This window comes from Barbus barbus (assembly GCF_936440315.1).
Source record: "Barbus barbus genome assembly, chromosome: 31".
NCBI classification, from domain to species: domain Eukaryota; kingdom Metazoa; phylum Chordata; class Actinopteri; order Cypriniformes; family Cyprinidae; genus Barbus; species Barbus barbus.
In genome coordinates, this window is record NC_136759.1 from 11199554 (window position 1) to 11333518 (window position 133965).

Below are 133965 nucleotides of genomic sequence, written 5' to 3' on the forward strand. Positions count from 1 at the left end.
TCCTTCAGGATTTTTTGGTAGACAGCTGAATTCATGGTTCCATTTATCACAGCAAGTCTTCCAGGTCCTGAAGCAGCAAAACAGCCCCAGACCATCACACGACCAACCCCATATTTTACTGTTGGTATGATGTTCTTTTTCTGAAATGCTGTGTTACTTTTACACCAGATGTAATGGGACACACACCTTCCAAAAAGTTAAACTTTTGTCTTGTCAGTCCACAGAGTATTTTCCCAAAAGACTTGGGGATCATCAAGATGTTTTTTGGCAAAACTGAGATGAGCCTTTCTGTTCATTTTGCTCAGCAGTGGTTTTCGTCTTGGAACTCTGCCATGCAGGCCATTTTTGCCCAGTCTCTTGTTGTTGTGGGGTCTTTTGTGACCTGTTGGATGAGTCGTCGCTGCGCTCTTGGGGTAATTTTGGTCGGTCGGCCACTCCTTCCCAGGAGTGGCCGATCTGAAACATTAAAGTGTGACAAACATGCAAAAAAAATAAAAAAAATCAGGAAGGGGGTCAACACTTTTTCACACCACTGTATATATATATATATATATATATATATAGACAAAACATAAAAAATATTTTAACGGTCTAGTCATTATCTTAATCCCCAGGGCACTCGCCTAATCCCGTCTATGCATAATCCGGCCCTGTCAGAACCCAATCTAAAGTGGAGAGAGCAAAGGTGTTGTGCATTAACAAAAGATTTGAATCATTGTATAACATCTGTTAAAATCATTTGTAAATTTTCAAGATGTGCATGATCATATGAATTAGAAGTTTAATGACATTTGTAAGTATTTTAATTTACATGGAATGTTCATTATTACGTAATGTTTAATACATTTATAGGTAAATACTTACAAGCACATTATTTCACGGTTCTAGGTATGTGAGTATAAATGAAGTAATTATCCGTTATGCATTACATTACAATGTTTGTTAATGATTTATTAATGAAAGTTATTATAAAGTGTTACCTCTCTCGGGATTACGTCGTTGTGTTGAGTTTAATACTGTCATGATACGTGCAGAGAATGAGGCGAGAACTCAAGTGCAGGGGAATGGTGAAGTTTTAATAATAAAAAGAAACAAAACAGGAACAAAAACTACCCCGAGGGGAAAAACAGGCAGACAGAGCAATACAAAAACAAGAACCTGAAAACACACACGATACACCGCACATGACATTCAACATTGAATAACGTGGCCGAACAGGACTGCAAACACCAGGATCATTTTAAGGGAGACAAACGAGGAGGAAACAGGTGTACTCACTGAGACAATCAGGGGATAACAAGAAGGGCAGGGTCAGACAATCGACAGGGGAACACATGGCACAATCACAACACTAACCCATGTGCTCAGACAAGACAGTGACATCTGGTGGCCAACCAGGGCACACCCACAGGATACGTGACACTACCCCCCAACAAAGGAGCAGCTCCCAGATGCTCCACCTGCTAACTCAGAGAAAACACAAAAACACAAGAAAGGAAAAATGCAAATGTCCAGGAGGGAGGTAGATCAGAGGCAAATCAGGGGGAGGGATGGCGGGCCAGGCCCGTGCAGAGGCAGGGGGCCCGCAGACCAAGGCCGAGCAGGAGACCAGGACGGATCCGGAGGGACGGACCAGGGGGTTTCCGGCCCAACAGGAACCCCAGCGCACGGCCAGGGTGGGGCCGGAGGGACAAGCCAGGCAGTGACTTTAAGAACGGCCTCTGTGGCCGTGACAGGGCAGACAGTCAGTTCAGAAACGGCCTCTGTGGCCGTGACAGGGCAGGCAGTGAGCTCAGGAACGGCCTCTGTGGCCGTGACAGGGCAGACAGTCAGTTCAGAAACGGCCTCTGTGGCCGTGACAGGGCAGGCAGTGAGCTCAGGAACGGTCTCTGTGGCCGTGACAGGGCAGACAGTGAGTTCAGGAACGGTCTCTGGCAGGGTAAGGAGCTCGAGTGGAGCCTGCAGGGCGAGAAGTTCGGGTAGAGCCGGCAAGGCGAGGAGCTCGGGTGGCGCCGGCAGGGCAAGGCGCTTGGGTGGCGCCGGCAGGCCAAGAAGTCTGGGTGGCGCCGGCAGGGCAAGGCGCTTGGGTGGCGCCGGCAGGGCGAGGCGCTTGGGTGGCGCCGGCAGGGCGAGGCGCTTGGGTGGCTCTGGCACGACCTCCTGGCCAGCAGTGAGCTCCTGGGTAGCCTCCTGGCCTTGTGGGACGGAGAAGGCCTTCCTCCGCCTCTTCCTCCGTCTCCGGGAGCGGGGCGCCGCTGCGGCATCCTCGGCCACCACTAGGGGATTGAGAGCGGGCACCGCCGCCTCGGGAGCGCTGTGAGCGGGCACCGCCGCCTCGGGAGCGCTGTGAGCGGGCACCGCCCGCGGCACACAAGCCACTCCCGTAGAGGAACACGCCAGAAACTCCACAAACTCATCAAACGACAGGTGGTCCAGCTCCCCCATCCTCCACACGTCGAGGGGTTCCTCAAGGGCTCTATTAAAAAAGTCCTTGAGAGCCACATCATTATAGCCCAAACCCTCTGCTGCCTCACAGAACGTCCAGGCAAACATCCTCACCTCAGTGCCCCTCTGGCGGATGGCGTTCAGCTTCCTGACCTGGAGGATGCGTTGGCAGAGGGGGTTCCTCCCGTTAGGGGCTGGAGGATGGTATGAATCCATTCCCCGCTGAGTTCTCTGTAGTCGGCCACGTTCTGTCATGATACGTGCAGAGAATGAGGCGAGAACTCAAGTGCAGGGGAATGGTGAAGTTTTAATAATAAAAAGAAACAAAACAGGAACAAAAACTACCCCGAGGGGAAAAACAGGCAGACAGAGCAATACAAAAACAAGAACCTGAAAACACACACGATACACCGCACATGACATTCAACATTGAATAACGTGGCCGAACAGGACTGCAAACACCAGGATCATTTTAAGGGAGACAAACGAGGAGGAAACAGGTGTACTCACTGAGACAATCAGGGGATAACAAGAAGGGCAGGGTCAGACAATCGACAGGGGAACACATGGCACAATCACAACACTAACCCATGTGCTCAGACAAGACAGTGACATCTGGTGGCCAACCAGGGCACACCCACAGGATACGTGACAAATACGCTTTAACCATACTCATAATTGTTTAATATGTTCTTGGAAAAATGTGCATCTGGACATAAATGTTGTCATTTTTATGTAATTTATCATGATGTGGTAATTCGAAAGAAATGACATAAGGAAATGAGATCATACGCTTAAATGAACTGGAGATCAAAGACTATATAAAAAGGGACTTTGCCAGAGATGGAGAATACATTCAGCGCTATGTTGAGCATATTATCTCGACATTTGGCCTGGGAAGGCTCAAAGGATGCAAATACTGAATTGGAAGATTGGAAATACTGAAGACAGAACGCAGAATGTCATACAATATTCATCCTCTAGATAGGGAGGGAATAATGATCATGTGATACGAGTTAAATATATGTTTCATGAATCCTGTTCATGCACTTCCATTCGCTCACCACCAGAGATCACCTGCTCACTACTATGGACTCTTGCACCACACTAACGTTTGCGCTTCACCCCGGACTACAGTTCCCATCATCCATCGCACTGATTACACATACACAGCTGAATGCACTGATTACACACACACAGCTGAATTAAATCAGACATGCTACATAAGACATGGACTTCCTTTTTCTAACTGCCGAGTATTGTTAGGATTACCGCTGTCCTTCGCGCAGCTACACGACGGAGCCTTTGGTTAGTCGTTGTTTAGTTTCCAAGTTTTAGCCTTAGTCTAGTTTTGCCTTGCCTGTCTTTCGGTCCTTTGATTCTCGCCTGTGTATTTTGAATTCCCCATTTACCTGAACCTGTCTTGGATACTGTTTGCCCCAATCTGGATTACTGCTCGTGTTTTCAGATTGCCCCTTTTGTCAAGCCCTCTGGATTTTGCTCGCTGATCGATGACCCACGCCTGCCCTAGGAATACTCTTTGTCTTGCCTCATTCATGTCTGTTTGCTGTTTATTGAATCATGCCTGTTTGCGACCACACCTTCGAATAAAGCTCTGCACATGGAACCGCACGCTTCCTCTGTTCCATCCGTAACAGAATACTCGGCCACATAAGGATCCAGCAGCTTCTCATGTGAACATTGGCCAGGTGTGGACACTGCAATACTGTTATTAGCCCTCGAGCATGACACACACTCGCTCAAAGATTACATTCAAGAGTATCTGGACATTGCGTATAAGTCTGATTTACCGGACTATGTTTTGACAGACTTTTTTCTGTAATGGCATAATCAACCACTAAAGTCTAAGCTGATACTTGAGGGTCTGTGTTCATCACTAAGTCAGTTTGTGGGTTATGCTTTATTGACTGTTGTTTCTTTGTTTACTGTGGGTGTCGCAGAGGAAGAACACAACACCGCGTCTGTGCCTGCAATGGGAGCTATGGAGTTTAGTCAACCACAAGCTTCGGGACATTAAAGTTTACTGACCGCTACTCCGGTGATGCAACCCGCTCGTGAAATGGCAGCCGCACTGGAGCGCGCTCGCTTGATGGTGGCGACAGCGGAGCCCATTCGCAAAATGGCAACGCTCCGTCATGTCACTGCTGCCATTCCTGAGTGAAGTCAAGTCACAGTTGATCTTCATGAGTCCAGTAAAGTCACAGTTGATCGTCATGAGTCAAGTTACGTCTCTTCCAGACAGATCTTCCAGAGTCTCGTCATTCAAGGTCAGTCTTTCTGTATCTCAATCTGGTATCCAGTGTGAGGGATGCACCGCTGGTGTCTGCATGCGCAGCTGGTATCCCCAAACCCACTCACTCTAGTCCTCCTGTTCCTGAACCGATTCCCCTGTCTGAAGTGCTTCACCTGATGAGGATTGGTTTTTGGTGTGTTTGGGCTACATACACCACCACAGAGGTGGCGGTGTCCACAATGATGTCTCCAGAAGTGGCGGCTGACACTGCAGAACCTCCTGAGGTAGTGGCGCTTGCTGCTATGTTCCCCGAATGCGATTGCGCCTGCTGCAGTTTCTCCAGAGGTGATGGCGCATGCTGCAGAACCTCCCGAAGTGGAGGTGCTTGCTTCAGCACCTTGTGTGGTGGTGGTGCAATACACTTTCAGCCTGTTATGTCATGGTCGAAGGAATCGTTGCTGAACTCTCCCTGTATCCTGATGGTACTACTGTAGAACCTCCAGAGGTGGCGGCATCCACTGCAGGACCTCTAGAAACTTTCATCCTGTCCTGTCACGACTATGGAGCCCGTCTATGATCACTCTTCTTATCCTGTTACGACTAAGGAAACCATCTGTGAACCTTTAGTCTGCCCTGTAATGGCTATGGAGGCCACCTGCGAACTCCTGTCTTGCTCTGAACCAGCCATGGAGGCCAATTATGAACTATTATCCTGTCCTCATCCAACCATAGAGGCTATCTCTGAACTCTCAGCCTTGTCTGTCACATCCAAAGACACTGTTTGTGAACTTCCTCAATAAAATCAGCGTAGCTATGAAATATGACCTATTACTGCATAGGTCCACGAACACCTATCACCTACCTAGTCATGCAGGAAGTGCCCACGTGCAACATATTTGACAGGGCCTCCACAGGCTTTCCACAGACAGTGCATTTTTATGCAAACTAAGCCATTTTACGAGCTCCAATGTACATGAAACTGATGGACTGCGTTTCCTGAGCACTGTACTGTAGGTATTACTCAATAAAATAATTGTATTTATGACATATGACCTATTAATGCATTGTCCACGGAAAGCCTGTGGAGGTCCTGTCAAATAAGTTACGGGTTGTACGGGTTGTACATGGTGCCAAGCACGCATAAAACGAGTGTGCCATGAAATATGTAATGTAATGTGTGTTGTAAAGATCACGAGTAAAAACAAGAAAAAGAAAAGCTTAAAGCGGCATGAGACGTGACTGTCATGTTAGCCTGATGGGACCAAACTTTCTCTGTAAGTGATTTTAAAACACAAGACAGTACCCCGATTTGAAGACTACAATAAGATTTCACTTTTACTGTTAATAAAATTTTGGTAGTCTACTATGAAATGGATAGCCTAAATGTTATATAATTCAGATGGGCTACCTGTTATATTTATGGTATAACAGAAAGTGTATATTTTTAACTGTAATTTTTGGTACATTTTACCAGTATTTACCATACCTTCACAACAAAAATTAAAATAGGAAAACATGCAATATGAAAATAATTTAAGAAAAATATGTTTTACAGAGAGAAAAAAATAAGATTTGGTTTTCAAAAAGCCTTTTTCCAAAAGGTACATCTGGAAAAAGGGGGATCGTATTATAATAAAGGTCATCTTATATTCGGGTCAATATGGTATAGGAACAAGTCAGACAGTGTTTTTTGAGTGTAGTGCTGTAATTTTTTTCATAAAAAAATTACTATGAACTTAAATTATGACTTATTAATGCACTGTCCACAGAAAGCCTGTGTAGGTCTCATCAAATAAGTTACAGGTGGTTAAGTGACAGCTGTAACTTATTTGACGGGGCCTCCACAGGCTTTCTGTGGACAGTGCATTTTTATGCAAATTAAGTCATTTTACAAGCTCCGATGTACATGAAACTGCTGGACTTTGTTTCCTGTGCAATGCACTATGCAATAAAATCATTGCATTTATGAACAATGACATATTAATGCATTGTACATGGATAGCCTGTGGAGGCCCCGTCAGATAAGTGTGATTTTCTGCTAACATTTTCTAATCCTTAGCAGTTTTTAACACATGCAAATTCCATTATCAGCAAGTGACACCTGTCACTTATTTGACAATGCATTTTTATGCAAATTAAGCAACTTTATGAGCTCTAATGTAAATTAAACTGCTGGGTGTTATTCCCTGAACACTGTACTGTAGGTTTTACTCAATTAAATAATTGTAGTTATGAAATATGACCTACTACTATATCGTCCATGGACAGCCTGTGTAGGCCCCATCAAATAATTTGCAAGTGACAGGACCTACAGTATGTGGCCAACCATAGTGTGCTTTTTACCACCGTAGGCACCGCCGTGTCTGCAAAGTGCATTTGCAGCTTTTGACCGCTTAGTGGCACTTTAACCACAAGTTATCAAGAGAACGCATCAAAACACATTTTTGCAAATAACCGTCAGCTTTGCCTAGCCAATGTGTAACATTTGACGGCTGCAGTCGGCGGAAAAACACTGTAGTTAAAATATTTAATATTCACAGATGCAAATATAGTACTGATGAAGTTTTGTGCGTTTCTTAGAACAAATTCAAGCAGGATAAATGTCAAGCCTATGACCCTGTGCTTATATTTACTCTAAGCTATACAGTACACCATATTTTAGATTTGAAACTTTTAACATGTGTACAGTATTATTTACATAATATGAATCATGTGTTATATTATCCTAAAGAAATGGTGGTTTACTCTGCATCGTAGCATTAAAAGTGGTAGCCTATTTCAGTAGGCTAGGCTATAAACATGGATTTTATTTGCAAAATGTCAATATTCTCACATTACTTAATATTTGACACAAGTATATTTTTAGTTTATATTTTAAAATTCCTTTAATAAAACATCATGCCTTTTTGTCACACACATACTTTGTTAGGCTATTCGTTACCTGTCCTTTATTTTGACAGAGAACACTGTTGTGTTTTATTAATTCTTTCCTTTATTTTTGATAAATTTGAGGCACTGTATAATTTCGCTCCCATTATTTAGGCCTAACTAAAACAAACAAATAAATTAAACCTGGCCACGATTTAGCTAAATCATTGAAACTGAAAAGAAGGGACAGGTTAATATAACGTCCTCACATTTAAACTCAAGTTTTCTCATTATAATCAACAAAATGCACACAATGTAAAAAAGAGCTTCATTAACTGACAACTTCAGTGATTTTAAAGGGAGCATACTTTACTCACTTTCATACAATTTGAGTAAAACTCAAAAAAAAAAAAAAAATTGCAGCCACATTTAAATGCAGCAGTGTATCCTATTGATTAAAATTTCAGAGTGCAAGATTTGCACGGCGCGCATGATGCTGAGTGTGACGCGCAAGAGATGGTTTTATTTTGTATCATTGCATGTAAAAAATAATTCACTTTGTAATGCATATGCAAAATGTGAAACTGCAATCTTATTCACAGTCTATAGCATTTTATAATTATTTGTACAATGATATTTAACTTAACCTGCTTTGTATCTTTATTATTTAATGCAAAAGCGATTTATTAAAACAGGTTTATTAGAATCATACATCCGTTTAATCTTGATCAAAAACAACTAATGATCAACGAATTGGAGTGGCATCGGCCGTTGGATCATTTTAAAACATCAAATAGCCTTCAATTTACAGGTAATACCTGCATCTGTCCCAGATGTAGAATTCTGAAGATTTATTTTAATAACCTGAAATAAATGTGCTCTATTAGCGTACTATTCAAGTGTTTGTACATAAAATTATTAATGTGCATGCATGAAAGGGAGGCGCCCGAGCTATCACTTGATTTTTTTTCCTGATAATGATATCACTGATAATTGGAGTGCCTCACATACATGAGAAATGTATCTACAGAAAGCTTGAAATGTCTACTTTTAAATGAACCAATTCAAAATGAAAGCAAATGCTCACTGATTATGTAATCTGTGAAGGTTACATTTATCTCTAAAGGTGCATCCAGTCTACTGTGGAGATGAGAGCCAGCACTGTGAATTTCAGTTTGCAGCCGACAAGAAAACATTAGTTTATTAATAAATAATTAAAATGTCTCCTTTTTCATAATCATTAGGCTATACGTCTGCCTCTGCTTGGTGGCAAACCTAATGTGTGTGCTTGAGCGCGGAATATATTAAGGCTCATTATGGATTAGTAGACTTAATTTAATATAAACATGCGATTAGTTGAAAAAATGACTTAGTCTGTCATTTATAGCTGCATCCGAATACTTAGGCAGCTTTCTGCCTCGCTGCCTTATGAGGCAATGACTTTGCAGGCATCGTTTACAAAGGCACCTCACGAAACAGGCAGCGTAATGGTTTAATGATCTACCACAAAATAGAACGTGTTTTGGTGATAACTAAACAAATATTTAATTACTATAATTACTATAATTACCTAGAAATAACATCAAAAGTGCAAAAAGTTTATCAGAAATATACATTTAATTACACACAAACTAACCACCAAATGCAACTTTCAGACGCCATCTTTATTTTTTTTAGCTCAACCGTCACGGAATGGAATGCACAGGATTGTGGGATATCAAAGGCAGCAAAGGATACATCTATGCTGCTAATATGTTTTTTTTGAAGAACTTTTTTTAATTGTGACAGTCTGTATATTAAGTGTATCATTCAACTTTTTCCCATGGTCTAGAGTTAAAAACAAAAAACAAAATGCGCAACACATAGCAGTATCGAATCGCAATACTTGTACAATCTAAATTTAAAAAAAAAAATCACAATGCATATTGTATCAGCACCCAAGTATCGTGATAGTATCGAATCGAGAGATAGGTGTGTCGTCCCATTCCTATAAGTAACGTTACCTTCTTTGCGAGTATGACTCTCACTCAAATTGTGAATAAGCAGAATTTGAACAGAGGACTTTCTAAAATGCTTAAAGTGGCTTAATGTACCAAGACAGTGATAAAGACAAAATTGTAAAGCATATACTATGTGCAGACACGCATATAAGCTCAAAATGTGAACGCAATGCGTTTATTTACGTTAAGAATTTTCCACTCATAAGAACATGCTTAATGCACCGAGACAGTGATATTAAAATAATATTAAAATATTAAAATAACAGACCACATTCTGTACACACCTTACTAATAAATCATAATATGTGCAGAAAAACAGATGAGCCCAAAATACGAACATTAAATATCACTGTCTTAATCCATAAGCGCTTTCTACATTACAATTTCCTCAAGGGAGGAAACGCTTAACATTTAAACATGTCGTGTTAATATCCATGGCTCACCTGCATGTCTTTTAGCATCACTGCCTTAGTACATTAAAGGTGCTGTATGTAGGATTGACACCTAGCGGTTGAACTACGTATTACAGTCCAAATTCAAAATATTGGAGAGGGGTTTTTTTCACCCGGCCCCTCCTCCTCAGACTTGATGCACATGCAGGTTGCCAGATTAACGACAAACAAGAACGAGCGCACATGATGATGAATGACATGAAATATGCTGTGTTTTCTGCCAGCTGGCAACCCGTGGTGCCGAAATACAGTTGGGTAAACTGGGAGTGGGCAGGTTTCACAAAACAAACAGAGACCGACATTCTGGCCCAGAATGCACATTTTCAAAGGAGAATAACTGACTGTAGCATTGTTTTTCAGATAAATGAGTACGTTAACATAGCATGTTTCTTAAATATCTGCAAACAAATTATGGCATTTTTATGCTTTAGTAGAGTCAACAACTTACATACAGCACCTTTAAACCAGCATTTTAAAATGCTACAAAACTGTTCACAAGCTCCTAGGGATTTGATTTTGCTTGTCATTCGTTGAAATAAATATAAAACTTGCTGAATGTAACCCACAATCTCTGATTCTCCTCCGTGGTCATGGAAAAATTAATATTTATAATGGCAACAATTATACTTTGTCATTTAAAAGTTTCCAATAAAGAAATCGATCGACTTCTGTCAACTGAACACACTTTTATTTGGATAATTTACCATATGAAGGCTGAAGCAACAGCGAGCGTCCAGCAGGTGACACGTTTTCACGTTAATCTGATCAACATTGTAAATGAAATTCTACAAAACCTAAGAGAAAAAAATCTAAATATCAGGCAAAACAAAAGATAAGCAGTTATCCATATAGAGAATGAGAAGTAACCATGGGATTGGATAGTGTATCCTGCTAATATGGCAGCGCTTTCCCAAAATGCAATGCGGAGTGCAAAGATTGTGACGTAGCTCGTCATTCTCTATAGGCTACAGCAGTCAGCATAATTAAATGTCACAACAGGCAGCTCTCTTTTAACACAGATTTTTAAGAAGGGATGGATGTTTGCTTCAAGTGATAGGCCAGGTAAGTGAAATTATATATCTGTGTGTGGTTTTCTTTACCTTTTCTGACTATAAGCAACCAAAAAGCCATTTTAAAGTAGTTAAGTTTCCTATAGCTCAAATGGTAGAGCATGGCGCTAGCAACGCCAAGATCATGGGTTCAATTCCCAGGGAAAGCAAGAGCTGATAAAATGTAAAACTGTAACTTGAATGCAATGTAAGTCGCTTTGGATAAAGGCGTCTGCTAAATGCATAAATGAAAATGTGTTTATTTACTAATTTAATAAAATGAGTGTGCCTCCTCTATTTTAAAACCACAAGCCGCCACTGAAGGTTGACATACATGGTAGGGCATCAGTATAAATATATGACAATAATACAGGCGGAAATTCCTTTACGCTACTAATCAGAGCTGGATATAACGAAATGTGGGCTGTGAAAAAGGTCTATAAAAAACAAGACTATCTTTGAAAAAAGTGCATAATGTTTAAAATAATGTTTATAAACCATATATAATTAATTACGTATCTTAAACAATTAGAAACAACACGCATTGTGTAAGTATGTATAGTTTAAAAGTAGCCTACTTTTTTCATGTAAAAACATGAGATGCACTGGGATGCAGAAAAACCACCATAATGTCTCGAGACGTTTCTTTTTAGTTGAATTTACATTTATTTAAATGGCTTTCTAAACATGCCGCTCTCTTGTGTGAGACGCAAGTGCAGCGGTGATAGATGTCCCTATAGAAAATGTGTTAATATGCGTTCTGTGTGAACGGCTTGCTTCTGTAATGAATCCGGTCTATGAACTTCTGTTCACTCACCACCAGAGGTCACCCACTCTCCATATTGACTCTCAAACTACACAAACTGTTACACTTACACTTGACTTCAGCTCCCACAATCCATTTCACTCTGATTACGCATTTGGTTGCAGCCAATCATACTCTCTACATAAGCCATGGACTTCCTCATTCAGATCGCTGAGTATTGTTTAGCGCATATCACTCTCCTAGCGATAGCTACTTTACGGAGTCAGTCTAGTTTTTCCCCTCGTGGTTTCTAATATAGTCTAGTCTAGCCTTGTGTTTGCCTGTTACCTGATTCTCACCTGTGTATCTTGGATTAACCCTTTGTCTTGCTGTTTCAGATTCTGTTCGCCCCTGTCTGGACTATTATTTGAGTTTACGTATTACCCCTCTTGTCAAGCCCTCTGGATATAGTCTGCTGATCGAAGACCACCGCTTGTCCTAGGATTACTTTGTCTTGTCTTGAACTCTCGTCCTGTCCTGTCATGGCTATGGAGACAGTCTGCGAATCCTCGTCCTGTCATGTCACAGTTATGGAGGCCGTCTGCGAATCCTTGTCCTGTCCTGTCATGACCATGGAGGCCGTCTGTGAATCCTCGTCCTGTCCTGTCACGGCTATGGAGGCCATCTGCGAATCCTCGTTCCGTCCTGTCACGGCTATGGAGGCCATCTGTGAGCTCTTTGTTTGTTCTGTCACGGCTGCGGAAGCCGCTTATGAACTTTTATCTTGCTCTGAACCAGCCATGGAGGCTAATTATGGACTATTGTCTTGTCCTGACCCAGCCGAGGAGGCTACCTCTGAACTCTCAGCCTTGTCTGTCTCACCCAAGGATGCGGTCTATGCGCTATGCGCTGCGGGTACAAGGGCAGATCAGGAACTCTCATCCTTACATATCACTGCCATGGAAGCCTTAAATGGACCTTCTGTATGCCCTGTTAACCCTGTCATTGCCAAAGAGACTATTAGTGAACATTCTGTCTGTTCTATTTTAAGTGATATGACTGATTGCGAACTTCCTGTCAGCCTAGTTTCTGTCAATGAACTATCTGTCTGTCCAGTGTCAACCAAGGAGTCAGAGCATGAGCAATTTGATTATCCCAATTCTGTCATTGAGTTCAATTCTCAGGTGTCTGTCTGTCATTCAACCTAGGAGTCTGAGTTTGGCTGTTCAGTTGTTACTAATGCTCTTGATTTTGATCTGTCTGTCCTGTTTCAACAAATGAGTCTGACTGTGAATTGTCTGCCATTGTTTTCCTCACTGAAAAATCTACCAGCCCAGTTTCAGTCGATGCACCTGGTTGTGAACAATCTTTCTGTATGAATGTAGCTTTTGAATCTGACTTTGAACTGTCTGCTTCTGTTAATGCCCTTGGTTTTGAACTATCTACCAATTATAACAGGTTCCAGTTTTGAGGTAAATAACATCTTCTCCACATTGATGTTCTCTTTTTCCACAATATTTTTAATGAGCAGTGCCACATCCAGTGGGTTCAACTGGATAAGCTAAAAAATAAAAAAACATTAAAATGCAACGACACCTACATCGTCATCGCATCTTGTGTGCCAAATATAAGGCTGCCTGACGCACATCTAAAATTCGAATGCAACGTTTTTGCATTTGAATGTGCATTTTTATTTTAAATTTGACAAATATTCGAAATTCTAGTTTTTTTGAAAGCTCTATTCCACATTCAATACCTCATAATTAATATGAACAATACACAAAAAAAGAAACATATCAATGAAAGGGTTCAAAAGAGTATATCCTCTTGATTATTTTGATTTGTTTAATGCTTGATGATGATTAACTGATTTTATGTTCTGTGATAGTTGCATGTCACACCCCAACTTGTGCCTGTCCACAGGTTACCTGTAGTTGCTTGCAAATGCACTTATTTTAAAATGAAAAACCCTCTCGTTCTTTCTCATTTTTAATTATGCTCTATATGCTCATTTAACTGATAATCAAACTTGGAGATGTGAAATTCAGATATTGATACATAATATTATGACAAATTACTTGAATGTTCCTCATTTTGCAAGTTAGTTTGGGTAAAAGTTTCTGCTATGAATAAATGTAAATTTACATTTAATTGCATCATACAGTGCTTGGAATCCAGCTTTTCACAATTTAATGTAAAGGACTCAAGGACTTAGTGATGCTCAAGGCGGCAACACATTATATTAAGCTATAGTAAACTTTTCATCAGTATATGGTCTGTGTAATTTATATTGGATAAAAGGTTTTATTCTTTATTTTTATACATTCGTTACAGTTTACACAGATCGTAACTTGATCAAAATAATACATTCTCTGGGCTCTAGTGTGTTGAATTCTTGATTATCAATGGATATGTGTATTGTGTATTGTATTTGAAAAAGCAGGTTCTCAGCATCATTTAGGCAATGTAGGACACAACTAACGTGCAGAAAATGCTGGAAAACCAAAGAATGTGCAGTAGCTAAAGGATTTTTCTTAACAACAGTGAACACTTTTATGTCTCAGGACAAAGCAGGAGGTTATGAACAGCACACAAAAAATACAGTCAGTGATCAATGATCATCCAGGAAGCCAAACATTATAAAAACAACCAGGGGGATGTACATTTTTGTTCAGTTTTCTTTTATGTTATTGTGGAATAGATTTAAGTATCTCCTGTCAAGTAAAATAGCTACAGGTACATCTAAAATTAGAATATCGTGAAAAAGGTCAATATTTTTTGTCATTCATTTCAGAAAGTGAAACCCATATAGATTCATTACACAGAGTGAAATATTTCAAACCTTTATTTCTTGAAATTTTGATGATTATGGCTTACAGATAATGAAAACTCAAAATTCTGTATCTCAGAAAATTAGAATATTACATAATATCAATAAAAAAAGGATATTTTATACAAAAATGTCAGGCTTCTGAAAAGTATGTTCATGTCTATGCACTCAATACTTGGTTGGGCCTCCTTTTGCATGAATTACTGCATCAATGTGGCGTGGCATGGAGGCAATCAGCCTGTGGCACTGCTCAGGTGTAATGGAAGCCCAGGTTACTTTGATAGCGGCCTTCAGGTCATCTGCATTGTTGGGTCTGATGTCTCTCATCTTCCTCTTGACAATACCCCATAGATTCTCTATGGGGTTCAAGTCAGGCGAGTTTGCTGGCCAATCAAGCACAGTAACACCATGGTCATTGAACCAGCTTTTGGTACCTTTGGCAGTGTGGGCAGGTGCCAAGTCCTGCTGGAAAATGAAATCAGCATCTCCATAAAGCTTGTCAGCAGAAGGAAGCATGAAGTGCTCTAAAATTTCCTGGTAGATGGCTGCGTTGACTGTGGACTTCAGAAAACACAGTGGACCAACACCAACAATGACATGGCAGCCCAAATCATCACTGACTGTGGAAACTTCACACTGGACTTCAAGCAACATGGATTCTGTGCCTCTCCACTCTTCCTCCAGACTCTGGGACCTTGATTTCCAAATTAAATGCAAAATGTACTTTCATCTGAAAATAGGACTTTGGACCACTGAGCAACAGTCCAGTTCTTTTTCTCTTTACATTTATTCATTTACATTTATTCATTTAGCTGACGCTTTTATCCAAAGCGACTTACAACTGCTATATATGTCAGAGGTCGCACGCCTCTGGAGCAACTAGGGGTTAAGTGTCTTGCTCAGGGACACATTGATGTCTCACAGTGGATTCGAACCCGGGTCTCTCACACCAACGGCATGTGTCTTATCCACTGCGCCATCACCACCCTTTAGCCCAGGTAAGATGCTTCTGACGTTGTTTCTGTTTCAGAAGTGGCTTGGTAGTCCTTTTCCTGAAGACATCTGAACATGGTGACTCTTGATGCACTCACTCCAGCTTCAGTCCACTCCTTGTGAAGTTATCCCAAGTATTTGAATCAGCTTTGTTTGACAGTATTCTCAAGCTTGCGGTCATCCCTGTTGCTTGTGCACCGTTTCCTATCCAATTTCTTTCTTCCAGTAAACTTTGCATTTAATATGCTTTGATACAGCACTCTGGGAAGAGCCAGACCTTTCAGTAATGACCCTCTGTGACTTACCCTCTTTGTCAATGATTGTCTTCTTGACCACTGCCAAGTCAGCAGTCTTCCCCATTATTTTGGTTTCAAAGAACAAGAGATACCCAGAATTTATACTGTAGGAATGGTCATTTATTGAAACTCAAATGTAAATATTCTAATATTTTGAGATACTGGATTTTTGACTTTCTTGAGCTGTAAGCTCTAATCATCAAAATTAAAACAAAAAAAAAACTTGTGAAATGTTTTACTTTACATGTAATGAATCTAAAATATATGAAAGTTTAACTTCTTCACGATATTCAATTTTTTTTTAGCTATACCTGTATATTGGGCTATTTTACAGTTCTAAAACTATGCAATGTAAATGATCTCTTATTTTTGCAAACTTATACACTCCTAGGCCCTATACAGGTCCTTCTCAAAAAATTAGCATATTGTGATAAAGTTCATTATTTTCTGTAATGTACTGATAAACATTAGACTTTCATATATTTTAGATTCATTACAACACAACTGAAGTAGTTCAAGCCTTTTATTGTTTTAATATTGATGATTTTGGCATACAGCTCATGAAAACCCAAAATTCCTATCTCAAAAAATTAGCATATCATGAAAAGGTTCTCTAAACGAGCTATTAACCTAATCATCTGAATCAACTAATTAACTCTAAACACCTGCAAAAGATTCCTGATGCTTTTAAAAACTCCCAGCCTGGTTCATTACTCAAAACCGCAATCATGGGTAAGACTGCCGACCTGACTGCTGTCCAGAAGGCCATCATTGACACCCTCAAGCAAAAGGGTAAGACACAGAAAGAAATTTCTGAACGAATAGGCTGTTCCCAGAGTGCTGTATCAAGGCACCTCAGTGGGAAGTCTGTGGGAAGGAAAAAGTGTGGCAGAAAACGCAGCACAACGAGAAGAGGTGACCGGACCCTGAGGAAGATTGTGGAGAAGGACCGATTCCAGACCTTGGGGGACCTGCGGAAGCAGTGGACTGAGTCTGGAGTAGAAACATCCAGAGCCACCGTGTACAGACGTGTGCAGGAAATGGGCTACAGGTGCCACATTCCCCAGGTCAAGCCACTTTTGAACCAGAAACAGCGGCAGAAGCGCCTGACCTGGGCTACAGAGAAGCAGCACTGGACTGTTGCTCAGTGGTCCAAAGTACTTTTTTCGGATGAAAGCAAATTTTGCATGTCATTCGGAAATCAAGGTGCCAGAGTCTGGAGGAAGACTGGGGAGAGGGAAATGCCAAAATGCCTGAAGTCCAGTGTCAAGTACCCACAGTCAGTGATGCTGGTGTTGGTCCACTGTGTTTTATCAAGGGCAGGGTCAATGCAGCTAGCTATCAGGAGATTTTGGAGCACTTCATGCTTCCATCTGCTGAAAAGCTTTATGGAGATGAAGATCTCATTTTTCAGCACGACCTGGCACCTGCTCACAGTGCCAAAACCACTGGTAAATGGTTTACTGACCATGGTACTACTGTGCTCAATTGGCCTGCCAACTCTCCTGACCTGAACCCCATAGAGAATCTGTGGGATATTGTGAAGAGAAAGTTGAGAGACGCAAGACCCAACACTCTGGATGAGCTTAAGGCCGCTATCGAAGCATCCTGGGCCTCCATAACACCTCAGCAGTGCCACAGGCTGATTGCCTCCATGCCACGCCGCATTGAAGCAGTCATTTCTGCAAAAGGATTCCCGACCAAGTATTGAGTGCATAACTGAGCATAATTATTTGAAGGTTGACTTTTTTCTTTTATTGGTCGGATGAAATATGCTAATTTTTTGAGATAGGAATTTTGGGTTTTCATGAGCTGTATGCCAAAATCATCAATATTAAAACAATAAAAGGCTTGAACTACTTCAGTTGTGTTGTAATGAATCTAAAATATATGAAAGTCTAATGTTTATCAGTACATTACAGAAAATAATGAACTTTATCACAATATGCTAATTTTTTGAGAAGGACCTGTAAGATAAATTTTATTACTAGTGAACCAAGTAACTACTGAAGGCAGGGCCGGCGCCAAGGGGGGGCATTCGCGGGCCGTGCAAACGAGTTACTCCTACTTTCCATCCTCTCCCCTCCTTGCTGAACGTGGTCGATATCGAAACCCCCCCCCCCCGCCCCCCCCCCACACACACACATGATTTGTGCCCCCCCAGAAATTCAAATGCCCCCCTGATGGAGGTGCCCTGGTGCAGGCTCTGACTGAAGTTATGTACATAATTACTGATTATATACTGTATATGAGACTTGGCATGTGGAGAACTGTCATGTGGTAATATGAGGTGTTCAGGGCGGGTGTGGGGTTATTTTTCAAACCTGCAATAAAACTCGTTCAAGTCGTCTGCTAATTGTTGATTCTCCAAAGTGCTGGGGGATGGTGACTTGTAACTGGTGATATCTTTCATACCTTTCCACACTGAAGCAGAATCACTGGAAGAGAATTTGTTCCTTAGCTTGTCAGAATAATTCCTCTTTGCCACTCTGATCTTCTTTTCCAGTGTGTAGTTGGCCTGTTTATACAAGACTTTATCCCCCTTTCTGTGAGCATCTTCTTTGGCCTGATGGAGCTGAGTTTTGCAGTGAACCATGGTTTGTCATTGTTGTAGGTTAAATGAGTCCTGGAGGGAATGCACATATCCTCACAGAAACTGATATATGATGTTACAGTCTCTGTGAGCTCGTCCAGATCGGTGGCAGCAGCTTCAAAAACAGTCAAATCAGTGAGAGAGAAACAGGCTTGTAAATCCCGCTCTGTTTCATTAGTCCATCTTTTAACAGTTTTTAATACAGGTTTTGCAGACTTAAGTTTCTGCCTGTAGCTCGGAATAAGATGAACCAAACAGTGATCAGAGAGTCCTATAGCTGCTTGTGGAACAGAGTGATATGCGTCCTTTATTGTTGTGTAACAGTGATTTTTTAAATTAATTTATTTATTTAGTCATTTAGCAGACGCTTTTATCCAAAGCGACTTACAAATGAGGACATAAGAAGCAATCAAAACCAACAAAAGAGCGACAACGTGCAAGTGCTATTACAAGTCTCAGTTAGCCTAACGCAGTACAGATAAATATTATTATTATTAATTTGTATTTATTTATTAATTTTTTAATAAAAAGACATAGATAAAATAAAATTAGAATAGAGAGTGCTAGAGTTAGAGGGTCAAGTAAAGATGGAACAGATGAGTTTTTAGCCGTTTCTTGAAGATGGGTAAGGATTCGGCTACACAGATTGAATTGGGCAGGTCATTCCACCAGATGGGAACAGTTAATGAAAAAGTCTGTGAAAGTGTTTTTGTGTGTCTTTGGGATGGTACAATAATGCGTCGTTCACTTGAAGAACGCAAGATTCTAGAAGGCATATAAGTCTGAATTAATGAATTTAGGTAAAGGGGTGCAGAGCCAGTGGTGGTTCTGTAGGCAAACATTAATGCCTTGAATTTAATGCGAGCAGCTATTGGTAGCCAGTGCAAATTGATGAACAGAGGCGTGACGTGCGTTCTTTTCGGCTCATTAAAGATTAATCTTGCAGCGGCATTTTGGATTAATTGTAGAGGTTTAATAGAATTGGCTGGAAGACCTGCCAAGAGAGCATTGCAATAGTCAAGTCTGGACAGAACAAGAGCCTGAACAAGGAGTTGTGTTGCATGTTCCGAGAGAAACGGCCTGATCTTCTTAATATTGTATAATGCAAATCTCCAGGACCGGGCAGTTTTAGCAATGTGGTCTGAGAAATCAGCTTATCATCAATCACAACTCCAAGGTTTCTGGCTGTTTTTGAAGGAGTTATGGTAGATGAGCCTAACTGGAAGGTGAGATTGTGATGAAGCGATGGGTTAGCTGAAAACACAAGCAGTTCTGTCTTAGCTAGGTTGAGCTGAAGGTGATGGTCCATCATCCAGCAAGAAATGTCTGTTAGACACGCTGAGATGCGAGCAGCTATCGTCGGATCATCAGGATGGAATGAGAGGTAGAGTTGAGTGTCATCAGCATAGCAGTGATATGAAAAGCCATGTTTCTGAATGACAGAACCTAGTGATGCCATGTAGACAGAAAAGAGAATTGGTCCAAGAACTGAGGCCTGAGGCACCCCAGTAGTTAGATGTTGCGGCTTGGATACCTCACCTCTCCAAGATACTTTGAAGGACCCATCAGAGAGGTAAGACTCAAACCACTGGAGTGCGGTTCCTGAGATGCCCTTTCTCAATAGGGTTGACAAGAGGATCTGATGGTTGACCGTATCAAAAGCAGCAGACAGATCCAGCAAGATAAGTAATGAAGATTTGGAAGCCGCTTTTGCAAGTCTTAGGGCTTCAACAACAGAAAGCAAGGCAGTTTCGGTCGAATGTCCACTTCTGAAGCCAGATTGGTTACTGTCCAGGAGGTTGTTCTGTGTGAGAAAGACAGAGACTTGGTTGAACACAACTCGTTCAAGTGTTTTTGCAATGAAAGGAAGAAGGGAAACCGGTCTATAGTTCCCTAAAATAGTTGGGTTAAGAGTGGGTTTTTTAAGAAGTGGAGTTATACCAGCCTGTTTAAATGCTGAGGGAAAAATTCCAGTGTGAAGGGATGTATTAACAATGTGAGTGAGTGCAGGTACAACTGCAGGAGAAATTACTTGAAGGAGATGAGATGGAATAGGATCAAGCGGACAGGTAGTAGGATGACTGGAAAGGATGAGTTTAGAGACCTCTGCCTCAGAGAGTGGAGAGAAGGATGTGAACGAGTGTATGTTTGCTGGAAAGATATGTTTGATAGATTGTGGTGTGGAAAATTGTGCAGTGAGGTTTGTAATTTTATTAATGAAGAATGTGGCAAAGTCGTCAGCTGTTAGAGATGATGGAGGAGGAGGAGGAGGACAAAGGAGGGAGGAAAATGTTTTAAAGAGCATACTAGAGTTAGGCGAATTGTTAATTTTGTCATGATAGTATGTCCTTTTAGCAGTGGAAACATTAGCAGAGAAGTCAGAGAGGAGTGATCGATATAAATTAAGGTCAGAAGGATTTCGTGATTTGCGCCATACCCTTTCTGCGGCCCTGAGTTTAGAACGATGTTCGCGGAGAACATCAGATAGCCAAGGGGCAGAAGGGGTGGTACGGGTTGGCTTGGAAGATAAGGGGCAGAAAGTATTTAAACAAGACGTCAGAGTGGAACAGAAAGTATCAGTAGCACTGTTAGCATCAAGAGAGGATAACTGTTTAGGGGGAGCAAGTGCAGATGAAACCATAGCAGATAGCCGGGAGGGTGAGAGTGAACGCAAGTTACGTCGAAAAGTGACATGTGGAGGGGTATGTGATGTGTCAGGAATCATGTTGAGGTTAAGAGTGAGGAGGAAGTGTTCTGAGGTGTGTAGTGGAGTAACCAGCACATGATCAGTGGAGCAGTGTCGTGTGTAAATAAGGTCCAGTTGGTTGCCTGATTTGTGAGTAGCCGTAGTTAGCACTCTCTTGAGATCAAAAGACACAAGCAGAGTGTGGAAGTCTGCAGCCTGAGGTTTATCTAGGTGGATGTTGAAGTCTACAAGTAAGACAAAGGGAGTACCATCCTCAGGAAAGGTTGAGAGCAATAAATCTAATTCATCCACAAAGTTACCTAGTAATCCTGGAGGACGATAAACAACTACAAAATGGATTTTTAGAGGGTAGGTAATAGTAACCGAATGTGATTCAAAAGAGCCGTTGATACTCAGAGAAGGTAAAGGAGTAAATGTCCAATTATTAGAGATGAGCAGACCAGTACCTCCACCTCTTCCAGTCAAACGGGGGGTGTGGCAAAAGGAGAAATTATTGGAGAGTGCTGCAGGAGTAACATTGTCTTCTGGTTTGATCCAGGTCTCTGTCAGGGCCATGAGGTTTAAACTTGAATGACTAGTAATGGAAGTAATGAAATCAGCTTTGTTGACAGCAGACTGACAATTCCAGAGACCAATAGAAAAAGAAAGTAATGTATTAGCAGACATAGGCAAAGTGTGCAGGTTGATAGGATTGCGCTGTCTACAGTGTGTGATGCGTGGCTTGCGAGTGGTAGTGATAGTATTGATCTGGAAACATATAGTAAGAATAGGTTATATAAACTAAAACAGAAGTGAAACAAGTAGTAGGAATAATGTAGGGTAATTAAAAGTCGATACTTATGTCCTCTGCCGGTGTCCCTGTCCGGTGGAGTCGTACGGTAGAGTCGATGGTCTTTACACTCTTTGGTCTTCACACTAGGATGGCTTTACACGACGGCTGCCGCGGTATAATAACCTATTTTATACCCCTTCTAACAAATCACTATTACAATTCAGCTGAACCCACTTTCCTGTTTATCACTACAAATGGCCAAGTAAGTGCACAAGATACGCGATACAGTACGAGACCAAACGCGATTTCTGCAAGGCTAAACACAGTAAACAAAATAAGCGTTTCCTAGCAACGGCAAATGCGCTAAACACTAATGAGACAAGTAAATACACTTACGAGCTGATTTTAACTTCCGCTGATAGACTGCTTCTCTTAAAGACTATTTCTTTACACTGTCTTTTGCTGGTGCTTGAACCCACTTTCCTGTTTATCACTACAAATGGCCAAGCAAGTGCACACACTGACAAGATACGCGATACAGTACGAGACCAAACGCGATTTCAGCAAGGCTAAACACAGTAAACAAAATAATCGTTTCCTAGCAACGGAAAATGCGCTAAACACTAATGAGACAAATAAATACACTTACGAGCTGTTTTTAACTTCTGCTGATAGACTGCTTCTCTTAAAGACTATTTCTTTACACTGTCTTTTGCTGGTGCTTGAACCCACTTTCCTGTTTATCACTACAAATGGCCAAGCAAGTGCACACACTGACAAGATACGCGATACAGTACGAGACCAAACGCGATTTCAGCAAGGCTAAACACAGTAAACAAAATAAGCGTTTCCTAGCAACGGCAAATGCGCGAAACACTAATGAGACAAGTAAATATACTTATGAGCTGTTTTTAACTTCCGCTGATAGACTGCTTCTCTTAAAGACTATTTCTTTACACTGTCTTTTGCTGGTGCTTGAACCCACTTTCCTGTTTATCACTACAAATGGCCAAGCAAGTGCACACACTGACAAGATACGCGATACAGTACGAGACCAAACGCGATTTCAGCAAGGCTAAACACAGTAAACAAAATAAGTGTTTCCTAGCAACGGCAAATGCGCTAAACACTAATGAGACAAGTAAATACACTTACGAGCTGTTTTTAACTTCCGCTGATAGACTGCTTCTCTTAAAGACTATTTCTTTACACTGCCTTTTGCTGGTGCTTGAACCCACTTTCCTGTTTATCACTACAAATGGCCAAGCAAGTGCACACACTTGACAAGATACGCGATACAGTACGAGACCAAACGCGATTTCAGCAAAGGCAAATTCGGCCCAAATCTCTCCAGATTTCAGTGATCCAATATATTACTGTCTCTGGTGGGACATGTGATGTGCTGTCTGTATTTTGGCAGTTCGCGGGAGAGATTTGCTTTATTAAAGTCCCCGAGAATGATTAAAGCAGAGTCTGGGTGTTGTTGTTCTGTGTATATGATCAGATCAGCGAGTTTCTGTAAAGCTGTGCTCACGTGCGCTTGCGGTGGAATGTAGACACTCACGAGAATGAACGAGCAGAACTCCCGCGGCGAATAGAATGGCTTGCAGTTAATCAAGAGAGTTTCTAGATATGAACAGCACATCTTCTTTAACACAGTTACATCTGTAAACCACCTCTCATTGATGTAAAAGCACGGCCCGCCGCCGTACGATATCCCCGTTGATTCCGCGTCCCGATCTGCTCTGATCAGCTGGAAGTTAGGTTTAGAAAGCTTCATGCAAAGAGCCACATGCATCTCCCAAAGTTTGTCAGCCTGCCAGCCCGACGAAGCTGCCCACCAGCCTGCCGCATCCACCAGCAGTCCCCCAGTACCAGAACCAATGCAGTTGTATTCCACCAGACCCACTCGCGCTGAGCACGCTCGCCACCTTGAGGCTGGACTCTTTACTTTATTTACTGCGCTGCTCCAGACCTTTTCATTAATGCCTGCCCAGTCAGACCCACACACCCTGCGGTAAGTACCCTACAACTCGAACCAGAAATTGCAACTTTGTCCTTGTTACCAGTAGGCGGCTGCATATATGAAAAAAACACCTGACCCTTAAAAAATTCTAACAAAAGGTTTCTCAGTTGTTTTTTGTAGTATTAGGTGTCCTTAATAACATACTAAAACTTTACCAAAGTTTAACCACTAGAAAGGTGGCATTATACCTATCCCAACAAAACTAAATTCACAATTTTCAGCAATTCAGAAGATGGTGGAAGAGAATACTGACATTTGATATTGCTTGTCTCATTGAAATGTTGTTGGCAGCACAGTGTATACCATTTTGCTCAAACAAAATTCATCCTTGACTACTTAAACCACCCAACCCCCCACCAAGATTTCTAACACATGAAAAAGGCCAACAATGTGTGAGTGTGTTAAGAGAGGATGACATTGTTGAATTAGCTTGAGAAAAAAGTACACTCCAAATGCAATTTTGACCATGAGTCATGTTGTTGTAAACCAAGAAACCTGCCCCATTTGCTGTAAAAACTTAAGAGATGGCTCTGATGTGGTTGAGGTTCATCAGAAGGGAGCTGATGGAATCAACAATGCAAGTGTACAAAGAGACGACGACGTACACATTTCCGCTGGTGAAATAGTACACTCAAAATGTTGACAGAAGTACATAAATTAAAAAAGACATTAAAATCCAACAAGATAATAAATCTGAGCCACCAAAAAGAAGTACCAGAGAAGCAACTGGTCCTTTCAATAGCCAAACTGATTGTCTTTTCTGTGGGACTACGATAACACATGGAAGTAAAGACACAAGTAGTGTTAAGACTGATACACTCGCAGAGTCCATTCTTGAGTGTTGTGACAATCGTGCAGATCAATGGGCTTTCACTGGATTGGAAAGGAAGACATGAACACAGTGGATTGGGGATGGAAACTGGTGAACAACCGGTTCCTGCCAGTTATGACCAGTAAGACTGCTGCCCCAGAAAGCCTCCTGCAGATGATCCACTGTAATTGCACAACTGCCTGCCGAACACAACGGTGCAGTTGCAGGGCATATGGACTACGGTGCATGCCTGCTTTACCCCTTTTCCACCAAAGCAGTTCCAGTGCTGGTTCGGAGCCAGAGCCGGTTGTTTCAACCAGTAAAAGCGGTTCGTAAGTAGCACCAAAACATTGCTGGGCTAGAAGGAAGAACCTCTTGCATCAGGGGCTGGGGGCAGGGTTACCGTGACCAACAAGACGAACAGAAACTTGGACCGCCATATTTGAAATAGCAGCTAAACGCTAACACGTTTGATTCGCCATGTTTGGATGCCGATGTAGGTTCGCAAAGCCATGAACATCAATAGCAACGCAACGTCCGCCATTGATGATAGTTTGTTTAGGCTTGTCCGGGATTGATCGGCGCTGCGCGGACCGTTCGGTGCGAGGCATATCGGGGTGCTGCGGGAGCGACTGGAAAGCAGACGGCTCTTTAAGATGCACCTAGAACAAGCCTGTTGTGCCGCGCTAGTGAACCGAAACATGAAACGTATTCAGTGACGTAAGCCCTGGCTCTGTATTGGCTCTCTAGCCTGTGGAAAAGCAACCGGTTCTTAAAGGGTTCATCAGTCGAACCAACTAAGAACCGGCTATAGCACTGGCTCTGAACTAGCACCTGGAACTGCTTTGGTGGAAAAGGGGTACTTGTAGACCATGTCAAGTTGGGAATTGTGAGAATCACTATAATCAACCTCTATGGGAGGAAGAGTGTGACGACTAATGGTAAATCTAGTGAAGGTCACAGTGCAAAAAAGTATAAAATATAAACCAGAATAAGAGGAAACAACTGAAGAAAATAGAAAAGTATAAAAATATATATAAAAAACAAAAGGCAAAACAAAAAAAACATTAAAAAAAATATTAAAAAAAAATAAAACACTATTAAAACAATAATTTTACAGTACCACACAGTTTTAATGAATTTATTCTTTATTGGAATCAAAAGAATTATGAACCACAGAAACCACCAACACTAGGCAAAACAATATGAGAAAGGAGAAATATGCAATTACTTAAGGGGAATTGTACTTATTTTTCGCATAAATATGCTTGTAACCAATTGATTTAATATATAATTGTACTTGTAATCACTTATCTATAATGCAAATATGCTAATTAGAATATTACATGGCCAAAACATGTATCAGGCACCAGTATTCCTGGTCTAGGAGGAATACAAAGGAGTAATGGTCATTTTAAGGACCTGACAGCCGCCATTTTGAAAATGGGGCCTTTCTTGGAGTCAAACTTTGGTAAACTTTTAGTATGTTTTTAAGTACATCTGATACTACTGTAAACCACTGAGAAACCTTTTGTTAGAATTTTTTTGGGGTCAAGCCATATCTACTCTCCCCAGATTGTTCAGTTTCAGTCTCCACCCTTGTTGACTCGGGCTCCTCAGACAATTTCATATCCTAAGACCTCCTAAGCCGTCTCCGTCAGCTCCGGCCCTGGAGCTCCGAATCGAGACCATTCAGGCAAAACCGCTATGGCGTGGGCGGGCGGGTTAACTACCGAACCCTGCTGATGAAGTTAAGAATCAGATGTCTGCATGAGGAGACAATCACCTTTCTGGTACTGGAGGGATCCCCAGTGGATATCATCCAGGGACACCCCTGGCTTACGCTCCACTCTCCAGAAGTCAGATGGGAACCATGTGAGGTAATTCGCTGGAGAGAGTCAGGCCTACGGAACTGTCTCACCACGATCCCCAAACTTGCCTACAAGTTCAATCCGAGCACAAGTTACTTCCACCCTAGTCGAAAGTCCAGAGCCTCAAGAAACACCCACTGTCCCATCTGACCGTCCCACCATACCAACACAGACTATGCGGCATTCCAGGATGTCTGCAGTTGTAGACGATTTTTATTTATCAAGATGTGAATTATTCAAGTATAATCAATGTGAATATAGCCATTTATGTATCCAGTTATTATTATTACTATTATAATCATGTATCTGCCTGTGTGTAGAGGCCAGCATGAGAACAGGATGTGCAGACATACATTCTGTGCTGAAACTGCACATCCTGTTGTGACATTAGACAAAAAATATATGATGGTGCCTCTTACTTAAAGTAGATGGAGGCATCCTTTCTGCTTCCTAAAAGCAGACTGGAGGCACATCCAAAAAAGGTAAACAATAACTACATAGGAAATGTATTGAACACGCCTTGGGGGGGGGTTAACTGTATAAAAGAGGGTGCAAACAGATTTGAGAGATTCCCTGCAGGGTCTCTCGACCTTATTGTCTCTGATAATGAACTATATCTTCTGGCATCAAAACCCCAAGACTTTGAGAATGATTCCTCACAGCATCAGCAGAAGTCACTACACAGTAAGCAGGTAGCCACCTCATTGGCCATGGGAATGTGCCCTCGACCTGCTGCCTAGGGCAAAACTCCCCAAGGGTGGAGTATACCCTCTGTCCATCCCGGAGCGCAAGGCCATGGAGGATTACATCCAGGAGGCTCTCGAGCAAGGATTCATCCAACCATCCACCTCACTGGCGACCTCGAGCTTCTTCTTCGTGGGCAAGAAGGACGGGGACTTGAGGCCGCTGAACTCCCAGACGGTGAAGCTGCCTTACCCACTTCCCTTGGTCCCAGACACCCTCGAGGAACTGTGTGGAGCCAGCATCTTCTTCAAGTTGGACCTGCGGAGTGCTTACAACCTCGTTCGAATCCGGGAAGGCAACGAGCCATCATGCCATCATGCCACTCCCGCAGGCCACTATGAATATCAGGTCATGCCGTATGGCCTAGCTAGCTTACAGTCCATCTTCCAAGGCTTTATGAACGAGGTGTTCCAGGAGGTCCTCCACTGCTTCGTGATTGTATACATCAATTATATCCTCATATACTTCCGGAACCTGGCTGAACATCGCCAACACTTGAAGCAGGTCCTCCAGAGGCTCTGTCAACACCATCTTTACCTGAAACTGGAGAAGTGTGAATTCCATCGCTCCACTGTTAAGTTCCCTGGTTACGTCATCAGCCGGGATGTAATTCAGATGGACCAGGGCAAGGTAAAGGCCAGCAAGGAATGGCCGCTTCCACAGACTGTAAAGGACCTGCAAAGATTCCTTGGATTTGCAAACTTCTACCGATGGTTTATCAAGAACTTCAGCACACTCACGGCTCCTCTAACCTTCCTGCTCCGAGGTAAACCCAAGTCTCTGTCCTGGAGCTCCAATACCCACGAAGCATTCGAACAGCTCAAGGACGCCTCCACCACCGGAGTCGGGGCAGTGCTGTTGCAGCTATGTGGTGAGCCTCCCAGCTTCCATCCTTGTGCTTACTTCTCCAGAAAACTGACCCCAGCGGAGCAGAACTACGAAATCGGCAACCGGGAACTGCTCGCCATCAAATTAGCTCTGGAAGAGTGCCGTCACTGGCTAGAGTTAGTCAGGTATGTTCAGGTAAGTGAACGGTAGACCGGATGATGTGGGACTGGCTGAGGAGCGGTTATATGAGGTCTTCATTTTTGAATGCAGGTGCGGCTGTTCAATAATCAGGTGACAGGGATCTGGTGTGCGTCAGGCTGGTTATAGTGGTGTTGGAAGTGACTGTGACTGTTCTGAATCCCTGACATTACCCCCTCCTCCAGGGGCGGTTCCAGGGACGGATCATGACGCAGAGGTGCCCTGGGCACGGACTGATTAAAGGCCCCCCTCAGTTGAAATTGCGGTCATTTTTCTTAAATTCAAATAGCAATGGATTCTATGTACACTACGTGAAAATAGCAGTATTTTAGCGATATGTTATTTACACAAAGTGCAAATAGCTATAGCTTCTATTTACACTATGTTAAAATAGCAGGATTTTCTGCTATTTATACTACTTGTTGCAAAATAGTGCCAATTATCTACACTTCAGTATTGTATTACATTATAAAACAGTATGCAATAACGTATTGAGTGTAAATTATAATTTTAATTCAGATTATTAAATGGATGCCACCTTATTGATACAATAAAGCCCTCCTTACACCTACCTGTAACAGAAGGACCAGGCTGCTCCCAGAGCCAGTTTCCCCGATCCACTTCACCTGAGTTTTAATCACCTGCACCTGCACCTCATTATCACCAGCCACATATAAACTCAGTCACCAAAGTCACCGGTTGTCCGATCTCAGGATTACTCCATGGACCATCTCTGCTTCCCGATAAGCTGAGTATAACTACCTGCAGTTACTTACCTGTCCTTACTTACCTTCTGCCTTGTCCTCTTCCAGTCCTCCTCCTCGTCTGTTCCGGTGGCTTGGTCGGATCCTCGTATGTCTCTGCCGCTCTGCCGCTGCCAATCCCCAGGATCTGTCAAGACAGAGAGACTGATTGTGATTGACATTCCTATTACCTTAACCTCACGAAGTGACACTCACCAAGTCCGAAGAATCCGCACGATTGCTGTTTGCTGTTTCACCCTGTAAATAAACACCTTGTGATTTCACTTACCTTCTGTGTCCGACCCGTTCCATTACACTACCCTAACCCTACCTACCCACTACTTGATTTTCAACTTTTTTGTTATTTCTTTAACTTTTATTAAAAATAAATGCCTTTACAATGTGATATGAGATTTGAAAAGGGAGAAAAAAAGTTTGGCAAAAGGTGGGTTCGAACCCTGGTTCGAACCATCTGTGCCACTGCAGATGTTAATTTATAGCAGTTTTTTATAATCTTGACAGTCCCAATCACACGACGGTGGGTGGAATTGGTGTAAATAGCCTCTGCCAAAAGGTGGGCTATTTGCACTAAGTTTAAATAGACACTCCATTTACATTATCAAAGAACATTATCATTGACTTAGCCAGAATTAAAGCACTCGCAAAAACTCCCATTAATCCCTTAAATTGCTTACATTGTGAAATGAATATCTTGCTTACATCTCACGCACATCTGCACTTTGTTGTTTCTGATGAGAGAAATCGGCAGAGAGCAGAAATCATTCAGGGAGCTCTCACACTGAATAAAACACAGCTGTTTCAGCAACGACTCATCTGAATGCCTCTTATTGGTCATTGTACTCATAAGCTTAACAGAATCATGTGTGGTTGGTTATAATGCACAGTGCTGTAGAAAATCTCCATGCCAGCCAGCGAAGTTGAGCGAACGCAGATTTTAATTTAGCAGTTGATGATGCGCCGATCTAATCACACCGGTGTGATCGTTTATTAAATATAAAAAATATTATTCGGCTATTTTTTTTTCTTTTGGAAGCTGCATTCAAAATCCACTTGCCTCAAAAATCTGAGGGGGCACGGTTGAAATCGCGTTCCGGGAGTAGCGGTATTTCAGATGGGCCCCCCTCTGGTCCAGTGCCCTGGGCACGTGGCCAGTAGGCCCGTGCGTTAATCCGTCCCTGGGCGGTGTAGGATCGAGCACGTCGTCCCAGGATCTTTCCTCTGGTCCGTATCCATATCCGTATATGAGATACTCTAGCCGGCCACCCCATCACCACAAATCCAGAATGTCCCGAACCTGGTAGATGGATAGCTGGTCCAGGATTTGTGGAGGAGAAGGAGGTGTTTAAGAAAAGAAAATGGTTTAAGGAGGGAAACATGGAAGGTAGGGTGAATGCGGTACCTGGGTGGAAGTTGTAGCTGGTAGGTGATCTCGTTGATCTGGCTCTGTATGGAGAACAGACCAACGTAGAGGGGAGTCAGCTTTCTGCATGGTTGGCGGAGGCACAGATCCCGGGTGGACAGCCATACCTTGTCCCCTTGTTGGTATTTTGGGGAGTTGGAGCGACGGGCATCTGCGAAGGTCTTATGCCTCTGCACAGCGCACTGGATGTGGATGTGAGTCCCACACTCTCGCTCGCAACCAGCAGTCCACAGCTGGAATCTCAGGGGGCTCTTCAGTCCACGGGAAGAGCGGGGGTTGGAAACCAAGTACGCATTGGAACGGAGTCAGCCCGGTGGTGTCTTGGCGGAGGGAGTTTTGGGCGTACTCGGCTCAGGGGAGGAAGCGGCCGGCTCCAGTCTTGTCGTCATGGCCGTATGACCGAAGGTACCGTCCGAGCTCCTCGATATTACGCTCAGTCTGGCCATGTGTCTAAGCATGGTAGCCGGAGGACAAGCTCACCATGATTCCCATAACCCAGAAGAAGGTTTTCCACACGTGAGAGATGAATTGTGGGCCACGGTCCGAGACGATCTCCTCCGGGAGACCGAAGTTTCTGAAAACATGGTTAAATAGGCTTTCGGCAGTTTCTGAGGCTGTGGGGAGACCCTTGAGGGGGATTAACTTGCATGCTTTAGAGATGCGGTCTACAGCTACAAGGACATGTGTTGCTGTCGGAGTTGGGGAGGTCATTCACAAAATTGATCCCAATGTAGGACCAGGGCCTACGTGGGACGGGCAGAGGGTTGAGCTTGCCTACGGGAAGGTGACGGGGCATCTTTTACATGGCACAGACTGAGCAGCTGCGGTTGTACCGGATGACGTCCCGGGTCATACTCGGCCACCAGTACCTTGGCTTGATGGCCAACAGTTCTTGGTTACCGATGTCATAGTTTTGCTCCGCTGGGGACAATTTCCTGGAGTAATATGCACAAGGGTGGAGGCTAGGAGGCTCGGCAAACTGCTGGGACAACGCGGCCCCCGATTCCGGTAGTGGAAGCGACCACTTCGACCACTGCTTGCGGATATGGATGGTGCAGGATGGGGCTGTGCTGAACACTTCTTTCAACTTCTCAAAGGCTTTGGGGGCATTGGAGTTCCAGGACAGGGACTTGGGCTTTCCTCAAAGGAGGGAGGTGAGTGGAGCAGTGTGCATACTGAAGTTCTTGATGAATCGTTGGTAGAAGTTGGCAAATCCCAAGAATTGTTGCAGATCCTTAACCGACTGTGGGAGCGGCCATTGCCATGTGGCCTTTACCTTCCCCTGGTCCATCTGGATACCACCCCGGCCTATGATGTACCTGAGGAACTGTACTGTGGGGTGATGGAATTCACATTTCTCCAAATAGAGGTAGAGGTGATGAGAGATCTGGTTACCATCCCGGCCTATGATGTACCTGAGAAACTGTACCGTGGGGCGATGGAATTCACATTTCTCCAACCTGAGGTGGAGGTGATGTTGTCTGAGTCGTTGGAGGACCTGCTTCATGTTGGTGGCGATGTTCAGCCAGGTTCCAGGAGTATATGAGGATGTCATCGATGTAAACAATGACAAAACGATGGAGGAGCTCCTGGAACACCTGGTTCATGAAGCTCTGGAAGCTCCGGAGGGACCCCTCCGGTATCAGAAACGTGAATGTTTCCTTGTTCAGACATCCAATACATAGCTTCAAGAGGGGAGCTTTATATTTCACCTGCCCACGCCTCAGCGGCTTTCCCTGTATGGTCTCGATTCGGTGCTCCTGGGCTTGACATTGGAGGGACAGGTGGAGTCAGCTTAGGAGGTTTTGTGATATGAAATTGCCCGAGGAGCCAATGTCGACGAGGGTGGAGACTGCAACAGAACGATCTGGGGTGAGTAGTTGTACTGGTAATAGAGATAACGTTGAAATTTCTGGTTCCAGTTGAAGGGTACTCACCGCAGGGCATGGGGGTCTGACGGGACAGGTCTGGATGAAGTGATCAGTCGCAGCACAGTATAGAGCGAGTCTGGCTGCTAGGCGGCGAGCATGTGGAATCCAACTGCATGGGTTCTGGTACTGGGGAACTTACGGCGGATTGGCTAGCTGTTAAGCGCTGAGAGAAGCGGATGGCTCTTTGTATGAAAATTTCCAATCCAATCGTGTCATCGTAGATTGACATGGCTGCGCGAATGCGTGGACACAATCCTTGGCGATAGGTACTGTGGAGGGCAGCCTCATACCAACCACTAGTTGCTGCTAGCATGCGAAACTGCAGACTGTAGTCACTGGTAGTGGAGGTGCCCTGCCAAAGCAGCTGATCAGACACGATAACGCTCCGGTAGCTGAACTGAGCACCTCCTTGAAATGGTTCACGAGTTCACACTTACATATAATAAATAGAATAAAGTTTATGTATATTTGGTAAGCTCTGAATTTCTGGCCCGAACCCAGAGTACCCCCCCCCCCCCCCTACAGGTCAGGGCAGGAATAGATGTAAGTGTGGAGAAGGGGTGGCGGAGGGATGCTGAAAAACTGTCAATGAACAGAAGTAAGTCTGCTGTGTATATATACACACCTCTTGTTAACTGGGTTGATTACTGAATGTGCTCCTCTCGTGTTAATTAGGTTAATTATCTGAACGTGCTCCTCCTGAACTTTGTTAATAAAACATAATTTAGTGAAATCTGGAGCCGAGGAAAATTGGATCTTGCTGGAGCTGAGGAGAACGGGATCGCTGGAGTGCTGGAGTATCTGAGGGCAAGTGCATTCAGGTAAGTATCGAGAGTGAGTATGTTCAGGTAAGTGAACAGTAGACCGGACGATGTGGGACTGACTGAGGAGCGGTTATATAGAGGGCTTGATTGGTGAGTGCTGGTGATCAATAATCTGGTGACTGGGATCTGATGTGCGCCGGGGCCGGTGACTGTAGTAACGGAGGTGACTGTGACTGTACTGAATCCTTGACACTAGAAACCAAAAACTAATTTTCTAGGAACGTTAGAATAACATTATGGGAATGTTCTACAAACCAAAAACTAATGTTCTATTTCCGTGGGGTATGCAGAAAACTGAGTCGGGCCAGTACCAAAAACAAACTTGTAGCCATTCAGCAGTAAGAGGTGTGTCTACTCATAATGTGAGGAGAGAGTGCTCATCACATGACGGACATTAAGGACGTAAAAGGACCTCCTACTAAAGGAGGTAGAGCTTTTTCACATTTGGCTCCCAAACTCTGGCATAGACTTCCTGATAGCGTTTGGGGGTTCAGACACACTCTCTCTGTTTAAAACTAGATTAAAGACACATCTCTTTAGCCAAGCATTCACATAATCCATCTCGTAATCTTTTACTGGCGTTATATATCTGATCAAATGCCCATTATTATTCTTTAGCTTGGGTTGAACAAATCATTTTTGCTTGGATGGAACAGCAGTTATGCTAATTATTCTCTGATTAACATCCCGTGGTAACTAGGAATTACACAAGCTTCAGTCTGTATCCAACCCTTAAATGATCTGAGATGACCAAACACCTGAGAAGAGATGATGCCAACCCCTCAGAAGACGTCAGAGGTTGCCAACCCTCAGACAACATACAGAATTACCAAATTTTGCCATAAGTTAAATATATTAAGTTTCTACAATATATAAATATTAGGGCTGTCAAAGTTAATGCGTTAACGCAAATTCATTTTAACGACACTAATTTTATTAAGGCGCGATTAACGCAGCGCGCATTTTCTGTTTGACCCATGGCCTAGCCCGTAGTTGGAGAAATGGAGATGCACAGTGTTGCCAACTTAGTAACATTGCAGACCCCTTTAGCGACTTTTTTCCCCTTCAAAAAAAAGCGCCTAAACCTTATTTAGTTTCTGAGACTCGCCGGTACTTCTCTCTCTCTCTCTCTCTCTCTCTCTCTCTCTCTGTGCATCTGCCAGCGAGTGGCGGAGAGGAGCAGCGCTTTCAGTTAAACACAGATATTATGTTGCTTCTCTAATTTTACATGCAAGTATAGCCAAAATCACAGCACAGCTATTGTCTTTATCTTATGAGTATTTGATTTCATCATGCGACAACTCAATGAATATGAAATAGTTTCAATCACTATTTCATATTCATTCCGTTGTCTGACAACAGAAACAATAAAATATATAAATGAAAACGGTTTTATTGAGAATTTTATTGAGCTGCATCAAAATACAGTATGTGGGCACAGAGAGACAAGCAAATGTAATAATAAATAATATATGTACATTTTGCATGTTCAGAAGAAGAGCTGCCCTGTCTTGCAAAAATGTAAACAGGCTAAGTAAATTGCTCAGTACAAAGAAAGAGAAGCAATGGGAACCTGGTATTTCTATTTTCATGTGTTTAATAGACATGAACAAGTTTTTTGAAAAATATCTATGAACTTTGAAACATGTCTAATCTTCATGCTCTATGTTGACTATGGTTTCAATAATAATAAACATGCATTTGCTTAACGCATCCATATTTGTCCATGCCCATGTTGATTAGAGTATTAAAAACTTGAAAAGTATTCAAGATATATTTAGAAATAAAAATGTGTGATTAAGTTGCCATTAATTACGATTAAATAGTTTATTCGATTGACAGCCCTAATAAATATATTGTAGAAATGATTTTGTATCGTAAAAAGCACTATACAAATAAACTCGATGGTGGATAAAAAACAAAAGAGGAAAAGGTCTGCGGAACAAATGAAAGCTTACACCGTGTCTACACTGGTTGTGACAGTCCTGTCGCAGTCTGTCTACTCAAGGAGCAGGAACTCAAGGAGCAGGAAGGTCTGCGATCCTGCGCCAAATTTGCTTTGTTTCTTCTCGATAGGTGAGTTACATTGGTTTTGCTTTGTTTCACAGAACTAATTGTTGCCGTACGTATGTGTGGGGCGGAGATATCAAAATAGGGGCGAGACCCTTTTGGGTAGGGGCGTGTTTGTTTTGGTGATTTCATATGCCAACATTGAGTACCAGAAATCACTTACCCCACCTTTAAGAAAAAAATCCTGGCTAAACAAAAACAAACCATAAAAAATAACATTCTGGTAACCAAAGAATACCGTTCCCAGAACGTTCTGGGAACCAAGAATTGTTAGTAGGGTAATTAGGCCCTGATTAATGGAAAAGTAATAGTGTACTGATCTCCCTACCAATAGTACTTTTTTTAAAGTAATAATTTTTTAAAAGATTAATGAGTATTAAATTATATTTTTGACTAATGAGCCGGTTATTATATAGGGGTATGCATATTTGAATTGATCCCTCAGTGGATCTCAGCCATTTCCACCACTTGCTGTAAAGCCCAATGCGTGGACAAACTAGTAAGTTATACTGCAGTTGCTAGTATCACATTATAGACTTAACATTAACTATATCCTTGAGTTACTGTAACATAATGTTCATTAATAAGAACACAAAAGGCAATTCTGTGGCCTGTTTGCTGACTAGTGAAAAAAAATCTATCAAAACTAAAGCATTGGCCAGAATATTTACTTCAGCATAGTATTACACCATTGTGTTGCTTGAAATCTCTCGAGATGAATCAGAAGATATATTTGGATTCAATGACGCAAATGCCCAATTATCTTTGCAACATAAGAGAATAAGGATGAGAATTTACAGCTGAGTAATATTCAAAGCAGCTCACAAGGGTTCAGACTTTCAGTCATTGTGTGCTCTGGCTCCAAAACTTCATGTATACAGGTTTGTGATTGAAATATTATGCAGAAACTTTACATATGTATACTTTCAGCGTTTGAAAATAGTTGTTAGAAAAGTAAGATTAAAATTTTGTGAATTACCTAAATTTTGTTTGTCTTCTTGGTAATTTCTATTTTCAGCTTGTTCAAAACATCAAGCACAAAGCTGCCATGAGTTCTTTAAATGCAAATTTTGTTCAGAATATGTCCATTGTTCGTCCAGAATACTTTTTCATCACTGGACTTACAGATATACCATACAGCAGTTATTACTATATTTTTTTATGTGTCACATATTTTATTGCTGTAATTGGGAACTCTGCAGTCCTCCTCCTCATTGCTCTAGAACGAAGTCTGCACAGTCCAAAATACATTGGCTTGTTTAACTTGGCCTTGGTTGACCTTGGTGAAACTAATGCATGGATTCCTAACACGATGAACATTTTTTTTTCTGACTCACAGTACATGTCCTACAATGCTTGCTTGGCTAACATGTTTTTTGTGAACCTCTTTGTTACTCTGCAAAGTGCCACTCTTGTTGTTCTGGCACTTGATCGCTACATTGCAATTTGTTTACCATTAAGATATCATGCCATAGTGAATAATACTGTCATGTCTTTAGTGTTTATAGTAATATGGGCATTTAACACTTCTGTGGTGGCCCTGGCAGCGTCTTTGATAACACAACTTTCATTCTGTAAATCTAATGTGGTAGAGAGTTATTATTGTGATTATGGAGCAGTGTTGGGGATGGCGTGCAACGACAAAAGCATACATATTTTTATAAAAAACCTCATCGTAGCTTTGTTTCTTGTTGCACCATTGATCCTTATAGCCCTGTCATATATTGGCATTGTTTTTGCCTTAAGTAAAATCACAACTTGGGAAGCACGTTTAAAAGCACTGAAGACCTGTGTTTCTCACCTTTTGTTGGTTGTATCTTTCTTTCTTCCTGTCTTATCCATTATCATTGCTTCATTAATTGCTCCTCTCACTCTCAATGCCAGAATCATCAGTGCATCTCTTTCATTGTCTCTTCCACCAATGTTAAATCCCATTATTTATGTTTTAAACACAACTGAAATCAGAGTCTTAATTCAAAAACTGCTTAAAAACAGAATTGTGCCAATTAGAAAGAACATTTCAAAGCGATGGAAATGATTGTTTGTGTTCTTCCTTCATTAGGAATTAAATTAACTATATGAAAAATTAAATATATTTTTTCATAAATGTTTATAGATTCATTATGTGGAAAATAAAAATGTATGAGCAGAAAAGTTCACTCTGCTCCATTCCTAACATGTGGGCATTTGAGGCTTAATGTGTGTTGGTGAACAGCAGTGATGTGCAGTTTGTACGGTGTTCTTAATTACTGACCCAAAGACAAAATAATAGACTGAAACAAAATAAATAAAATAGACTGAAAATTGTAAAAGCTATTTGAATAAATGTTTGTGAGCAGTCTGTATTATGCTAATGTATTTCATGCTACCCTAAGGTTTCACCCACCCACCCAAACCAAGGATCGATCCATTTTCACATGTGTAGGTCTGAGATCTGCTGATAAGGTTGTTTTTATTGTCTTTCTGTTGCATAATATGAACTAAGATATCAATTTATTGATGCAAGCTAAAGATAATCCTGTTTATTGATAGAATATTGATAGAAGAAGGTATACACATAAAATCTTAATTTCTTAATTTTTATTATTGTTTCATTTATTTAGGGGCAACGTCTCTAAAAGTGGCACTGCAAAGTATCAGTTTTACTAGATAAATTAATACATGAATAAGAGAATAAGTTGCAAATAACACAGCGACACTGAGCTGGGTCATTTTCGGGGAGAGACTATAGGAATAACAACAGGAACACTCCAAATGTCATGATTCATCATTAACAATACTGTATCATGCAATGGTATTTAGCTAGGCCCCTATAGCCTATATAGGCATTTGTCATGTTTTAACTGGACACAGAAATTCAAAAATAGCATTCAAGATCTTGTTGCAGGTCCGTTTAAGCCTCTGGACCCCATGCACTTTCGCCCCTGTTGTGACAGCCCTGGTCTCATCCCCTACAGATTAGAAACCATCCAATAATCCAAACAATGCATGCACGTGGCATTACTACTGCAGAAAGTCAGCTTAGAAGCTGGAAAAGTAAAAGGAAATTGTAGCTTTACTCTATTCAGGCATTAAATAGCTTGCCCACACATATAGCTGCATAGACAAAGAGTAAACTAACTCCAGGGTAAGGCTAAAAGTAGCCTAATATTAGTGTGATCTATTACCACACACATCATAAGCTTGTCTTTTTGGCAAGTTCCTGATATGGCTGTCATAATATATTTACTGAATTTAAATATTACAGAAGTTGATTATGGCCAAACAATAATAAAACAATAAAACCTCGAGATTAAAGTCATTACAATGTAAGATGGAACTTCAATTTTAAATTTCAAGAAAAATGTTTAAATAAAATGTTGAGAATAAAAATTTCCAGAATAAAGTCATTGTGTTTCAAGAAAAACTTGTTACATTTTGAGAAAAAAAAAAAAAAGTCAAAATGCTGAGAATTAACACACTTGTGTCATGTTCATTTTATCTCTTTGGACAATGGTAGTTAGCATTAGCAGTGGCGTAGGTTGGAGAGTAATGCTCGTGGATGTAGCATATGATGTGATCGACAAGGGTTCGAGTCTGCTTTTGGCCGAACTCGCACTTCTTACTTTTCTCATCACATATCACATCGGAAAAATGGAACTTGTTGTAGTCTTTGTTGTCCGAAAAGGGCAGCATATATTTAATCATTTTCAATTATGTTTTATTAACAAAGTTCGGGAGGAGCACGTTCAGATAATTAACATAAGAGGAGAAAAATCAGTAATCAACCCAGTTAGCAAGATAAGAGGTGCATATTGCCTTTTTTTTGGTGTGAAAAAGTGTTGGCCCCCTTCCTGATTTTTTATTTTTTTGCATGTTTGTCAAAGATAACACAAGTAAACACAACATGCAGTTTTTGAATTAAGTTTTTTATTATGAAGGGAAAACAAAATCCCAACCCACATGTCCCTGTGTGAAAAAGTTTTTTCTTATTTTTTATCTTTTATTTAAAAAAAATCATAAAAATCTAACCTTTCATTGGATAATAAGAATTTAAAATGGGGGGGAAATATCATTATGCAATAAATGTTTTTCTCAAATACATGTTAGACACAATTATTGGCGCCCCTAGAAACTCTTATGAGTAAAATATCTCTGAAGTATATTCCCATTTATATTCACAATTTTGAGCACTCCATGGTGATTATGATCATGAAATTATCCAGCCATGGCTTCCTCTTTCACAGAAATATAAATAGGAGGGAAAACAAAGCCCAAATTCCCTTAATCATCCATCACGAGAAAAAACAAAGAATATATTTCTGATGTGCAGCAAAAGATAATTGAGCTTCACAAATTAGTGAAGTGAATTTAAGGAAAGAGCTAGAGCAGTGAAAATTCCCATTTCCACCATCAGGGCAATAATTAAGAATTTTCAATCAACATAAAATGTTATGAAACTGCCTGGAAGAGTACATATGTCTATATCGTCCTAATGTACGGTGAGAAGGAGAGTTTGAGTGGCTAAAGACTAAAATTGTCAAACAGCACCTACATCACCACATGTTGTTTGGGAAGGTTTCAAGAAATATTCTCGTAGCTCATCCAAAAACAAACTCCAGCATATTCAGTTATCAGACACGAATGGAACTTCAAATGGGACTGGCTTCTATAGTCAGATGAAACAAAAAAGTTAGCTTTTTAGCAGCAAACACTCAAGATGGGTTTGGTGAACACAGGGATAAAGAGTACCCCATGTGTACAATGAAGATGAAATATACTGCTGTATTTTTGATGTTGTGGACCTATATTTCTGCTGGAGGTCCTGGACATCTTGTTTAGACACATGGCATCATGGATTCTATAAAATACCAACAGATAAAAAAATCAATACATGTCTGACTCTATTAGAAATCTTATAATGGGCCATGTTTGTATCTTCCAACTGTACAATAATCCAAATACAAACCTCAAAAACAACACAAAAATGGGTCACTGAGCACAAAACCAAGCTTCTGCTATGGCCATACCAGTCCTCTGATCTGAACCCTATAGAAAATGAGTGGGGTGAACTGAAGAGAAGAAGCACCAACATGGAGCTGGGAATCTAAAGGGTCTGGAGTGATTCTGGATGAAGGAATGGTCTCTGATCTCTTGTCAGGTGTTCTCTAACCTCATCAGGCATTATAGGAGAAAGTTTAGAGCTGTTTAACTGGCAAATGGAGGTTTTAAACAGTATTGAATAAAAGGGTGCCGTTAATTGTGGCCAATGTGTATTAGAGAAAAACGACCCAGGTTACGTATGTAACCCAGGTTCCCTGAAGGGAACGAGAGCTGCGTCGGAAGACGCTATGGGAACGCCATCAGCGTAACCGATGCTCTGAATATCGTCTACACCTAGTCCGATAGAAGGGCGAGGCATCACGGGCGGGGTGACGTCACGACCAGGAGGCATATAAGCACGTGAGGCAGAGCCCGCGTCAGCTTCATGTCATGAAGCAAGCGCTGGCAGGGATGCCGGAAGTATGGCTGCGAGACGCAGCTCTCGTTCCCTTCAGGGAACCTAGGTTACATACGTAACCTGGGTCGTTCCCTTCCAGGAACGTCGAGCTGCGTCGGAAGACGCTATGGGAACGCTATACCAACGCCGCCAGACTGACAAGTCCCTGCCTGATGTCAGGCCAAGAGGACAGAAGAGCCTGTAGTGGCTCGGATGTCGAGGTCGTAACCTGGCGAAGTCAGGGGCGTGGACTACCCAGCAGCGTCGCAGATGCCCTGATCGGTACATCTGTCCAAAAAAGCCTTGAAGGCCACCATACCTCTGGTTGAGTGCTCTCTGACTCCCAACGGATGGGCAAGCCCAGAGGCCTCGTAGGCAAGATTGACAGCATCCATCATCCACCTACCACAGGGCAGCTCTGTGGATGTATGTGCCCAGTGCTCACACTGGACACATACAGTTGTGCCTCTCCTGGCCGGGCTCCCTGAAGGGAGGAGGACAGAGGCCTGGAGTACGACTGGCTGTGGTATGACCGTTGGAACCTTCGGTACGTAACCCGCACAGGGGTAGAGAAAGACTTTCGCCGAACCGGGCGCACAGTCAACATCGAAGGGGCCGCAGACAGGGCCTGAAGGCCACACACCCTCCTCAGAGAAGTGATGGCCAGCAATCTTGATGGTGAGGAGTCCATCGGTTATCTCCTCGATAGGCTCAAGGTGCTCTGCACCGAACCTCAGAACCGCAGCCAGGTCCCACGTGGGCACGTGATCGTACAGGAGGCCTCAGCCTCAGCGCACCGGAGGAAACGTGTAACTAGGGGGTGTCTGCCCACTGGCTGGCCACCAATAAGGGCGTGGTACGAAGAGATAGCTGCCACGTAGACCTTAACAGTGGAGTGGGTTAACCCTGCGGAGAAACGGGCCTGCAGGAACTCCAGAACTGCGCGAATCGGGCAGTTGACTGGGTCGAGCTGGCGGTCCCCGCACCAGGAAGTGAAAGAGTTTCCACTTCAAGGCGTACAGTTTCCTCGTAGAGGGAGCTCTGGATTGAAGGAGGGTCTCGACAACCTCGGTTGACAGACCGGAAGCTATGAGTTGCGCCCCTTAGAGGCCATACCCACAGCTTCCATAGCTCCAGGCGGGGGTGCACGATAGTGCCCCCGGCCTGTGAGAGGAGATCTCTCCTGATCGGTACCTGCCACGGGGTGCCGTCGAGGAGAGAAATCAGGTCCGAGAACCATACTCGGCCCGGCCAGAACGGCGCTACCAACGGTAGACTGACCTCGTCCCGGCGCACTCTCGCCAGAACTCCCGGGAGCAGAGCGATCGGGGGGGAAGGCATACAGACGCAGCCTCGGCCACGTCTGCACCATAGCATCCAGACCCAGCGGGGCTGGCGGAGCTAGAGAGAACCAGAGGGGACATTGCGCTGACTCTCGAGTGGCGAAGAGGTCCACCTGTGCCTGGCCAAAGACCTTCCAGATCTGCTTCACCACCTCTGGGTGAAGCATCCATTCCCCGGGCCTCAGCCCCTGCCTCGACAGAACGTCTGCTCCCACATTGAGACGCCCAGGGATGTGTATAGCTCTCAAGGATAGGAGCTTGCCCTGGGCCCACACCAGGATCTGGCGCACCAGCCTGTACAAGGGGCGCGACCTCAGACCTCCTTGGTGATTGATATTAGAGACTACTGCCGTGCTGTCGGTGCGCACCAGCACATGGCGGTCTCTTAGGTCCGGGAGGAAGTGCTTGAGTGTACGGAACACAGCTAGGATCTCTAGCTGGTTGATATGCCACGATTGGTGGCGTCGACTCCACAGACCACGGGCAGGGTGGCCACTCATGACCGCACCCCAACCGGTGAGGGATGCGTCCGTCGCTAGCGAGACGCGGCGACACGGAGCTCCCAGCACCGGGCCCTGAACCAAGAACTGAGGGTCCCTCCACATGTCTAAGGCACGGAAACCACGGCGTGACACTTTGACAGCGCGGAGCGAGTCTCCCCTCAAGGAGACCCCCCTGTTCTTGAGCCACCACTGTAGGGGCCTCATGTACAGCAGGCCAGAAGGAATCACGCTGGACGCTGCTGCCATAAGCCCTAGCAGCCTCTGAAACTGCTTGACAGTGAATGGCTGGCCTTGACGCACTCTCTTGACTGCCTGAGAATCGACTCGATCCGAGCAGGGGTCAAACACGCCTGCATCGTGGTCAAATCCCACACCACGCCTAGATAAGTGGTTCTCTGAACTGGAGAAAGCACACTTTTCTTGGCGTTGAGTCTCAACCCCAACTCTCTCATGTGGGCGAGAACGACATCTCGATGCCGAACCGCCAATGATGTAATTGAGTATGCGGATGCCCTGCAGTCGCAACGGGACCAGTGCCGCATCCACACACTTGGTGAAAGTGCGGTGTGAGAGTGCTAGGCCGAAAGGAAGAACCTGATACTGATATGCTTTGCCTCCGAAAGCGAACCTCAGGAACTTCCTGTGAGAGGGAAGGATGGATATATGGAAATAGGCATCATTGAGATCTATCGAGACAAACCAGTCCTCGGACCTGATCTGAGATACAATCTGCCTGATTGTAAGCATCTTGAACTTCAGCTTTCTGACTGAGCGGTTCAGAGCTCGCCGATCCAATATGGGCCTCAGCCCCCCATCCTTCTTTGGAACAATGAAGTATCGGCTGTAGAAGCCGGCGCGAGTCTCGTGAGGAGGAACCAACTCGATGGCTTCCTTCCTTACTAAATTCTCGACTTCTTGTTCCAGAACCAGAGCCTGCTCGGGGCGGACCGTAGTCACGCAAACCCCGTTGAACGGCGGAGGTGGCCCATCGAACTGGATGGAATAACCATGCTCTACCGTCCGCAGGACCCAAAGAGACACATCTGGCAGCCGCTGCCAAGCCGCTAGATGATCTACTAAGGGAATCAGTCTCTCGAGACTGACCTCTGGTGTCAGAGATATGGCCAGACCACTGTCTTGCTGCGGCTCTCCGGAGGAAGACGCGGTCTCTGGCACTTGAGGCGAGTTTCTCAGACCCGCAGTCACAACCGGCGGGGAATTCTGAGAAAAAACACTCGCTGGGACCTGCCGTGCCCTGGAACTGCAGGGTTGACAGACAGATCCCCGGAGGACACCGAGGGGAGACGGTCACCGTGTGCCGCGGTGTAAGCCGCTCCACCCCAGTAGGGGTCGTCCTCCGCAGTCCTGGGGCTCGCCCGTCAGGACCTCTGAACGAACCAGACCCTGCCAGGCAGGGCCCAAAGAGACGCATTTGGCAGCTCACTGCCCAATGATCTACTAAGGGAATCAGGCTCTCGAAACTGACCTCTGGTGTCAGAGAAATGGCCAGACCGCTGTCTCGCTGCGGAGCTTCGGAGGGAGACGTGGTCTCTGGCAACTGAGGCGAGTTTCTCAGGCCCGCAGTCACTACCGGCGGGGAATTCTGAGAAAAAACACTCGCTGGGACCTGCCGTGCCCTGGAACTGCAGGGTTGACAGACAGATCCCCGGAGGACACCGAGGGGAGACGGTCACCGTGTGCCGCGGTGTAAGCCGCTCCACCCCAGTAGGGGTCGTCCTCCGCAGTCCTGGGGCTCGCCCGTCAGGACCTCTGAACGAACCAGACCCTGCCAGGCAGGGCCCAAAGAGACGCATTTGGCAGCTCACTGCCCAATGATCTACTAAGGGAATCAGGCTCTCGAAACTGACCTCTGGTGTCAGAGAAATGGCCAGACCGCTGTCTCGCTGCGGAGCTTCGGAGGGAGACGCGGTCTCTGGCAACTGAGGCGAGTTTCTCAGGCCCGCAGTCACTACCGGCGGGGAATTCTGAGAAAAAACACTCGCTGGGACCTGCCGTGCCCTGGAACTGCAGGGTTGACAGACAAATCCCCGGAGAGCACCGAGGGGAGACGGTCACCGTGTGCCGCGGTGCAAGCCGCTCCACCCCACCCCAACACCTCGGTGGAGATCGGGGGAAACTGAAGGCTCTTGTGGCTCATCACACTGGGGCGAGAGAGGCGGCGAAACCTCGTCAACGCTCGTCACATCAACCTCCTCGGAGGACGCAGCGTCAAGCCCTCGTCTCGGGGGGAAGAGTACCGCTTCCGAACCGCGAGACGGGGCGCCAGATCTGGTGGATACGGGAGAAGATAGTTTCTTTTCTCTTCTCTTCTATATGCCCGCCAGCCAGATCAGCCTTTTTTTCTACGAGCCCAACGAGCGCAGCCGCCGCTCTGCCTCGGGCGCTGGATCTGTTTTGATGATCCATTTGCGAGCCGCGCGAGCGCAGCCACCGCTCTATCTTTCTTTTGCACAAAGCGGGGCCGACAGCGCGTGGAGAGCTCGCTTTCCTTCTATATATATTGGGGCGACAGAGGCGGCAAAACCTCATCAACGCTCGTCACGTCAACCTCCTCGGAGGAAGACAGACGAAGCGTTGAGCCCTCGTCTCGGGGGGGAAGAGACCGCTTCCGAACCGCGAGACGGGGCGCCAGATCTGACGGATACGGGAGGAGATAGGGACATTCCCGTCTCACTCTCATCTGCCAAATCAGCCTGTGAGTCCCACGAGCGCAGCCGCCGCTCTGCCTAGGCAAAAGCGGGGCCAGCACCACGCGGGGAGCTCACAAAGGCTCCCTTCTCGAAGAGAGCCCTCCGAGTGCGGAGTGTGCGCAGCGAGAGCCGCTCACAATGCGGGCAGTCAGCTCCCTCCAAAGCCGCTGCCTCACGCTCCGCACTCAGGTAGACCACGCACAGATCATGTGTGTCCCCACTCGTAATGTAACGCAGGCAGTGGACTAACACATAATCTGAAACGCGATCTAGGATCGCCCCCTGTTTTGGTCTTAGCTTTAGGGATGTCTACTTTCTTTTCTCAGGACATACAACACTAAATAAGACTCACAAAACAGATATGGACTGACAACACACAGAGCGCTTGCTGAATGACAAAAAGCTGACGCGGGCTCTGCCTCACGTGCTTATATGCCTCCTGGTCGTGACGTCACCCCGCCCGTGACGCCTCGCCCGTCTATCGGACTAGGTGTAGACGATATTCAGAGCGTCGGTTACGCTGATGGCTTTCCCATAGCGTCTTCCGACGCAGCTCGACGTTCCTGGAAGGGAACATATATTTCATAATGATATTGCCCCCCATTTTAAATTATTATTTTCGAATGAAAGGCTAGATTTTTGTGATTTTTAAAAAGTAAAAGATCAAAAGGATTAACAATGCAGATTCATTTTCACATCCTTCTTTGTTCATATTTACCAAGGGTGCCGATATTTTGGCCATGACTGTAAAAGTGAAAGGATCTTAGTACCCACGCCAATGCTTTTAGTCTCAGTATGCATGTGTATATGGTTTAGCTCACACTATTGTATTGTAAACTATAGGAATAGGGAAAGTAGGCTTCAGGTAAGTAGGTGTCAGTACAGTGGCTCCCTGAGGTGTGTTCGTGTGAGGTATAATAAATCATTCACATACCCTCCTAAACCTAATAGTGTAAAACCCCTTTCACACTGCATGTTGGTCTGGCAAAACTGCCTTCTATGTGAACACAAACATGTCCCGGGATTAATTCTGGGATCGATCCCAGGTTGGGGACCTAGTAACATTGCTGGGTTCAGACATTCTCACACAAGTTTTCCCAGAATTAATTTCAATATCAGAACACACAAATTGATTTTCAAGTCAAGTCACTATTATTTGGATAGCACTTTTAACAATGCAAATTGTGTCAAAGCAGGTTTACATCAGCTTGTATAAAGCTGGGTGGCTTTATATCAGCTTTACAGTATTTAGACAGGGAAATAGTTTGTCGAAATAGTGTCATTCTCCTCTGGCCAGACAAAATCAGCAGTTTAAATCTAGGCTAAAGCAGAGTCAGATTGTGTAAAGGACTCATCTGGTTCCTGTGGTCTTATCCTGATGGCCGTCTAGGAGACAGGGTCTTCACTGGGGATCTGTCTCTGGAGCTCATCTAGGTGTCCTGGGCCCGTATTCATGAAAAATCTTAGTGCTAAGAGTTACTCCTAGTAACAAAATTCTTAGAAAACTCTTATAAATGTGGGTGTTTCCTCTTAAAGATCCTAGTAAAGAAAAAAAGTAATTCAGAAAGCATCTTAACCCTTAAAAGAGGTCTTAAGGTCCAAAATTGTTAGGAGTATGGACGAGGACTTTTAAGGGGCTTTCTTTAGCAGTGGAATAAATGGACGAAGCATGAAGAGGGAGAAGAAATGTGTTGCACACAATGCATGACAGTGAGTTAATAAGACGCTACACATTAGATCGTGCAGGGATCATGTTTGTGACCGAGCTTATTAAAGACATGCTAACATCTCAGACACTGCTCAGCAATGCCATAGCGCCAGAAATGGACGGAATCACTACATTAACATATTTGGCAACTGGAAAAATGCAAATATGCATCAGTGATGATTTGGGTCTGTTATAGCACTTTTTAGGCTATGTCTCTGTTAATTTCCTATAAAATACAGTAAGTATGACAGCATGGTAAATAAAAAATAAAAAATAAAGAATATATATACATATATAATGTGTGTGTGTGTGTGTATGAGAGAGAGAGAGAGAGAGAGCGAGAGCGAGTACGGTAAAACGGAAAAATTATGCCTGTAATTTCAAAGTGAAGGTTTATAATATACCCTACTCTTAAAAGCGCTCTTTTATTTCTTTCTTGACAACCAACCAATCACAGTCTTCAAAAGACTGTGTCATAGCTAGTAACAGGGTCCGCCCCGCCTCCTCACAAAGATAAAAGTTTTTGTCTTTTCCTCACTCAGAGTTGCTCTCAGATTGGTCCTGAATCGCTTTTAAGCTAAGACTCCTAGTTAGACATTTTTAAGCTAAATTAGGAGCTCTCTAAAAGGATTCTTAAAATCTTTAGGAATACGGGCCCTGGTCTCCGCTGACGTTCAGGGCTGTAGAGGTCATCTCTTGGTGCTGATCCACCATCTGATCTGGATACGGACTGGATCCGGGTGGCTGCAGTGACCATTTGATCTGGATACAGTCTGGATCTGGGTGGCTACGGTGACCTCGGAATAAGAAAGAAGCAGACTAATATTAGTGTAGATGCTAACGATGTAACAAGTACATCGGGTGTTTTGGGAAGTGTTCCCGGTTCTGGTTGGCCTAATTAATGCAGCCTAACAATCCTTTAACGGATTTGAATTATAGAAATGCGATAGTGAATTATGTGTAAGCCAGGTTAAAGAGATGGGTCTTTAATCTAGATTTAAACTGATAGAGTGTGTCTGCTTCCCAAACAATGTTAGGTAGATTGTTCCGGAGTTTAGGTGCTAAATAGGAAAATGATCTCCCGCCCGCAGTTGATTTTAATATTCTAGGTATTATCAAATGGCCAGAGTTTTGAGATCGCAGCGGACGTGAAGGACTATAATGCGATAAGAGCTCACTCAAATACTGAGGTGCCAAACCATTCAGGGCCTTATAGGTAATTAGCAACATCTTAAAATGTACACAATGCTTAATAGGGAGCTAGAGCAATGTGGACAGAACCAGGCTAATGTGGTCATACTTCCTGGTTCTAGTAAGAACTCTAGTTGCTGCATTTTGAACCAGCTGGAGTTTGTTTATTAAACGTGCAGAGCAACCACCCAATAAAGCATTACAATAATCTAGCCTTGAGGTCATGAACACATGAATTAATGTTTCTGCATTTGACATTGAGAGCATAGGTCGTAATTTAGATATATTATTAAGATGGAAAAATGCAGTTTTACAAATGCTAGAAACATGTTTTTCGAAGGAAAGATTGCTATAAAAAGTATGCCTAGATTCCTATCTGATGAAGAAGAATTTACAGAGCAGCCATCAAGTATTAGACAGTGATCTAGGTTATTACATGCAAAAGTTTTTGGTCCAATAATTAACACCTCTGTTTTTTCTGAATTTAGCAGTAAGAAATTGCTAGTCATCCAGTTTTTGATATCAACTATACATTCCGTTAGTTTTGCAAATTGGTAAGTTTCATCAGATCGCAAAGAAATATAGAGCTGAGTATCATCAGCATAACAGTGAACGCTAACACCATGTGTCCCAATGATATCTCCCAAAGGTAACATGTAAAGTGTGAAAAGTAAGGGGCCTAGTACTGAGCCTTGAGGTACTCCATACTGCATTTGTGATTGGTATGATACCTCTTCATTTACTGCCACAAACTGATGGCGGTCGGATAAGTATGATTTGAACCATGCCAGTGCACTTCCTCTAATGCCAAAATAATTTTCTAGCCTATTTAAAAGAATGTTGTGGTCGATAGTGTCAAACGTGTTACCTGATAACCCTCTTACCTCTTGTGTGTCTGCTCCTAGGACCCCTCGTCTGTCTGCTCCAGGAAAACCCTCCAGTCTGCTCCTCGACTCCGGTGTGTGTCTCCTCTGTTCTGTCCTCCAGTCCCGTGTCACCTGCAAGATAAGATCCCAAGTCAAGCTCCAGCGAATTCACCAAAGATTCCAAGTCCGATACTCACCACTACTGCTTCTCTGCTGGTCAAATAAACTTACCCTTTACCATCTGTCTGTCTCCGGGCCTCTGTAACACTAGTATTTCAGCTTCATTCATCGCACCCAAAGAAAAACTGCAGTGCTTTACAACTATAGGACAGGAAGAGCTAAATAAACTTGTTAGTGCATCTAAACCAACAACGTGTTTATTAGATCCTGTACCCACTAAACTGCTGAAAGAGTTGTTACCTGTAGCAGAAGAACCGCTTCTCAATATTATTAACTCATCGTTATCTTTAGGTCACGTCCCAAAACCATTCAAGCTGGCGGTTATTAAACCTCGTAAGAAACCACAACTAGATTCTAATGAACTGGCAAATTACAGACCCAGTTTATGTCTAAAATTTTAGAAAAAGTTGTGTCTGCTCAATTGTGTTCCTACTTGCAAAAAAATGATCGCTATGAAAAATTTCAGTCAGGTTTCAGGCCTCACCATAGCACAGAATCTGCACTTGTTAAAATTACAAATGGCTTGCTTCTTGCTTCAGACCAAGGCTGCATCTCATTGCTAGTATTACTTGATCTTAGTGCTGCGTTCGACACTATAGACCATGACACACTCATAGATTGATTACAAAAATATATTGGTATTCAAGGGCAGGCTTTAAGATGGTTTAGATCCTACCTGTCCAATCACTACCACTTTGTTCATTTAAATGGGGAGTCATCTCAATTATCACCAGTAAAGTATGGCGTACCACAAGGATCTGTCCTAGGTCCTCTGCTATTTTCAATATACATGTTGCCCCTTGGTAATATTATTAGAAAATACGGGATTAGTTGTCATTGTTATGCTGATGATACTCAACTATATATCTCAACAAGACCAGATGAAACTTCTCAACTATCTAAGCTAATAGATTGTGTAAAAAATGTAAAAGATTGGATGACCAATAATTTCCTCCTATTAAATTCAGATAAGACAGAGATATTACTTATTGGACCAAAAAACAGTACACAGAATCTCTTGGATTACAATTTGCAACTAGACGGATATACTGTTATGTCCTCTAAAGTCAAAAATCTGGGTGTTATATTAGACAGCAACTTGTCCTTTGAAAATCACATTTCCCATGTTACAAAAACAGCATTCTTCCATCTTAGAAAAATTGCAGAGCTTCGAAACATGCTACCTGTTTCTGATGCAGAAAAGCTAGTTCATGCATTCATGAACTCTAGATTGGACTATTGTAATGCACTGCTAGGTGGCTGTCCTACATCTTCAATAAACAAGCTACAGATAGTCCAAAATGCAGCGGCTAGAGTTCTTACCAAGTCAAGAAAACATGATCATATTACCCCAATTTTACAGTCTCTGCACTGGCTACTGTGGCGGGGTGGAAGAAACACACGACAAGGAGAGCTCAAGTTATTACCCCGGAGGGTGGATTTATTTATAATCAAGTGCTGGGGAAGTGCAGAGTAGAGTGGTGGTGGTGCTTGGCGTGCTCTCTGGTGCGAATCCGTGGCGAGATGGAGCGGCTCTGTGCTCTGTGCAGGCTGGGTCGATCAGATGCTGGATTCTGTGGGGGAAATGGAGAGAGCAGCGTGTTAGTTCTCGGGTGGTTTGGAGATGAGACTCCCCGAGTGTGCGGCTCACACGGCTTATCTGGCCGCGGCCAAATTAGGGACAGGTGCGGTCGCTCCAGCCGTAATGGGCGAGCGCAGGTGTTCCTTGTGCGTTTCCAGGGCAACGCTGATAGATCGTCGGGACGCTCGTCACACTCCCCCCCCCAAGCCCCCAAGCCCCCAAGCCCCCAAGCGTTGTCCTGGTGGAAACAAAAGGAATTACAAAGGGGGACAATTGGGGTGGGCGGGGAGTGACCCCTGACAGACCTGCGTAAGCTGTCCAGATCCGTGAAAGTCCATCCACGTTAGCATTAGAGGCTCCGGCCCGATGACGGACTTCGAAGCAGAAGTCCTGGAGTACGAGGAACCACCGCGTCACCCTAGCGTTAGTATCCTTAGCCCTCGCCATCCACTGTAGGGGTGCGTGATCGGTGTAGAGGGTGAACTTAAGGCCCAGGAGGTAGTATCGCAACTCCAGGACCGCCAGAGCCTCCTTCTCCACCGTAGCATAGTTCCGTTCAGCTGGTGTCAGCTTCCTGCTAATGAACAAAACAGGGTGTTCCTCACCTTCCTGGACTTGCGACAGGACGCTCCCAACCCTGTATCGGACGCGTCCGTTTGCAGCAGGAAGGGGCAGCCAAAGTCGGGGGCTCACAGAACCGGATTCTCCGTGAGGGCCTGCTGGATCTCTTTAAACGCCTTCTCCTCTTCGGGCCCCCAGGGGACCTGTTCCGGCTGCCCCTTCCTGGTCAGGTCTGTCAGAGGGGCGGCTAGAGAGGAGAAGTTGGAGATAAAACAACGGTAATAACCCGCCAACCCTAAGAATGCTCGTACCTGGGTTTTCGTGCGCGGTCTCGGGGCGGAGCGGATGGCTTCTACCTTCTTATCCTGAGGGCGGATAAGCCCTCGTCCAACTTGGTAACCCAGGTACTTTGCTTCATGCATGGCCAGGTGGCATTTGGCTGGGTTGGCGGTGAGCCCAGCCCGTCGCAGCTCCATCAGCACCCTTCGCAGACGGTCTAGATGGTCCTCCCAACGCTCCGAGTGGATCACTACGTCATCCAGGTAAGCGGCCGCATACTGCTGGTGAGGACGGAGGAGGACATCCATAAGCCTTTGGAATGTGGCCGGTGCCCCGTGCAGGCCGAAGGGGAGGGTCCGATATTGCCAGTGCCCACTTCAACGGGCCACGAACCTGGAGCTGCGGAGATCGTCACTCTTCTGGTAGGCACTTCGCGGGTATCACCATGGACACAGGCTATTGTTAACCGTGTTTTCGCCGCGGGGAGGGAGCACCCTCGCGTGGACAAGGGTGACGGCGCTGCCTGAGTCGAGCAACGCTTTGTGGGGCCGGCCATTGATCCGTACCTCTGTTTCGGGGGCGCCTCGAGGGGGCTCCTGGTGGACAACACAGCCTGCCAACCAGGGTTGAGATTTTGGAGAGGGAGAAGCCGTGGGCATGGACTCGTCTTGCATCCCAGGGGTCGCCGCTCTGCTCCACGGTCACGCGATGCCCTCCGGCGCGCGTTGCTCCTGGACCACCCTCCGGGGAAAAGGCGGCCCTCGCTCCCCGGCATCGCGGTGTTGGGCCGCCTCCGCCAGCTTGATCGCCTCAACTAACTCCAAGGTGGTGGTTGGGTTCCGCATCCCCACAGCCTGGCGGAACGCGCGGGGCAGCGCACGCAGGAGGCGATCGATGATTACGCGTTCCGTTACCTGAGCCGCCGTCGGGGCTCCCTCCAAGAGCCAATGTTGGGCGAGGCGCGTGAGGTCGGCCGCTTGTGTTCGGGCTGGGAATCGGGGCTGGTACACCCAGTCATGAAATTGTTGGGCGGCACAAATCGGCGAAAGGCCCACGCGAGCCAGGATTTCCCGTTTCACATCCGCGTATTGTCCTGCAGCGTCAGTGGAGGAGCCAGCGCGCTCGCCCAATCATCGGGATCCCAGCCTTCCATGACGGCCATGTTCTCGAATAACTGGAGGTAAGCCTCGATGTCATCATGAGCGGACATCTTCGGTAGTAGCTGGGTGGCCTGCTTCCGTGGGTCAGGTAACGGAATGTGCTGGCGGGCGGCCATGCGGAGCTCCGTGATCTCCTGGTCAGTCTGGCTCTGTCGCGTAGCGAGATGTTCCACAATTTGTTGTTGGCGCAGACTGAGCTCTTCCATATCTGAGGGAGGAGGCGCCGCCTGAGGGAACACAAGATGAGAGAGGGAAAAAAAACAGGTGACGTGAGTATGATGGAGATCGCTTGTCGGTGTAAACTTCCACTAACATGCCCGCATTCTCCACCAGTGTGGCGGGGTGGAAGAAACACACGACAAGGAGAGCTCAAGTTATTACCCCGGAGGGTGGATTTATTTATAATCAAGTGCTGGGGAAGTGCAGAGTAGAGTGGTGGTGGTGCTTGGCGTGCTCTCTGGTGCGAATCCGTGGCGAGATGGACCGGCTCTGTGCTCTGTGCAGGCTGGGTCGATCAGATGCTGGATTCTGTGGGGGAAATGGAGAGAGCAGCGTGTTAGTTCTCGGGTGGTTTGGAGATGAGACTCCCCCAGTGTGCGGCTCACGCGGCTTATCTGGCCGCGGCCAAATTAGGGACAGATGCGGTCGCTCCAGCCGTAATGGGCGAGCGCAGATGTTCCTTGTGCGTTTCCAGGGCAACGCTGATAGATCGTCAGGACGCTCGTCACACTACCTATTAAGTTCCGTATCATTTACAAAATATTATTACATGCCTATAAGGCCCTAAATGGTTTAGCTCCTGCGTACCTAACTCGTCTTCTACCACGCTACAATCCAACTCACTCCCTAAGGTCGCAAAACTCTGGACTTTTGGTAGTACCCAGGATAGCAAAGTCCACTAAAGGAGGTATAGCTTTTTCACATTTGGCTCCCAAACTCTGGAATAGCCTTCCTGATAATGTTCGGTGTTCAGACACACTCTCTCTGTTTAAATCTAGATTAAAGACACATCTCTTTAGCCAATCATTCACATAATGCATTTTATAATCTTGTACTGCAGTTATATCTGATCAATTGTACATTATTATTATTCTTTAGCTTGGGTTGAACAAATAATTTTTGCTTAGATGGAACAGCAGCTACGCTAATTATGTCTCTATTTGTTTCTCTGTTTCTGTCACGGGATTAACATTCCGTGGTAACTAGGAATTACAGAAGCTTCAGTCTAGATCCAACCCTTAAATGATCTGAGATGACCGAACACCTGAGAAAAGATAATGCCAGCCCCTCAGAGGACCTCAGAGGATGTCAATGCTCAGACAACATACAGAATTACCAAATTTTGCCATAAGTTAAATATATTAATGTTCTGCAATATATAAATATATTGTGGAAACTTCATTTCCTGTAGAGCTGCTTTGCAACGATTTGTATCGTAAAAAGCACTATACAAATGAACTTGAACACTTGATTCTTTAGTGATTATCGTCAATTTGATTTCACAGATACTATTTAAACTAAACTGAGCTAGACATAACATCACTGAATTCAATAATGAAATGCCTTTAACTGAAAATTGAGTGTTTAATCATATTATTATACATTACTGGCACTCTATCCTCCAATTTGAAAGTGCTTTGACACAATCTGTATTGCTAAAACCGCTATATAAATAAAGGTGACTTGACTATATATATATATATACTGGCGTGCAAAGGCAAAAGACCGTCATTTCGATTTTGGTCGAATACGAGTCATTGATATTTCTGGGACATTCAAGACATCCTTTATCATGTGCATAAGTATCTTGAGTCAATTTCGTTGTTTTTCGAGAAAATGAGGGGTGGTCTCAACCGTAACTTCGAAAAGCCCCGGGAAAACCAAGGCAGAACACCGTATAACACCAGTAATGGCTCTTTCGCTTCGTTTGAACGCTCAAATTGAGTTACGGTGTTCTTCCTTAGTTTAACTGCGTGTCAAAATGAAGTTACGGTTACGGTTTGGAGTTATACGGTGTTCTGCCTTTTTTTTTTTTTTTTTACTGTATGCCGCATTTAAACTACGGTGTAGACAAACGAATTAGATAGATCGCGATCTACCAAACAGCTCCATATAACAAAGCACTGTAAAGACTAGATACCTTGGTAGCAATACGTAATCGTGAATAAACTTTAAAGATTTTTTTTTCCTTTTTATAATGCAGATTATTCACTAGGCTGTCACTTCTAGTTGGACGTGTGTGGACTCAATGTAGCATGATCAATTATAAAATCAGTAGCCTACTAACAGTTCACAATTAAATCCATATCCTACCTTTTCTTGTAACTCGGTAAAATCAATCCATGGAGATGAACGTGTCACGGTTTGGTTTCTGCTTCTGTTCAGTTTTGCCCTTATTTGGTATTTCCTGTCCCAGTTTAGTTAATCAATCATTATCATCACCTGTGTTGTATTAATTATCTTGTTTCCTTGTTTGATCGTTCCCTTTATAAGTCCTGAGTTCTCCCTTTGTCTTTTGTCAGTTCTTAAGTTAACTAAATGTCCTAAGTGCGTTGATGCCTTCTAATAAAGAGTTTTACTTTTGTTCATTCCTTCGTCGAGCGCCTTTTATGTCTACAACCACTGACGCGTAACAGAACGTTGGCGGAGATGCTTAATCCACAAGCATTCTGAGCATTATTCCTGCTTATTGGCATTCACATCAATCCACAATTCATTATTTTAGGTTGGGCTATTCCATTCAAGTCAATATAAAAGTTATTAGCCTATGTTATGTCTAGCATTCTTTTACGTTACTGAGCATAGCAAATAAATTGGTTTCAAAACAGTCACGTTTTACTTTTAGTCTGCTTGTTACGGTCAAAAGAAAAAAAAAACTTAATACAGTCACATTACTATATGCAATAGTCAATATGAGATAGCCCATGATCAGTAGATTTTATACTGGTGTTACTGTAACAATTTTGTAAATGGTGATCAGCAACCAAATATTGATAATGTGGAAGTTACTGCCTTTTGCCTTGGTGTGACTTCTCACTTTTTGCAGACAATGCAAAGGAAGAGTACAGTAACTTCAAAATAGGGGTAAAAATCAAGTTTGAGCTCACAATTTTTAATGTAGATCATTTTCATTACTAAAACATCTAATTGACAAATTTCCAGTGTCCTTCCTATAATTAATTTGGCTGGACAAATAAAAAACGTTTAAAAGTAATTTTTCTCAGTTTCACACTCTAGCGAGTTAAGGTCTTTTGCCTTTGTAGGGCAATATATATATATATATATATATATTCATACACACATACATACATATATATATATATATATTTATCAGTTATATCTATTACTTCTGCATTCTGAATATTGCATTCGATGATGACACACACAAACCAGGATGAAGACGAGGGAGCTGACTTTGAGAGAAAAGCAAGCAATTTGGATGCTAAAAGAAAAGAGGAAGTCAGTTAGAGCTCAAGCAAAAATAAAGGGCATGGAGAAATCAAGACTTTGGAAACCACCAGCGACACCAGCAACCAACAACGACCTGATCGGCTGAGAAAACAACAGTAGTTGATGACAGACAACTCATAAAAGCTGTGAAAATAAACCCTAAAAGACGTGTCTGTAAAATCACCAACAACTGTCCTCAGGAGACTTTGACACAGAATTACAGATGCTACACAGCAAGATGCAAACCTCTGACCAGCACCAAAAATAAAAAGGCAAGATTAGAGTTTGCAAAAAAGCACAAAGGTGAGCCAGAAGAGTTTTGGAACTGTGTTTATGGATCGATGAGACAAAGATGAACCTTTATCTAAGTGATGGGAAAGCAAAAATGTGGAGAAAAAAAGGAACTGCAAAGAACCCAAGCAAACAGCCTCATCTGTAAAGCATGGTGGAGGTGTTGTCATGGCATGGGCATGCATGGCTGCCTCTGGAACAGGCTCTCTCAACTTTACTGATGACTTAATATATGATGACAGTAGCAGAATGAATTTGGAAGGTGTGACGAGTTGGCTGCCTCCCCCCTTACTATCATCACCACCCCGTCCCTTATTCGCCACCCTTCAACAGGCTCCCGACGGGAGTGCATGTGTAAGAGAGGAGGGGCGCTGAAATAGCCAGGGCTGACGGCGTGTGATGAGGCGCACCTGATCCGAATGGAGCCTCATCACTGCCGCTGTTTAAATGCCGAGCGCGCCTCTCCTCGAGAGACCGGTCTCTCCGCCCCTTACCTGGACCCTTCCTTCCAGAACACTGCCCTCCTTCACAAACCCCGCAGCATGACGAGGACACCAGATCCCCTGTTTATTTTGGACACTTTATTCCCTTTGGACACTTTATTTTATTATTTCTGTTTAATAAAAGCCTCTCCGAGGCCTGATGCCACACCCACTGTGTCTGTCGTTTGCTCTTCCCGCCACACTGGTGGAGAATGCGGGCAGGCAGAGCCTAGACAGCGCAGTTGAGCAACACCCGATGACGTCATCCCCTCTCGTTTGCAAAAGTTTGTGGAAACCCGCACTGGGGCGGAGGAACGACAGAGACGGCCTCACAGCCACCAAAGGGGTAAGTGACGTTTCTTCTATTGTCATTTACCCTGTGGTTGGTTGAGGCTGTCGACTGATATCCGGATTCTCTGTCCTGGTTCCGGCGCGGTGCGAGAGGGAGAGTTGCCCGGAGAGGAATTCCTGCCCCGCCCACTCCGACTGCTGGAGCCTGGTTGAGGAAGGTAGCACTCCTGTGTGGGCAGAGGCCTGATGACAGGGATGTCCCTTGGGGGGGGGTGTGACGAGTTGGCTGCCTCCCCCCTTACTATCATCACCACCCTGTCCCTTATTCGCCGCACTTATTCGCCGCCGCCAGACTCCGCCCCTTACCTGGACCCTTCCTTCCAGAACACTGCCCTCCTTCACAAACCCCGCAGCATGACGAGGACACCAGATCCCCTGTTTATTTTGGACACTTTATCCCCTTTGGACACTTTATTTTATTATTTCTGTTTAATAAAAGCCTCTCCGAGGCCTGACGCCATACCCACTGTGTCTGTCATTTGCTCTTCCCACCACAAAGGGTACAAAACCATCTTGCCTACCATTATTCAAGAAAATGCCACCAGATTCATTGGGAAGTGCTTCATATTGCATCAGGACAATGACCCAAAACACCCTGCCAGTTCAGTCAAGGAATTTATAAGGGCAAAGAAATGGAAAGTATTAGATTGACCAAGTCAATCTCCAGATTTAAATCGATTGAACATGAATTTCACCAGCTGAAGAGGAGAGTAAAGGCAGAAACTCCCCAAAACAAGCAACAATTGGAATTGGCTGCATTAAAGGCTGGGAAAAGTATTTCAAAGCATGAGACCAAGAGTCTGGTGAGGTCTATGGGTCACAGACTCACTGCTGTGATTGTGTGCAAGGGATCTGCAACTAAATAATAGCTTTTAATCTTTTATATCTGCCTTATGTTCAACTGTCCCAATACTAATGCTCACATCAATGAGTGAGATGAACTCTAAAAGTGCTGTTCATTTTATTTGGTAAAACATATATGTGTTGAAACGGCTAATAATAAAATGTGACATTCTGTAGTTTTGTCTCATATTCATCTTTTAATCATATTTTCAAATGTCTTGACTCCACAGCCAACAGAGCAATTTTGTCTTTACTGTTCCAATACTTACGGAGGGCACTGTACACACACACACACACACACACACACACACACACACATATATATATATATATATATATATATATATATATATATATATATATATATTACGTGTTGTTGACGTTAAAATCAAAAGCAGACTCGCGGTTGAAATCACTGGACTAGTGAAAAAAATCATTGTGTTGTCTGAAATGTCTCAAGAGATGAATCAGAAGATATATTTGGATTCAATGACGCAATTGTTGCAAATGAGCTTTGCAACATAAGTGAATAAAGGTAAGCAATTACAATGGAGCAATTTCATTCAAAGCAGCTCACAAGTGTTCAGACTTTCAGTCTTTGTTTGCTCTGGCTATATAACTTCATGTTTACAGTTCTGTGATTTAAATATTATGCAGAAACTTTACATAATGTGTATACAATTGTTAGAAGAGTAAGATGACAATTTTGTGAATTCCCTAAATTTTGTTTATGTCTTCATGGTAATTTCTATTTTCAGCTGTTCAAAACATCAAAAACAAAGCTGTCATGAGTTCTTTAAATGTGAGTTTTGTCCAGAATATGTCTATTGTTCGTCCTGAATACTTTTTCATCATTGGTCTTACAGGTATACCGTACAGCACTTATTACTATATTTTTTTATTTATTGCATATTTTATTGCTGTAATTGGGAACTCTATAGTCCTTCTCATTATAGCTCTTGAACGAAGTCTGCACAGTCCAAAGTACATTGGTGTGTTTAATTTGGCCTTGGCTGACCTAGGTGAAACTAATGCAGTGATTCCTAACATGATGAAGACTTTTTTTTCTGACTCACAGTACATGTCCTACAATGCTTGCTTGACAAACATGTTTTTTGTGAACTTCTTTATTACTGTGCAAAGTGCCACTCTTGTTGTTCTGGCATTTGATCGCTTCATTGCAATTTGTTTGCCCTTAAGATATCATGCCATAGTGAATAACACTGTCATGTCTTTAGTGTTTATAGTATTATGGGTATTTAACACTTCTCTGGTGGCTCTGGGAGCGTCTTTGATGACCCGACTTTCATTCTGTAAATCTAATGTGGTACAGAGTTTTTATTGTGATAATGGACCAGTGTTGAGGTTGGCATGCAACGACAATACGATTAATATGTTTATAACAAACCTCATCGCAGCTTTGTTCCTTGTAGCACCATTGTTTCTTATAGTCCTGTCATATCTGGGCATTTTTTTTGCGTTAAGTAAAATTACAACTTGGGAAGCACGTTTAAAAGCACTCAAGACCTGTGTTTCTCACCTTTTGTTGGTCGGAATATTTTTTCTTCCTGTAATATGCATGTACATTGCTTCATCAATTACTTCTCTCACTCCCAATGCTAGAGTCATCAGTGTATCTCTTTCATTTACTCTTCCACCAATGTTAAATCCCATTATTTATGTTTTAAACACAGCTGAAATCAGAGTCTTAATTCGAAAACTGCTTAAAAACAGAATTGTAAGAAAGAAAATGTCAAAATGTAATGATTGTTTGTGTTCTTCCAACATTAGGAATTAAATTATGTTTGTTTGTTTTTTTCATTTATGTTTTTAGATTCAGTATGTGGAAAATAAAATTGTATGAACAGAAAACAGTTAAATTCACTCTGCTGCACTCCTAACATGTAGGTGAACAACAGTGATATGCTGTTTAATTTTTATGAATGAATACATATGATTTTAAGTGTGTATGTACTGTGTTCTTAATTGCTAACCCCAAGAAACAACAAAATAGATTAAAAATTGTACTAGCTATTTGAATGCATTTTTGTGAGCAGTCAGTATTATGCTGACATATTTCATGTTACCCTGGTTTCATCCACTCAAATGCTGTTAACTGTCATTTGTTCATATGTTCATATCATTCGTTCATATTGTTCAATAATGCAAACCAAGCATCCTTTTTCATATGAGTATGTCTGAGATCTGTTGATAAGGTTCTTTTTTATTGTTTCTCTGTTGTGACATCTCAACTTTTTATTATTTCTGTATTTGCTGTACAATAAAGGATGAAAGCTAAGCATTAACTAAGATATCAATCTTTCAGATGACTGCAAATCAGTGCTGTCCAAAGGATTTTCTTTTGCTCCAACTTACACGGGGAACAAGTTTCAAACCAAGGTAGACCTTTTTAGATTTCACCGCAGTCTACATTTAAAAGTGTGGTATCACCAAAAATCAAGTTCAGCAGACATTCCCAGTGTTAAAGAATCCGAAATATCAAGCCCTTTTTGTCCAAAGTCCACTTTTTTTTCCTATTAACAATAATCCTACAATGAATACACTTACTAAAAAAGTGTCTTTTGAGGTGGAAAGAATTTTTCAGACCAAAGGAACTCGTCAGTACAATCGTACAAAGAGCCAAAAAGATGCATTGGACTGGTTATCCACCAGAGATAATAAAAGGTGCTGACAAAGGAGGTGTGGTGTGTGTATGGAGTATAGGCAAATATAGAATGGAAGCTAAGGCTGGCCGCACACTAGAGGATTTTAAGCCAGATTTTACGGCCGATTTGCACCCCTGAATGGTCAGGGGGTGTGGCCCGATACAAGGCTTGTTGCAGACCATTTTTTTTTGTCCAAAAATCCTCTATTGTGTGGTGTCATTATGATCGTTTATCTGCTCCCGATCGAGACTGAGCGTCGCCTAACTCAAATTGATCGGGCTGCCTCTGACGTGATACCCACGATAGTCAATGAGAGCGAGCAAGTGTCACTCACCGGATGTTGTGTGCTTCTATAGCTGAAACCTGGCAGGCAGCCACAAACATGCCGTGAAAGCAGAGAACATCACCCATATTCTTTTGTGTACTTTGTTTTTCATTATGAAACAGAATGCGCGCCAGTAGAGCCAGCTGACAACGTCAATTGTCCTCTATTTGTTTTTCTTCTCCAGTAATGTTTGATCTTGCAAATCTCTGTGAGATCACGTGTCACTGTGAAATCGTTCCTACAATCTTCAAGTGTGCTGTCCAGGGCTTGAAAACAAAAAAAAATGTCAATCGGTTCACTCCGAGCAGAATCGATATTTTAACGTTTCCGTTCCTGCGTTCCTCTGTATTATTACCGTTCTGAAACCGGTTTGAGTAGAAAAAATAACGGTTAATACCGTTATTTTTAAAATTGTCTTTGCCTATAATAATAATAATAATAATAAAGTACTGTGTTTTCTTTACACAAAAAAAAAAAAAAAATACAGAAAGAGATGGTATCTTAACCCGCTGCGCTAATAGGCTATATATACAGCATCATCTTTTCTAGATTTTTACATTTCTAAATGTAGGCTACTAAACAAAATAAAAAAATCTATTAATGCTTTAAAGACATTAAAGAATTTTTTAAAGATGTTTGCTGCACATTGTAAAAAAAACAAAAAAACGCTACTTGTATAAAATGTTTTGAGGGGAAAAAAAACAAAGGCTAAGCCTGCATTTTATTAACCTATTATTCAGAAATGATGTAGGCTAAAATGCCGGTAAATCAAAAATGTTTACAAACATTATAAACACTAGGGATGTGCGCTACGACTAATTTGACTGTCGTTTAAACGGAAGTTTTGTATCCGACTAGTCGACTAGTCTAAAAGCTAGAAACCCCCAAAAAATGGCAAAAAAAGTGTGTGTGTCTATATAACAGCCTACACTTGAAATACTTAAATCTTTGAATCACACTGTCAAATCCCTCAATTAATTCTGCGAAAAATAGGTCATGATTATGCTTGCCTCGCGTTATCATCATTTAATATTAGGCGGTCGTTAAACAGAAAAAAATAAAGAGCATACACTCAACAGAGCCCTGCACGGCCCTCAAATTTAGGCCCTAGCCCGGCCCTGGCCCGAGACGCTCAGGCTAGGCCCGGCCCACGTCCGACAGCTTATCAGAATTTCCGACCCAAGCCCTTTTTTTCCCCCTTCTCCTAAAACAGTTTATACTACTGTTTCGGCTATTAAAATAGTTCCGTTTTGTGTGTAATGGCAAAATTATTATATTTCGTTTTGTTTTTTTATTAAGTTAATTTAGAAAAACGTTGGGAGCATTTTTGTTCATTAAATAGCCTATACGTTTTTTTTTTTTTAAAGTAACGACCAAGCGGCCAGCGACATGAGCTGATCATAGCCTATGTTTGATAAATTTAGCCTTCTCATATCATCACGACTTGCCTAAAATAAAATCTATAGATATACTAAAACAGTTCAAGTATATAACAATGTTTAAACGTTAAACCTGCTATAATAATAATGTGCGCTAGCCTATATGTAAGTTTGTGCGGAGAGTGGAAGCTAAAGCGCGCTCTGCAGGACATGGAGGCACCAGCAAACACTTGGATTGCTTTCAGTGGAAACAAATTAAAATAGCCTACGTCGTCATTTTTTGTTTGTTTCCAAGCTAACGCATAGGTCATTCGTGTGGTCATTCTAAGCTCGCCGCAACTGACGTGAAGACAAGGCATGAGAGGTCTGAGGTAAAAATGTAGTTTCTGCCCAGATATGCTTTTAAAAATATTTAAATATTTTGATATGTATTCTTTTTCAAAAGTTTTATTTTAACTTATTTAAAATGTTTTAAAATGTAACGTTAAAATGATGGTAATTTGAATGATAAAATGTTTTTTTGGGGGGTTTTTTTCTCTCGTGTAATCGACTATTGTTTTCAGTGTCGACTAGTAGGAGCTGTACCGTTTAGTCGACTAGTCGACTAGACGCGCACATCCCTAATAAACACAGTAATTAGTTTCTCTCCACAACAAATCCTCTAAACTTAAGGATAGCCTATAGGCTATAAAAACGTCATTCCAAAAACAAATTAAAGGTGAAACTGATGCCTACCTCTCTCACTCGGCACGAATCCAAATGTTTCCATATTCTCGACGTATAGCCTACTAAAATATTATTTATTGGCTTTTACTTTCATCGAAGCACCGCTGGTGTGTAAGATCTGTTGAATCCATCTTATACTGGCGACGGATAAACGCTAACGCCGGTGTTCTGACGATTTGTGCTACCCTGTCAGATTTTCCATTAAAACAGATGGTAGCAGCCCAGCCGGCACATGACCGACCTTCAACGTTGAAATATGGTTGAAATAATGACAGTTGTTGTTTTAACGTTGAAACTACGTTGAAACAATGTTTAATGCTTAACGGTTGAAAACCAACCGGTACATGACCAACCTTCAACGTTGAAATATGGTTGAAATAATGACAGTTGTTGTTTCAATGTTGAAACTACGTTGAAATAATGTTTAATGCTAAATGGTTGAAAAAGGGTAATAAAACACTTATAAATCAACTTTGATTTTTTTACAAGATCTATGTTGAATCACTTAATGTATGTACAGAATAAATCATTTCTGCCTTTTAAATTATTATTAAGATCATTATTATTATTTTATTATCATTTTACATTTTCATCATGAAACCTTCTGGTATAAATATTATCAACAACAATAAATCTAAACCCATTGCGCTGCCTTACCACGCTGAAACAATTCCTATTGGTTATTTAAACTTTTTTGCTTTGATCATGTTAATCTGTCTGTCATTCATGAAACTGGCCAATGAAACTGTGCACGCCATTTTATGTTTGAAAATATGACCGTTATCCCGACCGTCTTTCTGAGTGAAGTCGCTGTGAGTGAGAGAGCTGCTGTGCAATAAAACTGCTAGGTCGGTCCCAAATTATTTTATAATTTTTGCCTATCCGGTCCGGATATTTGTTTCAGTTGTCGTTGTGCCGAATTGTGACGACACGTCACAAGGTTGTTACGACGATTTTCAGAGGAAAGCTAGCCAGAGAAAGAGGGATAGCACGAAAGAGGTCGGGGGCATGTGACCAAAAATTTCATAAATATACACAAGGTTAACGATTGAGTTAAAGGCATTATGTCAGTGCTTGGAGAATTGTAATTGCACAGTTTGTTGAATTAACTTGTTAACGCAAGATTTTTTAATGCTTTCCAGCATTTTTGTTGCGGAGGCCTACTTTTACAGTTGTCGACTGAGGCCTAACGTTACTCGTGCTGTGTCGTTTTGTGCTTTTGCGGTTGCTACGACGACTTTCAGGGAGAAGACATTATACGTGTACACACAGATTCAAAATTTCAGCAAACAAAAGTTTAACGTTACTTGAGCTAATTTTTTTCCATTTAACAGTCGTCGTCATTACTGTCCATTCAGTGTAATATCGCGAGATTTGAAGCGAGATTAAGGAAAGAGCACAAACGAAAGTGGTCTGCGAGGGAGATGGGTATAAACGGAGGTCGGAGCCAGCTGCAAATGGGTGGGCCAGCCGCAGGTGGGTGGGACTTAAGCTGCAAGTGGGCTGTACAAACCAACAGAAGATTTTGATTGGTTTGCTTAATGTGTAGGTTGTAGTATCGGTTCACACTCCTGGTGGCGGTAGTGTGCAAATTGTTTTGCGAGCCGTCAAATAAACGAAGACGATGACTTTCAGTGGTGGCACGGTGGAAGAGGTAAGCGTGATGTACATTTTTTTTGTTTTGTTTTGTAAAAAGTATTACAGGCTGTGAAAAGTGCATTTTCTTGGTGGCTTTTGTACAACGTTTTCTTAGTACCACACACAGCTTACACTCTGTAATGTGCCTGACAATATCTTTGTTTATTTCTACATGCAACAAAATGGCTCTCCAAGTTATGGATACCGAAGACCATAAGCAGGTAATGTAATTACATGGCATTGTAATTTTGGTAACACTTTCTATGAAGCCCATATTTATAATACATTATAAGGGTATTTTTAAGGCATTATAATGAATGCATAATGCATTATTTAAAAAAAAAAAAAACAACAACAACAACAACCTTATAATATGTTATATCATCTTGTGAATATAAGAACAGTTTGAAATTATTATATTAGTATTAGTATTATAATATTTACTTATTAGTGGTTATAGCTTTTAAGAGTATGATGATTTATAACACACAGTGAACAGATTGCATCCACATAAATTACAATGGATTATATTTCTCATAGTTATAATGTATTATAAGTCTCATATCTTGCCACCTTTCTTATGCTATTTTACCTAAAGCTATCAATGACCACTTATAGGTATAGTAATAATAATAGTATTTTTTTTCTCTCAAAAAGCCATAAGATCAGATATCAGATCAGATTGCTTTTAACTATTTCTATTTTAATATCAGTTTGATTATTTTGATGGTACCTTTTAGACAGCTGTTTAGTAACTCTGCAACTACATGTCAACTAGCAGTCATTGGAGTATAGTAGTATGTTGTCTGCTAAATATATGCTAACACTTTATTTTGTTGGTTCCCCAACAGACAAACTGACTATCTAAGCAACTTTATGAGTACGTCAACATTCTACCAACCCTAACTTTAACCTAAACCTACTAATACTAGTTGACATGAGAGTTGCAAAGTTGCATATAGTCAATAGACAAAGGGGACATCAAAATAAAATGTGACCTAACATTGTTTTTTTTGTTTTTTTCTGTTGAAATTAACTAGCTCACATAAAAATGTATATTTGCCTAACAGGGAACAAATAACACTTCACACCTGACCACTTACAAGATGTACTGTAGTAAGATACTGTGCAGATCTTAAATAATGTCAAGATATATAGTCCATTATCAGTGTAAAAGTAGATTTAATATGGTGTTCATTGTGTTATACATAATCTTAAAAGTTATATGTACAAATGTGTAAGCATTATAATGTATTAAAATTGACAATATAACATATTATAAGGTTGTTTATAATGCATTATTCATTAATTATAATGCCTTAAGAATAGCCTTATAATGTATTATAAATATGAGCTTCATAGAAAGTGTTACCGTAATTTTTTCTTTTTTTTTTACATTTTGGACTGCACTGATTTATAAAGTGTAAATGTCTTAAACGTTTGTAAATAGATTTTTTCAACAACTTATTACAAATAAAGGTAATAAATTAAGTTGAAAAAAAAAAATTAATAGATGTTACCAATTGAAGTATTATTTTTTTTTTTAAGTTGATCCAACTGTTCACTTTTTACAGTGTAATTTTCTAAATAATAAGGTACATTTTCAAAAGTATTAGAACACATCTCCTAACCTCTAATCCACAATGTAATATATTTAAAACATAGTTTAAATAACCTTTTTTATTTAATACTAATAATAATCAATAATCAGTTTTGTGTAAATTAATGGTGAATAAACTAGCATTTTATCTAGTGGTTTTTAAAAGGAATACTTCATTCTCGTTTGGCTCTGTTCGAAGGCGGTCGCATTTTTCTTCCCTCCCTCCCTCCTGAACTTCCCTGCTTGCTCTCTTGTATTGTCCAGACTCTCGCTGCACTATTTACAAAACCGAAATTATGGATCTGATCAACTGGTCTCTAAATGCAATTGACACCATCTTCTCGAGTAGGAAAGCGGGATCTGGAGAACCGAAATGTCCCGCTGGGACGTTTGCTGCTGGCTACACGATGGACGCATGGGAGAGATGGCAGGTCGTGTGTCTGGCGGCTCTCTCCGTGGAGGACATTGAAGACATCTTCTTATTCGGAACAATGATAACTGGGTTTCTGCTATTTGGATTAGGCGTTGCCCTAAATTATCAGAAAATTAAGGAGACGGGACTGGCTATCCAAAACCTCTCACGGCTGCCCGTCATGAAAAATTGATGGACATGGAGATCAGAATGGACAATGAGAATAGCTGTGAAACTGGAAGACAGCTGTTCGCACTAAGACAAAACAATCTTATCTCTTTCCGGCTTCCCACAACAGAACGGCTTGGCAAGGCCGCTCTGGTATCAACTCTCCGGTGAATACTGCAGGGAGACGCTCTTTCTTCCATTCCCTCCTCCCAAAAACACCTTGTTATTGTCGGGCGCTTGTGCTCTGTCCAAGGACGTTTCCATGGCAATTGCTATGTCGCATCACAACCTGCGAACTGAGTCGACTGGTTTGGAGTGCTGGCGAAACGGATTTCAAGGCATACGAACTCACACAAACTTACACATACACACACTCATACACCTCCCTAACCCCATCCCACGCCTTCGTCGCTTCATCCTGTCAGGTGTTAACGGGTCCGTGGGTTTGCGCTGTAATGGCGGCTGGCCGGATGGCTGTTTCGTCTGAACTAGGATTACTATGCAAGTTATGTTCCTGTGTTGACTGTGCTTTATGCTGAGGTTTTTTGTCTGTTCTCACACTGCACTCTCTTCCAAGAACGCAGTGCGAGGACACTTTTTTTTCTCCTCTCTTTCCTCATGTTATGCTGTATTTCTTCTTCTCTATTGCATTTCGTTGCCTTGTACCTACATGTGCAATGACAATAAATTGAATCCAATCCAATCCAATCCAATAAAAATAGTAATAAAGACTAATTTTCTTGGCCTAATGTTGTCACTTAAAATTTCTGGACACCATTAACTTGCATAGCATTGACCTACAGAGCTGACAAATTATTCTTGAAATATTTGTACATGTTCAACAAGAGAATAAAGTCATGCATATCTTGGATGGCATGGGGAGAATGTTTTAAATTCGGTTTAACCCTAATGCTCATTGTGCTTCTTGTTATGTTTAGGTTATGTTAGGAAGGGCAAGTGAGGCGAGCTCCGTGGAATTTACTCAAGTCAAGTCAAGTCAAAGTTTATTTCTATAGCACGTTTAAAAGCAATAGAGTTGCACCAAAGTGCTGTACAACAAATACAAATACAATACAGCAATAATAAAAAAAAAAAAAAAAAAAAAAACAGAGCCTTAAGCAGGCATTATTCAAAAGCCAGGGAGAACAAATAAGATTTAAGAGCAGACTTAAAACTAGCTAGTGAAGGAGCGAGTCTCACATTTACAGGCAGACTATTCCAAAGTTTCGGGGCTGCAGCTGAAAAAGCCCGGCCACCCTTGGTTTTACAGCGACAACGTGGGACCGTTAAAAGAAACTGATTACTGGACCTAAGAGCTCTTTGAGGAGAATAAGCAATCAGAAGGTCACTGATATATTTTGGTGCAAGGCCCGCTAGTGCCTTGTACACATAAACAGCTATTTTAAAATCGATTCTGAACTTTACAGGGAGCCAATGTAAAGATGCTAGGATTGGAGAAATGTGATCCCTCTTTCTTGTTCCAGTAAGAAGCCTCGCTGCAGCATTCTGGACAGTTTGTAAGCGAGAAATCGCCGATTGAGGCAGTCCCCAATAAAGGGAATTACAGTAGTCCAAGCGAGATGTCACGAAAGCATGTATTACAGTCTCCAAGTCTTTATGAGACAACAATTGTTTCAATTTAGCAATGGATCTAAGATGGAAAAAGCTCCCCTTTACCACTGTACTAATTTGTTTATCAAATTTAAGAAACGAGTCAAATGTAACCCCAAGATTTCTTACATAGGGTTGAACACTAGCGGAAAGGGACCCTAAATTAAAATCAGATGAATATCTAGAGTGACCTAAAATCAAAATTTCGCTTTTGCTTTCGTTTAATTGTAGAAAGTTATCAGCCATCCAACCTTTAAGTATATAATAGTTTAATTAGACTCAAGTTGGGTGATATGCTCTATTTTCATAACGTCCTATCGTCAGAATTATTTAATCTTTAACAACTATAGAGACATCAGAGGCAGTGGTAAATTCCAGAAAATAACCTATTCATTGCCATTTAAAATGAAATTACTGAACCTACACATAGTCTGATAAAAATACTAATTTTACAAGAAAATTACAAGTGGCATTTGGAGGCCTCTGCATCTGAACTCTTAATATATATACAGTGTTTCCCACAGGATTTTGTGATACTTGTGGTGGCAAGTAAGGTCACACATTCATTTGCATATTTATTATGTCATTGCATCAATTTTGCGTTCAGACTAGTTTTGGTTCTTAAGATCTGTTGTACTATATGAGCTGTCACATACTGTAATATAACTGAATGCCCAATAAAGCTGTTCACATTATATTTTCTGTTGTAATACATAAAACAAGTATAAATGGTAAACACAACCCATTAATATAGGCTACATTGTGTTAACCAGGAATCACTACTATACTCAAATCCTGATTTATAGGCTATAATCGTGGCATTGTCTGATAAAATATATATATACATCTAACTCAGGTCCGGTCTGTGTTTATCGTGTGTAGTGCTTGATGTCCTACGGGAAGGGAATTAAAAGCAGCAGATCGTCTGCATCGAACAGGACCAAACCCAAATCCAGGAGCAGAGCTGCGCTCATCTCAAGCCTCCCAGAACACAGAAGACCTGTCGGCCGGACCCTGCCCCTCATGGAGAGCGGTATATGACGTCACTTCTTGCAATCCGCTTTTGCATCATTATTATTATTATTATTATCAATAAACGAACACAAAGTACTCCTACACAAGGTACTAAAAATGCCAAGAATTAAAAAAAAAAAATTACATTTGTCAATAATTCTATTTTTATTAGTAAATTAACAAACAATACTCCTACATTAGATATTTTTATACAATATATGCCAATACATAATTCCTTATTGTAATTTATTTGGTATTTTATTTGAAACAAAATATTAAAGGTAATTAATATAATTATTTTATTATATTATATTATTTTATTTTTAATAAAGTCATGCACTATTCCTACATAAGATTCTTTATTCGTGGGTTCCAAAGATGTCACTTTGTGTCTGATGTGACAACGCGCACAGCACATCACTGAGATTTAATAGATAATATTAATATATTGAAATAATAAATTACCTTTTACTACCATTTCCCACACTGATCCCTGGGTGTGATTCTATTTTTAGGATAGCAAGTGTAACGGTTAGACCGTCCTGATTGCTTATAAATTTAAAACTGACATCAGCTCAAAGCTCTTTTTAGTCAATGATAGTGTAACAAGATAATGTTGTTAGCTAATATTAGCACAGTTTATAATAAATCAGTCTTTCTGGACAAATTTTGAATTTCGAACATAGCCACTCGATGAAGGCTTTAAAGGATTAGTTCACTTTTAAAAAAACTTTTGCTGATAATTTACTCAACCCCATGTCATCCAAAAGAGAGAGGCCATAGTTTCTGTTACATCATCAAGTTGTTCTGAGCTATTGGATATGCTGAGGAACTGAGAAAAGTCAGGAAGATTATTTATAAAGCAGTCTTTTGTAGTAGAAGCAGGGGCATAGATTACGCGGGGGACGTGTCCCCCCCACTTTTTATAAAAAATAAATTCGTCCCCCGCACTTTTTCATCGGACAGTTGTGTTCTCGACATGTTGAGGTTTTAATGGAGCAATGTATATTAATGCAGAATGATTTGAAATTCAAATAGACAAGATAATTTATACATGACGTTTACGTTTCCATGGCAATCAGTCACTCAGTTTGTCACGTCACTACACGCCCAGGTTCGCGCCCGCTGTCCATCATTCATTAGAAGTCGAGATGAGTTCAAAGCGACAAAAAACTCTTCACTCCTTTTTTACGAAAAAGTCAAGCAGCGTAAGTTGGCATGTGGGATCCGAATTGCACAATGTAGAGTGACTCTGCCTATTGCTCTTGTTGAATAATTAGCAAGTTTTGATGTTCATTATATGGAGAAAAAAAAGCTGCCTGGACAAACATGCACTTATTTATTTTCAGTGTATTTTTCCGTAACTCTTTTGTAACGTCTTTTATTTTAACACGTATGTATGTTATCAGAACCCTTCAAATAAGAATAAAGATCATGTTGAACTGAGATTTTACAGCGTTTGCAGCATTGTGACACTCTGCCAAATCTACATGATGTATTTCAATCAAGTATGCAAGCACTGATCTGATACAGAATCGATCTTCATTTAGGGCTGCTCTGTCATTAGTGCACTAATTTGACGTTTTTATGTGTTGTCAAGAATGAACAAGAAACAGTCATCCTAGGTTTGTTAGGACGACACGCAAGAAATACAAACTTCACAGCTGAGAAGAACTGATAGAGTGGCTTTTAACACCTGGCTATTTTTACATTGTATAAAATCTATTAATACACAAGCGTTTGTAGGATTATATATGGACCAATCATAAAAAACACATAATTAGTCAAATATAGAAAATAAAAAATAACATTAGTATGATTAGTATGAACTTCTCAGCTATCATTTTTAACTACAGTAGGTAATTATTAGCTTGCATATTGGTTGTTCATTAGTACTTAAGCATATATTAATTCTGTATTCTTCATGACCATATTCTGCATCCCATAATCCTAAATTAAACAACTACAACGACTACTACTCTTTCTTTCTTCAGTCGAAAAGAAATTAAGGTTTTTGATGAAAACATTTCTCCATATAATGGACTTCATTGGGACCCAAACGGTTCAAGGTCCAAATGACAGTTTCAGTGCAGCTTCAAAGGACTTTAAACGATACCAGACGATGAATAAGGGTCTTATCTAGCGAAACGATCGGTCATTTAAAAAAAAAAAATAAAAAGTTTAAGTTTTATAAGCACAAATGCTTGCCTTGCTCTGTTCTGTGATGCGCGTTCGTGACATCATGTAATACACAATTACGTTGAAAAGGTCACGCTTGATGTAGGCAGAAGTACAGCTTCTCGCAGATCATGCCTTCGTCCACAGCTTATAAAATATTTATCAAATAATGCAAGTATAATCACCAATTTAGCTTGCAAGTTTTACCTCCAGAATAAAAAGACACGTCTATGAACACCGTGACAAAGGCTGATTTGGAGCAACGAAATAAAGTAATTTATTGTTATGAATGAATACATATAAAAATACACAGGACAAACAAAAGACACATGAATCAATGAATAAACTTAAATGAATGCATACACATACATACATATAGAGAGAGAGAATGAATAGAAACAAAAACCTTTTACAGCCGATTCACGAAGTAATCTCATCGATTTACAACGTTTAAACTTTAATAAATCAGCAGTTTACTTTGATTATTTTAAACAAGTGCAATTTAACCACAATAAAAAACGTTTGTCCCTGAGGTACTTGCACTTGAAAACAGCCGCGTCGCCGCCTTCCGCCATTTTTCGAATATGACGCCTCCTCTCCCGTGGCCTCATGGAATAGTAAAGTGTCCATCGTATGGGTGTAAAGGACTCATCTGGTTCCTGTGGTCTTATCCTGATGGCCGTCTAGGAGACAGGGTCTTCACTGGGGATCTGTCTCTGGAGCTCATCTAGGTGTCCTGGGCCCGTATTCATGAAAAATCTTAGTGCTAAGAGTTACTCCTAGTAACAAAATTCTTAGAAAATTCTTATAAATGTGGGTGTTTCCTCTTAAAGATCCTAGTAAAGAAAAAAAGTAATTCAGAAAGCATCTTAACCCTTAAAAGAGGTCTTAAGGTCCAAAATTGTTAGGAGTATGGACGAGGACTTTTAAGGGGATTTCTTTAGCAGTGGAGAAAATGGACGAAGCATGAAGAGGGAGAAGAAATGTGTTGCACACAATGCATGACAGTGAGTTAATAAGACGCTACACATTAGATCGTGCAGGGATCATGTTTGTGACCGATCTTATTAAAGACATGCTAACATCTCAGACACTGCGCAGCAATGCCATACCACCAGAAATGGACGGAATCACTACATTAACATATTTGGCAACTGGAAAAATGCAAATATGCATCAGTGATGATTTGGGTCTGTTATAGCACTTTTTATGCTATGTCTCTGTTAATTTCCTATAAAATACAGTAAGTATGACAGCATGGTAAATAAAAAATAAAGAATATATATACATATATAATGTGTGTGTGTGTGTGTATGAGAGAGAGAGAGAGCGAGAGCGAGTACGGTAAAACGGAAAAATTACGCCTGTAATTTCAAAGTGAAGGTTTATAATATACCCTACTCTTAAAAGCGCTCTTTTATTTCTTTCTTGACAACCAACCAATCACAGTCTTCAAAAGACTGTGTCATAGCTAGCAACAGGGTCCGCCCCGCCTGTTTATTAAACGTGCAGAGCAACCACCCAATAAAGCATTACAATAATCTAGCCTTGAGGTCATGAACACATGAATTAATGTTTCTGCATTTGACATTGAGAGCATAGGTAGTAATTTAGATATATTATTAAGATGGAAAAATGCAGTTTTACAAATGCTAGAAACATGTTTTTCGAAGGAAAGATTGCTATAAAAAGTACGCCTAGATTCCTATCTGATGAAGAAGAATTTACAGAGCAGCCATCAAGTATTAGACAGTGATCTAGGTTATTACATGCAAAAGTTTTTGGTCCAATAATTAACACCTCTGTTTTTTCAGAATTTAGCAGTAAGAAATTGCTAGTCATCCAGTTTTTGATATCAACTATACATTCCGTTAGTTTTGCAAATTGGTAAGTTTCATCAGGTCGCAAAGAAATATAGAGCTGAGTATCATCAGCATAACAGTGAACGCTAACACCATGTGTCCCAATGATATCTCCCAAAAGTAACATGTAAAGTGTGAAAAGTAAGGGGCCTAGTACTGAGCCTTGAGGTACTCCATACTGCACTTGTGAATGGTATGATACCTCTTCATTTACTGCCACAAACTGATGGCGGTCAGATAAGTACGATTTGAACCATGCCAGTGCACTTCCTCTAATGCCAAAATAATTTTCTAGCCTATTTAAAAGAATGTTGTGGTCGATAGTGTCAAATGCGGCGTTAAGATCCAGTAGCAATAATAGAGAGATACAACCACGATCAGATGATAAAAGCAGGTCGTTTGTAACTCTAATGAGAGCAGTCTCAGTACTATGATATGGTCTAAAACCTGACTGGAAATCCTCACATATATAATTTTTCTCTAAGAAGGAACATAGTTGTGATGATACTACCTTTTCTAATATCTTTGACAGAAAAGGGAGATTCGAGAACGGTCTGTAATTAATTCTTTGGGGTCAAGTTGTGTTTTTTTAATGAGAGGCTTAATAACAGCCAGTTTGAAGGTTTTTGGGACATATCCTAATGACAATGATGAGTTAATAATATTCAGAAGAGGATGTATTACTTCTGGAAACACCTCTTTTAGGAGCTTAGATGGAACAGGGTCTAACATACAGTTTACAACTCTAATCAAACACACCTGAAGCAACTAATTAAGGATTTCAGGATCGCGTAAAAATTACAGACAGGTGTGTTAAATTAGAGTTGGAGCTAAACTTTGCAGGACAGTCGATTGCCAGGAACAGGGTTGGGCACCCCTGGTTTGGATGATTTAATAAGTTTATACAATTCTTAATTTCCAGTGGAAGAGAATAAGTGGAATTGTACCTCAGGGGATCTATAGTGCACTATCTGATGCGATACTGTGGCTGACAGCTGCATGGTTACAATTTTATCTCTAATAGTTTCAATCTTGGAAGTAAAGTAGTTCATTAAGTCATTACTACTGTGCTGCTGGGTAATGTCTGCACCTGCTGATGTTATATGTTTTGTTAATTTAGCCACTGTATTGAATAAATACTTGGGGTTGTGTTTGTTTTCTTCTAAAAGAGACTTAAAGCATATCTAGCAGTTTTTAAGGATTTCTTGTAGGAGAGAGTATTTTCCCGCCAAGCAATACGAAATACCTCTAATTTAGTTTTTTTTTTCCGTTCTGCTCTCTTTAGGGCCCCAGTATGCTCATTATAACACGGTGTTGGACTATTTTCCTTAATCTTCCTTAGGCGTAAAGGAGCAACCGTATCTAAAGAGCTAGAAAAGAGAGAGGCCATAGTTTCTGTTACATCATCAAGTTGTTCTGAGCTATTGGATATGCTGAGGAACTGAGAAAAGTCAGGAAGATTATTTATAAAGCAGTCTTTTGTAGTAGAAGCAGGGGCATAGATTACGCGGGGGACGTGTCCCCCCCACTTTTTATAAAAAATAAATTCGTCCCCCGCACTTTTTCATCGGACAGTTGTGTTCTCGACATGTTGAGGTTTTAATGGAGCAATGTATATTAATGCAGAATGATTTGAAATTCAAATAGACAAGATAATTTATACATGACGTTTACGTTTCCATGGCAATCAGTCACTCAGTTTGTCACGTCACTACACGCCCAGGTTCGCGCCCGCTGTCCATCATTCATTAGAAGTCGAGATGAGTTCAAAGCAACAAAAAACTCTTCACTCCTTTTTTACGAAAAAGTCAAGCAGCGTAAGTTGGCATGTGGGATCCGAATTGCACAATGTAGAGTGACTCTGCCTATTGCTCTTGTTGAATAATTAGCAAGTTTTGATGTTCATTATATGGAGAAAAAAAAGCTGCCTGGACAAACATGCACTTATTTATTTTCAGTGTATTTTTCCGTAACTCTTTTGTAACGTCTTTTATTTTAACACGTATGTATGTTATCAGAACCCTTCAAATAAGAATAAAGATCATGTTGAACTGAGATTTTACAGCGTTTGCAGCATTGTGACACTCTGCCAAATCTACATGATGTATTTCAATCAAGTATGCAAGCACTGATCTGATGCAGGATCGATCTTCATTTAGGGCTGCTCTGTCATTAGTGCACTAATTTGACGTTTTTATGTGTTGTCAAGAATGAACAAGAAACAGTCATCCTAGGTTTGTTAGGACGACACGCAAGAAATACAAACTTTACAGCTGAGAAGAACTGATAGAGTGGCTTTTAACACCTGGCTATTTTTACATTGTATAAAATCTATTAATACACAAGCGTTTGTAGGATTATATATGGACCAATCATAAAAAACACATAATTAGTCAAATATAGAAAATAAAAAATAACATTAGTATGATTAGTATGAACTTCTCAGCTATCATTTTTAACTACAGTAGGTAATTATTAGCTTGCATATTGGTTGTTCATTAGTACTTAAGCATATATTAATTCTGTATTCTTCATGACCATATTCTGCATCCCATAATCCTAAATTAAACAACTACAACGACTACCTTACAAGCTATTAATAAGCAGTAAATGAAGAGTTTATTGAGGCAAAAGTCATAGTTAATAGTGAATGTGTTTATCATTCTAAAGTGTTAAAAAATAATTTAGGATACAAATGATTGGTTATTGTCCAGCAGTGTACTTAATGTGTTATTTTCTTCTGTATGTCACTATTCCCTGTATTTAGGGAATATTATTTGCTGTAGACAGAGGCAGAAGTGAATTCACAGCTGAGAGTGAATGAGACAAAAGGTTTCAGTGAGTCTTCAGAGGTAAGATTATTTAGAGCATTGTCTATGATAAGATATTTCTTTTAACATAGACTAATCAGACTAATGTATAATAGAACAGAACAGAATAAAGGAGTATGTGAATGTGCAAGTATCCATTACTGTGTGCCATGTACTCTATATACAACACACACAAAATACAATTTGAAATATGTAAACAATAGTACCCTTATAAGGACATCCTTGTAACTTATACTCAAAAAGGTGCACATTAGTACCTTAGAATACCAATACGTACCGTAATGACTTTTGTACCGTTTGACTTACATTTCACTGCTGGTTATACTCTGTATAATGGTGTATGTGACGAATAAAAATCTTGAATCTAATGTACAACTATGAAACTTTTTGGGGTAAATAAGGTACAAAGATGTCCTTTTAATGGTACTGTCCCAGTGACAAGCTGTTGTATTTCTTTCTTTTTCTTTTTTCTCTCTTTCTTTCCTTCTGTTTTATAATCATATATAATAATATAATCATAAAGCATATTAAGCAAAAAGGTATGATTAAAAATAAAACTTGTCAATTAGACAAGGGTTAACTGAAAAAAAAAAACAGGTATAACACTAGACATTCCGTCCCCCCCACTTTTGAAATGATGGCTACGCCCCTGAGTAGAAGTGATGGTTATACCATATTTTTAACAAGGAGTTGGCTTTACAGCTTTAGCTATATGGAATCTACATGAAACTAGATAATGATATGAGATATCATCGCTTTGTATAGACCGCCAGGGCCATATACAGATTTCCTAAAAGAATTTGCAGATTTCCTCTCAGATCTATTGGTCAATGTTGATAAAATGCTAATTGTGAGAGATTTTAACATTCACGTTGATAATGCAAATGATGCGTTTTCTTTACTGATAAAATAGATAACATCAGAAATACAATATCAAATGTAGATTTTACTGCGTCTAGTTGTCACGGATCTGCCTGCTTTTCACCAGTCACGTCACTCACGCACCTGTTTCTACCTGCCACTGATCACGCTCACCTGCTCCTCATCAAGTCCCTCGTTACCTCCTCCTATAAAGACACACACCGCCAAACACTAGACGTCCGGTCTCGTTAATCCGAAGAGGACTGCTAGCGCTACCCCAAGCCTAGTTCTACTACCCTTCTGACAAACTTACCTGATAACCCTCTTACCGCTTGTGTGTCTGCTCCTAGGACCCCTCGTCTGTCTGCTCCAGGAAAACCCTCCAGTCTGCTCCTCGACAGCGGTGTGTGTCTCCTCTGTTCTGTCCTCCAGTCCCGTGTCACCTGCAAGATAAGATCCCAAGTCAAGCTCCAGCGAATTCACCAAAGATTCCAAGTCCGATACTCACCTGCTTCTCTGCTGGTCAAATAAACTTACCCTTTACCATCTGTCTGTCTCCGGGCCTCTTCTGTAACACTAGTATTTCAGCTTCATTCATCGCACCCAAAGAAAAACTGCAGTGCTTTACAACTATAGGACAGGAAGAGCTAAATAAACTTGTTAGTGCATCTAAACCAACAACGTGTTTATTAGATCCTGTACCCACTAAACTGCTGAAAGAGTTGTTACCTGTAGCAGAAGAACCGCTTCTCAATATTATTAACTCATCGTTATCTTTAGGTCACGTCCCAAAACCATTTAAGCTGGCGGTTATTAAGCCTCTTATTAAGAAACCACAACTAGATTCTAATGAACTGGCAAATTACAGACCCATTTCAAATGTTCCGTTTATGTCTAAAATTTTAGAAAAAGTTGTGTCTGCTCAATTGTGTTCCTACTTGCAAAAAAATGATCGCTATGAAAAATTTCAGTCAGGTTTCAGGCCTCACCATAGCACAGAATCTGCACTTGTTAAAATTACAAATGACTTGCTTCTTGCTTCAGACCAAGGCTGCATCTCATTGCTAGTATTACTTGATCTTAGTGCTGCGTTCGACACTATAGACCATGACACACTCATAGATTGATTACAAAACTATTCTGGTATTCAAGGGCAGGCTTTAAGATGGTTTAGATCCTACCTGTCCAATCACTACCACTTTGTTCATTTAAATGGGGAGTCATCTCAATTATCACCAGTAAAGTATGGCGTACCACAAGGATCTGTCCTAGGTCCTCTGTTATTTTCAATATACATGTTGCCCCTTGGTAATATTATTAGAAAATACGGGATTAGTTTTCATTGTTATGCTGATGATACTCAACTATATATCTCAACAAGACCAGATGAAACTTCTCAACTATCTAAGCTAATAGACTGTGTAAAAAATGTAAAAGATTGGATGACCAATAATTTCCTCCTATTAAATTCAGATAAGACAGAGATATTACTTATTGGACCAAAAAACAGTACACAGAATCTCTTGGATTACAATTTGCAACTAGACGGATATACTGTTATGTCCTCTAAAGTCAAAAATCTGGGTGTTATATTAGACAGCAACTTGTCCTTTGAAAATCATATTTCCCATGTTACAAAAACAGCATTCTTCCATCTTAGAAAAATTGCAGAGCTTCGAAACATGCTACCTGTTTCTGATGCAGAAAAGCTAGTTCATGCATTCATGAACTCTAGACTGGACTATTGTAATGCACTGCTAGGTGGTTGTCCTGCATCTTCAATAAACAAGCTACAGATAGTCCAAAATGCAGCGGCTAGAGTTTTTACCAGGTCAAGAAAACATGATCATATTACCCCAATTTTACAGTCTCTGCACTGGCTACCTATTAAGCTCCGTATCATTTACAAAATATTATTACTTGCCTATAAGGCCTTAAATAGGGCCTTATAGGCCTAGCAGTGGATAAGACAGTAACTTCAAAATGTACATTTACATTTATTCATTTAGCTGACGCTTTTATTCAAAGCGACTTACAATTGCTATATATGTCAGAGGTCGCACGCCTCTGGAGCAACTAGGGGGTTAAGTGTCTTGCTCAGGGACACATTGGTGTCTCACAGTGGATTCGAACCCAGGTCTCTCACACCAAAGGCATGTGTCTTATCCACTGTGCCATCACCACTAGGGGTGATGGCAAATTGGGGTAAAAATCAAGTTTGAGCTCACAATTTTTAATGTAGATCATTTTCATTACTAAAACATCTAATTGACAAATTTCCAGTGTCCTTCCTATAATTAATTTGGCTGGACAAATAAAAAACTTTAAAGTCATTTTTCTCAGTTTCACACTCTAGTGAGTTAAGGTCTTTTGCCTTTGTAGGGCAATATATATATATATATATATATATATATATATATATATATATATATATATATATATATATATATATATATATATATATATATATATACACTCACCTAAAGGATTATTAGGAACACCATACTAATACTGTGTTTGACCCCCTTTCGCCTTCAGAACTGCCTTAATTCTACGTGGCATTGATTCAACAAGGTGCTGAAAGCATTCTTTAGAAATGTTGGCCCATATTGATAGGATAGCATCTTGCAGTTGATGGAGATTTGTGGGATGCACATCCAGGGCACGAAGCTCCCGTTCCACCACATCCCAAAGATGCTCTATTGGGTTGAGATCTGGTGACTGTGGGGGCCATTTTAGTACAGTGAACTCATTGTCATGTTCAAGAAACCAATTTGAAATGATTCGAGCTTTGTGACATGGTGCATTATCCTGCTGGAAGTAGCCATCAGAGGATGGGTACATGGTGGTCATAAAGGGATGGACATGGTCAGAAACAATGCTCAGGTAGGCCGTGGCATTTAAACGATGCCCAATTGGCACTAAGGGGCCTAAAGTGTGCCAAGAAAACATCCCCCACACCATTACACCACCACCAGCAGCCTGCACAGTGGTAACAAGGCATGATGGATCCATGTTCTCATTCTGTTTAAGCCAAATTCTGACTCTACCATCTGAATGTCTCAACAGAAATCGAGACTCATCAGACCAGGCAACATTTTTCCAGTCTTCAACCGTCCAATTTTGGTGAGCTTGTGCAAATTGTAGCCTCTTTTTCCTATTTGTAGTGGAGATGAGTGGTACCCGGTGGGGTCTTCTGCTGTTGTAGCCCATCCGCCTCAAGGTTGTGTGTGTTGTGGCTTCACAAATGCTTTGCTGCATACCTCGGTTGTAACGAGTGGTTATTTCAGTCAAAGTTGCTCTTCTATCAGCTTGAATCAGTCGGCCCATTCTCCTCTGACCTCTAGCATCAACAAGGCATTTTCGCCCACAGGACTGCCGCATACTGGATGTTTTTCCCTTTTCACACCATTCTTTGTAAACCCTAGAACTGGTTGTGCGTGAAAATCCCAGTAACTGAGCAGATTGTGAAATACTCAGACCGGCCCGACTGGCACCAACAACCATGCCACGCTCAAAATTGCTTAAATCACCTTTCTTTCCCATTCTGACATTCAGTTTGGAGTTCAGGAGATTGTCTTGACCAGGACCACACCCCTAAATGCATTGAAGCAACTGCCATGTGATTGGTTAATTAGATAATTGCATTAATGAGAAATTGAATAGGTGTTCCTAATAATCCTTTAGGTGAGTGTATATATATATATATATATATATATATATATATATATATATATATATATATTCATACACACATACATATATATATATATATATATCAGTTATATCTATTACTTCTGCATTCTGAATATTGCATTCGATGATGACACACACAAACCAGGATGAAGACGAGGGAGCTGACTTTGAGAGAAAAGCAAGCAATTTGGATGCTAAAAGAAAAGAGGAAGTCAGTTAGAGCTGAAGCAAAAATAAAGGGCATGGAGAAATCAAGAGTTTGGAAACCACCAGCAACCAACAACGACCTGATCGGCTGAGAAAACAACAGTAGTTGATGACAGACAAATCATAAAAGCTGTGAATATAAACCCTAAAAGACGTGTCTGTAAAATCACCAACAACTGTCCTCAGGAGACTTTGACACAGAATTACAGATGCTACACAGCAAGATGCAAACCTCTGACCAGCACCAAAAATAGAAAGGCAAGATTAGAGTTTGCAAAAAAGCACAAAGGTGAGCCAGAAGAGTTTTGGAACTGTGTTTATGGATCGATGAGACAAAGATGAACCTTTATCTAAGTGATGGGAAAGCAAAAATGTGGAGAAAAAAAGGGAACTGCAATGATCCCAAGCAAACAGCCTCATCTGTAAAGCATGGTGGAGGTGTTGTCATGGCATGGGCATGCATGGCTGCCTCTAGAACAGGCTCTCTCAACTTTACTGATGACTTAATATATGATGACAGTAGCAGAATGAATTTGGAAGGTGTGACGAGTTGGCTGCCTCCCCCCTTACTATCATCACCACCCCGTCCCTTATTCGCCGCCCTTCAACAGGCTCCCGACGGGAGTGCATGTGTGAGAGAGGAGGGGCGCTGAAATAGCCAGGGCTGACGGCGTGTGATGAGGCGCACCTGATCCGAATGGAGCCTCATCACCGCCGCTGTTTAAATGCAGAGCGCGCCTCTCCTCGAGAGACCGGTCTCTTCGCCCCTTTCCTGGACCCTTCCTTCCAGAACACTGCCCTCCTTCACAAACCCCGCAGCATGACGAGGACACCAGATCCCCTGTTTATTTTGGACACTTTATTCCCTTTGGACACTTTATTTTATTATTTCTGTTTAATAAAAGCCTCTCCAAGGCCTGATGCCACACCCACTGTGTCTGTCGTTTGCTCTTCCCGCCACACTGGTGGAGAATGCGGGCAGGCAGAGCCTAGACAGCGCAGTTGAGCAACACCCGATGACGTCATCCCCTCTCGCTCGCAAAAGTTTGTGGAAACCCGCACTGGGGCAGAGGAACGACAGAGACGGCCTCCCAGCCACCAAAGGGGTAAGTGACGTTTCTTCTATTGTCATTTACCCTGTGGTTGGTTGAGGCTGTCGACTGATATCCGGATTCTCTGTCCCGGTTCCGGCGCGGTGCGAGAGGGAAAGTTGCCCGGAGAGGAATTCCTGCCCCGCCCACTCCGACTGCTGGAGCCTGGTTGAGGAAGGTAGCACTCCTGTGTGGGCAGAGGCCTGATGACAGGGATGTCCCTTGGGGGGGGGGGGATGTGACGAGTTGGCTGCCTCCCCCCTTACTATCATCACCACCCCGTCCCTTATTTGCCGCACTTATTCGCCGCCGCCAGACTCCGCCCCTTACCTGGACCCTTCCTTCCAGAACACTGCCCTCCTTCACAAAGTCACCTTTATTTATATAGCGCTTTTAACAATGTAAATTGTGTCAAAGCAACTGCACAACATCCAAAAAAAAAAAAAAAAAAAAAGCAAATAGTGTGTCAATAGTGTAAAATGAAAAAAGAAAAAAAATTGCAATCAGGTCGACGATATCGCTGGAAATTAATTGTCCCCAACTAAGCAAGCCAGAGGCGACAGCGGCAATGAACCAAAACTCCATCAGAGACAGAATGGAGAAAAAAACCTTGGGAGAAACCAGGCTCAGTCGGGGGCCAGTTCTCCTCTGGCCAAACGAACCAGCAGTTCAATTCCAACTGCAGCAAAGTCAGATTGTAAGGTCTCAACTGGTTCCAGTGGTCATTTGGTAATTCTGTATGTTGTCTGAGCGTTGGCATCCTCCGAAATCCTCTGAGGGGTTGGCATTATCTTTTCTCAGGTGTTCGGTCATCTCAGATCATTCAGGGATTGGATCCAGACTGAAGCTTCTGTCATTCATAGTTACTACGGGATGTTAATCCTGTGGCAGAAACAGAGACAAATAGAGACATAATTAGCGTAGCTGCTGTTCCATCTAAGCAAAAAATGATTTGTTCAAACCCCTTAGCACGACGAGGACACCAGATCCCCTGTTTATTTTGGACACTTTATCCCCTTTGGACACTTTATCCCCTTTGGACACTTTATTTTATTATTTCTGTTTAATAAAAGCCTCTCCGAGGCCTGACGCCATACCCACTGTGTCTGTCATTTGCTCTTCCCACCACAAAGGGTACAAAACCATCTTGCCTACCAGTATTCAAGAAAATGCCACCAGATTCATTGGGAAGTGCTTCATATTGCATCAGGACAATGACCCAAAACACCCTGCCAGTTCAGTCAAGGAATTTATAAGGGCAAAGAAATGGAAAGTATTAGATTGACCAAGTCAATCTCCAGATTTAAATCCGATTGAACATGAATTTCACCAGCTGAAGAGGAGAGTAAAGGCAGAAACTTCCCAAAACAAGCAACAATTGGAATTGGCTGCATTAAAGGCTGGGAAAAGTATTTCAAAGGATGAGACCAAGAGTCTGGTGATGTCTATGGGTCACAGACTCACTGCTGTGATTGTGTGCAAGGGATCTGCAACTAAATAATAGCTTTTAATCTTTTATATCTGCGTTATGTTCAACTGTCCCAATACTAATGCTCACATCAATGAGTGAGATGAACTCTAAAAGTGCTGTTCTTTTTATTTGGTAAAACATGTATGTGTTGAAACGACTAATAATAAAATGTGACATTCTGTAGTTTTGTTTCATATTCATCTTTTAATCATATTTGCAAATGGCTTGACTCCACAGCCAACAGAGCAATTTTGTCTTTACTGTTCCAATACTTATGGAGGGCACTGTATACACACACACACACACACATATATATACATATATATACATATATATATATATATATATATATATATATATTACGTGTTGTTGACGTTAAAATCAAAAGCAGACTCGCGGTTTAAATCACTGGACTAGTGAAAAAAATCATTGTGTTGTCTGAAATATCTCAAGAGATGAATCAGAAGATATATTTGGATTCAATGACGCAATTGTTGCAAATGAGCTTTGCAACATAAGTGAATAAAGGCAAGCAATTACAATGGAGCAATTTCAAAATCAAAGCAGCTCACAAGTGTTCAGACTTTCACAGTCTTTGTTTGCTCTGGCTATATAACTTCATGTTTACAGTTCTGTGATTTAAATATTATGCAGAAACTTTACATAATGTGTATACAATTGTTAGAAGAGTAAGATGACAATTTTGTGAATTCCCTAAATTTTGCTTATGTCTTCATGGTAATTTCTATTTTCAGCTGTTCAAAACATCAAGCACAAAGCTGTCATGAGTTCTTTAAATGTGAATTTTGTCCAGAATATGTCTATTGTTCGTCCTGAATACTTTTTCATCATTGGTCTTACAGGTATACCGTACAGCACTTATTACTATATTTTTTTATTTATTGCATATTTTATTGCTGTAATTGGGAACTCTATAGTCCTTCTCATTATAGCTCTTGAACGAAGTCTGCACAGTCCAAAGTACATCGGTGTGTTTAATTTGGCCTTGGCTGACCTAGGTGAAACTAATGCAGTGATTCCTAACATGATGAAGACTTTTTTTTCTGACTCACAGTACATGTCCTACAATGCTTGCTTGACAAACATGTTTTTTGTGAACTTCTTTATTACTGTGCAAAGTGCCACTCTTGTTCTTCTGGCATTTGATCGCTTCATTGCAATTTGTTTGCCCTTAAGATATCATGCCATAGTGAATAACACTGTCATGTCTTTAGTGTTTATAGTATTATGGGTATTTAACACTTCTCTGGTGGCTCTGGGAGTGTCTTTGATGACCCGACTTTCATTCTGTAAATCTAATGTGGTACAGAGTTTTTATTGTGATAATGGACCAGTGTTGAGGTTGGCATGCAACGACAATACGATTAATATGTTTATAACAAACCTCATCGCAGCTTTGTTCCTTGTAGCACCATTGTTTCTTATAGTCCTGTCATATCTGGGCATTTTTTTTGCGTTAAGTAAAATTACAACTTGGGAAGCACGTTTAAAAGCACTCAAGACCTGTGTTTCTCACCTTTTGTTGGTCGGAATATTTTTTCTTCCTGTAATATGCATGTACATTGCTTCATCAATTACTTCTCTCACTCCCAATGCTAGAGTCATCAGTGCATCTCTTTCATTTACTCTTCCACCAATGTTAAATCCCATTATTTATGTTTTAAACACAGCTGAAATCAGAGTCTTAATTCGAAAAATGCTTAAAAACAGAATTGTAAGAAAGAACATTTCAAAATGTAATGATTGTTTGTGTTCTTCCAACATTAGGAATTAAATTATGTTTGTTTGTTTTTTTCATTTATGTTTTTAGATTCAGTATGTGGAAAATAAAATTGTATGAACAGAAAACAGTTAAATTCACTCTGCTGCACTCCTAACATGTAGGTGAACAACAGTGATATGCTGTTTAATTTTTATGAATGAATACATATGATTTTAAGTGTGTATGTACTGTGTTCTTAATTGCTAACCCCAAGAAACAACAAAATAGATTAAAAATTGTACTAGCTATTTGAATGCATTTTTGTGAGCAGTCAGTATTATGCTGACATATTTCATGTTACCCTGGTTTCATCCACTCAAATGCTGTTAACTGTTATTTGTTCATATGTTCATATCATTCGTTCATATTGTTCAATAATGCAAACCAAGGATCCTTTGAGTATGTCTGAGATCTGTTGATAAGGTTCTTTTTTATTGTTTCTCTGTTGTGACATCTCAACTTTTTATTATTTCTGTATTTGCTGTACAATAAAGAATGAAAGCTAAGCATTAACTAAGATATCAATCGTTCAGATTACTGCAAATCAGTGCTGTCCAAAGGATTTTCTTTTGCTCCAATTTACACGGGGAACAAGTTTCAAACCAAGGTAGATCTTTTTAGATTTCACCGCAGTCTACATTTAAAAGTGTGGTATCACCAAAAATCAAGTTCAGCAGACATTCCCAGTGTTAAAGAATTCGAAATATCAAGCCCTTTTTGTCCAAAGTCCACTTTTTTTTTTCCTATTAACAATAATCCTACACTGAATACACTTACTAAAAAAGTGTCTTTTGAGGTGGAAAGAATTTTTCAGACCAAAGGAACTCGTCAGTACAATCGTACAAAGAGCCAAAAAGATACATTGGACTGGTTATCCACCAGAGATAATAAAAGGTGCTGACAAAGGAGGTGCGGTGTGTGTATGGAGTATAGACAAATATAGAATGGAAGCTAAGGCTGGCCGCACACTAGAGGATTTTAAGGCCGATTTGCACCCCTGAATGGTCAGGGGGTGTGGCCCTATACAAGGCTTGTTGCAGACCATTTTTGTTTTGTCCAAAAATCCTCTATTGTGTGGTGTCATTATGATCGTTTATCTGCTCCCGATCGAGACTGAGCGTCGCTTAACTCAAATTGATCGGGCTGCCTCTGACGTGATACCCACGATAGTCAATGAGAGCGAGCAAGTGTCACTCACCGGATGTTGTGTGCTTCTATAGCTGAAGCCTGGCAGGCAGCCACAAACATGCCGTGAAAGCAGAGAACATCACCCATATTCTTTTGTGTACTTTGTTTTTCATTATGAAACAGAATGCGCGCCAGGAGAGCCAGCTGACAACGTCAATTGTCCTCTATTTGTTTTTCTTCTCTAGTCATGTTTGATCTTGCAAATCTCTGTGAGATCACGTGTCACTGTGAAATCGTTCCTACAATCTTCAAGTGTGCTGTCTCGTGGTCTGCTCGATTCATCTAGTGTGCACGTTCAGAGGACTATAAGGCTAAAAATCGGTTGAACTGTCTTCATGTCTGTGGTCTCATGGTTTTAATTTGAAAATCATCTAGTGTGTAGCCAGTTTAAGCGACAATTGAATAATTAATCTTATTACTCCTTGCTGTCTTTTAATCCATTGGATAATATGAAGCGAATTTGTAATGAGATAATGATTAATGCAAAACATGAAAATTGGATTTCACAGAAGTAATATGACTATCTGGTAGTCTGCAACCCAGTGTTACCGGTGTTCTATATGTTACCTAAGATTCACAAAGATTTGGTTAACCCACCAGGAAGGCCAGTTATCAGTGGGAATGGATGTATTGTTTAACCAATATCTAAAAACCGTATTATTTTATAAAATCTTTTGTGAAGGAATTGCTATATTATATTCAAGACACCACACAAGTTTTAAAGAAAATAGTGACAATTAACAATACTTATGGTGACAATGGATGTGGAATCTGTTTACAGCAATATAATCCACGATGAAGCTCTGAAATCTTTGAGACATTAAAAATCTCGATCAAAAGATGCTCTGCCTCCCAATCATTTCATTGTGCACTTGACAGAATGGACATTAAAAAATATAGTTTTTTTGTTTGCAGACTGCCTTAAAATGGCGCTACGCTTACACAGAGAAGACGAATTGTTGAATAAAGTCGTTATTTTTATTTTCTTTGCGTACAAAATGTATGCTCGTCACTTCATAAAGTTCAGATTGAACCACTGGTGGCAGATGGACTATTTTGACTATATTTTCTGGGCCTTGACAGTGGAATTTACTTGGCAGTCAATGGCTATCAAAAAATAAATAAATAAAAAATAAATGTATAGCCTAGGCCTAGCTTTAAACATTAAACACATGGCCACGAGAAATAAATGTCCTTCTCTCAACATAAGAAGTCGTGCTCCCCCCCGATCAAGTCCCCTGCCTGCCAACTTTTTTAATCATTTTGTCATGAAAAGATTTTTTTTTTTTCTTAACACATTAGGCCTACATATACAAGTAGTGGTATTTTCATAATCAGCATAAACTATTTTAAGGAATCCGGATTGAACTCACTCATTAAGACAGTGACTTGTCGCCACCTAGTGTCTGTTTTAGTTTCATATTAAATGTACCATTTAATTGATTGACATATTGACATATTACTGCCTTCAAAATTTAAAACATTAATTTCATAACATTTTATGCATTTGTAGGCTAACTGCAGTGTAAATGCATTCAGTAATGATGTCTCTGATGGCTTTTGTTGACACTGATTGGATTTTTACTAGTAACAGCCCTTTATTATTTGAACTAAATTTATCGATTGGAATTAAGAACGTGGCAATAATAAATGCAGTTACTGTTGAGTACTACTGTTAGGTTAACCCTGCCTGTTTTAAAAGTTTCAGTTGATATGTTGAAAACATTTGTTAGAAATTTAGAAAAATAATCAGAAAGCAATCAAATGGAATCACTTTCATTTTAAAGCTATTGAAATAGTTATACTACTTATTATTTTAAATAGAGTAACTTGTAATCTGTAACCTATTAGGTTACATTTCCAAAGTAACCTTCTCAACAATGTTCATACATATGTATTTTCATATATATATATATATATATAATTATTTTATTTGGATGAATATGTCTGTTTTTTATCAGATTTCCCAATTATCTAGTCTTTTCTTTAGTTTCAGGTATCCAAAACTTAGTTAAAGCTGTTGGAGAGCTATTTAGCACAAATTTGGCTGCAGCTGTATTCTCCAGCATCAGCTCTCATTGGCTAATCTTTAATCAAAGGCAAGTGAACTTGGCAGAGAACTTTCCTTTACAAGCCTTCGCCTCGTCCATTAACAGTAATGTTAGCCTATATAGTGTGACTTCACAGCATGAGAAAACAAGATGTGGCATTAGAGCTTGTGAACTGGTTGAAATGTGTGTGTCTCACAGTGAATGCTTGAGACTTGAGAGCCCTGTCTACCACTAAGACTTTAGCTGTGGTAAATGTAATTTTTGCTTAAATATGGTCCTGTCTAATACTTTTGAGAACAAAAGAAAAAGGAATAAATTTGAGATCACAGATTTTATTAACTGTAACCCCACACATGTCGTCTGTAGGTTGGAATGTCCGTACAATTGTTTTTATGGGGGACAAGAGGAGGTTCCGTGATAGAGTGGCGGAACACAGGTATATGCAATACGGACTGGTAACATGAACTATCCAATGGTGAAGCATTTTACACAGGCCAAGCATGGTAGTGTTACGGAAGGATACCCAGACACGGAGATGTTAGTTATTAGATTTAAGTACACACAGCAGATGAGCGGGATGGAGCAGGTGAGTAATATGGACAAGGATACTTTGGTTGCTGGATAAGGTTGGTGAAGTCAAGGTTTGTCTTACAGGCTGAGATGAGCACTCCAGTGCCGAGTTCCAGGAGACAGAGATCTAGGAGACAAAGGAGGACGAAGACGAGGAGGAATACTCGTCTTCAATTAACTTTGGCACATTTTTTTCTTTATATAGTAATGATATGGCAAGGAAATAATAGGAGTTTTTTGTAAATTCTGTTATGCTAGTGTAGTAATTTTAGAACTATTATTTTAATTTTAGCTCTTGGAAGTCGGGTCGTATTGATTAGATATTTATGATTAATTGATATTAATCAATCGTCCAACTTATACCTTATTAACGATACCTCATTAAAGACTTGTCCAGCAATCATTAAAACCAGTATGTCTTAATGATTCAGATTATTCCCGTGGTCACAGTAATACAGAATTGATTAGGTAATTTTTGAGCATAGGTAACTTTTAGCATAGGTAACTTTAGCATAGGTAACGCAATCTTTGGCAAATAGTTTCAGACTTGAAAATCACATAGCACCAGACTAATAGCAGAAGATTTCTTTATAAATCAAAGTTTATTTGCTACTCTACAACACTACTAAGCTAAAATAACACAAAACAGAATACGCACACACACAAACATTGCAGGCAATGAACTTGAAGAAAGCTTAAACTATGGAGCTTATAATATGACAAAACTATTTGAATTTGAATTGTGTACATTTGAATTATTGACAGGTGTCATTTAACAAAACTGAATATAATGTGGCATTTAACATAGTCCTTAATTTGAATTTTTTTCAACTTGAATAATGAACATTTGAAATTAAACAACTGAATTGGCAGTTTTTTTAATAGACATGTATTTTCAAACAGCAGATTTTTTGTTCTGAATTCTTTGAATGCAAATATCCAGTTTAAAAAAAATACAGCTTCAAGTTTTCACGATGAAGAAGAAATTCGGAATATCAAATTCAATATTTAAAATTCAAAGCCAGAAATTCAGATCGTATTGAAAGTAGGTCAGAGGTAATCCACAGGGAAGAGTAGATGATCTCCGAAAAGTCGAACGAAGCATATACTGCGACCGGGAGGGGATATGTTCGGTTCACTTAGACTAGTTTTGTCCTGGCCACAACATATTAACTCGTGGGAGTGTGATAATATGTTGGGGCCACCACATATATATATATATGTATGTGTATATGTATGTCTATGGAGGGAACAACCATAGATACTCTAAATGCCTCATTAGCGACTGTTTCTATGGGCCGCTATAGGTAAGCCATCCGCCATATTGTAGCGGTATACTTAACGTCATTCACCATAGTAATCAATGAATATTCGAAAGATGCCACAATCCTGCACAGAACGGCTCAATGGCTCTGTGCGAACCTACAGTATGGTGAATGACGTCAAAAATATAGTTCCAAGATGGCGTCCGCATCTACGTGCCTGGACCGGTCTTATTCACCTTATTTTTCATGTAAACGCAGACGCCGCCATTTTCGAACTATAATGTGTCAGATTTCCGGTAAAGCACTTCCGCTAATATTAGTTGTATTGTGATTACGTAGTTTTGCGTCGACTGTGTAGATTTTACAGGCTAGTTAACTTTTAATATGGACTACAGAAAGACTGGCGTACTTTGCGCAGTTAGGGGGTGTCATAATAGCTGGTTCAAACGTAAAAAATACCTGCAAGACATTTGTTTTAATCATAATCCACGCACAAGAGCTGAATGTGGATGCGTGTGTTTACACTATTAGTTGTTGAACTCCACTGATTTGACAGTGGTTCTAGAAATAATCAGTTGTACATTATTATTGTACAGTATTGTGTATATAAAACCACAAATTCACTGCTACTAATTTAGTAATTTAATCACTACTAATTTAATTTGATACATTGTGTAGTTGTTTTGAATTATTCAGTGTGGTTTCCTCAATGCACAGACCATTAAATATACTATTTGTACACAAATATTTTCAAGATCTTATATTACTTTTTTCTCCCTGTATATGCACACACACAAACACAAATCATAATGTCAAGATGCAATTTATTTTGATAACCCCCACACGCACACACTGAAAATGATACAGTTTAGCAGTGCTAGGTAAATAAACACCAATTCGTCACTTTTTCAAAACTCATGGAACAAAAGGAAACACATATTTAAGTTATTTTATAACTTATTTTGGATGCTATTAATCCAACCTAATGCTGCACAGTACAGTAATCAGTTTACGGATAAGGACCAAAAAATGTCATTACTAATTTAAAACTATCAACAAGTGCTTTCACAGATGAAAGAGATAAAACATTTCATCATTTGCAAGCTGAATGCACATTTGCGCACTTTGACTTGCATTCACGTCTGCTTTTAAAAACACGAAATCGCTGTCTATTTCATGTACCAGCACTCGACCGACTTTTCCGCTGTGCAGGTACTAATATGCCTCAGTGCTTTTATAATTCCGCATCGAAGACCCGTCTACTCCGAGCGACAACACAAAATAATTGAAAATGTCCTCATAAGTTATGGCAGGCCACTTTTTCATTTCATACTCCCACTGTGTTATACACCGCGGGTGTGGTAAATATTTACCATCACGGCGTTTAACAGTGTTCTCTGTGTGTTCTCCCCACATCGCTCCTTACTTACAAGGTAGCGAAACGGAAGTCTAACACATTATAAGGAAGTACGCCATCATATTTACTTCCGCGTTGCAAAATAAGGTGAATAGGGCATCTATCAATAATTATGGGAACAACGTCCATTTCTCGTGGCCACGAGTTTAATGTGTATAATGTGGTTAGAAGTTACCTGTGTTAATTTCATTCTGCTGTAACAAAATGATCGAAATGACAATCTATCATTTTCAGAAACAGTCGCTAATGAGGCATTTAGTATATCCGTGGTTGTTCCCTCCATAGACATACATATACACATACATATATATATGTATGTATGGTGGCCCCAACATATTATCACACTCCCACGAGTTAATATGTTATGATTACTGAACCATAATCAATTCTGGGATATGTGGAATAATCTGAGCACAACAAAACCTCAAGATTTGCCAATACAAGATGGAAACATTTGGACAAAACATTTTGAAAATTTAAATAAAGAAATCCATGTCGGCATTTACAGTAGGCTATATAACCAATAATAATAATAATAAACAAATGTTATGGAAAAAGATGATCAGTTAATGGACTTTGGATGGATAAAAATGTTTTCTTGTAGGCCTATTTTATTTTATGTAATTTATTCATGATAAACTTCATTCGAATGCTGTCTACATCGCATGCAATACAGTCCGGTAGCCTAGGCCTATGGTTAAAATAATTTAATAATGTTACAATTTGTAATAATATAATCTCTTCATTCAAAATTAAATGTTAATAAATCCATCTCTGATAATCCCAGGTTGCTATGGTCACACAGGTTTGTTTATGAATTAAACTCGTGACCATGAGAAAAATAAGTGGTTCCCTCAACAGCATCTGGAGGCAGAGTCCTGCACGGGACCTTTTTGAGACCCGCACCCACAGTAATTGACAGAACACCCAACCCGTTATCCGACCCGAACCACATTAAATCTCTTACATGAGGTAGACAAAACTCATTTATTAAAACTTTTATTAAAATTGTGAATAGCAAGAAAGTAGGCGGTTTCGCTGGAGGTGCGCAAGCGGTGCTCATGCTCCCAAAATCCTGCCGCTGCCACGGCTCTTCACGGCAGGCGCCGCCAGAGATTTTAAAAAAGAATTTAAAATAAAATTATTTTTGTCGGCTTTAACCAGGCAGATTATTAATGACTAATAGAACATTTCACTGAGCTCATGTAGGTAGTGTTGAAAACATGAAGATAATTTAAAATGTAATAGAATTCACATTGGATGATCCATCAAAAATGTTTTACAGATATAAAAAAAATCCAGAGCATGGTGTATGAGTTGGATTGCCAGGTAAAAATACAATTACATGTAAAATGTCATCGTTAACTATGTATGACATGAACACTATGCTATAAGCTAGTCCCATGAAATAAGAAATAGCAAATAACTCCTATAATAAATTTCCATTATGTTATGTAACTATGGCAATGTCTGCCCTGAGACCGCACAAAACGCTTCCACTACTAGAGAAAACGGCACCCAGATTGCAAAATTTGTCTGGGCCACATCCTTGCGTCACTTCTGGCTGGGTCCCCGGCCCAAAACTGGCCCACACACTAAAAACCGACTCAAACAATTTCCTCTGGCCCAGATGCTGTAACGCGTCAATGGTTGTAGACACGAGGCGCACAACGAAAAGTGAAAACAAAAAGAGTAATCTTTAATAAGCTGCATCAACACACATTAGACACTTTGTTAACTCAAGATCGGACAAACATAATGGCAAAACTGAGGACTTATAAAGGGGAGGAACAAACGAGGAAACAAGGTAATTAATAGAACACAGGTGATGACGATAATTAATTAACAGAACTAGGACACGAACAAAAACAGGAAGAACCAAATATGGGCAGAAAGGAAACTAAACAGAAACGTTACAGTATCTCCCCCTCCCGGAAGGTGCGTCCCGCACCGTAACAGTAACATCGGGGAGGGGGGGGCGGGCGTCCTGGAGGCTGGAGTAGGGTCAGGATAGGACAGGGAAGCCTCCAGGGCGGATCTGAGGACTCGGGAGACCATGGCGGATCTGGAGACTCGGGAGGCCATGGTGGATCTGGAGCCTTGGGAGGCCATGGCCGATCTGGAGATTCGGGAGGCCATGGCGGATCAGGAGACACGGGAGGCCATGGCGGATCAGGAGGTTCGGGGAGCCATGGCGGATCAGGAGACTTGGGATGCCATGGCGGGACAGGAGGCTTGGGCAGCCATGGCGGATCAAGAAGCTTGGGCAGCCATGGCGTATCTGGAGACTCGGGAGTCCATGGTGGATCAGGGGCCTTGGGAGGCCATGATGGATCTGGGTCCTTGGACGGCCATGGCGGATCAGGGTCCTCGGGCGGCCATGGCGGATCTGGGTCCTTTGTGGCCTTGGCCTTTGGCCTGGCCACACAAACTGAGGCTATATGGCCCCCCCCCCCCCCAAAATTTATTTGGGAACGTTCCCCTCTGGCGGCCATATTGGAGGAGGGGGCACATGAGGGCGCTCTGGAGGAGCGGGCACTTGAGGGCGCTCTTGCAGTGCGGAGCTGGACGGAACCAGCGGAGACGAAGGTGGGCTGGACGGGACCAGCTGGAACTTCAGGACGGCTGGGCGGGACCAGCGGGACTTCAGGACGGCTGGACGGGACCAGCGGGACTTCAGGGACTTCAGGACGGCTGGACGGGACCAGCGGGACTTCAGGACGGCTGGGCGGAACCAGCGGGACTTCAGGACGGCTGGGCGGAACCAGCGGGAACTCAGGTCGGCTGGACGGGACCAGCGGGAACTCAGGAGGGCTATTACGAGGAGCCGGAACTGGAGGGCACTTGCGAGGTGCAGGAATTGGAGGGCACTGACGAGGAGCTGGCACTGGAGGGCGCTTACGAGGAGCAGGTACTGGAAGGCACTGGCGAGAAGCAGACACTGGAGAAAGCACGGGAGCCGAGAACTCCGGGGGAAGAGCCTCATCCAGTAGCCCCCTGTTCTGTGTCAGTGGAATCCTCCTATGCGTGGGCGGCGGAATCACCGTCGTGTTCGGCGCAACGTTCATCGCTGGTTGCGGCGGTTTCCTCCTCACCGCGGGCGGAACATTCTTCGCCGTGGACGGCGGCATCCATTTCGCCACAGGCGGAACCCCTTTAGTCGTGGCCGGCGTAACGTTCATCGCCTCCTGCGGCGTTATCCTCTTCGTCGCGGGCGGAACATTCCTCGCCGTGAACGGCGGTTTCCTCTTCGCCGCGGGCGGAAACCAATTTGCCGCGGGCGGAATCCACCAACTCTTGGCGGACAGGGGAAGCGAGCTGTGGATCTCCGGAGCTCCCTTCCGGGGAACCAAAACCAACCGCCTCCTCTGCATGCTGTAATCTTCTGTGAGGTCCGATCTTCTGTAACGCGTCAGTGGTTGTAGACACGAGGCGCACAACGAAAAGTGAAAACAAAAAGAGTAATCTTTAATAAGCTGCATCAACACACATTAGACACTTTGTTAACTCAAGATCGGACAAACATAATGACAAAACTGAGGACTTATAAAGGGGAGGAACAAACGAGGAAACAAGGTAATTAATAGAACACAGGTGATGACGATAATTAATTAACAGCACTAGGACACGAACAAAAACAGGAAGAACCAAATATGGGCAGAAAGGAAACTAAACAGAAACGTTACAGATGCGGCCCATGCCCTGTAAAATGACTCTTATTTATTGACGTGGCCCAGATATGGCCCGCATACTGTAGAGTGACTTCTATTATTTTATGTGGCCCAGGTCTGGCCCTGACACGTTAAGTGTAATTCAGCAGTGAAACACAAAAACAACCATTTAAAAACATTAAAAAGGCTTTTATTATAAAATTACCAAATACTTTAATATAAATATATATTAACAATGAACAAATGCACTACAGTATAAACATTAACACTTTTTAAACCACAAAGTAACAAGTAAATTATATTTACTGTATATATATATATATATATATATATATATATATATATATATATATATATGTATATATACACACACACACACACACACACACACACACACACACACACATATATATACATATATATTGTGTCATAATTCAGTTCAGTTCTTATCAAATGGCATCAGTGTAGTCAAGTCAATAATATTGCTGAATATTAGGTGTCTTCAACTAAGCAAGACAAAAGGCAACAGTGACAAGGAACCCAAACAAGAGCAGGCTCAGTCAGGAAACCAGTTCTCCTCTGACCAAATGAATGAATGTGGTGTGATTATTCCAGGCTGCATCACAAGTCAGATTGTGGATTGATGCCATTCAGAATATTTCATCCAACTTCTTCTGCTTGAAGAAACATCACCAGTAGGTGAAGCTGGTAAAAAAGGGTCTGTGCAGAGGGCTTGTCTGGTCCTCTCTTTGCTGATGATCTGTGCTGGGGCCATCAATGAGGTCTTCACAGGGGATCTGTCATCTTGTTGACATGGTCTCCGCTGATATTCAGGGATGTGTTGTGGTGATTCCCAGGAGCAGGTCCAACGTCTGGTCTGGATACCTGCTCGATCAGCTGATTACTGTAACCTAGGGATAAGGGTGAGACAGTAAATAAGCGACTAATATAAGAATTGATGACATTCTTCTTACAAATTAACAAGTACATTAGATATTATGGGAAGTGTTGCTGCTTAAACTAATTGGTGCAGCATAAAAATACTTTAAGGGATTTGAATGATAGAAATGTGATAGTGTGTCATGTGTATGGAAGGTTAAAGAGATGGGACTTTTAAACTCACAGAGTGTGTCTGTCTCCTGAAGTCCACCCTTTTGATCTGCCACCTCTTCATAGTCCCCTTGACCTCCATTTGAGCAGCATTAAAGGTTTTCCAAATTGCAGCCTTGAAATATATGTATAAATAAGGTAATTATTAAATCTTAAGCATTACAGTTTTTTTACAGTCATTAGGACCAGAACCAGAATTCGCACCTGATATGTTTGATGAATGTTCATGCATAAGTTCATGCAGCAGCTCAGAATTTCTGTTAAAAAAAAAAAAAAAAAAAAAAAAATTTCTCATAATAATCCCCACCACGGTAAAACAAGTACTTTCATACTGCATATATATGCTTCAAAATTTCATTCACTCTAAAAACTGAACCTGCTCTTGTGCTGACAGATTAGGCCTCCATTCAAGAACAAAACATGATGCACTTACATTGTACAGCTTTCTCTTACGTATCTAAAGTGTTTTTCTGTGTCAGAGCTTCCCACACGGCAGTGTGTAACGCGGGCCAGAGAGTCTACCCGGAGAAAACAGAAAGCTGAGGGAGAGAGAATGAAAACTCGAGGCAGTCAGCTGGTTGTCCCACGAGCCTTTATGGTAGTTTCTTCATCAGCATACTCATCTCACACACATGTAAAAGAGCGAGTGCAGAATAGAAACAAAACACTCTGGTCCCGTCACAAAATTAAGGGGATGAACACGTTAATGCAGTACACAGCGGTAGAGCGACCATCCCTCTTCACTCTCTGTACGTGCGCTCACAACAACATGCGTGCATACGTACCATAACAACATACAACAACAGAAGTTCTCTTAAAGGCACATTGGTATTTGTGGCCGTTACAGATCCCCCCCAGGTAGATAAAGGCTGTCCTCAGCCGTACACAACTGAGTACAACATTATTTTAAACAACCTCAGACATGAAAAGTTGTCAAAATACAAAACCATACAGGGCATGTATTAATTAGGCACACACTTGCATACATGACAGTAGAAATAGACCAAAATACAATCTGTAATAGAATATTGCACACAAATGAAAACTGCTTGAAACCAACCATCAATAAAATAAAGGACTGTTCTAAGGACAGTATCATCTGTCATATTTTTTTTTTTTTTTGGAACAACATGTCAACAGACTGAGTATTTAAGCTAATGGCCTCTTGTTTCTTTCACACAAGTAGCAGACCTTATTAAACTCAAAGCATTCAACAAACTATATGAAATCACGGTTAGAATCAACACACTATTTAAGGTCTAGTCTGTCAGTGTGATACGCATTCGTCCACCTATTAGATGTCCAGTCAGAAGTAATTCTAGGTACACGTTGAGGTCTTAAGTCATAGTGGTGTCTGTCCAGACCACCACCCACAGTCACGTCAATGTTTTGATTCTCCAAGTCAACATGTTTGTCGGGCAACCAATCATCACCGTCCCCACTTCCTGGCAGGTCATGAATACTGGAGGTTACCGTGCGACTATAGTCATCCTCACGTTGGGAGCCTGTTAAATTCACGTTGGTAGAACTACCACTCACTTCCTCAGGCATTTCAGCTAACAATGAACTGCCAGCCGTAGCCTCAATAGTAGAACTGTCTGCAGGCACAGTCTCTGGTTCAACAAGTGGATCCCAGGTACGAAAAGGCAGCAGATTTACGACATGAAATACACCCGCGTCTGCTCCAGTATTCACATCAGTGAGTCTGTAGTTCAACTCTGACAGCTTTTGTGCAATACGATAAGGGCCTGCATATACAGGTGCCAGCTTAGAAGTGAAGTTTGCAAGAGCATCTGACCGAGGATGAGTTTTTACTCTGACCAACTCACCAACCGAGTAAGAGACAGGACGACGTCTTTGGTCATAATACTTTTTCCTTTTGGCATGGCTTTCATCCAAAAAGGACCTAGCGTGATCATGCGCTTCTCTGATAGACAACTCCAAGCTTTCAGGGTAAGGAATTCCTGGTTCATCCGTCCCCTCACTGTTTGGCTGAGTGATGATGTCGAGAGGAGTATTCAATTCACGTCCGTACAATAACATGGCTGGACTATGTCCGCTGCTTTCATGAGGTGCCGTTCTCAAGGCAAAGCAAATTTGGGGCAGGTAACGATCCCAAGCAGTGTGTTTGTTACTGACGTAAGCACGGATGGCGGTCTTCAATGAACGATTCACCCTCTCCGTCGCATTCGTTTGGTGGTGGTACGCAGTCGTAAGTCTATGTTCTGACCCCAGGGTGGTGAGTACGTGATTGAAGAGTTCACTGACAAATGGAGATCCTCTGTCTGAAATCAGATTGGTAGGCACACCGTGCCGTGCAAAAACCTCACTCAGCAGTTTGCTGGCGGCGACTCGGGCCGTTGCTTCTTTCACCGCACGAACCTCCACCCACTTTGAAAAATAGTCCACGAAGACTAGGACATACGCATTCCCGCAGGGTGTGCGCGGCAAGGGCCCTACGAAGTCCACCCCTGTATACTCCCAAGGTTTTTGCGGGCAGATGGGAATCATAAACCCCGCTGGTTTCCTCTGGCTCGGTTTTGTGAATTGGCATACAGCACAGGAGGCTACATACTGCTTAGCATCGGACGATAACCTTGGCCAGTAAAAACGAAGCTTCAGTCTCGCTATCGTTTTCGTCATCCCCAAGTGTCCAGCCATTGGATGATCATGGTAATATTCCATTAAACTCCTTTTCATAGCCGTGGGAGCATACAGTTTAAGGCGTTTCATGGGGTGAAGATTACAGGACACTTTGTCATCCACGAAGTACAGAAGTCCATCCTGGATCACATACTGAGACAATCCATCACAATTCTCATCTTGTCCTTCCAACATCCGCAGAAGTTTTCCCGTATCTGGATCATTAAGTTGCATTTGCCTGAGGTGCTCCCGATCCGAAAAAATCACAGGGGGTAAAGTACGCAGGTCAAGACCCCCAATAATGGCATAATCAGGGAGAATTCCCAAAGGTGACTCACAGGAAGGAACAGGGTTACGAGAAAGAGCATCTGGCACTTGATTGCTTGTCCCAGGCTTATGAACAATGTCAAAGTCAAAATCCTGTAATCGGAGAGACCATCTAGCCAGCCGGCCAGAGAGGTTTGGGCGAGACATCAGCCATCTCAGGCTGCTGTGGTCTGAAAAAATTGTAACGTGAAGACGCTCTATATACGGACGGAAGTGTTCAAGAGCCCATATGACGGCCAAACATTCTTTTTCCGGAGTAGAATACGGTCTCTCAGACTTATGAAGGGCACGACTCGCATAGGCTACTACGACATCCCTGCCGTTGTTGTCCCTCTGCATGAGGGCAGCACCAAGCCCAACGTCACACGCATCCGTATGGACAAAGAAAGGAAACCTCAAAACAGGTGCAGAAGTCAGCCTGCCTTTAAGAAATTCCATGGCTGCCTGACATTCACTGGACCATACAAAGGGAACATCCGTCCTAGTAAGCGCAAAGAGTGGCTCAGCATGGCGTGCATAATCATTGATAAAACGTCTGTAGTAGCTGGTTAGTCCTAGAAACTGCCTGACTTGTTTTACGCAAGTAGGAGTTTTGAAATCAGTCACAGCCCTCACTTTTCCCTCATTTGGCAGGATACCTTCTGCAGTGACACTGTAACCGAGAAAAAGTGAGCTCGCTCCTGCAGAACTGGCACTTTTCCAGCTTAACAGACAGCCCCGCAGATTCCAGCCTGGTAAGAAGCTCTCTCAAGTCAATAAGGTGCTGCTCAAAAGTAGGCGATGCCACGACAATATCGTCCAAGTAGACGGCACACGACTTATAAATGAGACCCGCAAGGACAGAGTTCATCAGCCTTTGGAATGTGGCGGAGGCGTTGCACAATCCAAAAGGTAAGACTCGAAACTGAAATAACCCACAGTGGGAAATGAACGCAGTCATAGGCTTCGAGTTCTCTGCTACCGCCACTTGCCAGTAGCCTCTGGCCAAGTCAATAGTGGAGATGAAGGTTCCTCTAGCCAGAAAGTCGAGCGATTCATCAATCCTCGGGAGAGGATAAGAGTCCTTTACCGTGAGCTTATTGAGAGCACGATAATCAACACAGAACCTGGGCTCTCCTGATTGTTTTGGGACGATTACGACTGGAGCAGCCCAGGGACCAGAGGCAGGTTCAATTATTCCCTCTCTTAACATATCCTTGATCTGGGACTCAATGAGCTCCTTTTTAGCAGGAGAAGTGCGGTAAGGGGCAAGGTGAACTGGTTTTGCATCACCAGTAATGATCTCATGCTCTACAAGAGAAGTGTGTCCCAAATGTCCGTCAAACAATCCACTGAAAGTCTCAAGAAGCTCCGTCATTTTTCCTTTTTGTTCATTATTTAGAGATGCCTCCCCAACTTTTTCAGCAAGGGCCGAAAAACTGACTCCCAAGCACGACAAACCAGGATTAGGCATCAAGTCTGCACCCTCTAACTCCTCAAGAGGCTCTTTCCCATCCCCAAGGACCACTGTTCTGGAAGGCACATGAAGAGAGACTGAAGATCTCAACATAAAATCCATTCCCAGAACGACAGGAGAAGAAAGACTCTGAAGAACAGCAAAGCGATGATAGAAGCGCTGACCCATAAAACCCAATGACAACCAAATTATACCTAACGGGCAGCAGGATGCTCCATCTGCAAGCTGAATAGGAGGAGCAGACCACGGTTTCATCCGCGTGTCCCCCCAGGAATACTCCGGACAACCACTGATTTCACCGCAGATAGGGAAGCCCCAGTGTCAAGAGTTGCGTCAAAGGCTTGTCCATAAAGATTAACCTTCACTCTGAACGGAGTGTTCCAATATGACGTAGAAACTACATCCTCCACATGACACAAAGTAGGCTGATCCGTTATGAAAGCATCAGGCAAGCGAGGCACATTTACCTGGAGGGAGGATTGCCCCGTCTGAACGTCCTCCCTCCCCTGAAGTTTCCCCTCTGGTTGAAGTCGGAAACTACTCTTCCTTCCCCAATGGCCTGGTCAGAGCCATCCGTCCTTCCCATTTCAAGCACTCTACTGATGGCATCTTCCTGTAGTTCCTGAGGCTCCGTTGGTTGCAAACGTGGCTTCGCCTTTAAACTACAGTTTGGGCAAGTACGAGTGGTGAATCCAGGCAAGGAGCATTTGAAACAGTGCACCTCTCTGGCGGGCGCACTGCTAGCCTGTGTCTGAGGTGGACACCCAACACTTGGACCAAGGACTGCATGAAGCTCATGAGCCCGTAAAAGAAGATCCATGACTGATGGTACGGGTGTGCCATAAAGGGCGACTCTGTATTTTTCAAGCACATGCTTCCGTATCAAATCTATTTGCTCTTGTTGGGGTGGAGGGGTCTTTAGCTTACGAAACTCACCCAACATGTGAGCGGACAAAAGTCGGCAGTGGCTCATCAGGCATTTGCATGCGGTCTAGAATGCCCCTCAGGACACGTTCTTGATTGTCCGAAGGCAGAAAGACAGTCTTAAAAAACTCACAGAACTGAGACCAAGTGGTCACATGTGTGCTAAGGATGGTAAACCATTTTTTTGGCTCTTTTGAAAGGAAACGTGGGAGCTCGAGGAGAATTTGGGCATCCGTGAGATCCAGGGAGGCCCTGTAAACATTAACTGACTGAAGCCAGTCCTCAGGATTCAGGGAGCCATCTGCAGCAAACACGGGCGGCTCTAGCCGTGATTGGTAAAGTATAGAAGTAAGTGCATTTGTTGTGGTATTCACATCCACTGCCAGCGGCCAAGCAAATATAGGTGCATTACTATGAGTATCACTGACTGGCACTGACCCTTGAGCTGTCGAAGTAGCCTGTGCCACGCTGTAAGGTGTTGAGCTGGCCAAAGGAGCTGGTTGTGGGGTATAAGGTGCGGTACACTCCCGCTGCTCCAGGCGATCCAACATGCCTCTTTGTAGGTCAATCGAATCACGAACACACCATTGCAACACTGCTACTTCTGCTTGTAACAGCTATACTTGAGCCTTTAAGTCACCAACAGAATGTTGCGACACCCCCTGCTGTGGACAGGAGTCATCGACAGTGGGCCAGTCAGTAAGGTCAAACTGAAAGTCAGGGTGAGTAGCCATTTTGTACAAAAATACAGTCAATTATTCGACTGAAACAAATGGGAAAACAGCAAATGTCCCAAATATTAGAGTCAAAAGCAATAACAGTTCAACAAAGTTGCTTATACACACCCACAGGAAATAATCACCAATATTTTCCTGTAATGTCTCAACATAAACCTTTTTTCCTCTCTATTACAGCAGTCAGAGATATTCTCTCAGCACTGTAATACAATTTGACACTTCAGAAAAAATAAATAGTGAAACACTCTCGAATTACACCAAAGACAAAGCAAAAATTTACCCAGTGTCCGCGCAAATTTTCCGTCCCCTTTTCCTTTTCTTTAAAAAAAAAAAAAAAAAAAAACGTTAGTCCCCCCGTGCCTTTGAAATGAACAGGTGTGCACGGTCCAAAACACGAGAAGAGGAGAGGTGAAAAACTGTTATGTTCAGTTCACCTGCTCAGTTCCTTTCCCTGTCCTCAATTTTCACATAAATGTACCGCACTGATATTTGTCACACCAACGCCCGATGAACGAAGAAGAAAAAAAAAATTCAGTCTCGTTCTGTCATATGCTGACAAAGTGCGATACAATTCAATTCTCAATTACAGTTCAGCCATTGAAAAATATCGAAAAGGTAGCGCAAACTCTCAAACCAGTAAATAGTCGTGCGATCCATGAATATAAACAAACAGTCAAGGAAGCGCATAAACAGTACTCGAAAATCAGACACGCACCAACCGCATGGTCCCCCTAGTTAGCAAGCTAGTCAGCACGGTCTGGCGGCTGCAGCGCAACAAAACCTCCCACAACGAAAATCCTCTTCCAAAAAAAAAATAGAGCAAAAAAAATATATATATCCACATAGAGGAAAACAAACGATGGTCGGTAAGAATCCAGTTGTTCGGGCGCCAATTTGTAACGCGGGCCAGAGAGTTAGAGTCTACCCGGAGAAAACAGGAAGCTGAGGGAGAGAGAATGAAAACTCGAGGCAGTCAGCTGGTTGTCCCACGAGCCTTTATGGTAGTTTCTTCATCAGCATACTCGTCTCACACACATGTAAAAGAGCGAGTGCAGAATAGAAACAGAACACTCTGGTCCCGTCACAAAATTAAGGGGATGAACACGTTAATGCAGTACACAGCGGTAGAGCGACCATCCCTCTTCACTCTCTGTACGTGCGCGCTCACAACAACATGCGTGCATACGTACCATAACAACATCAACGTGGATTGTGTGCCTCTCCTCTCTTCCTCCAGACTCTGGGACCTTGATTTCCAAAGGAAATGCAAAATTTACTTATATCAGAGAACATAACTTTGGACCACTCAACAGCAGTCCAGTCAATACGCTTCTGACGCTGTCTCTTGTTCAAGAGTGGCTTGACACAAGGAATGCGACAGCTGAAACCCATGTCTTGCATGCGTCTGTGCGTGGTGGTTCTTGAAGCACTGACTCCAGCTGCAGTCCACTCTTTGTGAATCTCCCCCACATTTTTGAATGGGTTTTGTTTCACAATCCTCTCCAGGGTGCGGTTATCTCTATTGCTTGTACACTTTTTTCTACCACATCTTGTCCTTCCCTTCGCCTCTCTATTAATGTGCTTGGACACAGAGCTCTGTGAACAGCCAGCCTCTTTAGCAATGACCTTTTGTGTCTTGCCCTCCTTGTCCAAGGTGTCAATGGTCATCTTTTGGACAACTGTCAAGTCAGCAGTCTTCCCCATGATTGTGTAGCCTACAGAACTAGACTGAGAGACCATTTAAAGGCTTTTGCAGGTGTTTTGAGTTAATTAGCTGATTAGAGTATGGCACCAGGTGTCTTCAATATTGAACATTTTCACAATATTCTAATTTTCTGAGATACTGAATTTGGGACTTTCATTAGTTGTCAGATATAATCATCAAAATTAAAGGAAATAAACATTTGAAATATATCAGTCTGTGTGTAATGAATGAATCTAATATACAAGTTTCACTTTTTGAATGGTATTACTGAAATAAATCAACTTTTTCATGATATTCTAATTTTAAGACCAGCACCTGTGTGTATGTATGTATATATATATATATATATATATATAGCTTTTGGTAGCAGCAACAATTATTATTTGTCTTTCGGAAACTAGTCTGGGACAGCAGAAAATCGTGCAGTGTGTCTTGGGCTTAACACCCTGACGAAGGCCTGTTTGGGCTGATATGCGTTGGTGTCTTTTTAATATGTAGCCCTGTCTTAGAATAAAGGCTTTTTACTGTGCTTATTATATGAGTGCAAGGATGTCGATTGCAACGGGATCCACGTTTCAATTAAGATATCAATTTATTGATGCAAGCTTAATTTAATCCTGTTTATTGATAAATAATGTCTACACATGTAAATCTTAATTTCTTAATTTTTGTTATCATCATATTTATTTAGGGGCAACCTCTCTAAAAGTAGCACATCAAAGTATCAGTTTCACTAGATAAACTGATACATGAATAAGGGAATATGTTGCAAATAACACAATAGTATTGAGCTGGGTCAGATTCTGGGAGAGACTGTAGGAAAAACAACAACAATCCTCCAAATGTCTTGATTCATTATTAACAATATCATGCAATGCTATTCAGCTAGGCCCCTACTGCCTAAATAGGCTACTCAACTACTCAGCTTTTTTTCTTTTTTTACTGTGTCATAAGGACAACCACTACTTATCGAAAATAGCATTCAAGATCAAGTTGTTGTGGCATCGTTGCAGGCCCCTCTAAGCTCTGGGCAATATGCACTTTTGCCCACATTGCAAACAAATTAAGAATTAATGTGAAGAAATAATTGCATCATCGATTGAAAGCGTTTTTGCTCCAGGGTAACTTTTTGTTTTTCAAACTTCAGCTGTTAATGAGCTGACATAGAACATAGAAACAAACTAATGTTTGATAAACAAAATGTCACTCAGTGATCATGAAGGAGGCCTGCCTCTTCAGGGACAAAGAACAAGAAGTAGGAAATTAAGACACCGGGGAAAAGACGCTTTTTATGGCAACTGTTTGCACGTTACTTACAGTTAATCAGCAACAAAACAGTTGCTATTATGATGTTTACAACTAATTTCAATGATTATCACCTAGCAATTACAAAGTAAAGGTCCAGAGAGAGACTGCATACATCTCAATAATAATCAACAAAGAGAAGAGGAGGAAAAAACAGACCGAAAGACTGAGGCCCATAATGCTGTTAAAGCAAAGTGTCACTGATGGCCTTTGATGACCATCTGATGCAAGTAGGGGAAACCATTCACGAAAATCCTGCTTTGTTTACTGTCACCTAAGCAAAAGTTAATTATTATAGGTTATTAATTTATGTACCTTAGAGACACAGACCTGGGCAGTGTGACTTCCCCAACCGTGCTAAATTATTAAATGATTAATTAATTTGTGGTATAATTGGCCTAGAAACTTCCAAATAATCCCAGTGGAGAGATTATTAAAATAAGTGATAGCACTGGGAATCACCGTCATGTGGCCTGCTGTCAGTGGAGTATACTGTGATTATTTATCTCTTTTCTTTACACGAATCACTCTAAAAGTATGATTGTCTTATTCAAAGTAAATATTCAGGTTTACTTTACCACATATTCTACGTAAAGTATACTCAAGGTCAATTAGTTTCTTTCATTATCCGGTTTTCAAGTGATAACTTACCCCTAAATGTGATTTAAAGATTATGCTTAATGTGCAAACCTATTCAACTCATGCTAAAAATAAAGCTATCCCTTTTTAATACACATAACACCAATTGTCTATTGTCCGTTATAGTTCGGAGTGCGTATAAAATTGCCAATGCCAAACATTTTTTTAAATTGCAAATTTAACAAAACATTATTTACATTTACACTTTTTAATGACACATTTGTATAATTAGTATAGTCCACTGACAGCAGGCCACATGACGGTGATTCACAGCCGTCATTGAGTCTGTCCTGTGCACTTCAGTAACTGTCTGGTTTGGTTCTAATTTGTCATTAAAATAACCTTCAGTCTCAGTATACTAAAAGCAATAGTAAAAAAGGCAGCGGCTATTTGCACTAAGTGTAAATAGCGATAGACGCTATTTACACTATGTTAAAATAGCAAGATTTCCTGCTATTTATACTACTTATTGCAAATAGTGGCAATTATCTGCACCTCAGTATTGTAGTACATTATAAAACAGTACGCAATAATAACGTACTGAGTGTAAATTATCATTTTAATTCAAATTTATTAAATGGATGCCACCTTATTGGGACAATAAAGCCCTCCCTACACCTACCCTAACCCTACCCAATACTTTATTTTCAACTTTTTGATTATTTCCTTCATTTTTATTGAAAATAAATGCCTTTCTGATGCGATATGAGATTTGAAAAGGGAGAAAAAAAAATGTTTGGCAAAAGGTGGGCTCAAACTCGGGTGGATCGCGTCAAAAAGCATGCGCCTTACCATCTATACCACTGAAACTGATGTTGAGCTAACTTCTTTTTTTATTGTTGACTAACGCAGTCACGCGTTAATGGGCGGAGTTAGTGTAAATAGCCTTTGCCAACAAGATGGGCTATTTGCACTTAGTGTAAATAGACACTCCGTAGAAAAAATAGGTAAGTTAGTTAATTCCTTTGGCCACTAGTCAGTAGCCAATAAGAAACGCAAGAGGCATATGGTCAGTGTCATCGACCAACCACAAAATTCCCCGCCTTATTAAGAGGGACAAAATGTGCCTTAAATATCTTTGACTTTAACATATTTTTGGAGAGTGTAAAAAGACGTACTGTGTATTGTAAGTAAATAATTTTACTGATATAGAGATCAACTCGGATACTTTTCCAGTTCAAAAACTTGATTAGATGATAATGTGATCCTTTTTGTTCCTTATTGTATTTTGTTTTGTTTTTTAAAAATGATAAAATGCTGTTATCATTCTGTGATCCAATGTTGTATTTTAATGTTGTAATATTGTAAAATGTTGTACACTGTTCTAATTATTCTTTTTTTTCATTCAGCCATCAGATCATGATGTCAGCAGGAAACATCAGCTTTGTTAAGGACTTTTATATCGTTGGTTTTCCTGGGCTTCAGCAAGAATACTATGGTGCAGTGGCTGCTCTGCTGCTTTTTGTCTATATGTGCATCTTAGTGGGGAATGGAATTTTTATAGCACTTTTTACTCTAGAAAAATGCCTTCATAAACCTATGTATTTTATAATCTTAAACCTGGTTGTAAGTGACATATTATTCAGCACCACTACCTTACCAAAGATTATTGCTAGATACTGGTTCCAGGCAGGTAGTATTTCATTCACTGGTTGCTTCATTCAAATGTATTTTGTGCACTATTTTGGTTCAGTCAGTTCTGCTATCCTGGCAATAATGGCCTATGATAGGTATGTAGCCATCTGTAATCCCCTAAGATATTCTAATATAGTCACAAAGTTAAACATTTTCTGTCTTTGTCTGGCTGCATGGGTGCTAACACACGCATGCCCTTTAATGATGGCAATAAGGGCTTACCCTCTGCCTTACTGTGCAGGAATCACAATTATACACTGTTACTGTGATCACATTTCTATCACATCACTTGCATGCACTAACAGAGCACTGTACGGTGTTCCAGCCTTTGCATTTGCTATGGTTGTGTTGCTCAGTCCTCTGGCCTTCATTGTTTTCTCTTACTGCGCTATTATTGTAGCAGTTCTGCGTATATCGAGCACTCAAGCAAGGCTGAAGACTTTCTCCACCTGCAGTCCTCAGCTCATCATAATTGCTCTCTTTTTCTTACCCAGGTGTTTTATTTATTTGTCTAGCAACATTGGTATCAATTTCAGCACTGATTTGCGCTTAGTCATTATTATGCTGTATAGTCTGTTTCCACCCATGATCAACCCCCTCATTTACTGTTTAAGAACTAAAGATGTGAAGGAAACCTTACTCAAAAGGATAAAGGTTTCAGTGAATCCCCTATTTATTCCAACAAAAGTGAATGTATCCACTGTATGCATGTAAATGAATACAGCAGTCATACATTAGAAGAAACAAAAACAAAATAGTATCAGATGTAAACATACTAAATTAGTAGAGTAACTGTGAGAAGATACTATTTCATCAGTTTTATCCACAAAATTTGTATCATTGGAGTCTGATATATATTTTGAAAATGATAAACTAGCTATATTTCAACTAAACTATATTTAGAAAAACAAAGTCAAAAAGAAAAAACGAAACATCTGCTCCCAGCGGAAGCAACATCATTTGCACATTATTTATTTATTTATTTGTAAGACAAGTCAATAGCTGTAATTTTGTGATGCACATTTTGTCTTAAATGTGATGTTTTAGAGGTTAAGAACTACAGGGTATTTTTTCACTGTTATTCATGCCATAGTCTTTACAATTTACATGTCAGATATAAACAAACTGAGACTGCTACTGTGATCATGTTTCAATCACAGCACTGGAATACACTGACAGATCACTGTATAGTATTCCGGCCTTACTTCTTACTGCTCCATCTTCATACCGATTTCAGGTACTCGAGGAAGGATGAAGAATTTCTCCACCTGCAGTAAGGTCCTATCAGCAAAGTATAACTCTAGGTCAACATAAACACACCTGATCCAGCTAATCAAGGTCATTAGGGGCCTGTTCCATAAAACAAGTTTACCAAATAAGCCAGGCTTATTTCAGTAATTCTGACTTATTTTCACTTGATTTGGTTTCTGAAACCAAAATTACCATAGCTCAAGCTCAGTCACTGTGGCAACTTATGCTGGCAAACTAACCTGGTCCGGAGCAGGCTAACTGTCAGGCTAAGCCGAGCTCCTCTAACTCTGACCAATAGGAACGCATCAATATTACCACTGACTCTCTCACATACAGTCAGTTGAATTTATTATCGGTCCAAAAATAAAAGTATACAGAAAATACACCTTAAATAATCAAATAAATAAAAAATAGGCTACAACCAACTGTATTTAATGTATTGTGCCCAAAATGTAGGCGAATGACATTTTAACATTGTGGCTACTTGTGCATGCAGTTGATCAGAAGTTTCTAGCCATGCAGCCTTTCTCTCTGAATTTAGGACAGCTTTACCTTTTATGGTTATTAGAACATTAAAACATTACAATCTAAAATGGCTCTTTAAAGCATTAAAGCATAAAAACACAATCAAAAGTTAAAATCACTGAATTAAAAATGTAAATTTATAATAAAAATCAGAGTACATTTTAACTGATAAGAGGAACACACATTTAACTCATTTGAGCTAGTGATTAACAGTTGCTGCTATCATAAAAATACACTTATATGTAGGAAATTAAAATTCTATGTGTCACATTTAATGTCCAACAACAAATATTTTAGCAGAATGTATATTTTATTCAGAATCCTTGCGCTAGTATTCTATTCTGCTCTGTCTGTGTAGCGCGCATGCGCGCCGCAGCGCTCGTTCTCTCGCGTAAGCCTCGTCCACTCCTGACAGCTAAATGGATATATTTGCATGGCTTTCTGACATTTACAGATGTAAAAAATATACCTGTGACGTATCAGTTATTCGCTGTTTGCTATGGTGGATCGATTTGATCCATGATCGACATTAAGGCCTGCTTCAGAATAAGCGTGTACGTCACATTATCCTGACTCACTGAACCTGGATAGCATTAGTCAGATTGCGTGAAGTTGAATTGTCATTTATGGAACCGCTTTAGTCCCGATTGATTTGTTAGGTTATTTCAAGTCAGGTTTTGGACTTTAATCCCCGCTTTTCTTAGCGTCTTTTATGGAACAGCCCCCAGGATCAGTAGAAACCTTTGTGTGCTGGAGCTAAACTCTGCAACTCAGCAATCTTATGTGAAATCAACAAGAGACACACTTTTGAATAGAACTGAAGAACACACACACAAAAAAACAACGTTTTCCATACGAGCACTGTAGGAGATGAAGCATAAGTCAAACAGAATTTTTTTTCAAGTTAGGAATCAGTGCACTAGTTTCACCAATATCAGGCATGGCCAAGTTAAACACACCAATGTACTTCTTGTAATGTAGGCTTCATTCACGAGCCACAATGAGAAGGACTACAAAATTCCCAATTATAGCAATAAAATATGTGATAAGAAAATATAGTAACTTTGATTTACTCTATAAATACAAAGACCTGTTTTTAGTATGTTTTAGCACACTTAGACAGCATTAGTGAAAAGCTGTTGGTTTGCAAAAAAAAACAAAAAACAAGATATTTTTACCTTCAATCATGCACTTCTAAAATACAAGTCCTCTATCAATAATATCACCTTTTCTCAAATAAAAAGTCTTCTTGTTTGAATCAAGAAAGAAATATGCACAGATCAAACACTGTTTACAAGCGAAAATAGGCCAAATCTGTTCTGAACAAAGAGGACATCAGGTAAGGACTTTTTCAATAGAGGAAGAGATATTATGGATTTATGGACTGTCTTGACCAGAAACAATTGTTCAAAGTTAAAAACTCTAATGATGGATTTGTTTTTTACAGACACAGCTTTTTGCTTCATAAAATGCTAACTGATGGACTAGATTACTCATGTTATAGATTATTGTGATGTTTTTATCAGCAAATTTTAATTTTGGGGAGAACTATTCCTTTAACAAGCAGCATTTTCACTTCCCTTTTAAGAGAGCTGCATTGTTTGATTTGCCATATATTTTTCCTTACTGTCCAGGGAACAGCAGAACAGGCTGGTGGACCACCGGCTGAGAACCACTGCATTGCTAAATTATGATATTTGAATTGCAAATTGCATTCTCAGCCTTTTAGGAGCCACATAAAAACAACTGATATTTCATAACCGTACTGTTCTAATAGAATCTACTGTTACAGTCTAGAGGGAATTCATTTGATGAATTAGTGCAGCTATTCACACAAATACAAACAGACACAAACACTTAAGTGATTAAAAAAAAGTTTAAATGCTAGTTGCACTTTATAATAAGTTTGACACAAAGAAAACAATGACAGAATCACAACCTCTCATGTATCAGTGGAGATACATTTAAATACTGATGCTTAAACTTTAATGTATTTGTTCTGATTTTCCCTTCCTTATTTGATTTGATTTTGACAGCAAGTATGAAATGTTATCACATAGAGCCCATCGTGATAGAAGGTTATTGAAATCATTTTGATTCTTAAAATTGCTTAAAGAAGCGAATATTGGAAAATAGTAATAAGAATAAAGTAAGTGTATCCACACGTTTGACTAGTATAGAAAAAAAATTAAACAAGTGTATTTGTAGGCCTTAGTGGTAAATAAGGGATGGGAGATTTAAAGGAATCATGTGTATTACTTTGACCTGAACTCTTACAGCCACATAAGAAGTGCAGAAACTGCTTATATGCACCACCTTACCGAGCAGCACTAAATTCAATATAAGGTTCATGAATATGATGCTTGACAGTACAGCAGAGTTTAATACAATGATCACACAGATTTGTTCTCACATCCAGACTCTATCTACTGAGTTGATTCCTCCAAAATGTTATTAGTACATCTAATACCTTATATATTGCTACACCACAACACACAATCCCCCGGTTTCACAGACAAGGCTTAAGACTAGTCCTAGACTAAAATGTAAATCTGAGCTTTTTCAGATGAAAGAAACTTGCTTTGACTGATCGTAAAATATGTCAGTGCCTTTGTTTTGTCTTAAGATGCACACCAGTTATGTATTTTCTAAGGCATGGTTATGAAAATTACTTAAATGTCCTAATTTAACTATGGCCTAATCCTGGTTTAGGCTAAACCCTGTCTGTGAAACCGGGCCAATAAGTCTTAATTCTTAACTATTCCATATGGATTGTAGTAATAGTATATTGAGGTATCTGAGGTAACGACATATGAATTGTTTTATTCATTCACCAATGAAAGGTAAGTTATTAATATCTGGAGAGAAAAAAAAACACAATGCATATCTACTGCAGCTAATCTAAATAAGGAATAAGTAAATTACTGTATTCTGATGCTGACTTTTATTTTTGAAGATGAATAAATAATGAGTGATATTTTCTACTACTGTAAAAAAGTTTTCTGTATTTGTTGTGAAACTTTTAGCAAGAGTTGCATCATCTTTGATCGAAAGTTTAAGACTGTTTTCATCTAAGAATGACTCTGTTTGTCCAACTTAGGTTGCTAATTAGCAGCACTCATGTACACAGCTCTGACACCTGGGAGAATCCTGTCTCCCATCACCTTGAGTACTTTAGATCAAAACATCATTAAAAACTTTTGTTTAGAAGGGCAGTGACTTTGTGACCTTACAAAAAAAAAAAAAAAAAAAAATATTAATACTTTTTATTTTCTGCTTGTTATATCTTGTGGCATAATAGGTAGCCTATAATAGTTGCATAGTAAAACTAGAGAAAGTTAACACCAGTGCAGATCCATCAATCAAACTGCAGCCTCATAATTCCCCCTTTCCGATGACGACATAAGGACATCATCACAAATTAAAAGCTCCTTAAAACAGACTCAAGAGTGTTATGTGTTTTTGAAGCTTTTTAATTCAGATTCAAAACACTGGGATGATCTATAGTATGTTCTTAATAATATAGTGGCCTTTTTCATGTGTGCTTTGCTCACAATTAATTATTCTTTACAAACATCAGATGTGTAGATGTGTCCAAGCCTCTGTGTTAATTCAACGTCTTGTTAGAACTAGCAACGACAACTTTGGCTGTTTCTGAGAAGTTACTGAATTGGAGTAACAATGAGGCAGCATAGTTATGTGATATTAACCCTGCATGGTGTAGCCATATGGCAACATACACTTTGTGTTCATTTCCTTGCCACTGTCTCTTTAAGAGAACATTCTCTAGGTTTTTTAGTTGGAAAGAGAAGACCTTAGTTTAGCCAATGATGTGCTCTGGTTAAGTTACACAACATGCAGTTTTTTTTTTCTGTGGCGCGATTTCTGATAGACTGCCATCTCTTGTCAGTAGTTGCTGAAAGCAAACTAAAACATCAGTAACAAACAAGGACCAGTCCGTGTCACATGCACAAAAAAATCGTAAAGATCACCTCAGTTAAGTTATAATGACATATTCACTACTCAAAATGTTTTTATGAAATTAGTTTTTGGTAAATCAATCAAATCCAAGCGCCAACACTGTACAATATTGGAATGATATTATTGCAATTTTAGCTAGCTAGCAAGGTCAGCTGCAATCTGTTAAGCTGTAACAATAACAATATTAATGCTACTGATATAATGTTGATAAGTTGTATGTTAATGGCATGTGTATAATGGATAAAATCAAATTTAAATGTCAATTTTACTTTTGCTTAGATATGAATACAGGTAACATTAAATCAGTGAAAGTATCCTGGCTGTAAGGGTATTGTTAGGATGAAATGCACCAAATGTGAGGTATACCTGTGTCTCAACTCTGAAAAAAAAAATGCTTTGTGAAGTTTCATACATAAAGTTTCAAGGATTATTGGGGGGGGGGGGGGGGGGGGGCCTTAAAGCCTCAAGTTCATAGTCGTCCTCTCATAAGATTGCATAATGTTGAATTTTCATGAACTGCAGTGTTTTTGGTTTTATTTCAGTGTTTTATGATACATGATATACAGTATTATATTTGTTTTAACTGTATAAATTTGACATGTAAAAAATATTCATGAAAAATTTAATGAAATTCAAAGAATATAAAGCATTATTCAGCTAAAAAGAAAGGAATAAATAAAAGCAGAACTTGTTGGAAAGTATGTATAAGGTTATAAGTACTGTGTTAAAGCTTATAATAACACCAATTGAATCACCACAAACATTTCGGAGGAAAAATATTAACTATAAGTAAACTTATTCTAAGTTAGATCCACTATTTTATGTTGTTGCCGTATGGCAACAAATCATAAAGTACCTTAAAATAATATTTTTTTCCCCAATTTTTTTTACAGCACTTAAAGTTAAGCCATTCTAAGAAAAGAAAAAGAGTCAAATTATAGGTCTATCATAACATGTTAAAGGGTTACTCCACCCCAAAATGAATATTTTGTCATTAATCACTTACCCCCATGTCGTTCCAAATCCATAAAAGCTTCATTTGTCTTTGGAACACAGATATTTTGGATGAAAACTGGGAGGCTTGTGACTGTCCCATCGATTGCCCATCATACTTTTCTGGGCCTTGACAGTGTTATTTACTTGGCAGTCAATTGGACAGTCACAAACCCCTCGGTTTTCATCCAAATGATCTTAATTTGTGTTCTGAAGACGAACAGAGCTTTTACCTGTTTGGAATGACATGGAGGTAAGTGATTAATAAAAAAAAAAAAAAATTGGTGTGGAGTAACCCTTTAAGCAACTGTATGTGGTCAACGACTATAGGGACTTTGATGTGGTCTTGTGAATTTTGATTACTTTGGAGTCCCCTACAGTTAAGCCTTACTGTTTACCATAAATAAAGAGTTTAGACGGTACAAATAATACAATTATATGGCTACATTAGGTTGCAAAAGGAAGTTATTACAAACACCTGAATTGGCGTCTTATAAAACAGTATTAATCTCATAAACTGTCGTGTAGCGTACTGACATTTTGAAAAGGTATGCATGATTAATGTGCCATGCAGGAACCAGGATTAAGCGCCAACAGTGAAAGGGCATTTCTAATTATTGTTGTTTATATGGCCTGTTTGTGTTTTTTTAACTGATTTGTCCTGTTCCTGTTCTAGTGCAAGAATATAACAGAATTAAAAAAAAACAAAGTGTCCATACGGCCCTGATACACGTGCGGTTTTTGCACTTGACCGCTTCTTACATGACATAAGTAGGCATGAAGATGGAGAATGTGTAAAACCATTGGTTACACTGAGGCCTGTAACGAAACATCACTCTGAGGGAACACAGGGATTCGACGAATTGGAACTTTAATGATGAAGAGCAGAGACAAACTTTTCCAACAAAGGTTACCAATGATCTTGCAATACTTTAAGACTACACAATGAAACTCAAGAAACTAAAGGCTTATAAAGACAGAGACTAATGAGCAAACGAGATGAACACAGGTGAGAATACTTAACGATGATAGACTAATAATGAACTAATGAGAAGAACCGGAACAAAACCAAATATGGGCAAACAGGAACCAAACCGTGACAAGGCCTACCACATAGTGTTGTAAAATATTTTACAGAGCTTTATGTACACATTTTGATTTTTGATACTTGCACTAAAATTTTAATTTGTAAGAGATGACAATTTAATTTAAAAAAGTGTTAAGAAGTTTTACACAATACACATACTTATTTCTGCACCAATAAAATGCAATACTTCATGCTTTACTTCCACATTAAATGTAATATCTCATTTAAATTACACTTAAGTTTTCCTTAATATAATGAAGGGCACTGATCTTTCACTCATGTCTAGTGTAGAAAGGATATGACCACTAAACGATTAACCAATCGGAATCAGTTATTCCAGACAGCTGTGAAACAGTTGATGGTATGAATATGATGACTGATTGCTATTCTAAAATGTGCCAGCTCCCTTTATTATAATTTAATAGCATGTTGCATGGTTTTAGTGGCACTTCACAATTATTTACATATTTTGGGAAATGTAGAGTAATTAAAAATGCATTATTCTAAAAGAGTCTGTGGGTGAGAATTTAATTTCTAGTGCAAATATTGTGACAACAATACTGATTTATCTGTTTAGCACGAATGAATGAAAATCAAACACATGTCAGTTACTTTCCTATTAGTGACTAATAATTTAGTTTTGATCAATGTAGAAAATTTTGTGCGAGTGTTTTCAAATGTCTGAGCAAGAGTTGCATCATCTTTGATTGAAAGTGTTTTTGCTCCAGGGTAACTTCTTTGTTTGTCACACCTCACCTGATAATGAGCCGCTTAGAGGCACAGAGACTCAGTGATCATGAAGGAGGCCTGCCTCTTCGGGGACCAAGAACAACATGTAGCAAATTAGGACTCTGAGGAAAATAAACTTTTTATGGCAACTGTTTGCATGTTACTACTGTTCATCAGCAACAAAATAATTGCTTTTATAATGTTTACAATTCATTTCATTGAATGTCACCTAGCAATTACACAGTAAAATTCCAGAGAGACACTGCTCAATAATAATCAACATAGACAAAAAAAAAAAAAAAAAAAACCTGACACAAAGACTGAGGCCTGTAATGCTGTTAAAGCAGGATGTCATTAATGGCCTGCTTTGACAGGTGATCCATGACCAATGACCATCTGATGCAACCATGCAAGAAAATCCTGCTTTGTTTAATGTCACCTAAGCAGAAGTTAATTATTATAGTACATTAATTCAAATACCCTAGAGATGTGCTAAATTATTAACAGATAAATCAATTTGTGGTATAATTGGCCTAGAGACATCCAAATAATCCCAGTGGAGAGATTATTAAGTGTTAACTATGTAAATCACTGTCATGTGGCCTGCTGTCTATGGCGTATATGGAATTACACATTTACCAATTTTCTTAAAACCAATCCCTCTTATAACACAAATTGTCTTTATCACATATTCTACATAAAGTGTATACACATTTGTTTCCTTTTCATCCAGTTTCAAGTTTTAACTTCTCACTCTAAGTATGTCTTAACTATAAGCCTAATGTACAAACATGCAGCAAAGCCAGAAAAAAATCAAAGTATAAGTGACTTTGAGAGTCATGTGATTTAAAACTGTAGCCATTTCAGTGTGTATACTTAAAAGAAGTGTTAGAGTGCAAATCCCTCCATAAAACTAAACAAGCCCTGTAAAATAAATAAAAAGAACACACATTATACAGAAACTTTATACTTAATGTTTTGTTAATTGGATTTAATAGATTATATTTTCAATAAGCATTGCAATGGGTTTGTTAAAGCCGTTTTGTGCATGTTTGGTTTTTAGTTGCATTTACATAGTTTTGACCAAGCATCACCAGCTTGTGGTGTTTCGAGCAGTTCGAAACAGTGTTTTCAGCTAATTATTTTTTCTGAATTAGCACAAATTCAGGAGACGGATACACCCGATGCATTGTTCATAACAGGCACAATGAAGAACACGAAACAAAGAGTGCTTCTCAAAGAAGGCTGCATCATAGTGAAGATGTATCCTTACTAGTTCAGGCCTTCTTCAGTGCTAAAGTCCTGCTCAGGATTAAATGCTAGTCGTATATGTTTTAGCCCCATGGTCTTGTCTCAAAAATACAATTCAAATTATATTTTAAGGAATTCTTTATATTAAAAATCTATACATTTAACTATTTTCTAGTAATGCAATATATGTAATGACAATTGTCTGTGATCTCCCAGTGGTTTATATTATGCACAGTTTAGCTTTATGTAATTAATTTACAACAAATCAACAGAAGACTGCAGTGGACAAGAGAGCACAATGTGCTGCAAATGAAATGAGAAAATAAAAAATAAAAAACCTTAAATGCATGAAAATAGATGCAAATACTCACGACACAACCAGATACAGAAACATGCTGCAAATTATATTATTATCCTAAATAAGCAGACAAAATACACGATAACTTTAACTGTGAAATATTATATAAGCCGGCTACTTTTACAACTTCCCGTAAAAAAAAAAAGAAAAAATTAACCAAGCCCTTCCTATTAAAATAAATGAATGAATAAATAAATGTGTTTAAAAAAAAAAAAAAAAATGATAAAAACGGTCCTTTTTACTATAATAAAACCATGGTTAATTTTCATTTTGTTGGGGTTATTTTGGCATTGTTGGGGGTCTATGCTTCTTGCAACATGTTTCGGTTTTTGGTTGTGTTGTGAGTATTTGCAGCACATGCGCTGTCAAACCGATGAAGATGTTTTCAGAATTTGCTGGTGCTTTTTCTATTTGCATGATTTTTCTTAAGTTGCAGCGAGTTGAGCGCTCTCTGCCACCGGAAAAAAATAACATGCGCCTTCATCTCCAAAATCTTCTTGCATTACAAAAGAAATTGGACGAGCTCAGTGCCGATTTATTTTCAGCAAATTGTAAATTGTAATGCGTGCAAAGCATTATGGATGATTGAAGGAGGCAAAGGATACACCTGATGCTTCCTTCCAAACAGGCCGAATGACGGATGTGAAATGAGGACTGCCTACTAAGGCCCTGTCCCAAATGGTACACTTCATGTGCACTTGCAATCTTGCAGACTTGCAATGGCCACTGCATACACATCTGTTAAGTGCATAAGACCATAGGATGTCCCCTCATTTTTTCTTTCAGAAGTGTGGCCACGAGTGCCTCATTTGCAGTCACTATGTGCCCTCTATGAACACTTCTGCTGAACTCACATCAGTGCAGACTTCTACACAACAGTCAAAGCGGCATTACATTATGAAAGTGTGGACTCAAAGGAAGACTGCAATGATTTAGAGTGCCATTTGGGACAGGGCCTAAGGATTCTTCAAATGGAGACTAGCTTCAACAGAGCTTAATGACATGGCAGCCGAGATATGCAGCCTTACTAGAACACAAATGCCTGCCCACTGCCCCGGGTGCGTGTTCATGGTGTGTGTATGTGTTCACTGCTGTGTGTGTGCACTTGGATGAGTTAAATGCAGAACAAATTCCAAGTATAGGACACCATACTTGGCTACACGTCACGTCAAGAACATACTATAGATCATCCCAGAGTCAGGCCGTTTGACACCCAAGTTAGTGGTGGGCCTTTTTTCAATTATAGAATTTTCAACTGTCTATTCTCATATTTATGTATGTATTAAAATACAACAAAAAATAGTGAAATAGATGTTTTGTTGGACACGTTTTCACAGATGTGCAACTTGTAACTATAATTGCAATCTTTACAGTTTCTGGGATGCTGCTGACCTTTACTCTTACAGCCACATAAGAAGTGCAGAAACTGTTTATATGACACCTCTTTACTAAGCAGGACCAAATTCAATATAAGGTTTATGAATATGATGCTTGACAGTACAGCAGTGTTTAATACAATGATCACCCAGATTTGTTCTCATATCCAGACTCTCTCTACATTTGATTCCTCCAAAATATTAATACTCGTCTATTGTTACACCACAACACACAATAAGAATCTTAATTCTTATCTATTCCATATGGATTGTAATAATAGTATAACATATCTAACAATGAAATATCTTAGATATCTAAGATAATGAAATAAGAATTGTTTTCTGTATTCGTTCTGAAACTTTTAGCAAGAGTTGCATCATCTTTGATTGAAAGATTAAGAGTGTTTATGTCTCAGAATAACTCTGTTTGTCAAACTTCAGTTGTTAATTAGCAACACTCATAATAGATGACTAATTATGTTTTGATGCACAGGAGACCATGCACAAACAGCTCTGAAACCTGGGAGAATCCTGTCTCCCATCACCTTGAGTACTGTAGATCAAAACATAGGTAATTATGTAATTAAAAAGTTGTGTTTAGAAGGGCAGTGACTTTGTGACCTTACAATAATAATAAAAAAGGTTTAACACTTTATTTTCCACTTGTTATATCTTTTGGCATAATAGGTATAATAGTTGCATAATAAAACTGGAGAAAGCCAACACCAGTGCATAAGCTACTGTACACACACTCCTCTCTTATTCCTCCCTTCAAGATGATACTCTTTAAAGATTTTCTCTTCTTTATCAACAGATAATCAAATGTCATATTTCTAACTTTGTTAACAGTAAATATACACCTCTACAGTCGTTTTTGGTCAAACACATTGGACCTATGTAGACGAAGCCTGTTAGGCCTTTTCTGGCAGCTGTTAAAATAACATTTATAGAGTAATTATCAATTCTTATTTGATTCAGATTTTCACAAATACAGTAATTACTTAATTTCTGTCAAGAGTGCAAAATCAATGCATAGTTATGCACAGAAACTTAGCAAGGACATCAGTAAAATGGTCCATGTGATATCAGGGGTTCAACCGTAATTTTACGAAGCTACGAGAATACTTTTTGTGTGCAAAGAAAACAATAATAACAATTTATTCAGCAATTGTTCTCCCTGAGTTACTGTCTTCCACCATTTTGGAGCCCCAGAACGTAATCAGCGTTATTTACGTTCATCATACGCACACTGTCTACTGATTCATCAAAAATATATTAATTTGTGTTCAGATGATGAAAGAAGGTCTTACAAGTTTGGAATGACATGAGGGTAAGTAACAAAATGGTTTCAAATACTGAATGGATGACTCTGTAACAGGGTGAACGAGACGTGAGGATCCATTTGCAAGGCTTTTATTCAGAGACGTGGTCATAAACACAGGCAGGGTCGAACAACAGCAAACAAGTATGGCATGGGCAAAACACAGAGTAATCCTAGGGCAAGCGTGGGCGAACAATATACAGGGGGCTTGAGAAGAGGGGTAGTCCGATAACCTGAGCAATAATCCAAACGAGGTATAAACAGAGTCCGAACGGCAAGGCAAGGGTTAATCCAAGATACATGGGCAGGAATCAGGAAACGAGGCTATAAACAAAATAAACTAAACTTAGAAAACACGGAAGGGTTCCGTAATGTAGCTATCACTAGGAAAGCGATAAACGCTAACTTAGACAATACTGGAACTTTAACAAAGACTAGGGGAGTGATAAATGCAGAACAATACTCGGAGCTAAACAAACACAGAATGGCTCGGTAAGGCAGCTAAATGCTGCAGATCCATCAATCAAACTGCGAGCTCATAGTTCCTGCTTTCCAATGACGACATACAGACATCATCACAAATTTCAAACTCAACCATGTAGTGTATGAATTTTATAAGGTTTTTCTTTTTTTTGCTATTAATAATCGGAGTCTGATGCCCACTCCACCTTCGCGACATAATTAAAGCTACAGTTGAGTGCATTAAGTGCTCAACATTCCACACTTCATTTTTCGTTATTTAAGTGCATCATCCGGGTATTTAAAGTGCACTTTTTATTTTTGGAATTTTCAGTGTGAACGCACTACTCTCACTATTTATACGACAAAACGTCATAGAATAGTGCAAAGTACACTACGATTAATTCAACATCTTGTTAGAACTAGCAATGACGACTTTGGCTGTTTCTGAGAAGTTATTGGAGTAACAATGAGGCAGCATATGATATTAATACAATACAACCACGTTAAAGCAACTGTATGTGATCTTGTGAATTTTGATTACTTTGGAGCCCCCTACAGCTAAGTCAGTGTAATTCACTGTCATAAATGTATCACTGTCTTCTTGTTTACCATAAATATTCACAAATAAAACATGTAGCTAATGAAAATGATTATTATTGTATAATCATTTGGGGCTCTTACAAAAAAAAGAATAACGTTTACATGAGAAATGCTGAACCAGTGTAGAGTAATGATAGGCTAATAGAAATAATACAATTAGGTATACCTTATATGGCTAAAATCCACATTAAGTTGCAAAAGGAAGGATTAATCTCATAAACTGTCATGTAGCTTCCAGACATTTTAAAAAGGCATGCTGCGCCAGGAACCAGGATCAAGTCCCAACAGTGAAAGGACATTTCTAATTTTATTGTTGTTTATATGGCCTGTTTGTTTTGTGTGTGTGTGTGTTTGTGTGTGTGTGTGTGTGTGTGACATAGATATTACAAGGAGAAGGTGAATTATGAGGACATTACCCCATATCCCCATTTTTCAAAAGGTTTCTAAATCATAGAGAATGAGCTTTTTTAGAAAGTAAAAATGCACAAAACCTGTAAGGGGTAGGTTTAGGTGTAGGGCAATAGAAAATACGGTTTGTCTTTTAAATGATTTGTCCTGTTCAAGCACAAGAATATAATATAACAAAATAAAATATAACAAAGCGTCCATATGGGCCTGATACACGTGCGGTTTTGCACTTGACTGCTTCTTACATGACGTAAGTAGGCATGAAGATGGAGAATGTGTAGAACCTTTAGTTACACCGAGGCCTACCACATAGTGTTCTAAAATGTTTTATGTACACATCTTGATTTTCAGTACTTTGCACTTTAAAATAAACTTTTTATTGTCTGGTCACTACTTATGACACAGTTTAATTAATTTAAACAAGTGATAAGCAGTTTTACAAAATCTGCACCAATAAAATGCATTACTTGACGTTTTAGTATCACATTAAATGTAATACCTAACTAATTTAAATTACACTTAAGTTTTCTGGAACATAGTGAAGGGCACTGATCTTTCACTCCTGTCTAGTGTAGACAGGATATGACCACTAAATGCCACGATTAACCAATCAGAATCAGTTATTCCTGACAGCTGTGAAACAGTTGATGGTATGAATATGATGACTGATTTCTATTCTAAAATGTGCCAGCTCCCTTTATTATAATTTAACAGCATGTTGTATGGTTTTAGTGACACTTCATAATTATTTACATATTTTGGGAAATGTAGAGTAACTACAAATGCATAATTCTAAAATTTAATTTCTAGTGCAAATATTGTGACAAAAATACTTATTTATCTGTTTAGCACGAGTGAATGAAAATACATGTCAGTTACTTTCCTATTAATGACTAATAATTTAGTTTTGATCAATGTAGAAAGTTTTGTGTGAGTGTTTTCAAATGTCTGAGCAAGAATTGCATCATCTTTGATTGAAAGTGTTTTTGCTCCAGGGTAACTTCTTTGTTTGTCACACCTCACCTGATAATGAGCCGCTTAGAGGCACAGAGACTCAGTGATCATGAAGGAGGCCTGCCTCTTCGGGGACCAAGAACAACATGTAGCAAATTAGGACTCTGGGGAAAAGACATTTGTTTATGGCAACTGTTTGCATGTTACTTACTGTTCATCACCAACAAAATAATTGCTTTTATGATGTTTACAATTCATTTCATTGAATGTCATCTAGAAATTACACAGTTAGGGTCCAGAGAAACACTGCATACATCTCAATAATAATCAACAAAGAGAAGAGCAAAAAAAAGCCTGACACAAAGACTTAGGCCTGCTATGCTGTTAAAGGGATAGTTCACCCAAAAATATAAAAATGTGATGTTTATCTGCTTACCACAAGGGCATCCAAGATGTAGGTGACTTTGTTTCTTCAGCAGAACTCAAACGAAGATTTTTAACTCAAACCGTTGCAGTGTGTCAGTCAATGTCAGTCAATGGGACTCACAGCTTTGAGAGAAAAAAAAACATGCACAGACAAAACCAAATTAAACCCTGTGGCTCGTGACGATACACTGAGGTCTAAAGACATTAAACGATTGGTCTGTTCAAGAAACTGTATTTATATTGTTTTTTACCTCTGATACGCTGTACGGTCCAACTGTCCTGAGCGCATTCACACAACAGCCGGCGCGTGACGCATCTTCTTGTTCTTGCTTTCTTTATGGCAGATCGCAGACTAATAGTGCATTACTGCCACCTATCTCTCAAATGGACCATTGACATGCTTATCTACAATCTCAATTAGGAGTGTCAATGGTCAGTTTGAGAGATAGGTGGCGGTAATGCAGTTATAAGTCTTGCGATCTGCCGTAAAGCAAAAAGAAGAAGACGCGTCACATACCGGCTGTTGTGTCGTTGCACCGTGTGGTGTATAAGAGGTCAAAAACAATTTAAACACTGTTACTATTCGTTCGTGTTCTGCTGAAGATCACCTACATCTTGGATGCCCTTGGGGTAAGCAGATAAACATCAAATTTTCATTTTTGGGTGAACTATCCCTTTAAAGTAAGATGTCATTAATGGCCTGCTTGGACAGGTGGTCCATGACAAATGACCACCTGATACAACCATGCAAGAAAATCCTGCTTTGTTTACTGTCACCTAAGCAGAAGTTAATATTATAGGTTATTAATTCATATCACATCTCTAGTGCATAAATTATTAACAGATAAATTAATTTGTGGTATAATTGGCCTAGAGACTTCCAAATAATGACAGTTGAGAGATTGTTAAGTAACTTTATCACATATTCTACATAAAGTGTAGAAAATGTTTCCTTCATCCAATTTTCAAGATTTAACGTCCCACTCTATGCATGTCTTAAATGTAAGCCTAATGTATGTACAAACCAATCAAACTATAAGTGACAGTCGTGTGATTTAAATCTGTAGACATTTTAAATGACATTTGTATACAACACGTATTAGAAACTTCATACTTAATGTTTTGTTAATTGCATTTAATAGATTATACTTTCAATAAAACATTGAAATGGGTTTGTTAAAGCTGTTTTATACATGTATGGATTTGTGTTGCGTTTACATAGTTTGATCAAGCATTTCCAGCTTGTGGTGTTTCGAGCAGTTCGAAACAGTGTTTTCAGCCAATTATTTTTTTCTGAATTTGCACAAAGGGTTATGGGTGATTGAGGGATGAGAAAGATACACCTGATGCATTGTTCATAACAGGCAGAATGAAAGGGGGGAAAGGGGTGTGTGGCCAAGTATGGTGACCCATACTTGGAATTTGTTCTCTGCATTTAACCCATCCAAGTGTACACAAGTGAACATACACCTGGAACAGTGGACAGCCAACACTGCGGTGCCCAGGGAGCAGTTAGGGGTTCTGTGTCTCACCTCAGTCATGGTATTGAGGGTAGAGAGAGTGTTGGTTATTCACTCCCCCCACCTACAATCCCTGCCGGATCTGAGACTCGAACCCAAGTCCAACTCTCTATCCATTAGGTCATGACCTCCCTCGAAATGAACGACACTAAATGAAGAGTGCTTCTCAAACAGAAGGCTGCATCAAAGTGAGGATGCATCGTTACTAGTCCAGGCCTTCTTCAGTGCTAAAGTCCTGCTCAGGATTAAATGCTAGTTGTATACATTTTAGCCCCATAGTCTTGGCTTAAAATAATATTTAAATTATAATACAAGCAATTCTTTATATTAATAATCTATAAACTTAATGATTTTCTAGTAACACAATATATGTAATGATGACAATTATCTGTGATCTCGCAGTTTACATTAATAGAAATAAACAAATGGTTTTGCTAAATTATTTTTAACCATGGTATTTGTACAACTTTGGTTGTACAAATTAAGCAATACGCCAAAAAAAGGTCCTTTTTCTATAATAAAACCATTAATTTTCATTTTGTTGGGGTTATTTTGCCATTGTTGGGGTTCTCCCGTTGTGGTCTGTGCTACTTGCGACACGTTTGTTTTTGCATTGTGGATAATTGAAGGACACAAAGTATACACCTGATGCTTCCTTCCAAACACGCCAAATGAAGGATGTGAAATGAGGACTGCCTACTTAGGCCCTGTGCCAAATGGCACACTTCATGTGTACTTGCAATCTTGCAGACTTACAATGACAACTGCATACACGTCTGTTAAAGGGGACGTAACACAGTTTCACCCAATCTCTTGTTAATCTTGAATACCTATAGAGTAACATTGCATGCTTCATATCTCCAAAAAGTCTTTAGTTTTATCATATTTATAAAAGAAAGATTCAGCTTTATGATTCTCTCCAAAAAAAAAAAAGCCGAGCTCCTGGAGACTTACCATGGGTGGAGCTAAAGAGTGATGAGCACTTGAGCACCGATCACCAACAAAACACAGACATTTGATGTTGTTTCACTTACCGTCTGCACTTCTGAATCATGACCGGGATCTTTTATAGCTGGGACTGCTCCATCTTTCAGTATAAAACGATGTGCAAATCCAGCGTCAAACTGGGCCTTGTTTATAAAACATTCGTTAACAAATACACTTGAGAAACTACATTGTTGCCCGTAAAAACAAAATGCATCCACGGTTTACGTAACGCTGGGTTCTTCGGGAAACTGAACAAGGTTATCTTTCCCTCACAACCAAAAACACACTTCTTTAGAGATATTCTTCCCGAGCGTGTCCCGTGCAGTGCTGCCGAATGAAGCGTGTTGATGGGGGCGCACTTGCTCTCGTTCTGGTCGATGTGTGCTCATTCTTCTGGGAGAAATTCTCTTTGCCCACTGTTTTATTGTGTCAATCATAGGATTGTCACAATAAAACACAAGGGAAGCAAGGAGACGAGGAGTAACTCAAAAATAAACAGTCCTTTAATGATCCACAATCCAACAGGGGTAACACAAGGCAGGGAGAACACAGAATCGATGTTAATACTGGCAGCTAGACTAAGGAAAACACAGGGCTTAAGTACACTAGGTAATTAACAAACACAGGTGGAAGATAATTAACATAATAAACTTATCAGGGAACATAATCAGGGAGAACTGAAACTAAATTAACTAAACGAGAACAGGAAAAGGAACAAAACCAAATATAGGCATACAAGAGGTAAAACTAGGACATGGGGAGCACAAGGATGGAAAACACAACAGAATACAAACATAGGCCTGACAAGGATGTCCCAAGCATAATGTTTGCTTTCAGAAGTGTGGCCACAAGCGCCTCATTTGCAGCCACTATGTGCCCTCCATGCACACTTCTGCAGAACTCACATCAGTGCAGACTTCTACACACCAGTCAAAGCGGCATTACATCACGAAAGTGTGGACTCAAAGGAAGACCACAACGGTTTATTGTGCCATTTGGGATAGGGCCTAAGAATTCTTCAAATGGAGACTAGCTTCAACAGAGCTTGAACCTAATAGAGTCACAAAGCTGAACATTTTCTGTCTTTGGCTGCATGGCTGCCAACACATGCAAGCCCTTTGATGATAACAATAAGAGCGTACCCTCTCACTTACTGTGCAAGAAACGTCTCGGTTACGTATGTAACCCTCATTCCCTGAAGAAGGGAAAGATGTCACGTCAATGACCAATGAAATTGGGGATGTCGCTAGAGAGTCCAATATACTTTTGAGTGTAAACTAAACAAGCCAATGCACGGAGGAACACTCGTATCCGAGCTTCCTGTCGAGAGCTTCATGACAAGAAACGAACGGCGGACGGCGGGAGATTGCAAGAGTTTTATGGTTAAAACTTATAAATTAACAAATTGCGGAAATTTAACAGATGATCTTGGAAGAAAAGCATGTTTATCAACTGGAGGTCAGAAAAGCGGAAAAATAATAAGAATGGGAAAGTCAAATGAAAAGAAGAAAACGGTGGCGTGTAAGCACAGCTGTGTTGTGAATGGACCAGAGGGGGGGGGGGGGGGGGGGGGTTCTGATATAGTGGATAGTGATGATAGTATGGAAACAAGTCATGGAAGTGGAAGAATGAGGGAGAAAAGAGAAAATAATTTTGAGGAGATTAGAGCAAAGAAAACCAGGCGTAATCGAAGTTTTGAAAGAGGAGTGGAGGAGAATGATCAAGAAGGTTTGAAATGTAAAATGATATTGAGATTTGGTGAGGAGAAGGGAATATCAGCAATGAGTCCAGTGAAATTGACAACTATTTTGCGAATCCAGATTGGAGACATACATATGGCAAAGGTTTTGAGAGATGGAAATCTACTGATTGTTTGTAGAAATGAAGAGCAGAGGGAGAGGGCTGGAAGAATTAAGGAAATAGGACAATTTAAAGTAATAAATACAAGTCGTGTGGAAAGGGAAAGTAAGTGGAGTAAAGGAGTGATTTGGGGAGTCCCGGTAGGAGTCTCAATGGATGAAATTAAATCAAACTTAAAAGGAGGAATTCTGAAAGGAGTTTGACGGATACAAATAACTCGAGAGGGGGTGAGAAAAGACAGTGAGTGAGTATGTTGTACTTGATTTTGAAGATGAATTCCTACCCAAAAAAGTGACATTAGGATTTTTGAGCTATAATGTAAGAGAATACACTCCAAAGCCAATGAGGTGTTACAACTGCCAAAGATTTGGACATACAGCCAAGGTATGTAAAGGTAGAAGGAGATGTGCCAGGTGTGGAGAAGATCATGAATATGGGCAATGTAATCATGAACAGCCAAAATGTTGTAACTGTGTGGGGGAAACACAGTGTGGCTTATGGGGGGTGTGAAGTGTTGAGAAAGGAAAGGGAAATACAACAGGTAAGAACTCAGAATAAGATCGCATATGCAGAAGCTGTGAGGATGGTGAATCCAAGAGAAGGAAGAAATGAAAGAAACAGAGTGGAGAATCATACCTCAAAAGGAAATAGAACAGGTAAATAAAGAAAATGTATTGGTTGACTTAAAGAAACTAGTTATTTTCATTGCAGGGGTAATTAATGCTACAATGGAGATTAAATCTAAAACAGAAAGAATACAAATAATTGTGAAAGCTGCAGTACATCATCTAAATATCAGTGGGTTGACATGGGAGGAAGTAAGAAATGACCTTAGTTCTCAAGCAAGCCAGGAACAAGCATGGGTTGGATAATACTAATGATGATCCTCTTGATGCAATGGAATGCTAGAAGTTTGTTGGCCAATGGACAAGAATTTAAAAAATATATAGAAGAGCTATCTAGCAAACCTAGTGTTATTTGTATTCAGGAGACATGGCTGAGACCAAATTTAGATTTTAGACTAGTTGGATATGATTGTGTTAGGTGTGATAGGAGGGAAGGAGTAGGGGGTGGGTGTGTAACATTTGTTAGAGAAGATATTGCATTTAGAGAGATAGGAATAGGAAATGAGCATGAATACGTAGCCATAGAGATCTGGACAAAGGAAGGAGAGCTCATAATTATTAATTATTATAATCCTTGTAAGAAGTTAGATCTGAATGGGTTAATGCAAATTGAAGGAATGGATGGAAATAAGAGAGTGATTTGTGGGGATTTTAATGCGCATAGTACATTATGGGGAGGAACAAAAACAGATGTAAACGGAGGGGTGATTGAACAATTGTTAGAGGAAAAGGAATTGGTTTGTTTAAATGATGGAAAAAGGACCAGACTGGATGTACACACAGGGAATATGTCAGTATTGGATTTAACTTTGGTGTCAAATAATTTAGCAGGGATATGTGAGTGGGATGTAACTTATGAAACATCAGTAGGGAGTTATCATTATCCAGTATTTTGTGGAATATTACTACAGGAAAATAAGAATAGGGAAGTGGATATTTGATCGTGCTAATTGGGAAACGTTTAGTTTTATTTGTGAGCGGGAAATAGATAAAATAGATTTAAATGAAGATATTGAGGAGATTGATAAACAATTGAAAACAGTATTGCTTGAAGCTGCTAATGAGTCAATTCCTAAAAGTAATGGACAAATGAAGAGGAAGGTGGTCCCTTGGTGGACAGATGAATGCAGTGCAGTAATTAAAGAAAGAAATAAAGTTAAGAACTTTAAGAAGAACTCAGAATTTTCAAAACTTTATTAAATATAAGCAAATGCAAGCAAAGGTTAGGAAAATTATACGGAATGCAAAAAGACAAAGCTGGCAGAAGTTTTGCAATAAAATAGGGAAATCAACACCTGTGGGGGAGGTATGGGACATGATTAAAAGCATGAGAGGTATCAGAAGAGAATGGAAATACCCTGTTATGAAGGTGGGGGAAAAGGCAGCAGCATCGGATGAAGAAAGGGCAGAAATGATAGCAAAGGCACTCATTGAAATCCATAGCTCAAACAATCTAACTGAGGAGGGAAAGAGAGGAAGGGAATTAACAAAATCAGTTTATTCTGGAAGGATTGAGAGGCAGAAGGAAATTAATAGTACAATGGATGCTCCGTTTACTATGGAAGAAATGAAGAGGGCAATAGAAAGAGCTGGAATAACATCTCCTTGAAAGGATGAAACGTGCTACATAATGTTAAAACATTTGGGTGTTTTGGCATCTATAAAACTGTTAGGTTTTTATAATGAAGTTTGGGAAAAAGGAAAGTTACCTTCTGGATGGAAAGAGTCAGTGATTATTCCTATTAGGAAATAGCATTGACCTCACATATAGGAAAGATAATGGAAAGAATGATTACAGAGAGAATAGCATTTTATTTGGAAAGTAGAGGAATTCTATCACCTCATCAGAGTGGTTTCAGGAGAGGAAGAGGAACTATGGACCCCATTATATGTTTGGAAACAGATGTTAAGAAAGCTCAGGTTAATAAGGAATCAGCAGTTTTCTTTGATGTTGAAAAAGCATACGACATGGTTTGGAAAGAGGGGTTAATGATCAAACTTGATATGATAGGAATAACAGGTAGAATTTATAATTGGATTAAAGATTTTTTGTTTGATAGATTTATTCAAGTCAGAATTGGGAAAGTCTTATCTGGAAGATATATGGTAGAAAATGGTACCCCCCAGGGCAGCATCATAAGTCCAATACTCTTTTCAATTATTATTTTCTCAAGTTCAAGGAGACATTGGGCGTTCATTGTTTGCTGATGATGGGGCATTGTGGAAACAGGGAAGGAATATAAATCATATTATAGGAAAAATACAAGAGGCAATTGAAGTAGTAGAAAAATGGTCATATGCATGGGGATTCAGGTTTTCAGTAGATAAAACAAAAACAATAATGTTCACTCGGAAAAGAGGCACTGACAGGGATAAAGATGTATGGACAAACTATTGAACAAGTTAAAGTTTTTAAGTTTCTGGGTGTGTGGTTTGATGCAAAATTAACATGGAACGAACATATTGGAAAAATTGACACTAAATGTAAAAAGATTTTAAATGTCATGAGATGTTTAAGAGGATCAGAGTGGGGAGCGAGTAGAACGGCAATGAAAAGTATTTATATAGCACTGATAAGATCAGTGTTAGACTACGGAAGTATTGTTTATGGTTCGGCAGCAAAAACTTTGTTGAAGAACTTGGATGTGATACAGGCTCAAGCTTTGAGACTTTGTTGTGGTGCTTTTAAAACGACTCCTGTATCTGCTCTTCAGGTTGAAGTGGGTGAAATGCCATTACAAATCAGACGAAAGCAGTTAGTGATGAACTACTGGGTAAATCTTCAAGGCCATTCAGAAGACCGCCATCCAACAGTAAAGGTACTCCTTCCATGTTGGGAAAAGGAAAGGTCTAAACAGAGGTGTTTTGCATGGAATAGTGACAAAGAAGCTAGAGAAATGATTTTAAGTCAGAAAAGATACATTCCTACAGTACCGTTATCAATAACTCCACCTTGGTTGTTTCCTGCAGTAATCATAGATTTTTATATGCTAGAGTTAATGAAAGAATCTGGAAACATTGTAGCTGTGGTTGAAGATAGACTACAAACTGTATATCAAGCATTTGTCCCAGTATATACTGATGGCTCTAAAGATCCTAATACAGGGAGAACAGGTTTTGCTTTCAGTATTCCATCCTTAAACACTTCTGTTATAGAACATCAGATCATTTATCAGTATACACAGTAGAGATGATGGCGATAGTAACAGCACTACAGTGGATAGAAGACACACAAATCAAAAAGGTTATACTTTGTACAGATTCATGTTCTGCATTAAAATCATTCACATCTCGCAGTCGACAGGATATAGTAAATGAGATATATGAAAATCTCTACAGACTTAAGAATATGAACATCATGATAATATTTATGTGGATACCAGCTCATAGGGGGATAAAAGGTAATGAAAAGGTTGATAGTTTAGCAAAACAGGCTTTGGAAAATGAGGTCATGAATATTTCACTTAGTAAATATGAAGCAAAAGCAGTAATTAAAGCATATATCACGAAGGAGTGGCAACATAAATGGGATACAGTAAATACAGGACGTCATCTTTATGAAATACAACGAGAAGTAGGAGTAGTGAGGATAACTAAAAGAAGCACCAAAGAGGAAAATATTCTAACAAGATTAAGGGTTGGACATACTATGTTGAATAAAACCTTAAAAATAATAAATAAACGTCCAACAGGATTATGTGAGCACTGTGGAACAGAGGAATCAGTAGAACATGTTATTTGTGTTTGTCAAAAGTATACTAATGAACGAGAAGTAATGGAAAATTAACTTAGAAAGATGGGAATAGATTAATTAAAGCTTAAAAATATAGTTACTTATGGTTTAGAAAGTTTATTTCTTTATCTCAAGAGAACAGAGTTGATTAAGAGAATTTTTTTTTTATTACATAAAATGGTAAACTCTGGTTCACACTCCAATACAGTAGCTGGCGATAATGCACCTCAATGTTGGTACTACCCGCCATAAAATCGAAGAATAAGAAGCCAATGCACATTGGCATGCAGTGATTACATTCAGCTGCTACTGATTGCGGCGCGAGTATAAATAGGCAGCAGGTGCAAGGTTAATATTTAAAAGAAGACAAGTCACACTGTAAAAAATGATAAGTTGACTTAACTTAAAAAAATTGAGGAAACCTGTTGCCTTAAAATTAAGTAAATAATTAAAAATAAGTTGTGAACCTGACAATTAACTTTTTTTAATTATCATTTATGTAACGAGGAGTCAGTGACGTTAGGATCCATGTGCAGCTTTATTAAAACAGAATGCAAATCAGACAAGCAGAGTTCAATCACGAGCTTCAAACACAACGTAGGCAGGGCAGAATCAAAGACAGAGTTCGGGCTGAGGATCAGCGGCAAACACACAGGATAATCAAATAACAGGGCAGGTTGAATCAGAATAGGCAGGCGGCAGAGAATCAAAGTCCAGTAAACAGTCCAGGGGCCTGTTTCAATAAGGAGGTTCAACCAACTCTGAGTTTAAACTTGAACTCTGAGTTGACTTACTCTGAGATGGGAAACTCTGAGTTTTCGGTTACAGAACAGCTGAACTGAGTTAGTTTACTCAACTCTAAGTAGGTTGACTCTGAGTTAAGC

The 133965-nt window shown here is 40.5% G+C and overlaps 5 protein-coding genes across 5 annotated transcripts; 4 read left to right on the forward strand and 1 right to left on the reverse strand.

Annotated features, from left to right (window-relative positions):
* Positions 1-5417: 5417 nt before the first annotated feature.
* LOC306851298 (uncharacterized protein) lies at positions 5418-80128 on the reverse strand (the record flags this gene model as incomplete). Its single annotated transcript, XM_079387453.1, has 4 exons — positions 79971-80128; positions 56008-56156; positions 20833-22012; positions 5418-5458 (listed from the first exon to the last, which is right to left on the reverse strand). Exons 3-4 carry the CDS (start codon positions 21896-21898, stop codon positions 5418-5420), a joined length of 1107 nt encoding a protein of 368 aa, XP_079243579.1. The 5' UTR covers positions 21899-22012; positions 56008-56156; positions 79971-80128.
* On the forward strand, positions 36540-37529 carry LOC306851299 (olfactory receptor 52E4-like; the record flags this gene model as incomplete). The annotated part of the gene is made up of 1 exon (XM_079387454.1): positions 36540-37529. One exon carries the CDS (start codon positions 36540-36542, stop codon positions 37527-37529), a length of 990 nt encoding a protein of 329 aa, XP_079243580.1.
* Positions 59256-70037, forward strand: LOC306851302 (olfactory receptor 1500-like; the record flags this gene model as incomplete). The annotated part of the gene is made up of 2 exons (XM_079387459.1): positions 59256-60209; positions 69879-70037. Exons 1-2 carry the CDS (start codon positions 59259-59261, stop codon positions 70035-70037), a joined length of 1110 nt encoding a protein of 369 aa, XP_079243585.1. The 5' UTR covers positions 59256-59258.
* Positions 80129-84988: 4860 nt separating the features above from the next.
* On the forward strand, positions 84989-86002 carry LOC306851303 (olfactory receptor 1M1-like; the record flags this gene model as incomplete). Its single annotated transcript, XM_079387460.1, has 1 exon — positions 84989-86002. The coding sequence occupies exon 1, from the start codon at positions 84992-84994 to the stop codon at positions 86000-86002; it is 1011 nt and encodes a 336-aa protein (XP_079243586.1). The 5' UTR covers positions 84989-84991.
* Positions 86003-108360: 22358 nt separating this feature from the next.
* or30bt1 (odorant receptor family 30, subfamily BT, member 1) lies at positions 108361-109347 on the forward strand (the record flags this gene model as incomplete). Its single annotated transcript, XM_079387461.1, has 1 exon — positions 108361-109347. One exon carries the CDS (start codon positions 108361-108363, stop codon positions 109345-109347), a length of 987 nt encoding a protein of 328 aa, XP_079243587.1.
* Positions 109348-133965: the final 24618 nt, after the last annotated feature.